This window comes from Plutella xylostella, chromosome 16 (assembly GCF_932276165.1).
Source record: "Plutella xylostella chromosome 16, ilPluXylo3.1, whole genome shotgun sequence".
In the NCBI taxonomy this organism is placed as follows: Eukaryota; Metazoa; Arthropoda; class Insecta; order Lepidoptera; family Plutellidae; genus Plutella; species Plutella xylostella.
In genome coordinates this window covers 7,956,538-8,078,433 of record NC_063996.1, presented here as the reverse complement: position 1 = coordinate 8,078,433, position 121,896 = coordinate 7,956,538, and the positions used below count along the sequence as shown (strand labels likewise).

Sequence of the window (121,896 nt, the reverse complement as noted above, 5' to 3'; positions counted from 1 at the left end):
TCCAGATGTTTACTTTATAGATAGATTTAGTTAGTTTAGTTTATAGATAGATCTGTTGTTCAATACTATAGTCATTGCAAACGAAACTTCAATTAACTACGTACCTAAGCTAGATACCTACTAAAAACAGGACACTAAAGTAAGTTCTTTGAATAACAACTTAAATTCCTAAAAGTACTTACCTAGGTACTTAAAATTACTTATTTACTTACGTAAAAATACAAAATTATGAAGTATTTTTTGTGCATCACATCATCAGTGTTCATAAACCGTAACAGTTTTGTGTCCACCAGTACTGGTATATGAACCGGTATCAAAGCCTTCTACAAGTTGTGTATCGCGGACAGCCTAAGCTCTTTTCATTAAATTGTCAATCGTCCTCCTTAAGCCATACTGGCCAGTCAAGTTTAGGAAATTAAAAATAAAATTCGAATAGAGAATATTCTTTAGTGTTGCTAACAGTGAGTGTACCGGAAGTGAGTTGAGAAATTAAAAACAAAAGCATTTTAAAAATGAATTCTAAGGCACTGATTTGTTTTGTAATTTTGTCAGTGATTTTTGTCACCGGCAGTGATGGTAAGTTTGTTTTACTAATTTTTTAATTAAGTACCTATAGAGGTATTTTTAAAAGACTTCGTGTTATTTTTCGATTTTTTGCGAATTACCTAAGTACCTACCTAATAGTTCTTCAATCGATCAGGACATTGATAAAATTTACACTGTTCTTTGATTGGTAGCTCAATAATTCGTTCGCATCTCACAAGACTCGCGAGATCGATAGCATACAAAGTCGTTATGAGAACAAAAATAATCATAAAATCATGATAAAATGAAATCCTGAAAGAGCCTGGACATCTATAATACCTACAGGAAAACTAGATAAGTACCACCCGCAATAGACCAGCCTGGAGGGAATTGGGATGTGGTCCAAGCTAGGAATATGAAAGGAGCTAATCAACTTATGTACTTATATGCCTCAAATGGGAGCCACATACATCTAGCCACAACACTCAGACTTTCGCCTTCCTCATCCAGGCTTGTGGCTGTGCAGGCCAGGCCACCTGTCTAAGGGTGACTACTGTTCTATTCTTATCTAGGTATTCTGAGGGAGGGAATTGAAGCTCCTGTACGTGGCTCTCTCGAGTGGAACCTTTGTACATACCCCCTAATTTCAGCTCAGCCGGCCTAGGGGACTACATTACCCAATAGGTTTTTAATACATGCCTCTTGTATCAATATTTAGGTGTAACGGACAACGAACCATCGAACTATGACATAAGCCGCAATAGCAAACTAGGAGTCGGTGAGTGAGACATCATGACCACTGTCACCCCCATCAACCATATTGTCACCATCGATGTCACCGGCTTTGTCATCAACGTCTTCATCAATGTCAACCATATTGTCACCATCGCCACCGCCTTTGTCATTAACGCATTCTTTAGTTTTATTTTGTTAGCAATATAGTTTTACATATTAAAAACAATCATTGCAGTGAATGTTATCTCACGTAACTAACTAAATCTGAAGCGTCTGTAGTTGGGCTAGCTTCAGTGATGGTACCTGCTCTTCTGATCATTGAAATTAAGCAGCACAGACTTGACATTCAGACCGATTTCAAGTGCTTTTCAGTTACGAAACCGACAGTTGGTGTCATAAATAACCGAGAATTTGACAGGGCATTTCAAAAGTATCTAGTACTTATACGTAAAGTAAACATAATTCCTACCAAGTAATCCATTTCTCAGTCACTATACCTACTGAATTAATGTAGGTTTACTTCGCTAATTAAGGAAACGCTACCAAGTAAATCACATAAGTAATATTATTATATAGTTATGTGTTTCAAAATACCCGACTACTCAGTAGCAAGCGCAATAATAGTCATACATAAAGATATAATAGGTAATTACCTCAAACCTGCCAGAAAAACAGATCATAATATTATTTCCTTGACATCTATCGACCTTAGTAGAAGCGGCAGCACACAATAGATCACAATCTTTGTTTTAAAATGAAGTTGTTAATTAATTAAGTAAGTACTTAAATTTGTTATGCATACGATTTTGATTTAATTATGTACGCAACACGTAAAATTATGTCCCTTCCATGAGAATAAGTTAATCTATGGTGTCATATACCTATGTAAGTATTCGAGTTGTTATACGTTATACACGCATTTTATAGTTTTTACCATAAGTAAGCAGGTAATACCTACTTACCACATTCTGTCCAGAACAACAAAAATAGGTCCAAACATATGAAAAAAACAGAACAAACAACAGGTAGGTATAGGATAGGTTAATAATACCTAACATCAAACTCAAACAATATAGCTGTGTAAGGAGATAGTTCAAGCTAGGTATTAGGAGCTATGCGGATCTCTTAACTCTTCAACTCTGAAGCTGAATTTTGCATAAAGAAGTATATTTTACAGTAAGTACCCGGTAAACACCTTCAACTTAGCCAAACCATAATCATCATCGGCATTACAACGCTGAAAACATCACCGCTGCCTTCACTCTCGCACTTAACCGACCACCACATTGCGCCACTAACCATCACCGCCATTTCACCATCACCATCATTTGCCAACAGGTCTCGGCATAAGCGACATCGTTGATTTTTTCCTAGGCAACAACAACTACGGCAACTACATCCCGGACTATCCGGAGTATCCTGGCCAGTACGGAGGCCAGTACGGAGGCCAGTATGGAGGCCAGTACGGAGGCCAGTACCCCCACAAGCCGCAGTTGCCAGGCCCGCCCGGGGCGCACCCCGGATGCCCGCTCTGTGACTCGTCGGTCTACAGTTACTGCTCCTACAAGCAGTCCCATGACTCCTGCTGCTGTGATGGATCTCAATGTGAGTGCGCTGTTTGTTAGATTTGAGTGAGTGTAATGAATGTCGGTGTGGATTTTGTATTTTATTCATAACCTCGCCCAATACGTATATACCTATTTGCTTGGAAACAAAATTAAATGCATTTTCGTCTTAAACATTGACTTGATACTTCCATTGCCTCCAAATCTTGGAAGAACACAAAGAAACTCGACCAGACTTTTTTTAACTCAAAGCACTGATTGAATCTACCAATGTTTTTTTAATCTCAGATACTATTTTGACATAATTTTCTGAGATTAAAAAACAGACTTAAGACGTAAAACGCTTCCGTAATTGGAAGGAGACCCGAGCCCCAGCAGTGGGGTCGTGATGGGTTGTGAATGTTGTGATGACTGTTTAAATATTAGCTCACCTTTAGATCCAGTCGTCCCAAACTCTTTCACCATCTCATACTCCTAACCCTCCACAGACAACCTCCCCTTCAGCTGTCGCAAGGCGGACTGCAAGTTCCTGTACGCCAACTCGTGCCAGGAGTACAACCTCATCAGCTCGTGCTGCTGCGTCGATCTGGAGAAGAGTGCGGCGCCGCAGGCCGCGTTTGTGGCGCCTGTTGTACCTGTTGTTGGATAGGAGGGGGAAAAGAAGGGGAGATACGTAGATTAAAGGTCTAGATAGACGGAACGCATTTCAACTGCAATCCAACTGCAAACTGCACCTGAACTGCAATTTGCAGTTGGATTGCAGTTGAAATGCGTTCCGTCTGTCGTCTGTCTAGACCCAATAAAAGAGATCTCACATTTTTCTCTTGTAACAACCTAGTGGTTTAAGATTATGACAAAATGTAGGTACGGTTAACAAAACAGATAAGTGTACCCCCTTTAGTACGGTCAGGTGCAAAGAAACCGGACAACAATGCTTCTGAGAGGGGTCAGGTTTCGCTGCCATTTAATACTAAAAGTCTCAGATAAAAATTGAGATGAAGAAACCTATAGAAATAATATAATTTATTAAATTACGTACTTAAATAATAATAAAAAATTAGAGCTTGTGTCTATGTACCTATCGATTAAATATTCTTCAACACATCTGTTATTTTTAGGATCTAACTGTTTGTATGCGCTGGGGGCGGTATAAGTACTTATCGTTTTTGTTGATTTTTAATTTAAATTGCTCAATAAGAATATGCAATCTGTAATAAAACGCGAGAGCTACATAAACTTAATATTAAATTAATTAAATATGTATTAAGTTAAACAGTTTGCAGTTTTATTTTACCAACATTTATTAAATTTGTACAATAACAAAATATCATCGAACTGGTGTCAGCCACGCAACGGAATGCAATACCCTCATACTTTAACACACAAAACAATGAATTAATCAATTTATTTACGTGAATAAACTTGAGTCCAAGTCATAGAATTATTATAAAACTTCTATTTGTCTTTTCTTCAGTCATTACTTTTGGATGTTTTCACGATTTCAACAGCAGATTGTTTATACTATATTATTATACTTTCGTTGCATGGAAAAGTGGGAAAAATTACACATTTTATAGTCATAAAAATAGGAGGGCATTTCACGCGACATTCAAAATCTGTTGTTGCAAACATTGCACTTATCAAAGTATAAATTACTTATCGTCTCCCATTGCGTGGCATTGTTTTATATACATTGCATTCATTTATATACTGTGCATATTCATAAGATTCATCTGTTGCAAACATGGTAGGTATATAATTATAATAATCACAACATTCATTTTAGCATACATAGCATTGTGCCTATCAAAAGTAATGGCATTAGACAGTTTAATATAGGAGTTATGTATTTACAACGCATTTAGGAATAATTCAGTTACATATTTCACAACATTAACTAAAAAATAACACACAGCTAAAGTAATACTATTACACGTAATTCAGTTTTAAATACAGTGTCTTGTTTATAAATATTTTAACCAAATTGTGCATATTCTTAACGACATAAGTAATTAGATACCTATTTGTGTTCCATAAATATAAGTTACATCCATTTCGTGTAGTATAAGCCATTTTTTATTGCCTCTTTTCAATTTTATGTCATTTATATCTACTGTTTTAGGCTTTTTAAGGTTTGAGCTGTTGAAAGTCTTCGCGTAGGCAAAAAATAATTTTGTAAACCAACCCGAGCACATAAATATTTGTAAGTTAACTTATTATACATTCAAAATAGTGACCACAGCCAATGGGATATGCTCCCAGCCAATGCCAGCACTCTATGCAGTTGCGGAAGCCTCCAGACAACGTCACACCTTATAGAGTGTCCTAATGCCCCAAAATGCAGTCAAGGAGACCTGATGAAATCCAATGATCTCGCAATAAGAGTAGCAAAACACTGGAGGAAGTTAGCTTAGTGCATTTTACACGATAGAAGAAGAAGAAGACCATAGCCAGTTTTTTACGTATAGGTAAAAGGTTAAAAAAACTCATAATTTCTGTCAAGGTCGTGTCAATTCCATAAAAAATGTGCAAGGTGCATTTTTTAAATACTCAATAAATAAATTGAAAAGTTTTTATTTATTAAACCACAGCAAACGAACCACCTGCTTTGGCCCTTGATTTGTATAGTCCCCTACATTCTTGTGCTAAGTAAACTACTTAAAACATAGAATACAAAATGAAAAAAGTGAATAAACGTAGCCACATTAAAGCAATAAAACAAATAAATACAGTATTTAATCAATTCACTAAACAATTACATTAAAAAACAATGAACCAATGGACCACGAACGATGAAAAAATTTGGAAACCTAAAAATCTTGAAACCTAGTAAGGAAGAGGTTTCATTCCTGCACTTGTGTGATAAAAATATAATAATATCATCTTTCTTACGGTTTATGTCAACTTTCACACACAATTTAAATAGTTCAATATAATTAAGTAAGTATATATAAAACTTCCGTGGAAACACATTTTGCGTGAATCTCATACAATATTATATTCATTATCATATATTGTATGTGTTTTACTAAATTTACATGAGACGCACACAAGTTTTATATTGATTCTTTCACAAAAACCTTCCTTTGTTCGAGTCCCACACATTTTTTGCATGAGTCTCTCATGCTGATACCACACTTGGCTATTCGTATTTGATGTTTTCTATATCAGCCAAATACCAAAAATGTTGGCGAATTCGGCAATAATTTAGGCGAATATACTGACCACACATGGCAGTTTATACAAATACGAGTTACCAGCATCAGTAATGTTACATAGAGGGTGATGTGTGTGTCTACTTGACATTGATCCTATTCATGATGGTGGTGTAGGCCAGGCCGAGAGCCCAGGACACCTCGTGGCCGTTGACCTTCTTGTATAGCTGTTGAGAGAGAAATATTGTGGTGAGTATAGAAAGGGTAAGTGAATCAGTGTAGAGATCGTGGACTATTGCCAAACTTAATTATTTATGCCGCATACATTTAGTGCATATATACTGATATATGTTGACTGATTGGTTTGCTTATGTAAATCTATCCATTCACATTTTACACACTTGAGCTTTGGCCAAGATGGCGTCTTCACAAAATGGCGCCTCTGGTTACGGAGAGGCAACTCTGCTATGACTCCAGGGGATATTACGTTTCCCTTTTATAGTCATTTACTACTACATCAAATAACCATTTTTCGTTGACTTACCGATATAGGATGGTTCAGAGACATCTTATACGCGTCATTCAGTAGCGTCACTATATACACCAGGTCCATACAAGCCCAGGGCTGCTCGATGTTGGCGCCCCCGCAGGCTTGTTGCGCCGCGTGCTTGTACTTGCCGATTGTCACCTTACCGCCGCGCATTACGTCTGGAAGATGATGAAATATTATTTAGAAATAGGGTTCGAATCCGGCTATGTACCTAAGGAATTCTTTAGAAATAAGTGAAATTAAACCAAATGCTCTTAGGGTGAAGGAAAACATCGTTAGGAAAACCTGCACATCTAGATTTTTAGATATGTACCGTAAGTGTATAGTGCTAAATTAGGATCCAGCTATCTATCAAGTGAGCGCAAATGTACGGGGAAAAGTATGTACGGTCAGCTGCATAAGTAGCTATACACTTATGTACCTTGTCAAACTACCAACTAAATAAAACGTCAATGTTTGAATGAATGAATGAATAGGCACCTTGTGAGTTTGACAAGGTAAAAAAGTGTATAGCTACTTATGCAGATGGACTGTACAGTTATGGAGGGGAAGTACCAAAAAAGTATTAGCTAGTCAGTTCACGCTGAATGCTCAGTCAGTATGAGGATATTAGGGATAAAGTGTGACTAGTTGAAACAACTATAGTCTACGCAGTTTGAGGTTCCCACGGACAACTAGAGCCGCAAGTTGAAAAAAATATAACTTCCGTTTGAAAGCGTTATTCTCAAAACTGTCACGTTTCACGCCCCCTCTTCATGCTAAATTCGTGATATTATGCGATGGTTCAAGAAAATTTAGTAACATGATGTGGGTGACAGGGCGTGCAACGTGGCAGGTTTGGAAAAAATAATCTCATTTGTTTTTCAATTGGCGGCGCTAGTGGACTTCGGCACCTCAAGCATAAAAAACAAAGCAACCCACTCACCAATCAACCCAGCATCGGCAGCCACATCATAGAAGAAGCTCATGGCGGCGACACTGCCCCGCGGCGGCTCCTCGGGCTCCCAGTCCAGCGTGCTCTTCACGTACTGCGCCACCAGCAGCCGGCACGCCGCGTGCTGCCGCGCCGCCGTCGTCCCGCCCGGGGACAGGCCGCTAGCGGGACAATTGTAGGGTAAACAAAGGGTAGCTCAGTCGGATAAGCGCTCATTTCCCACGCCTGATTAATGTTCCTCTAAAATTTAGATAAGTAAGATTATTTAGAGTCTAAATAATGAATTTGAATTTTCAACCATAACCATTTTAGGAAATGCGGGGTCACACAAACTAGTGTGGCCTCGCTTCACTCGGCTCATTAGGGATTAGAAAGAGCCGGTAAAGTTAGTTTTGCCTCGCTGCGCTCGGCTCTCTAGGCTTTGAGGAATACCGGGTTGAGGTGTATGGCCTCGCTTCGCTCGCTACGGTTTAGAAAATGCCGGTTAAGTTTGTATTACCTCGCTTCGCTCGGCTCTCAAGGTTTTGGGATATGCGGGGTTGGTTTATATGACCTCGCTTCGCTCGGCTCTTTAGGGTTTAGAAAATTAAGGTAAGGTCAGTATTGCCTTGCTACGCTCGGCCCTCCAAGCTTTAAGGAATGCAGAATTGAGATGTATGACTCTTTACGGTTAAGGAAAGGTTTTGTTTTCAATTAGCGTCGCTATTTATGCTAGCTGTGAACGTTAAAAAAGGGTTAACCCCATTAAATCCTCACCTGACAACAATCTCCTTGTTGGCATAAGACCACCGCTCGTCAGTGACGATGGGGTCGACACACGGCGACGTGAAGTGCGTGGTGTTGGGCGTCTTGTTGCCCAATTCAAGTAAAGTTTTACAAAACCAAATCGCGCGTGATGGCATATTTATCTACGTAGATAAAGATGCCACGTCGCGGCGGTCTGCTATCAAAGCGTTTTTCACACCATTCGAATGAGCGTACCATCAAATTGATATATCCTATTCTATATTTTTTTCAACTAATGAAACTCTTATAAAAAGGGTAAGCGTAATATCACATTTCAAGTGACTTTAAAATCTGACATCTTAATGAAGTTGTCCGATATTTAAGTCACATTGCTCACCTGACGACAATCTCCTTGTTGGCGTAAGTCCACCGCTCGTCGGTGACGATGGGGTCGACGCAGGGCGACGTGAAGTGCGTCGTGTTGGGCGTCTTGTTGCCCAGTTGCAGGATGCCGTACCGAGCCGCGTACAGACCCAGGCCTAGGTAACTGTGGAGGTAAAGAACAGATAGATAGATAGCCGAAGTATTATTTATTTGTATGTACACAAACAGAAAATAAATTACAAAACTTGTATACTAACACATAGCTTGCATTAATTATGAAAATATTCATAGCTGAGAGCTATTGCTCTTTTCATATCTACGGAAAATGTATTTCTAGGCTTTAAAATGCAATTAAATTCATCAACTTCTTAAACTATGTTTTGTTACAATGTTTTATGGACATGGTCTGAAATAAAATTTTATTCTATTCTATTCTATTCTTAAACCAGGTTTGTGAAAATTACAGTTTGAATTATTGATAATCGATAGATAAGCGATACTGCTTATTTTGAATTGTTGATTTCTAAAGTGTCGATCATGGTACGATAGCTCTGCTCGGTCACCTGTGGAGATGCTAACCCCGCCGGTGGCCATCGTGTCGCCGCCCAGCAGGTCTAGCGCGAGAGACACTCACCTATGCTTGTACACGGAGATGTTAACCGGTGGGCACGCACTTCTCGGTTTAGAAACTTAACTAGCTCGTTTACTTGTGCGTATAAACAAACAGCAGGTCTAACGCGGGAGACACTAAGCCCTCTGCTCACCTGTGCGTATACACGGAGATGTTAACCCCGCCGGTGGGCACGGCGTGGCGGTCGCCGGCGGGCACCCTCGCCGCCAGCTCCTCGTCCAGCTGGTACGTGATCTGCGTGGAGCCGCCGCCCAAGTCTAGAGCCGCCATCGTGGAGCCGCCCAGCAGGTCTGGAGAGAAAGAAAGCTGTTTTATTGTGGTGTTTGGACCTTTTTAAAAAGAAGTTTGTTGATATGTTTCTTAGTCTACTATCGCCCACTGTTGAGTATATGCCTACTTTTTTGTACACGCAATTACATAATTATCATTATATATCACTGTCCATACTCTTTTTCATGTTTTACTCTATAAGTGCACAGTAATATTATGCCGATTAAACTTACATCTAAATAGTTTGATCCAACTTCGCTTTACGTGATATATCGTGTACCGTGTGATGGGAAATAACTTGGGGATTTCAGAATTAAATATTTCCTCTTCAATGTCCAATCTATCTGAATCAGATAATTTATTTTTATTCTACCATCCTATTAAGTCAAAGTCAAATGTTTTTATTCATCGTATAAATATAAAATTTTCTGATGAACGTCCATTTTTACAAAATACTCTCTGGTATACTGGGTGGAAATAACATTTATCAGCGAATCTACAAAAAAACAGTGGTTCCATTGATGTTAAATATCTAACTACTCAACTACAAAATGTCGACACCAGATGACCCAATTTATAAAAACATTTAATTTAGAATTTGATCAAAATATTTTCGCATTTTGTTTGTTAATATTCCGATGCGCTGTTAAACGTGCATATTTCGTTTATGAGTAATTTGGTGCTATAGTCACAGTAACTGTTCATTGCTCGTTAGTGTATATTCTATTCTATATTTAGTAAACTCACTGTGCAGTAGATTGACGGTGTACCAGATGTAAATGCCCTCATCTGCTCCATCCATGATCTCCACCGAACTGTCGCCGTCTGTGTTGTAACCTAATCTGAAAGTTGAAAAAAATATCATGTAAATTATCATACTACAAAGTCATACGACTGTGCTATTGGGCTGTGACTGTGTCTAGTTTTATTCTAGACAGTGCTATTGTTAAATTATCATAACTAATGTCTTCTATCGAATCCTTTTCCTGTAATAAATCGTCATAGCGTATAGACCTGGCGTATAATTAGCCGCCATCTTGAAAATCTAAATTCAAGATGGTAGAAGTAAAATGGCGGACAATCACGATAGCTCTTGCTGTCTTTAAGTACTGTCTATTCTACTAGGCATATTTTCCTCGATGACTATATATCTTCCACTACGACTTACTTGGCTATAGCGGCTCTGACGGCCACTATGAGCCCATCGGCCTTCTCCCGTGGCAACAGGCGTAGTCCCGCAGTGGCTCGCACGATCAGAGGCGTGTGGGCTCGCTTGTCTTCGGGAATCAGGAATGACGCCTTCTTTATTAGTTGCACTATTGAGTCTGCGCCCTGGAAGTGAGAATTTAGAGTTTGAGATTAGTCAAGAAAGTGAATTTTGAGTGGTTTCGGGGGAATTAAATGGTTTTAATGTGTAGAGTAGACAAAACAGATAGATGTCCAGTGAAAAAGTTTGATCCTAAGAGACATATATTATGTGGAAGATAGAAGTCACGAATATTATAAATACAGGGTTCTAAGCGCATTGGCATATTTGTTAGTTCTTTCTTCTTCTTCCCGTGTTGACAACTAATAAATAATTGATGAAATACTAACAAAATCACTAAATACTACTTTTCGACAACATTTTTTCTTGGAAATTTCAAGGATGTCGGTCAAATTTACTTGATATTTTATATACATATAATAATGATAAAACATCCAAAATTAAAATACCTTCTCTGGCTCGTCGGCGTATGACGACAGGCCGGGTTTGGACTGCTCGAAGTATTCATCTTCTAAATCCAGATTCACTTGACCGAATACTGAAACGATACAGAAATAAGAATTAGTTAATTAGTGTTTTTAATCACGGGTACAGTATAGCTAAAAGACGTTTTTTTCTAGTCCATAAGGCGCATTATTATTTAATCCAAGATGGCGGCTCGTCGACGTTCTAAATTTAAAATGGCGGCTCGTTGACGTTTTGAATTCAAGATGGCGGTTCGTTGACGTTCTAAATTCAATATGGCGGCTTGTCGACGTCCTAAAATTTAAGATGGCGGCGTATTTCAGACACTAAAACACTTCCGAATGTGCAACACACCTGTGAAGGGTACCCGGAACTTGTACTTGAGCACGCGACAGCCCGAGGAGCCCGCGTCCCCCAGCGCCGCGTGGTGATGCTCGCGGCGGCGCCGAGCGAGCGCCCGCCAGCAGACGACTCTGTGCCGCCGCCGGGGATGTTACATGCTACATACCAGCGTTTTATCCTTTTCTAGATCTCTAAGCTGCCATGTTGGAATTAAAATTCAAGATGGCGGTGTTTTCTAGCGGGAGGCAGCCTTTTCTAGATTCTAAATGCCGCCATCGAGAAGAGTGTTTACTAGCAGCCAACTTAAAATTTAAATTCAAGATGGCGGCTCATTCTTAATTCAAGATGGCGGCGCTCTATTACGAGACGTAGCCTTTTCTAGATCTATAAGCCACCCTCTATTCTATTCTATTCTGAGAGGAGGCGAAGTTCCTGTACGTGGCTCTCTCGAGTGGAACCTTTGTACATAAGCCACCCTCTTGGAACTATATTTACTAGCCGCCATCTTATAATAGCATTTTGAAGCAGAAAGAGGTATTCTTAAGATACATAAGCATAACATTTTAAATCAAGATGGCGGCTCGTTCGCGTGCTAAATTCAACATGGCGGGGTCTATCACAAACCTGTGAAGGGCACCCGGAACTGGTAGGCCAGCACGCGGGAGCCCGAGGAGCCCGCGACGTAAGCTTTTCTAAAACTATAAGCCACCATCTGTGCCGCATCAAGATGCTAAATGTCACCATCGAGCAGAAAAAACTGTTTACTAGCCGCCATCTTGAAATTTAAATTCAAAATGGCGGCTTGTTGACGTTCTAATTAGCGACGTTTTCTAGCAAAGAGTTCTTTTAGGTTCAATAAAATTTAAATTCCAGATGGCGGCTCGTTGACGTCCTAAAACTGAAGATGGCGGCGTCATTAAGAAACAAAAAGCCCTCCGAACCTGTGAAAGGCACCCGGAACTTGTAAGCCAGCACGCGGGAGCCCGAGGAGCCCGCGTCCACCAGCACCGCGTAGTGATGCTCGTGGCGGTACCCGAGCGAGCGCGCCAGCCCGTCCAGCAGACGACTCTGGCCCGCGAATAGACCTGCGGACAATGGTAGTTAGATAAATATGTAAAAAGAATGATCAAAATCGGTCGGTAAATGGCGGAGATATCGGTGGTTACATAAAAAATACATACAGACGAATTGAGAATATCCTCCTTTGTTCAAAGTCGGTTAAAAATAAATAAATACACTCACAAGCAGTGAAAATTTTTCAGAGAGAAACGCTCCAAATCACTACTAAACGGAAAGACTAGATTAATTACGCCGTCTGCAATATTGAAGAACATTTAACAGCGCATCTGAATATTATCAACTATTAACGTACTGTATAAGTACAAATTTTAAAGTAAATGTGTAACTTGCCCTGAATGAACTGCAAATGCAATACATATCCCTCTGCATAATATACAAGAAGCTAGCTGTATTGTGTATATGGTACCTAAATAATAAAAGTATACTGCATACTGCTTAACATTATATGCGAATAGCTGTTCTCGCGAGCTTCGCTTCGCCTTAAAAAGTTTTCCAATGGGAATTCCACGATAAAAGGTAGCCTATGTTCTTTCTCAGGGTCTAGACGATCTTTATACCAAATTTCATTCAAATCCGTTCCGGTAGTTTTGGCGTCAAAGAGTAACAGACAGACATATAGACAGACACAGTTACTTTCACATTTATAATATTAGTAAGGATAACTAACCTGAGATCAGACAAACCATGAAAACGTACATGGACCTGAAGCCTTCCGACCTCCATCCATCCATTTTGGAAAACTTCATTTCTTTAACACTTTTAACGTACGGTCGCCTGCGCCTAAAAGTATACAGGCGGAGTTTTTAAAATAGCGATCTTAAGCTCACATGCTGCCCAAGCAGATCCACATAAACACCACTGCTACACACATCACACACAACACGTCCCCGGATTTATAACAGATGTAGCTGGTCCCTTCATCATCAGGGATCGCTATTTTAAAAACTCCGCCTGTATACTTTTAGGCGCAGGCGACCGTACCTATATAGTTACTTTTGAATAAATACCTAATAATCTATTTCCACAGAATATGTGTCTTGGCTAAAGAGTTTAAACTATAAAATAATAAAGCATCTATTTAAAATAGCTACATCGAAAACAAGAATCGTATTTTTATTATTTATTTTAGACCAGTGATAAATGAAACCAGTTTTGATTTGACATGTGACCTTTCGCTTCATGCAAAGGTCTTTCTATCCTGCACTGCTATTGATCACGATACCAAACATCATACCTAGTATGTTTCCATAAAGTTCTAAAGTTCTAATTGGTAAAGTTCTATTTTCTTTACAATAATCATGTTATCACTCATGTGACCAAGACTAGGGCGTGCAAAACCGGAAGGTTTTCAAAACCGGTTTTGAATTTTCGGTTTTCAGCCTCAAAACCGGTTAACCGGTTTTTCACCGGTTTTGATATTACTTATATATTTTTGTCATACAGTACTAATTAAACAAGGGACCCATATTCTTAGAAAGAGATATCCACAAAACATACGAATAAAACATTTTTTATGATATACTTATCTGTTTTTAATCAACCATATGACAAATTAATAATTTAGTGAACAGGAAAAAAAGTTAAATAAGAATTATCATAGTACTTACTGTTATCACATCTACAAAAAGTGTGTGGCACCTTAATGGTGTTTTTATATCGTTCTGTTATCATCAATAATTGTATATTTTAAACATACAGGCAGATTTTGAAAAAAAAAACATTTATCGTCTGATTCTTACGACCACTCTATAGTAGCAGTAAGATGATGAATGTTTTTTTGATGTATTACAGATTTGTTCATATCAACGCAACGAAAGAAAGCCTAACTCATTGATGAACACGACTGCATTTGATTTGAAGTCCTCAACACTTCATGAAAAAAGTCCATAACGTCGAATGCAGTCCCCGCACTTGGCCTAATTATATTTTCAACAACGGTCAATGCAGTCCTGTTTTACCTAGAGTTTGTATGAAGACCACCTTGTTGTGCTTTATTGGGCAAGATTTCAACGTTATAATTATGTGCACCCAGAGTACCTTTTTTTCACACAGCAATAAGTTTTTATACATCAAAAAGTGTGAACTCACACGCACACATCGGTCACTGACGTCGTGTTTGCTTTACTGCGCCTAGGCAGAGTGCCGGCATGTGCACCAGAAAATCGTCACTCAATTTCCATACAATATTTTAGTGCTTTTTTATGAGTTTCACCATTAATCTAGTGTCCATGCGTGTGCCAACCGATATACAAATTCTTTTATTTTTAGAGTTTATGGGTTCAGCTTCTAATGTATGTAAAAAAGTATATAAAAATACGATCAAAACCGGTGAAAACCCGGTTTTCGGTTTCCGGTTTTGAACTCTCAAAACCGGTTATGAAAAACCGTGAAATATTGTCCGGTTAACCGGTTTTTGGAAAAACCGGTTAACCGGTTTTGCACGCCCTATGACCAACACAAGAGCTTGACTATACCCCATTTCAACTAAGATGCTCCTGTGACGTTATGAATACTTTTGATTTTTGTCGTAGTCGTATTCAATGAAATGTAGGTAATTAATAGACACAGATGTGTCATACAGCGCTGTGGCCTTATTGTCCACAGCACATGCTGAGCTGGTGACTTTTTGACGCTCTGGACACCAACCCGTTGTGTTATTAAAATAATAAATAAATATGTGGGGACATCTCACACACGGCCATCCGACCCCAAGCTAGGCAGAACCTGTGTTATGGGTGTCGGACAGGGACAGCTGATATATCTACACAAATAGATAGATAGATAGATACTAAATATAAATATCAACACCCAAGACCCGAGTACAAATATTTGCCTTTAAACAAATATCTGCCCCAGCCGGGAATCGAACCCGGGACCTACGGTTCAGTAGTCAGGGTCACTAACCACTACGCCATTCGGTCGTCTATTGTTTGTTTTGTTTCCAATCGATTTGCATTTGTCAGGTACCTCCCGTTTGTTACTGTTGCTTTTATAAAATAAGTTTCGGTAAGTAAGTTACGGTTGCTTTGATAAAAGAAGTTACGGTAACTAAGTTACAGTTATTTTTATTACATTTTAGCGTTAAGCATAACTAATATTTTTATAGCATGTCAAGACACGTGTACTTAATCGTTTACCTACAATCGTTTATACAGGGTGATGAAAAAGTGGAAGTTACAATAAGGAAAGGGGTGACTCAGGGGGTCAGAAGGGCTATTACGGGGCGCAAAGTTCTCCGTCGCGCTCGCTCTTGAGGCTGCGCGATGTGAGTGAGCGCCATGCAAAACATATGTCACGTCTTAAATGCGCCCCGCGCTACTAGCCCCGGTCATTCTGAACAACCTTCGTAAAGTTTACACACACATCACGACCCATTACGTCCCCACTGCTGTGGCACGGGTCTCCTTCCAATGAAGGAAGGGTTTTAGGCCTAGTCCACCACGCTGGCCAAGTGCGGGTTGGTGGACCACAACACAAGCAAGCTTGTGCTGAGAGAGTTGTTAAGTTTACGACTTATGAAAATTAGCGTTGAAAAATTGAGATCAATAAAACTAATACTTAATAGCTTACCCTCGCCTGAAGTATCATTTGCTTTTATATCTTCACCAAAGGTCTTTGTTATAAGCACACAAAATAGAAAGAAAACCTCAAAGTTTAAGGAAAACATTGTTATCCCACAATGTTACATTAACTACTTAACGTCAAACTTATCAATTTATATCGTTTGTAGTTATTACTATAATTATAAATAGTTTGATAAAATTAATTAGCTAAATATAAACTTGAAACTCTAGCCTCGGACTGAACACGTCCACAACCTCAAGAAGTCAACACAAGATTAAACTTAAGCTTGTTATTTCATTTTGCTAATTAGTCATCTTGTAGGTTTGTTTGCTTATTAACTAATAATTCTACCACACGCTTTGTGCTCTCGTTGATCTATATGTGTGGTTTAGTTATGGTTTAAAAATAGATAATAGAATAGAATTCATTTAAAACCACATAAATCAGGCATACAAATACCTACACCCAAACTAATCCTAACTAATATCCTAACTAATATTATAAATGCGAAAGTAACTGTGTCTGTCTGTTACTCTTTCACGCCAAAACTACTGAACGGATTTGAATGAAATTTGGTATACATATGGTCTAGTTTTAGGCGAAGCGAAGCTCGCGGGAACAGCTAGTACTTACATAATACATAGACACAATGCACAATAGGCGGCCTTATCGCTGAGAGCGATCTCTTACAGGCAACCTTATATATAACGTATTATTATTTGAGGTTTAAAATAGTTTAATTTCCATAAGAATATTAGATCAAGATTCAATTAAATATTAATAATAATCACCTAAGTTACGAAATTTGAATCCCGGCTTTGCCTCTTATTTGTCTGGAGTCTAGACTAGACAAACGCAATGTTTGTTTTAGACTTTCCGGAGTCTTGGATGATGCTTAAATAAATATAAAGTTAGAAAACCCGACAAACGAGGGGTTATGCTTGACTTATTAGTCAACTTCATTCGACAAAGGAAAAATGAAAGGCGTGGTAACCACCAATACTGACTTAAAATCTACCAATAGATAGGTGAAGTGTTGATATTATTATGATACACCCTAAATTTGACCTTTAATCAACTATTATTTGGAATAAACTACAATTTGAGGTTCATAGCAATACCACGATGATAACAGACATACCATTTTCAATGCGTATCACTGAGGTCCAAAATCCACGGATACCTATTTATATTGCCTATAGGTTGCCTGTATGACATCGCTCTTAGCGATAAGGCCTATTGTTCAGTGTTCCTAGTATATAAGCAGGTATTTTTTGTACGTGTTGCTATTAGTGGTGACCTATAAAGTCATATTCTATTCTATTCGAAAATACATAAGTTAGGTACAGTAAAACTATAAAGTCTTGAAAACGGAAGTGGATATTAACTTATTGTTACAGACCGTATTTAATCGATGTATTAAATTTATTCAAAGACAAATCCGTTAAAAAACCTTTGCCAAACGGTATTTTATTTTTTAAATGTACCTATGTAAATGTAAATAAATAACTGATAATGATAAAAAAGTCTTTGCAAAATAGCACTCTTTTAAGCCTCGTATTCACTAGGCGACAAATCGTCGCAGAACCTGTCTAGGCACATGTCGTCTACGTGTCGCCGCGACGTGGCTCTCTGTTCTGCGACGTCGCACGCGACTATACAGCGACATCTACGTGTCGCAGAATAGGTTCCATGTTTTGGCTTGTCAGGACTTTATACTTGAAATGTACTCAAAAGCTCACGTACCGGTGAAGTATGTGGCGCAGACGGCAGCTATGATGAGCACGACAAACACCTTCCGCAGGCGGCGCGGCTGCGCGAGGCTGCGGGCCCGGGGCGCGGCGGCCGCCGGCGCACTATCATCTTTCAACTGGAACGCAAACACACATTGTCAGGTCCTGTTGGCCATCCCAAATACCGCTGGAGTGATTTTTTTTTAATGTGGGGACATCTCACACACGGACATCCGACCCCAAGCTAGGCAGAGCTTGTGTTATGGGTATCGGACAGCTGATATATCTACACAAATACATAGATAGATACATATTAAATATAAATATCAACACCCAAGACCCGAGTACAAATATCTGTCTTTAAACAAATATCTGCCCCAGCCGGGAATCGAACCCGGGACCTTCGGCATAGCATTCAGGGCCACTAACCACTACGCCATTTGACCGTCCAATGATGATGAAGTCGGCAAGGAGCTTCGCCAACTACATGCAGGCGACTGCGCAGGATAGAGATCAGTGGCGACCTCTTGTGTCTGAGGCCAAGATCCACTTCGGGTTGCCGAGTAAGTAAGGTCCTGTTGCACAATGTCTTGATAATGGCTTCCCCTTGGGATGGAATACATGTGATTATGTATTAGACAGTGAAAGCATCTCTTTTATCGAACAGGTAACCATTGTCCAGATATTTTGAAGCAGAGCCTTAATGCCAGTTTCAATAACTGAATCTATCAATAGCTGACAATTACTTTCATATGATTTTGACAGGTTGTAACTTTTAATGTGTCAAAAAATATAATTATAAACCTTTTATAAACAAACAAAAAACCGGACTGCACGCTAAAAAGATGAAAACAAGCCCTAATGTTAATGGAAAGTATCGCAGGCAGTGACCAGGAGATGGTTCACCATTTAGCTGAATGTTACTTAGGAACTTTGTGTGGCGGTCAAGTTGGTCCCCGCCTGCGATACTTTCCATAACATTGGGGCTTGTTTTCATCTTTTTAGCGTGCAGTCGGGTTTTTTGTTTGTTTATAATTATATTTTTTTATTTGTAACTTTTTAGTTGTTTTTATCTTATGAAATTTTATGTCAGTAGTCGGGTTTTATTTTATGAACATTTTATATTTCAATTATTTTGGTTTTGTGATTTAAATACCTACAATATGCATATTTTTGTAATGTGCTTCACAAGCCCTTTCATTTGATACCCTACATACCTACGGCATTGTTGGAAAAATATTATTTTTTCGATCATCACTTTATACAATCGAAAAACATTAACCTCCTCCTTCGGCAGTCGGGTAAATAGTATGAAAGTAACTACCAGTCATCAGTAGATAGAGTTATTGAAAGTAGCATTGAGGATTATAAACAGGATGTAAGGTTATTAATGGTCAATATGCCTGTCCTCTACCAAAAATTCATATGACCTCAACCTAGAGCCCCCTTTAAATGGTGTCACTCCAGTAGTCTTCAATTTATTCACAAACCTAATCCAAGTAATTTGGTACTCCCAAGATCATTTTGTTGACTATCCATATCCATGCATAACACAGACCGTAGCTAGGTTTTACTCAAAAAATGATCTCACAAGTAATGAAAAAGTTACAGTCACATATGAAGAAAAATTCACAATGCATTAAACATTTTAATAGCTCCCAAGTGTAAACTAATAATCCATGTAGCATATAGTTTAATAACTATTTCCTAATGGAATTGCCTTCAAATATCTATTTTAAAGTAAAAGATAAATGTAAAAAAGCAACAGGCAAATTTATATTTAGATCTCCTAGTAATAAGGGTCTTTAAAGAAAGGAATAGCTAATAATGTTATCTGTTATCTTGAAAAATTATCTGAGTATTTGCATTTGAAACAGTAAATGTTAAATACTTCTTTTTGTAGGTTATAATTATGTAAAAATATACATTTTCATTATAACCAGTGTGCAAAACACTTGTATAGTGATATTCTATGTATTTTAAATGATTTGGCCTCACATTTAGGAAGATACCAGCTGTACCCACGAGCTTTGCTTCACCTTAAAAAGTTTTCCGATGGGCATTCCACAATAAAAAATTGTCTATGTGTTAATATAATGCTGGGAATGCTGGGGTTCAACTCCTAGGAAGTCCGTTGGGATCTAAACCTAGCTATAATGGCATGCCTGCGAGGAGAGACGACATTCACCTGACAGCTGAAAATTGGCTGCCTGGCAGGTATGTGGATACAGGAAATTAAAAATATTGATTTTATTTGCTCTAGAAATCTCCCTTTTAAAGAGCTATTCTTGACTTTGTGGATGGTAGACTAGACTAGCGTTTAACCTTCTTAGGAATTGAGTTCCACAAATGATGGATGTAAAATATGCAAAGATACTTTTGCCAATTCTAACCTGTGAGACCGTCTGTTTATTATATTTAGCTATGTTTTATTTATTTATTACTAGCAGACCCGGCGAACTTTATACATTGAGCTGACAATTTTTGTCAGTACGATATACCTAAGCTTTAAAAAGTGGTTTATTTAGTACTTACAACGAGTTTTTAGAAAAATCTAGCTTACCTCTAAATACCTGTAAGTACTGAATTTGCCCATAACGGCCAGATATAAACATCACAACCGGTAAATAAATGAGGCACAACTTTAGTTACTCATGCTTAATACTGTAAAAACGTAGTTAAAAATACTACACATATTTTCACGATTTTTTATGTTGTCGTGATTTGAAATGAAAAATTTGACTGACAATGACAAAATGACAATCTGACATAAAGATGTGACATCTGACATGCATCTGACTGAATACACACAGAATAAACGTCAAACTCGTATACTCGATAACCATAATAAAGCACGAGTTTATTAAATCGCACTAAAATAAAGGGATATTACGTACAAAAAAAATGGTAAAAAATATAGTTTCGTTTCGATCTCAGTTTCGATCCACTAGATATTTTTTAACTGAATCCCAATAGCGTGGTGGATAAATAAAGTTGTACAAGAAAAAAAAAATTGAAAGTTTTCAATTTAATAGTTTGAAACTATAAAATTTTTGAACACACCCTAAAAAAATAAGACTGCTGTATGTAAATACTACAGTAAAATACAATATATACTTCAGTAAATGCAGTTAATTTAAAAGGTATGTATTTTAATTGAACCATAACGCAGATATATTTTGTATTAGGTATATTTACCTTTTTAGAGCGACCAATGAACATTTTAAATTTGAGGTTAAAAAACTAATAAGTAATTTTGATTTGATAACTAACCTTCCTTTGACGTATTTCACTCATGTTTTAACTTTTGTATTCGGCCACGGCCAGTAATAATATCACAATTTTTTCAACCCACTGCAACAATTTCTTTATTTTGAATACTAACTTTATTTACTATCGCAATTTTATTAAGGTCGTCATGTATGGAATGTTTCGATACGTCCAAAACACGCTCACCACTAACGTAACTCCGGTATCAACTGTTTCTCAAACTTTACTTTAGTACCATTTGCCTTGTCACTATGATAATGCATTAATCTAACCATAAGTGCTTATATATACCGATGTAGAGGTAGTTACCTACGTAAATAGTGCTCTTCATAAATATAAATACTTACTTAACTATTATCTCATTGATATTAAATATTAGTAAGTATATACTTATCAATATCTAAATTATATTTTTATTAGTGAATACGTTTGGATTATTTAACTACACTCTAATAGGTAGGTAGTTACGTGTTATACTTACATGTTTTTGAATAAATATATTAGCTTATTTTTACCAATGTACCGAGAACCATTATATACTTAGTTACCTATACCTAATTACTGTAAGTACCTACCTAATTATTATAGGCATATATTTTTTATATTCTAAACTGACGACGATGAGTAAAACAAATTTTTATCATGACTTTAGCAATAGTTCTCATACACTCATGACTGTTTAAAATTGTTTTAACACTATTATGTTTTCTATTTTCTGTAACTTTTCCTACGCATTTTCCTCGCTCCAAGTAGGTTAATGGGTTCTTATAGTTAATCTTTTGTATGTATCTACTAGTTTTGGACTATTAACCCTCACATAGCCCTAAACTGTAACCATCCGTTGTAAAGTTCTTTCCTCATCAACATCATTATCTCATAGTTATGTGCGCAGAGTGCGAGTTCAAGGCCAACCACGATAGACTGCCGTCTCAGAATAGACTACAATTTGTCATTTTTATCTCTCTGGTTTCTAACCGGCCAACCAATCGAATCGGTGAATTTGTTTAGCGGCCGATCATGTTGTCTGCTATGATAAGATTATGATGCAAAAATATTACTGTAGGCTCATCCACAGACAGTATTAAACTAAGCAAATAGAAGCTAACTTATTAATGGAGAATCTTGTTAGGAACAACATTACATAGGTACATCGTAGGTACACGTAAACAAATATCATAGAAGCACATAGAATAATATGTATTTAGTTACATGCCGCTAAACAAGACATACTTACCTACATAATTTCAGATGATTCCACAAAGCAATGCCACTTTGCTAGAACAGTTGAAACTGTATGGGGTTGGCCATAGAAGTTACGACGATGATCTTTTTGCTGATGAAAAACCTCCGCCAAAATTCGGCATATATGACGAGGATGACGAGAACTTATGCCATGAAGTGTAAGTTTATTTTCAAAAACACCAGTAAAGTTTCTTAGTATAGTGATTAAATCATAGTAGTACCTACCAATCATCATGAATTATCATGATCTGTTCGATCGATTAGAATTATCATCAATTATCAACTTCTATTTTTATCCGTTCTTAATGTGTGCGTCGTAAGAGTCAAATTTAATTTTAATTTGAGTCAAATATGTTTTGCGTGATATACATAATATATATGGATATTAATTATTTCCCATAATCCCAATCCTCGGATTTTGTTGTTTCAGGGTTAAATCAGTCTGCCACATACCGGGCTGCACATTTTCGGCAGAATCCCTCTTAGACTTCGAGAATCACTATAACACGTCCCACCGGTATTCGTGCAGCCAATGCAAGAAGATTCTTCCCTCGCCACACCTTCTGGACTTGCACATTCAGGAGAGCCACGATTCCTTCTTCGCCGTACTGGCAACACGAAAGCCATCGGTAAGTTCTTGACTAAATGCCTCAAGCCAATATGACACCGACTTAAATTTTTTTTTTTTTCAAAACTCGTATATGTACTCGGACATCCATCTCAAGTTAGTCTCTTTGGTTGTCCATTAGACCTTGATCAAGGAAACGTTACTTACATTTAGGTACGCTACCCTCCAACCCGGATACATGTCCTCATATTACAAAGGTGGCGATTTGGTAGCTACTAAAATAACAAACTACATATAGGTACTTACAGTTGTGTGTTTTGTTTTGACTTAAAAATACTTATTTCTTTTTCAGTATTGTTGCTACATAGAAGAATGCAAAGAAAAATTTACGAATGCAGAAGAAAGACTCGATCACTGCGTGAACGTCCATCGACTCCCGAAAGACTATCGATTCGATAGGGTTCAATTAAAACTTCCGAGAGGGAAGAAAAATAAAAATAAACAAACCAAAGAGGGAGGCATGGAGGTTGACTGTAGTAACACATCGACACAACATGCCGAACTTAGAAATGAACCAAAAAAGTTCTCATTTGTTAATAGTAAACAGAAAGCCTTCACAAAGTACACTGGAAAGAAATTTACAGATGAGGACAGAGAAAATAAAGATAATAAACATGTTAACATTGACACAGCCATGGAAGAACTCAAAGAGAGTTTACCGTCGTAACCCAGCCAAGTACAAATATACCCCCAAAATTTAAATTGTAAAGATTAGGGTTTTGTGCATTTTTATTTGAGCAGCACACTACGTACCTACTATCTTATGAAAAAAGGCTAAGAACAAACTGAGAGACATACTTAAAATCTGCTCATAAGACTGTGTCTTGGTATATTTAAGAGTAAATAAAATAAATATTTAGACGACTTAAAATTTTATTTAACATTTCGATTGAACACCGACAACATACAACATTTGAATAAATAATTAAATATAGTTTTACATACATTAGCATAGCGCCTACAAGTGCCTATGTAAAACATGTAATATTTGTAGATAACATGCAAATAAACAAAATTATTCTTAAGTTAGTGTAATCCCAATTAATTATCGACCACCATTCATTTGCAAGTAAATACTCTATGAAAAAATATTCCTTGGAAAATCACTGAACAGAAAGATACAAGTGGCTCTAAAATTTACTAATTCACACATTACACGTACATGAGTAAGTTATCATTTGCAAAATTCACCACTTGGTTCAGGTGTTCATGGTCTACTTGGCTTTGCCCTGTGCTGCTACGGCCTCCATGGCTTTCTTGACGGTTTCCTCGTCACCCAGGAAGACCATGGAACTGACTGGCTTCATGTTCTCATCCAGCTCATAAACGAAGGGTATCCCGGTCGGCAGATTCAATTCCATAATGGCAGCGTCGCTAAGTTCTGAAATCATTAATTTATTCTTTTTTTAAAGTAGGAATTTAACAATAAAATTATAGGTAAGTACCTACTATAGGTACAGTAACGGTTACACTGTCTTGTTGATAACGTAACAGGTTTGGAGGTGGCAAATCGAATTGAATAACTAGGTATGATTATTTGATTGTAATGTTGTGCCTACCTATTATTTTGTAGAGACATTTTTTTCAGAAATTAGCATATAATTTTCATGTCATATTAGTTCATTAAATGAAGAAGTTATGAGTGTAACAGTAATTAGTCTCACCATCTAAATGCTTGACAATACCACGCAAGCTGTTCCCGTGGGCGGCAATGATAATGTTCTTGCCTTCTTTAATCTGTAAAACAAACATTCAGATAGAAATAGCGTATGTAAAATCTATCATCATCTTCATCACGACCCATCACGTCCCCACTGCTGGGGCACGGGTCTCCTTCCAATGAAGGAAGGGTTTAGGCCTAGTCCACCACGCTGGCCTAGTGCGGGTTGGTGGACAAAAATGGTAAAATCTATGTATACAGAAAATCATCTGCTAACATAACTACCTAATTATCAATGGTAAAGGTTTTATTTATACACAATTTTATTTACCTGCGGAACAATAACATCGTTCCAGTACGGCAGTGTCCTCTCGATGGTGAGCTTGAGGCTCTCAAACATGGGGAACTCCTCAGGCTTGGGGTCGCCGGCGTAGCGCGGGTCGTTCACGATGGTCTCGTAGTACGGGTGGTCCTTCTCCATCGGCGGCGGGGGGGTGTCGAAGCTGCGACGCCAGATTTGCACCTGGGGTTGTGTATTAAGGAGATTAATTTTAAGCTGTTTTTTTTACGTAACCAGTATAGGTAATATTACAGTGTCCCACTGCTGGGAAAAGTCCCACTTTTTACTTATTAGTATTGTTTTTTTTTTCAAATAAGTAGGTACTTGTTATTGATTTTACACTTTAGGTAGGTATTTAACAGTATTTTCACAACCTAAACCTGCTAAAGGTTCTCAAAATTTGGTTAATTTTAGCTTCAAATGATCTTATTTTGAAAACTATAAACACCACCTTGTTTTTAGAAGCTACTTTTATTGACGATATGATAATAATATATACCTATTATAAGTTCAATAGGGGCTTTAGTTGAAAAATAAATATGTACCTGAGCATCACCATATTTGGCTGCAGTCTCAGCCTTATTCAGTCCAGTGAGTCCTCCGTAGTGTCTTTCATTCAACCTCCATGTCTTGTTTACAGGGATATCAGTTTGGCCAATCTCTGTCAGAACAGAGTTTAGTGTGATCTGAGCCCGCTTCAGCACTGATGTGTGGGCCACATCAAACTTGTAACCCTCAGCTTTCAAGGCTTTACCGGCTGACACAGCTTCCTCACGCCCTGATAATAGGTCAAGGTTATAGAGTTGCTAATGTGAGTTATTGTTAAATATACCTACAGATTAGAGGTTAAACTAAAGTGTACAACGGATCACCTTTGTCGCTCAAGTCCGCGTCGAACCAGCCGCAGAACAAGTTCTTCTGATTCCACTCGCTCTCACCATGGCGTATCATAACAATTTTATATTTTCCGGTCATTTTTTACAATTTTTAAGCCGGTCTTAAGAATAATCCTAATTTAAATTCAATCCTTACTTTGACTTTGACACAAACAACCTCTGTGACCTTTCAATGATTTTATGGTGCTACTACACTAGTAAATAACGTAACGTATTGAATAAAAATAAATTTTGAAACACAGGTTATAATCGATACAGTCATAGGCGACCCGATTCCGGAATCGATTCAAAAACAAGTTTCACAGATTAGTTTTTTATTTTCTTCATTCAATCACTTTTAGTTTTCGTTCTTTGATTTCTTTCAGAAATTTGAAGTTCATTACTTTATTGTGGTGTTTTTGAATTTATAAAGATAGAGTGAAAATCTAATCCCTTTAAAGTTCAAGAGTCGTTTCTAATGGAGTCCGAGTTACATCAAGTAAGATTGCAGTCAGCTGGGTTATCTGAGATTTGGTAAAATACAAAATTATAAACATAAAAAATGGCCCCAAAGAAACTCACCGCTGTCAACACGGCTGAGGAACTCGAGGATATTTCGACTGCAGAAAATGCTATGCCTGATAAAAAGCCAGTAAAAAGCACTAAAAAGCGAGGTCCACGTGTTAAAAAGGTTAAAGTAAACCCTCGAACTCCAACCGTCGTGAAGGTTAAGATTCGTCGCCCGACTCAAAAAGGTAAGCTTATTTTGCACATTCAGCACTTTTTTGATTCATAGAAGTAATTTCATATAGAGAAGCATAATTATTCCTAACTTAACACAAGAATTCCTGCGGTTGTTGGTTCATTTTGAGCTTCAACTAAGTAATAAAATTAGAAAGTAGTTTTTGTATAGCAAAGGTGCCCAAAATTAAGCCAAAGCCCTGTTTTTTCTGTTAAAATTTAATCATTATTCTACTGCCTTCGGTTAAAACACTGCTGACCTTCTACGCTTAAATTAAACAGAGCTTCCTCTGACTACAGCCATAGAGCTGTAACAAAATACTAACTTGGTATGAAATTTTAATTTATAGCAAAAAAGACCAGTTTGTCAGAAACTACTGATAAACCTGAAAAATATGGCATTAAAGACCTGGGGCAACAACATTTGATTGACCTGGCTAATGAAGGTAAGTATCCATCATATTATTTCAATATATACATGCATGTCTGTTTACACATGGACAACAGTGGATTTCATACATACATATGTATGTATGGATTTCCAATGGCTGAAAATAGCATTAAACCATGGAAACAAGTGTGCTTTCATAGTATAGGTACAGGAACACAAGGCTAACTATATCTTTATAGCCTAAGGAAGACAGATTTCAGTATTACTTCAATACTGGTTTTGAAAGAAATTAGAATTTTGTGTATTGCGGTATTGCATGCCATACTCCGAACTAAATTTTATTGATATAAATTTCCATGAGTGGACTATATCAGCCTAGGATAATGAGAAACCTATGTTATTACATGACTTATTAACAAATTAATAAAACATTAGTTAATGAGTGAATGGAAGAATAAGTACAAATCTATCAATATAGACCTCCATAGCATAGGTACGTTATTGACATACTTAGATAAACTTGTTCCATAAAACACAGAACCATATTCTATTCTATCCTGATAGCGGGCAAAGTTCCTATATGTGGCTCTCAAGTGGAACCTTTGTACATATCCCCTAAATTTCAGCTCAGCCAGCCTTGCTCCCGAGTAAACTGGAGTAGCTAGCCTGGATGTTGCAAAAGCTGAAATAGGTGCTCTGTTGGTCCAAGAATAGATAATCTCGTTTCTGTAGTAGATGGACAAGCTAACTCAATATATTCAACTGTCTCATCCACTTCCTCACATGTCCAACATAAGGATCTAGTTGATTTGCCTTGGTATATGTATAAGTGTTTATTTGCGCAACAATATCCTGTTATCAATCCTATTGTTATTGACATATTACTACGGGACAGGTTGAGTAAGTAGCATGTGAGTTTATAGTTGTGTGATAAAATAAATGCTTTAGTTTGTCTACAATCTACCTGGTTTTGCCACAGTGATTGTGTTCCGATAGTGTTTTATCTGAAAGACATGCCTTATTGCCTATGGTGATAGAATAATAAATGGTTGTGGTCCTATAGGTAGGATTAAGTAGGATATTCAACTCCATTCTCTCTAATCGGTCAGTCCTTTGATATACAGGACCATATTTATCTCAATAAAATGTTATTTATTAACATCCATAATGGACATTTACCTGGGGGCTAATTATTTACATTATTTGTTTATGTTTTCAGTTGCACTGGCTCAACTTGTCAACAACAGCTCACCTAAACTTGAAGTCAAGGTGGCCACAAAAAAATCCAAAAAAGAAACTAAGCCAAAGAAGGAACTAAGTGAAACAGCTGGTGCTGAAAAAGGTATAATTATTATTTTTAAATAACATATAATATTTTTTTGTACATGGCCAAAAATAGCAACACTCACATCACACCACACCCATATTAATTTGCTCAGTAAAGTGGGGTTTACACACGACACAGTGCTGACACCATTCACATACAAGTCCACTTCCATTCAGTCCATTTTTTAGCCGCAGTGCAATCACTTCTTTATACCTTGAATTGAGAAAGAACAATAAAATATATTTATACACATATACTTATTGTTATCTCTTTTCTGTAGTAAGCGGCAAAGGAAAACGAAAAATAGCAGCAGTCTCAAAGGCTAAGAAAAAGTCCATCAGCAAAACCCCTGCCGTCAGCAAAATACCAGCTAAAAGAAAGAAAAAGGGAGACCCCGCTACCTCAGAAGGTTTGTAGTTTTTATTGCATACATAATACACAAACATACAATAAGATACAAAACATCCTATTTTTTTCTTAGACCCTCTTGAACATAGTAAACAAGCTTCTCCTAGAAGCTCATACATAATATCATGCTCATGCATATGTCGCAGCCGGATCGTATAACGCGCCGTATTACATGACGGCTAGCCGCATTACAAGACAGGGCCGCTTTGTAATGCGGCGGATCAACGTTTAGCCGTATTGAATACGGCTGAATGAAAATGCGCCGGATTGTATTCGACATCATACGTCATTCAATACGGCTGGCCGTTATGTAATACGGCGAGAGATTAGCCGCCGCTTTGAAAGATTTTAGTTTTGATTTTTAACACTCGTAGCGCTGCTTAACATAATAACAATAATGGCGTTGGATACAGATATTTGATGATGATTAAAACGAAGAAATCGTGTTAAATATGCTAGTAAACAGTACTTCAAGAACAATTTTCACGTGAAATTAAATAATTTCTATTCCGATCAATGCGGTACAGTGAAAAACGTACAAAAGTTATAACGCACATCAATCACCTAAAGTGACCATGGTTTCTGCTGGTCGGCGGATTTCCAGATAATACTACTGGGTCAAAACATATAAATGTGGCCGGCAAAGGTTATTTGATCTTGAAGAGACTGCGACGAGGCAAACGTAGTGTGGGACGCCCTCAGGCTAGATGGGGTGACGACTTGCGAAAGGTGGCTGGTTATGATTGGATGTGGAAAGCTGTAGATCGCATCCAGTGGCGGGCTTTCGGAGAGGCCTACGTCCAGAAGTGATGTTGATGATGAAGAATAATAATTCCGAAGATCCTACAATCCGAGTAGTGCCCATGAACAGTATTTTGATACTTTAATGGAAGTCCATATGATAGATTTACTCTATTATGATTACAAAAATCCTTCACCTGTAATGTCATGCTTAGTATGGACATGGTCGCCCTACAATTCAGTAGTAGTACGATGCGGCTAAACGTGGGCCGCCGTATTGAAGAACGTATTCAAAGGACAATGCGGCTAAACGTTGATCCGGCGCATTACAAAGCGGCCCTGTGTTGTAATGCGGCCAGCCGTAATGTTATACGGCGGATTATACGATCCGGCTGCGACACATATATAATTAGCTTACCATCACCAATCTTACCTTACCTCTTTCACCCAGACCTGTTTTGAATGACTAGCTCATGTTAACTTTGTACTTCCAGCTCCAGTAGAAATGGTTGAGCAGAAGCTAGAAGTAATTACAGCGGTCGCTAATGATACAGTCGCCGACACAGTTATTACACCGGTAAAAAGACCCAGAGGCCGACCGAGACTCCAACCGCTTACAGCTCCCGTAGTCAAACCAGAAACAGTTCCTAAGCCGGCTGAAGGTAAGAAGCACAGAGTCACCCGGTCTTCCATTGTCTCACCAACTCCATCAAAGCAGCCCGAGTTTGACTTCACATCAGTAACACCCAAAATTGAAGATGTTGCTGAGACTGTATCTAAATCAGCCACAATTGACTCAAGAAAAACCTCAGTATCGGATACATTCTCGTGGGCCCAGGATATCTCTAGCTCCAGTGTGTCCACCCCCTCGTCCCGGCCAAAATCAACCACCATTTGCGTGAATGGCACGGTGCCTGTCATCAAGGTGGTGGACTGCATGAAACACAGAACCAAGCATGACGTCAGGAAGGCTGCTGTCACAAAGAAACGGAAAATAACTCCTAAACTTGCGGTAACACCTAAACAACCGAGAATCGAAACACCGCTGATGTCTACCCTCAGCTCCCCATCATCCAAAAGTGTTACCAGTGCGAGCACAAGTGTAAATGATAATACAGTTAATTTAGCTAGAGCTCTAGATAAGATTAGACAAACACTAAACAGTTTAGACTTGGAGTTCCTTAAATGGCTCGCCACTGAAGAGGATGAAAATGTGACTAGCGAGAATCCAATCAATGAAGACACTCTAAAACTGCTACAACTGGAGGCAGTTTCATTAAAACTGTGTCAAAACAGAAGGGCTCTTAGCGTCAACTCGGCCAGTGAAAACTCGGTTAAGAATGACAGTGTTAAATCAGATGAGATCCGCGAAAGCGCGCCAAAGCTGGACTCCGCGGCAGAAATGCTACCGGCAGCCACTGAGGGTTCAGTCGACAATAGCATCCCTCTAGCCATCCCTGAGAGAGAAGACACAGACATAGGACATGACTCCTTCAGTGACATAGTCAGGCAAAAGTCGTATGAAGTCAAAATGTCTTCGTATATCGATGATGACGATGCGTTGTCACTATTCGCGCAAAGCATAACTGAACTAGAATCGCCTAGATTTACCAATCCTGTCCCGACGCGTACTACGGAAGTAGACGTACATAAAACCAAACATAACCATGAACCTGTAAAGTTACCGACAGTGCCAAATGCAATGCAAGCGCCTAAACCCTCAACAATAAAACCTAAGGAAATAAATTTCCAAAGCAACAAAGCCAAAATAGTATGCGAAAAACAAAATGCCGACTCATCAACATCTATAATTAACAAGGAACAAAAATCTCTAGGCGCAGATAATTTCATACCGCCACCAATACCTCAACTACAAGAAAGGCAACCCAAAAAAGAGCAAAATATATTAAAACCCACTGGTTCGCCAAAAGAGTCGTATCTACTATCTTCAACGTACCCTGCAATGAGAACCTCCATTGTGTTCAAAGGTTATTGTTTCTTCAATTTGGCATCAAATTGCCAGAAAAACGGTTGCAGGTACCGTCACTCCATCCCTCCGTTCCAAGATGTCATGCAGAGGCTCAACAGCCTCACTGATGACTATTTCATAATGGAGTACTTACTGCTCCGGCAACATCCTCAAATCAAGAAATCCTTTATACAGGCCTTTGCCGCAGTCTGCATTGCCAAACACCTGACAAATGTTCTAATAGAAATATCAATGGACGTCTTCACCGAGGAAAAAACTCTTAGAACACACATCGTAGAGGTGACTCTGCTTCATCTGAACGACAAAATACTAGAAGACTACAGCAGTTTACTGATGCACAAGTTGGACTCAACTACCCACGTATGCGATATGTATATGAAAGAGATAGCTTACACTCAGAACTTCGCCCGTTTCAAGCCAGTATTCGTCAATCTGACCAACATTATGGTGCAATCAAAACTGCAGTTTAACATCGACGTGGCTAAGCACATATTCGAACGAGTCTGCATACTGCCTTACGACGAAAGTTTGAGTAGAGCGTTGATACAGATTATTAAGAATACAAAAGTGGATATTTTTAGTCATAATTTCATGTCGATGTTGGAAGATAGACTGGCGGCGAACAACAGTGCTCTCTACGGTGAGCTGTTGAAGTGTAAAGGTTTTGATCCGATAGGGAATATGGGGCCCAAACCCCTGATGTCTGAACAGATGGTGTATCCGGGGAACATGCATTCTGACCGAGAGAACAAGAGATACACTTCGCCGGATACTACGCATTTGGACGCTCTGGTGAGTCAAACAATTTTCTATTATATTCTATTCTATTCTTGCAGTATCGTTATGCAATAACACCGGTTTACTGCATCGGTTACAGTCTGAATGTTGTGGCAAAGGCCCCTGGTTCGATATCCTTATCGTTGGAATCCAGGAACCTATTTGTGCTCAGGTCTTGGAGTTGCCTTAAAGATGGCTGAAGCTGGCCCTCTCGAAGTGATGCTCCTATTCTGCATAAAGCCACTAACAGCTACATACTTCCATTGTTATCGATTATGTTACCAACGCCATCTAGTGTTAAAAATATGCTTGTCATGTTACTTAAATGTAATTAAAATGAAACAAAATAAAATAACAACTGGCAAATCCTAACAACATCTACCTTTCCATTTCTAGCAGAACAAGCCGATAGTTGACACGCCTATCATAACGAGAACGATTAACTTGGGCCAGACTCGCACATACATACCAACGCCATCTGTGGGGCTCGCGGCGAACTTCAACAACACTTCGGGCACTCCGTCGCCATCTAGCGACGTGGCCGAGGACCACTACAAAAGGCCGGATGACAGTTACAGACCGAAGGGGAAATATAAGGGCACTTGGCGACGGGGAAATGGGGCTTCGTTTCAGCCGCGGTTCCCGAGTATCTTTGACAGGATGATGTTTCGACCGCCCAGCACTAGAGGGCGCTACGGGGCAAGGGGAAATCCTGGAGTATGTTTTTTTTTAGTATTTTTTATTTACTTATTATACTCGGCGTGGTGTAGGATGGTGCGGATGACATGATGACATCCGCCAGCTAAAGAACGTCTGTCAAAGAACAAATTGTTCTCTGTTAGAGAGTGACAGAACAGTTCAATAGTTAAAGCGTCCACTAACTTTGATTAAAAGTAATTATTACGCATGTCACCGATATCATCCAAAGCCCCCCAGAGTATAGGTGTATATTACGAATTAACGAGCTTTTACATATTTTTCGGGAGTACTCTGCTGTTTATGATGTTACAATGTAATTTCATCAAAATCGGTTCGTCCCTCCTTTGAAGATATAATGTATACATGCCAATATAGCAATAGCAACTAGTTTCCTAGCCACAAATGGCAGTTTGAAGATAAATGTGGCGCAGTAAAAACATCCAATGAATTTCTTAATAAATAAACTGTTGGTAAAAATATCATTTCTCTTTTCAGAATTACCCGAGGCCGCCGCGGCCTGGTTTCTACTGAGAAAACTTTTAGCTAGTCTTATGTGAAAAAATGTACGAGTAAGTAAAAACTATTGTTAAAATATGTTTAAGTATCCAAATGTGATATGACAATGAGTGAAAATGTATGTGAAGGGTGCAAGTTTCGGATTAGTTAAATGCTCTATTTGTTTAGGTTAGGTAGGTTAGCTTAAAGTTCAAATGTGCCTATGGAAATATAAATAAGCTCGTTATAACGTGTTTTTTAGGTCTTGTAATTTTAAAATGCTTCCAGAGTATTAAAAGAGGCGTATATGCGTGCTAATATACAGGCTCCGACTGCGATAAACAATAACAAATAGGATGGAGTGTCGCATACAAATACAAAGATCAAACCGAGATAAACGTAAGTTCCACAAAGTGTCCATTGTACTTACAGCATGTGTCGCGATTTTTAAAATTTCGTAAAACGAACGAACGAATGCTTTTTTGTGTATAATTTTAATACAAAAATTACAAAAATGCAGACTTCGTCAAAAATATAAATTAAACAATTTCCTTAATTATAAAATAGCTTTAGATTTTTATTATATTACGGTCAATAGGAACTCAAATAGCTACCTCATTGTAAAAATATTAATAATATATGTAAAGAAATTTTATTTTTATACTATTGTTTCTAAGTAACTTTCCATGGTAAATAACAAGATTTTCCTAATGAATGTCACATTGAGAACCAACCAAGTCCGTAAATGTAAAATGACAAACCAACATAAATTTTCGCATCTGTTATCGCTCATCTAGTAAGTACTAAGTAGAAAGCTTTGTTAAACATGAATGTGATAATGAGGATGTGATCCAGATATTATAAACTAAGTTCACTTCGTACGTATGAGACGCATTTTGTTAAAAGAAAGTTTGATTAAAGAATATGTAAAACCAGATAATTGACAACATTTCAAAATTTTATACAGTTGAAATTCGAAAACCATTTAGAGATATGGCTCTAATATTCACAATAAAAATGTTTCCGATTTTTCTATTGATTTATTTCAGAGAAAAACATAAAAATCTAAATTATCATTCGTGCCATCACGATGTGGCATAATAATCAAACGCGCTAATAATAAAACACGAACAAAAAAAAACATGTTATGTCACTTTGACAATGACAAACATCACTCAAATGTCTGTCACTTTTATGTGTCCTTGTCAATGACAGAAGTTCGTGATTGGTCCTTGCCACAAAATAAAGTTGAAGTTGAACTTGATTGGTCCTTGTTCATGTCAAGTTAATCTCATCAAACTTTTTTTTTTAGGTTAGGCAGGCAACGAAAATATTTTTATCCAAAGCCTCGACGTGACGTCACTCATACTATAAATATTTTGAACTTTGAAATTAAAAAAATATATTAAAACATAGAAATATTAAGAAATAAAAAAATACGGGTCATCTAAATTTGTGATATCTCGTCGAAAATAAAATAAAATCGGTGAGCATTTTATTTGAAATGTTGTCAATTATAACTTCCGTTAAACACGTTTTAAACTTTGTGCGTATATAGGTATGCACTCCCGACTGTAATCCCCGAAGGGGTAGTCAGAGGTGGCTCACAAGCGAGCCACCCACTTTTTGCAGAACATTTGTACTCACGTGATAGATTGCGAACCATATCGCCGTTTTGGAATAATACAATGCACTTACCCCCTTATTCATAGAAAAGTTACAAGACGTTTTAACTAAAAAACTGTTTTGTGCCTCTCTGTCAAAGAACAAATTGTTCTTAGTCGGAGAGGGACAAAACAGTTTATTAGTTAAAACTTTCTGTAACTTCTCTATGAATAAGGGGGTTAGGATACACATGTAGAATGTAGATGTGCAGGTTTCACGATGTTTTCCATCACTGTAAGAAATAGCATGTCGTATTATTGTACTTAAACTCCTTAATTGATGGTACAGGCCAGGATTTGAACCCGCGGCCTCTCGATTGAGAGGACGAGGCCTTATCCATTACGCCACCACCACTCCTAAACTTTGTGTGGTAATACTAATACAGAATACATTATTATGATATTTGTAAAAAGTGTAAATATAAATTTGCCACTTTAACTAAGTATATTTTTGTTTTCAGCATAAATGATACGTTTATCTTGTTATTTTACTGTAAAGGTAAGCGTGCATCTATCCGTATCGTACGTATCGGACCAAACGGATTTTCGGCGTTCGCAATGCCGATGAAGTGTTGACGCACTTGTGTGAATTCCTATACAAAGAATACTGAAATCGATGCATCCGTTGCGTACTTTACCGAAAGATGGACGCGTATCTTAAGTATTATGTATTAAACCGTCGTAACTAATATTGTAACACGCGCAGATAATGAAACATAACAAAATGGCGGCCGTTACAGGAGTGCTAGTATTTTTCTTCAAAACATGAGTAAGGGTGCTTACATAGAGAATCGGGTTCCCTGTATCTACCTGTACGGGTAACCTGATTATGCAAAAGCGCTCACTCACGGAGTATTTCCCGGATTTTTTAATGTCATGAGCGCTTTCGCATAATCAGCTTACCCGTACAGGTAGATAAAGGGAACCCGATTCTCTATGTAAGCACCCTTACACGAGTGGCAGTATAAAAATGTCAGTGTTACGCAAAAGTGTACAGCTCAAAAGGAAGAAAGGGTATTCACAGACCTACGAGTCCGTCCGACATTTTGAAATGCTTTCTTTTTTAGCCTATGCAGACATACAATATGGCAAGTGTGGTATTGATTCGGGATAGTTCATCTTCAATGCACATTAGTTAGGGCTAGGAATCATAAATGTAATCTCATTTTTGTTTAATGACAAGACTTGTTATAACATTTTAAAGTTCTATTAAGTTTAACTTTATAAGTATAAATATAAGGATACTAAGAACATACTATTATGTTATCAATGTGCCACCTAAATTACTAGTTTTAGTTGTTGACAATTTTTTTTTATATTTTGTTTAAGTGAAAAAAACCAAAATGGTAGACATTTTTGATAATTTTGTTGAGTACTTTGTGTTCAAATTGTTGAAATACTTATAAAATAATTTAGTATAGTATATATTATATAATTTTCTGCTGTGTTAGAGATTGAGAAAGTTAAGTTACATTTTGTAGTTATTTTTCGTAATTAAAAACAACAATGACATTATTTAGTTTCATTTATTAATTACTAGCTGTTCCCGCGAGCTTCGCTCTGCCTTAAAAAGTTTTCCCGTGTGAATTCCGGGATAAAAAGTAGCCTATGTTCTTTCTCAGGGTCTAGACTCTAGACCATATATATGTATACCAAATTTCATTCAAATCCGTTCAATCGTTTTACGTTAGTTTGGCGTTAAAGAGTAACAGTTACTTTCGCATTTATAAGATTAGTTAGGAACAGTGGTTAGGAAGTTAGGATGGTACTCAGTATACTCACATGTAGTGAAAGAGGCTCGTAATAAAACAAGAATTGATCATATAAAAAGTTTAGATATTTATTAATAATATTCAGCACTTATTAAATCTAAAAAATATTATAAAAGCTGCATACAAGTTTGATTATGTATGAATTTATCAAAAATATCAAACCAATACTAGTAGATGATTAGGTAATAAATTTTTGTATACATTTCCCCTTATTATAAAACGTAGTCTAAAGATAGTACTGCTTTAGAACTTCTTAAATTTACAAATCAGTGGTCCAAAGCCGGGTTTAAACCAGATCCATATTTAGTCTTTGTTCTATAATAAGGGGATTAGGTTCAAATTAACTGACTTACGTTACATAATGAGTTTCTTATGACCCCCCTATTCAGACACAAAGCTGGTAGCACTAGGAGAGTCCAATGTCAGCTTTCTACATAAAAAGTCTAAATCATCAGTACTTGCATGAAAGACTAACATAAAATATGATTACAAATAAGTATGATGGCTATCAGTCTTCTAAACGTAAGTACATAAACATAAAAATCTTAACAGGCAGTACCTAAGTGTAAAAAGTAGGTATATCGATATAAAAAACTTATTTCTAGATACAAATAGGTATTATAATATTGTCATATGCAAGCGTAGTTAGCACTAAATTACAAGGAAAGGTATGCATAAAGTTATTTCATTTCAGTCATTATAAACAGGGAAAATAAATAAATTACCTTCACGCAATTGTTTGTCTTAATTCAATAGCATAATTTATAAAAAGTACAGATACAAATAATAAAGATAAAATGCATCTGCTATTGAGATTCTTTTCCAATGAATATAAATCGGTTTAAATATTTGCACTTTGTTACACTCGTGAAATGAAAGAGTTCCATTTACAAATGCCGACACTGAAAGACCCCAATTTTTGAAAACATTTAATTTAAAATTTGAACACAATACGAACGGTTTTAGTTGGTAGGTATTCTGATGCGCAATATTGCAGACAGCTTCATAAACCTAGCCTTTTTCGTTTAGGAGTAATTTGGTGCTTTTGTCACTGGAGCTTTTTGATTGCTCGTGAGTGTAGATAATTTTTTTATTTAAGTACTTAACAAAATAGTTTCGTGGTGATACTTGGAAGATTTCGTGGGCAGATCATGATTCATGATTGACCATCGCAGTCTGACAAATTAAATCATCTTTCTCTGCACATAAAAAGTAGACGTTAAATAATCTAATAATTAATTATGGTCAGCTTTATAAGTAGCTATACAGTTTTCAGTTTTGTACCTCCTCACAAACCGATAATGCGTATGATTCATGCAAAAGGTGGTTTATAAGATACTAAAGTATACATACATACATAGGTATATGAAGATGAGAAAAATACCTGTTTTAAATTCTATAACATTTGAAGTCAAATACACCTTTGACTTTATAAAGCAGTATGTTGATACTTGCTTAATAAAACTGAATATTATATCGCAATAAGTATTCGTAGTTCCTATAAGTAAGTAGGTACATTCAAAAAGCTGCATATAAAATTGCCTCATTTAAAATTATTGTGCCAACAAAAACTTACACAAGTCTTGACTTCAGCCAAAAATCATCAATTTTTTTTTTCATCGGTGAAGAGTTATTTAAGTTTATGTTGGCAAAAGATGCATTACAAAAATAGCACCATATTTTAATTTAATATACCTTATATGTATATAAAGCCTCACTTCAAAGCGGTGGGTACATTTGTTAATACTGATATAAGTACACAAGATTATGTAATAGTTCGCGATTTAAACCAACTCATTTAAATAGGGTGTAAAGAAAAATGTCTACTGGCAGTAGCTAAGCTAAAATACCCATTTCACACTCATGTTCACCTTTATATTTCTATATTTTTTTTGTTTTCATTAGTTCTGGCTTAGGTAAAAAAAAAACGTAAAATGTAGTATCAATTAAATATAACAAAACCCATTATAAATGACCATAGATGTCAGTAATGGTCAAGAACAGTACTACACTATTTAAGCAGGCTGCATTATTAATAAGTGAAACAGGTTCTTAAACTTAGTTTAATTTAACTATACACCCTTTTGCATTTTCTTCATCAATAAAATTAGATATTTTAATGGAACAGTGCCCGGGGCCGCTTCTTTGCCAGAATGTGCCATGAGTGACTCACACCCTTGCGTCTTTTTGGGGATAATCTGCAACATGAAATACATCATAAAATGAATAACAACTCATAAAAAACAACTCATGAGGTTAGGTTAGCACACCTAGTCCCTTCCCACCAATGATTTCAAAAGGAAGGATACGCCCGTCAGAACGTTTTGTCAAAAGAAAATGGCACCCGCGCGCTGGCCCTAATTCATACAAATTATGACAGATTTATGAGATTTTAGGGCCAACGCGAGGGTGTCATTTTCTAGTGCGGTTGGGCCTGTCCTTACGCTAGTAATATATAAGTCAATGCTTCCCACAGTTGTCCTGTCAAGTGTAAGGTCCCTATAGTTTAACTTATTGATCTTAATTTTTGAACCCGTGACATTTGGCATGGCTATCAGGTTCACTAACCACTACACCATTCAGTCTTCTAACAGTAGGTCACTTGCACAAGCTCCTTCTGTCCACCTCAATATTACGGTATCTATTATTATTAGATCTTTATTATTGTTTCAGTTCACAGAGTATCTCACAAATACAACTTACCCATGGTCTGGTGTGTCAGGCATGTAGGGTGACATGCGGTAGTCTCGGCTGTGCGGGGTCTCTATCCCAAACGGACTGTACAGCCTCGCTGGACTGCGGCCTAGCATCTGCAATGACAGGTGTAAATGGTTTTAACCAAGACATGGTAGTGGTTTATTGAGGATGAGGATTTTCGGAAAGGCTTAGAGGTCCAGCAGTGTAGGATGAGAAATGTGAACAAATTATATAATTATAATATTACTAACATAATATAATATTAGTATTTATTTTGAGAATACATTACTTTGTTTTAAGCAGACTATTTTGTTTGTCACCCTTTGCTTCATATGAGTTCCTGCCTTTCTTATTGATTACACATTTCCATGCATTGTGTTTAAAGGACCCAATTGGAGGGACGTCGTATCTACTGCAGAACGAGGAATGAGCACAATCGCAGCGTGGCTGAGTGATAACCTCCTTACTTTGAACACAAAGAAAACAAAATACATCTGTTTTCATAAAACGAAGGCATCTGAACCCCCCGAATCACTTCAGTTGAAGGTACACACGTGCAACTTGCAAATTAATAATCTGTGTACTTGTGATTCAATAGGAAGGACGCATTCGCTGAAATACCTTGGGGTGGTGGTTGACGAGAAGCTCTCTTTCGATCATCACATTATGTATCTCTCGGGAAGAATGAGGCGAATGATCTATGTTATGAAGCTTCTGAGAAACGGGGCTCATATGGAAGTGCTAATGCTGGTGTACAGATCTCTGTGCGAATCTAATTTGACCTACTGCATCTCAGCTTGGGGAAGTGCCCACAAATCGTCTCTCATACTGCTCGAAAGGGCCCAGAGAGCTGTTCTGAAAGTTATGCTAAGAAAACCGTACCAATATCCAACTAACGCTCTTTATGCTGAAACAAAAGTACTAACTGTCAGACAGCTGTACATTCTTAAGGTTGGGCTCTTACACCACCGATTCACCATCAAAAGCCCTAACTATGAGCACCTACTGGCGAAGCGTGTCTTCTTGGTTAAATTACCTCAGGTAAAAACGGAATTTGCCAAGCGTTTTAAGCCTTATGCGTTTTACAGTATCTACAAATCAATTTTGAAACACGTCAGTATTCAACGCTGCTCCACTTTGGAATGTAAAATACAGATTGTACGATGGCTTCAAACACTGGACTATGATAAAACCGAATCATTGTTGGTCACACAATTATAGTTAATAACTGTATTTAATATATTTGTATAGGTCATATAGGTGTATAAATGGCATATATCACGCATTCTACACACACACACAACACACACACACACACACACACAACACATTATTTAATATTTTCTTTTGTTTTTCTAAATTATTTGATCCATGTCTAGTAGCTATCACAGTTTTGTATAAACGTACACTTGTATTCTGGGTGCCCGCGATACAGTTTTACTAGTGCGGGGCCCGCTGTTAAAATGTAAATTGTGATATGTTTTTGTTCAATAAATATTTTTGAATTTGAATTTGAATTTGAATTGTGAGTAATACCCTGATTGCACCTACAGACCTTTCTCAGCCGCTATGTAGGTGTAACAAGTGTATGAGGTATTTTACATGTGTTTGCATTGTAATGTACAGAATCATACCTTTTTCTTGGTGACAGGGGTGGTGGGGGCGCGGCACGGCGACGCCGTCTCGGCCAGCCGGTGGCGACGCCGGCCTCCCAGCCGGAAGTGCTGAGGAAACGATAGAATTTATGTTACTTTATGTAATTACCCGTACATACATATCGTAAATACAACAGGATTGTTGACTGAAGTAATGAGAAACTGCTATTTCATGCGATCTTTAATAATATAAGAGCCGATCTATAATAACTGCTAAGCAAAGCCTAATTTCCTTTGTTATTTATTTACTCAGCGTGGTTGCTGTTGCTTACCTCGGATATATTTCCAAAAGTGTTTTTAACGCTGCGGAAAGTCTTAGTTATCTTCTCAGCGCTGGTCTGCAAGGCACGGCGTGAGTTCGCGAAGGAATTCGTTTTGAAAAGTTTTCGACTGTAGCATCCATTTGAGGTTTTCAGGCTTTCATGTGCCGGTGATTCGGCAAAGGAATCGTTGACAAAAGGATCCTTCATTTTCGCGATTATTTCCAATATGGAGGAACACGTAAGTATACAGGAACAGTCTTTTAAACACACTTATCACATAAATTGAAAAATAACACGTTGTTCAATTCACAATTTGATGGAAATACCACAAAAAAATCAATCGCACTTCGGTTAATTTTCGTCCGTTGTCGTTTATTTTTGAAAAAAAATGCAACTGTCACTTTGCAGTATTTTTGTGTGTGCGTTCAGAAATTTAAAAGAAAATATATTTATTTTAGAACCATTACGCCTATAAATATTGATATTTAGGATTCTATAGATGTAAGAAATAGCTCATTGAAGCCAAATCAACGCATTTAACATTGTAAAGTCTCTACGTTATCGGTGATCATGATCACGACCAAATAATGATGCTACCTCTATAAATTAAATTTCCGAACGAAAACATACTAGTGATGGACATCCTTACTAGGGGATTTCGATTATTTTAAAGTATCGATTTTAAATCGTTGAAAATATGTAATGTGGTAGCAATGACAAGGGATGGCAGTATGGTATCTAAAGTATATAATTACGTACATTAAACTGTTTATCAATATGGAACAAAGTCTTATTAAAAGAAGGCTGTCCGTGGAAAAGACTTTGTGGTCGTCGCATAATGTAGTGTGTCGATCGAATCCATCTCTGCAGTATGTCGATATCATGATAGTACATCACTTAGCATTTATTGCCAGTGCACAAAAAATATAATAGTGTTGCCATAAATATGGGGTAGCGGCGGCGCAGTGGAGGAATGTTCAGAATAATAACGGTCTCGCACTTATTTAACTTATGAGTAATCAAAAAACCAAAGCACACGTTTTTTAAAGATTAATTTAATTTAACTAAGATAATTCATACACACATAACAATCTATAGTAACTTCTCCTTTACGAAATTAACAGCAGGACCGCCTTACAACAACATCATACAAGAAATTTTATTGTTTAGCTCCTTTGGTGCATGTAGTAATCTATTGCTGTGGAAAATGCGGCAAACCCTGCGGCTCCAAAGACGCCAGCCCGCAAACCACCTGCAAATAAGTAATAATAGATAAAAAATAAATTTTATTCAGCAGTTAATTAGCATAGCATAAATAGATCCTCAAAATACCTACAACATATTTATTATAAGTTTATTGTTATAAATTTTGAATTAATTTATTGATTCAATTTATTACCTCTTAATCCAATCAAGCCCCCTGTGACGCCTCCCGCATATGTCCCATTCTTCCAGTCTGACTTGCCTCTAGCCGTTTCTATGCAGCATTCAATACCAGAAAACACTAAGCCGAGCATGGCAAAATTCTTAGCATAGCTTAGCATGGAGTTCTTCATCTCTCTGAGTATTTCCCGAGCCGTCTGTGTCTGCGCGGCCGTGGTGTCGGTCACATTTGGCATGAGGGATGACGTGAACAGACCTACGGCTGCTCCAAGCCCATAACCTGAAATGCAATAAATATGGAATGTTTAGATCTTATGTTACTTTTGTTTTCTCTATAAATGTTTTACTGAAGATGTTTCATTGACTTTTATACTTCATTGGTCATTGAAATATAATATTAAAAGCTTAAATTTGGTGAGCCCATTCAATTTAATTACTGTTTAAAGTGACTTAACCAAAAACTTACCAACAACACAACTTGTGACCGATTTAAAGGCGCAGCTTTCAATAGTGGACTCTATCAGTTTCTCTTCGTTTGTCTTTATAATAACTGGACCGAGGATCTTCGGGATAATGATGTGTTCTCTCCATCGGTACATGTTTCCTACCAAATACTTCGCCAGAGCATCGTAGTCGTTTTCTTGCGAGAATTTAACTAAATTCGGATCCGTCGGCGGTTTTGCGAACTCCCCCATTGTTGAAATGTTTACGAGAACACTTTTAATCAATATTAATTTAAGAAGACACAATAAACTGCATCATAACAAATTTTCGGACTCATATAAGACATAACCTAAAAATACTCGTTTTGACTTTGACACCTATCAGTCAGCTGATAGTTGACGTTACAGATACATTCATAAAGCGAGTTGATTCCTCAACTGCTCCTTTTTATATTCTATTCTTTAGCCTGTACTAATGAATGAGCAGAGCTCGCTTTTATCTATTGATTTACGATTTGTAGTTATGATATAAAAATGAATTTAATAACTTACTGAATTCTTAAAATATTTTTAAAAAGCTTTTTAAAAAAAAGGAATATTGTGAGTAAATATGCTCTATAAAGATTTTGGTAGTGTCAATGTCATCACCACATGCATTTGTTTTTGTTTGTTGTTGTTTAGAGCGCTGCGCTTTTAAACTCTAGAAAGTTGCATTAAAAATAGCAAAAATCATGTCTGACTCTTCAGAAGATGAAGATATGTCAAGATTCAAGGACGCAGTGGATAATTCTTTCATGAAAAATATCAATTCTACCGGTAACCTTCCACAAGAGGGTTAGTTTTCTGTTTTTCTCTTTGATATTTCATATCCAGTTAACTCTTACCGACACCCAGGCGGGGGTCAACCAGCCACCACCAGTTCATTCCCTTAGAATCATCTCACCCCTCACCCCCAATATGTGGGCGAGTACTAAATAACCTAAAATATTATCATCGCCAGTTCCTAACTCAATATAATGCACTCTAGAAGGTAATAGAATGGAAAGTATTTTTTTTGGAAAGTGCTACCGTAAGGGGGGTTTGATAGTGATTTGATAGTGATACCTACACTTAAATATATGTATTTAGAATCTGCAAGCTCTATATATTTTTCTTCTTACAGAAACCCCAAAGCCAAAGTCTGAGAGATATCTGGAAGAATCTAGTCATTACAATGATGTGAAGGTGCCTGATGAGAAACAGCGCCAGATCGCAGCTAAAGTGTCTGCCATTATAGAAAAGAAAATTAAATTTGTTGACATCAAGCATGATGAGAATATTCAGTAAGTGTTGCTGTTGCTTCATTTTGATTTCAAACCTCGTGCATATTGTTTAATGTTGAAACAACCCTAGTCTAGCTCCAGGGACTGCCTCTTACTTGTTAAGAAGAAGAATATCTGTAATATACTTAGGTGTTTTCATTCTAATTATGATTTATTTATTTATTTATAAAATATGGAACGCCAGCAGTTTACACAACACAAAATACAAAGATAAATTAATAGGTAACAATTTCGTTGCGAAAACCATTTACAGGCGTACACATCCTTTTTAAAGAAATTATCTTAAAAACAACAGAATATTAAAGATGGAAATAAACAATATAACAAACATTAAAATAATTTGTAGCAAAACAAATTGAAGGAAAAAATATAACTATTATAGCAATTATTTCTGGCATATTTTTTTCTTAAAGATATTAAAGGAGTCGTGAAAGATGTTAATGTTTAATTTACATGTTATAAAGATCACATAACCTATTGATTGGAGAGTGGGATCCAACATTCGTGCGAGCTTGGGGTCCACTGAGAAGTTTCTTTATGGGATATCTTGGAAGGTGATATGGGATTGGGAAAGAGATAGATGCAAGAATATCAGGACAGTCTAATAAATTATTTAAAGTTTTATAAAGAAATATTAAGTCATGAGTTTCACGTCTATTTCGTAAAGAAGTCATTTTAAAGAATTTTAGTCGGTGCTCATAAGGAGATCTGTGGGAAATATTACGGGATATAAAGGCAAGATGGCGAGTGAAAGATCTCTGTATGCTTTCGATTCGTTGTGAATGTATTGTGTAGGAGGGGCTCCAAGCAGAAGAAGAGAATTCCAGGTGACTCCGCACTAGGGAATTAAATAATAAGATTTTGGTCTCGGACTTAAATTCTTTGCTATTGCGTTTAATAAATCCAAGCATTTGTGCAGCCTTCTTGATAATATGGTCGATGTGGGATGAAAATTTTAGTTTGGAGTCAATGATTATGCCAAGATCTCGAATTTCAGATACTTCAGTGACTATATCGGTCCCAAGAAGATAATTGTTGTTAAAAGGATGATATACCTATTTTAAAGTTTTATAAGTTAAGTTTCACCTGTAATAATCGTCAATTGGCTAAAGTAGCTATAAATTAAGGAATCCATCTTTTTTCGAACTTTAACCCTTTGAGTTAAGGTTGAATTCCTCATGGCCATGTAAGGGTTAAAATAATAAAACATTATTTGTCCACCAGAAACTCAGATTGTGCAGAAATAGAAGGGGGAGTGAGGCTGTTCAGTGATTCTACAGATTTTCTATCTTGTGAAGAACAAAAAGATACTTATACTGAAGGCCACAACTTAAAATCCAAAAAGCTTAAAATCAAGAAACGGAAAATAGATGAAGAAGAAGAAGAAATTAATGAAGATGGTAATGAATTAAATCAATTTCCACCATCATAATATATTAAAGCCCTGTTGTTAAAACATGTCTGGTTAGTGGCTACCTGTAAGATAAAAGACATGCTGTCACTCTCTGTTATTATTTCTTAGACAGTGACAGCAAGTATTTTATCCTGCAGGTAGCCACTACCCAGACATTGTGTAACAGGCCCTTAATTTCTGCTCCACCCTCAGAACATTACTTTGTCATGATGTCACTCTCCTGTATAACATTTGTCAGATCCATACAAGTTAAGTTTTAATAAGCGAGTGACCCTGCTTAATGATTGTTAATTGCTAATGGTTGGTGGTAACTGTTGGATTGCCTATTAAGTACTTTTATTATCTTCCTTTCAGATAAAATCAAAGCTGCTACTCTCAGTGGCGAATACGTGATGTCAAAAGAAGAAATCAAAAGCTGGAAGTCAAGGAGAAAAGAAAAACTGTTCAAATATAAGAAACAAAATAAAAACAGTAAAGTTTTAACTGCTGTCGAATAGTCCAAGGGTAAGGGTTACTTCATAGTTTCTTAAAACTGTTTCTTCTAATGAGAGAATATTACAGCTAGTGCCTAATAAGTACTTAAAACAAAAATAAAAGTCTTAAAAACCTTGAAAAGTGTATTTACATCTCATTAACTTAAAAATAAATATCTACAAAAGAGTTTGTATCACACTTTGTAACTGATTCAACAAAACAAACTAAAAATGTTACAAATTCATGATTTGAGATTATTGGGCTAGTTTTGTAAGAGAGCTGATTGAATTTTGAAAGAAGGGAAATGAGCATTAAATGGTTGAGTTACATAATTACTAAATGCCATCTTATGCTATATTTTGAACAATTTTAAAGATCACAATGTCATCCACATATAGGTACTTAGTACTAGGGTCAAAAATAATATGATATTTCGTTATGTACTGGGTGTTGCATAAAGGTATATATATAGTAAGCCGAAAAGGGGTGACTCAGAAGATCATATTGAGCAACTTTTTGTTTAAAAATTTGGTGAATTTTCCAAAGTCTTAGAGTAAAAGTTGCCTGGGATAACTCCCTGAGTCGCCCTCTTTCGGTTTTCTATATACAACTCTGCAATAGCCTGTATTAAGTAAGAATAAAATAATAAAAATCTGTTAATCGTTATGGTATACGGTTCCTGTTTTAGAATAACGATTGAATTCAAGTAATGAGTAATTTGAAATCATATTACGTCTTCTTCTTTATTTCTTAAAGTCTATTACTAAAGCTTGAACAACCAATTTAAATTACAAAAAATCTATTGTAGGCGGTATTGTCGTCATCACCATAACTTGTTATAGATCAGTTTAATTAAAATTGTTTTTTTGCTGTCTCACAACACTGAGATTCTTATCCATTAATCGTATTCTAATTTGATTATTTTATGTTAATCCATCATTCCCATCTCTGTCAATTTTATTAATTGTTATGCGATCAAGTTCTTAGATTCCATCTCCATTCATACCCTGAAATTCACAGACCGTAGTTATTGTAAACCTACAACAACGTTAAAATTGATTTTGAAACACATGAGTTTCGACTCTACGTCCGTAAATTCGTAGGTATATCCAGGTATATCACATCGTCAATTTTAAACCTATTTTAAAGGGTCAAAAAGCTCTACGAATCCAGGGCTTAGATTCAAATCCAAGTAGAAAACAAAAACATCAAAATTATCTGTCGTTAGCTCCTAGGTCTTATAGTCTACTGTTGGCATCGTACGACGCAGCCCTCGCGTTTCTCGCCTCGTCGTGAGTGAAGGCTCGGTTGTCGAGTCCGTTCATTTTGTTCGCTGGCGGCAGCTCCTCGGCTTCTGGCTTCTCGACTGGTCCGTCCATCAGGAACATTGTTAGGAAGAACAGGATGCTGCCTGCAAAGAGATAAGATTTGTTAGTTTCATAGTGCGACGGTGGACTGAATTTTAATGATGGGTCAACATGATAGGTAATCTTAACTCCGAATTTTGGACTACCTACATGCTCGTTTAAAGCATATCAATGCTGATTAACTACTTCATAATTTTGGCACTAAAATGATTGGTGCCATGTTAGTGCCTAACTGACTAATTTTATAAGTCAATTTATTTTATGTACTTTATGCTCTCCGGGTCAGTAGTAGGCTGGTCACATCTGTCGAAGAACCGATGACCGATGGTGTAAACGTGTTCTGGAGTGGAGACGGCGACTAGGCAAACGTAGTTAGGACGTCCTCCGGCTAGGTGGGGTGACGATTTGCGAAAGGGTGGCTGGTAATGATTGGATGCAGAAAGCTATAGATCGCATCCAGTGGCTTGCTTTGGGAGAGGCCTACGTCTACCAGTGAACTGCTATAGGCTGATAATAATGATGAATAATTAAATAAATATATTAAAAAACAAAAAGGAACTTACTAAGCCCATAAAACCCGGCGTAGAAGATCATGATGGCCTCTCTATACCCGATAGCTTTAGACACGGGGTCGACGAGGATGGGCAGGTTGCCGCCGACGTTGTTCATCACGAACAGGAACACCCCCACAGTGGTGGAACGCACGGAGAGAGGCACGATCTCGACCAGGATCGCGAAGACTATGCCGAACCACATCTCCGCTGAAATTAGAGATTTTCAGGGTTAGGCGTGTGGCGGTTGAAGAGTCGTTGCAATGGTAGTTGTTGGATATATCCTGGATCTTTATATCGTTATTCTCGTTCAGTTGTGCTGGAATGGGGATTTTGTTGTTATGGTAGGTGAGAGAGGTTGGTTTAGTACCTAGATGATGATGTTTGTATTCGTTTTGTTCAATTGGTTTCCCGTGTCTTAATTTATCAGTAAGCTTAGGACGGAATTTCTTAGATTTTTTAAAAGTTTCATCAAGATCTATTACTTGTAATTAGAAGGTTTTATTGGGTATAGCAAATTAGACAATGGGCCCTGAAGGCCTAGCACAGGGCACAAGATGTGACCAAAGTTTGCGTCGCGCTCACTCAAATCGCGCGGCATCGAGAGCGAGTGTGACGGAAAACTTTTGTCACGTCTTGACCTACGCATCTTGCTAGGGCTTCTGGACACAAGAGGAGCTTATGGCCGTTACTGAGTGCAGTATAGGTTAAATATTTAGAAACTTGTTTGAAATACACTGTAAATCTTCATACAAAGAAGCAAAATTAAACCTACCGAAGAAGTAAGAGATGGCCAGGGTGATCATGGCCCACAGCGGCCCGAAGATGACTGAGCCGAAGGCAGGCAGCGTCGCGATCAGCTGAGAGAGAGCCAGCACCAACACGCGGGAGCGGATGCCCATGCGAGCCACGAACCTGAGGGAGACGGAAGAACTGGTTATTGTAGGGGGTTGTGACTTGATAGATAGAGATAGCATGAGGGTGGGGCTTTAGCTTATTTTGTAGGACTAAACAAGCGTGACCTGGTGCCCATGCGAGCTACGAATCTGAGGGAGATAGAAGAGGTTATTGTAGGTAGTAGGTAGGGGCTTGTATTGGAGGAGGTCCCCTGCTTCACATTTAAAATAGGGCTCTTGATTACATGTGATGTAGTCTGAAGGCTTTCACAATCGCAAAGGATATTGGCGTTCGAGTAACACCAATGGTGCATACAGATTGTCAACCTGGCAGCACGGTAGGAGCTCCAAGTGTTCCTTCCACTCATTATCATCAGCCAACAATCATCCGCTGCTGGAAAAATGGCACTCCCAAGGAGCGCCACAACACTAGGTCCTCAGCCGTCCTCATCCAACCACTACCGGCGACCTGCCTAAGGTCGTTGGTCCAGCGGGCAGGATGGCGTCCCACGCTGGCTTTTTTCACTCACTTGTCCGAAATTACTCCTCCGGCCACCACCCCTATGGAGCCGATGCCCACGGTGACGGCGAACAGCCACCAGCCGAGGTCCACGTCGGGGAAGTAGTCTCGGTAGTACAGATCCGCGTTGTACGCGAACGTCATGCCGCCTGGAACATGGGGAGAGAGTGAGATCATAGAATAGATTAAAAGCCAGCTTTAATCAAAGCTTTAATTAAATCGTGTGTTGCTTTTAACAATCGTAAATTGACGGAATTTGAGGTATTTCACACGGAATATAGAGCCATAACCAAAGATTCATTGGGAGTAATTGTTGCGGTTTAGGGGCTATTTAAAGGCTAACCACCCTTGCAAGAAGCGTCAAAATGTTAAAATGTATGGAATTCAAGTAAAAAAAAAATATCTTAAAATCTGAGTTACCCTCCTCCTGCGGCAGTCGGGTAATGAATTGAAATTTAATAGCCCACCCCTATTACATCCCTGGCTACCTCATATGAGTGATTTTGTGTTATTTATTTATTCAATGCGAAAATTACTACTTTGAAAGTGGCTGAAATTTAAACAATGCCTCCGGAACAGATAGCTAGGTGGACGTCAATAGATTTATTGCCTTTTGTTTCTAGCGTGTATAAAATATTATTTTACTTCCTACAAACAACGGCTACTAAACAAACGCTTAGGTATTCCAATTAAACACCAATTAGACAATCTAAAGTCAACATTCAGGCACAATGTCAAATACAAACGAAATTTCCGGAAGCGAAGCCTTGAGGCGAAATAACTTACACTCACTTTGGCAGTTTTTGCCCGAACCTCGCCTTTGTACACAACTCGATAAGAATGCCTGAGGTTATGACAAAGATAGGATATTAATTTGGTGTTTGTAACCTTGTATTGTTGTGACAACAGCTGTGTCGGAATGACGTGACATAATGGAAGAAATTCCTATTCGGTCGACGAGTGATGGTCAGAGTGGGTGGGGCCAGGGGTCACTCTATCGACGAACGAACGAACGAGAATTTTCGCAAAATCGACACGCTTAATTTAACGATATAGAGTCGAGGATAGCACTGCAGCTGCTTGTTACATTGCAAAGGCGTGGAGACACTACGATTAAAAACCCTCGGATCTCCGGGGTCCCTCTGGGAAGTCATAAGAGACCTAGGTTGTCTACTGGCTTTCTGGCGTGAGCTTGGGTGACTTAATAGTTAGTCACCCCGTAGGTATTTCACGCATTATGGCCCACCTTAGAGGCTAAATGCGGAAAATCAGCTCGCAAGGATAGATAGATAGATAGATAGAGCACTGCAGTTTTGTTTATTCCGAAGCTTCGGAGCGCTGGGCGGATCACAGCTCTATCACTATCACGTTGTATTAAACTTGTCGATTGCGTCAAATATTCTGTTCGTTCGTTCGTTGATTTAGAGTTTTAGATAGTGACCCCCAGGTGTATGCGATGGTCAAGTGCCGGATATCCGTGTTTTGAGTTTTATGTCTAACGTTCCGGGATTAAATCTTAGGTATTATGGCTGTCCGCTGGATGGGTGACTTGGTTATAAGTAGTTGTGGCAAAAGAAGATTATGGTATTATTACCTATATGAAGTTTTCAGATAGGTAAGAATACTTATTAAAAAATAGCTTTGTATATTTAACAGCAGTATTAGGTACTTATAATATCTAATTAATTTAGCCTTTTCTCCGTGTGTCCATGTCTAGTCCATAGTTCAGTCTAGACTAGAAAATAGAACTAATCAAAAAGTTTAGAACTATAGTTAATGGAATATCGTAGTAGTTTGCTTGCAGTCATTTAATGGAATATTAAAAAAGTATTCCAACTTTAAATTTTCTGTTTTTTTTCCTTATCCAAGGCAGGGAGCAGGGTTTCAGTTAGTAATATAGAATTTAAATTATGAGCTAGAGCAATTTTAATTAAATTTGACATGCGAAGTTTATACCTACACTTTTTGTCCCGGGATTCCCACGGGTAAGTTTTTAAGACAAAGTCATCATAGACTAGAATATTATGACAAAGCGACAACAGCGGCCTCTTCACCGATTCATTATCGCTCGTTCCACCAATCACAACTCTGTACTTATTTACCGAACCGCGATATAATGACGTTTATCTACGTCGACAACGAACCCGTGTAGCGGCACCATAACAGTAATAAGTAGAAGAACCAACCGCAATGTCTGATGGAAGCGGCGAAGCACAGCAGCAGGATCCTGGGCTGCGCGATGACGTGCCAGATGGTGACCTGCGGCTGCTTGGTGCCCGCCTCCAGCGAGGCGTCGCCGCCCTTCGCGTTACCCGCTCCTGGGAATATAGAACAAGGTTTAACAATAAAGCTCTCATGGGCAGATTTACAGATACCGCAAAAGATTCGCTAATGGATGGGTCGTGCAATCGTACATAGGTAGGTGTTTCTTTTCTTTCTTCATCTCCAACTGAATTTTTCATAACCTTTCATCTACGGGTCTCCTTAGGTACGATTTATAATTGAGGGAAGCTGATAATAATACTATATCTGTTGAAAGTGATGATCTACAATTCATTGAAAGTTCACTCATATAGATATTTATTTTGAGACTAGGTACTTATTTTATTTCGAATAATCGCCATCAGAATCATGGAATCCAAACATGTTCATTGAAGCTTACCTTCTTCCCCGATAGTGGTCCTTGGCGGCTCCCGCAGCGTGAGGAAGGTGAAGAAGGCCACCACCAGCCCCACCACGCCCACGCCGTAGTAGCACAGGCGCCAGCTCTGCGGACCACATACACACATTCACTTAGGCCCGGTTTCCACCAAAGCGGAGAGGAGAGGGAGATGAATGTGTTTTGAATAACCGATTAGGTTTCGTTATTCACGTTCCACCGAAGCTAAGACGAGAGGAGATGTGGAAATAATGAGACCTGATTGGTTATTCAAAACACATTATAGCTAGATTAGTGATTTGAATGTTTGCTTCAAGGTTTTGCACTTATTTCTTAGTCTGGAGGTTTAGTGCTTACGCTGCATTTAGCTATGACGGTGTTAATTTATGATTTCCGTACAAAATTACTCCATAATAAATCCGTAGAAAATATCTCTCCAACGGGCATTCGCCCTGGCGAAGCCCTTAGAAATAACCCTCACATCTACAAAACTAAAAAAAGCACTCACCAATCCAAAAGCATTAAGCTCCGGTATATACCGTCCCACCGGGAACGCAATCCCGTACCCTCCGTAGATCCCCCAGTTGAAAATCGACAGCACGAGCGCCCGCTGATGTTCGGGGAACAAGTCGGTGAGGATTCCCGTAGCTAGGGGGTTGCAGCCCGACTCTCCCGCAGCCATGATCATACGGAGGACGACCAGGTGCCAGTACTCAGTGACGGTGCCCATGAGGATGATGGCGATCACGAAGACCAGGGTGCAGAAGGAGAGGACTCGGGCGCGGTTGTATCTGGGTAGCGGAAAGGGACTGGATTAGAATAAAAATTAATGAGTATAAAAAGTACATAGAATATAATCTTCCAAACGTGGTAAGCAAGGCTCAGTGTCTCTTGTTTGCGGATGACCTGAAACTTTTTACAAAAGTCACATGCGAGGAAGATCATGACCATCTACAGCGCGATATAGACAGTGTAGTGGAGTGGGGTCGACAGAACAAGCTCTACTTCAACGTCTCCAAGTGCAATGTAATATCATACAGCCGGTTCCGCTCCCCCCGCGCGCGCCAGTACCTGGTGGACGGAGGCGCCGTGCAGCGCGTGACGGAGGTGCGCGACCTGGGCGTGCACATGTCTGCAGACCTCACATTCACTCAACATATTGTCAAGGTCTGTAAGAAGGCGTTCCAGACGTTGGGGTTCGTTCTCAGGACAACCAACAATTTTACAAGTACTGCAGCTGCTAGAACACTGTACAATGCGTTGGTCCGCAGCAAACTAGAGTGTAATGCAGTGGTCTGGGCACCCCATGAAGCAAAATATAATCTCATGCTAGAGAAAATCCAAAATAAATTTACTAGATTTCTCTACATGAAACTCCATGGGGTGTATCCTAAGTACCCGTTGATGTACCCCACTTTGTTTGTCCTGGGTATGGTGGGGTATAACCAGTTAAGAGTTAGGCGGGAACTATCTCTGGTATCCTACTTGTTTCGAGTGTGGCGAGGTAAGGCTGATAACATGGTATTGCTCATGAGGTTCCAACTGCGGGTGCCCAATGACTCACTCCGGAAGCGCGAGGGCCGACTGTTCCTCGTTGACAGCGGAAGGACTAATCTCCAACAGAAGGCTCCATTGACGCGAGCGATGGGGTTGCTCAATAGGATCCACGATCACGTAGACCTCTTCCACTGCTCGCTGAGTGAATTCACACGAACGGCATTATATGTAATTTGTTATTTATAATTTATAGTCTGTTTTGTTTTAATTGTTATTAGGATATGTTCTAAGTTGTAACTTAAATTGTTAATATTATTTATCTACACTACTGTATTGGTTTAGCTGTAAGAGTAGCGTAGTTATGGTTTAAATAAATAAATAAATAATACTCTTTATTTTGCACCATTAAAAATATTACAAATATACAAATTAAAAATAAATTTGTACAAAAAGTCGGCATTATTGCTTATAGCACAATCTCTATCAGACAAGCTATGTAGGATTAGGTTTTACGTGTATAAAAGTGCCTTTGCTCTTGGAACCACACAAGGGCATTAACCCGGCCCCGAGGTATACAGAGCTACCTTCTCTGTCTATCATCGGGGTAATTCCAGTCCGGCGCGTCCTCGTCGCGGGGGTGGGCACTCCTCTCCCCAGTAGGCCGGGGTGAGTGAGTGGCTAAGTTCGGCAGGGACCCAGTTCCATGGGGTATAACATGGACCCCTTGCCCAGGGTCACGGGTGAAGACCTTAACGGCGACAGCAGCGGAGAAGATAGGATTCGGTACGGTGTAGGTCGGCGGATGAGGCAACGGATCTGGGGTACCGTAGGCGACAGTAAGGTCCAACCCAACAAACATTTTACCCTCAGTTACAGCTATTTTTATAACTTTAACCTGTATAACTGTGTTATAATTATCTCAGTTCTAACATAAAGCGATAAAGATGAGTTAAAAAATGAAATTAGTGTTAACTGCAGGTTTAAGTGTTAAAATGGTATTAGTCAAAGCAATTATAATTAAGATGTTATAGGTTTAAACTGTTTCTAGAACCTTAAGCTATACAAGAGTGCTCACTGACACCTGTTAACACTTATGGTTGTTAAGTGGTTTCCTTTAATACTCACATAAATCTTTAGGTGTCATATTGCATTTAGGCTGCAGGAATTGGTTATATAAGAGATTTTGTCAAGAGTGCAGTAAGACAAGATTCTTACAGTGTTGGAAAACTCAACAATGCAGTTTTAATCTTTAAGGTTAACTTAACTTACGCTTATTGCGTTAGGCAAGTAGACTGTAAAAGTAAAGGTGTTAAGCAAGACTGTGCGGATCGACTAAGACTGCATAATACCCTTGGCTAAGGGTGTTCTATTTCAAAAAGTGTCATAGATGACTTAGGTGAGTCTATATGTCTTAAATGTAAGTTCGCCATTTGCATTGGCGACCTAACCTATAAATTACTGGGATAAACAATATTTTGCTTTAAAATACTTACCTATTTATATGAATTTTGTCATTCCAGTCATGCCAATCGATTTATGAAACTAATGGACATACAGCAAGGATACAAAAAAATACAAAATTGAGTCGTCTATTTTATATTTACTTATGTTTCATTTGAAATCCTTAATAAATTCGGAGCGCATTAAAATTGAGGTGGGAAATATGGTATAAATTACAGTAAAATTACAATGGCATATTATTTTCAATTCACAAAACATGTAAAGTCAAGTTAATATATTATATTTAGTGTTATTTAGTATTAATCAATACTGTCACTTTAATACTGTCGCGTATGATTGCTGTTGACACTATTATTTTCAAACACATACAACTTGTATGGTAAAAGTGTATTCGAAAAACGGTAACATACTCACTTAACCCTTTTTTACCAAACAAATAAGAGTCAGGGTGTCAAATAACCATTCTACAACCACAACTATACCGGTAAAAGTTCTAGCTGAGAGTGATTAAACGCTCTTCTATAGTAACTTTAGCACTTCAATGACACCGTACTACAGGCTTTCTATAACTTAAACACTTCAATGACACCGTTTTACAGACTTTCTAAAGCCTTTACTCTCAAAATCGTGGGCCTCTTTCGTGGTTATAAGTGAGTTAGAGCACTCTCCTACACTCTTATACAGCTATGTCTTAACACTTTAATTTTCGAATGGAACCATTATACAAGTTATATGAGAGTTTTTTTAACGCTACGATGTTAGTTGGGAACCTGAACAAGTCGGCAGCTCCTGCAACCAAATTGGCTCCACACGTAGTGACTTGTCATTCCTGGGGATACAGCCAAGGAGGTCGAGAGAGGATCATGGATGCTGGGCAAGTCTGTGTTCCTTAATAATGCGTCCCAGGCATGCAGCGCCTGTGGAGAGGACACTTCACCCGTGCCTGGAAAGGTGCGGATAACAACACGGGGAGTCGCAGTCACCGGTTATAAGCTTCGCGCTAATAGGCGTACGCGCGGGCGCCAGGGGTGACTCCCGACGGTAGGATAGTCCATCGTGGCTAACTGACCAGTTACCGCCTGCCTAAGCTGGGCAGCCCCCGGCCAATAAGGTACTGGTCCGCCTCTCATCCTGCGCTTCTATAGGTGTGTGGAGCAGCAGGCATGTCACAATGTCTGAAACAGGATGGGATTTTGATGCACCTAGCAAAACATTGAATAAAAACAATTATAAAACATCAAAAGTCACCAGATTTGCATCATGGAACGTGAGAACCATGCTACTTGGAATTTCTAATTCGACGCCCTCAAGCACCGACGATATACCCGAGCTCAGGAAAACCACCATCATAGACAGAGAACTTCTCCGCCTCCGTGTCGATGTAGCCGCACTGCAGGAAACTCGTCTCTTGGACGAAGGCAGTCTTCGTGAAGACAATTACACCTTCTTCTGGAAAGGGAAGGATGACGGTGAAAGACGAGAACATGGTGTTGGGTTTGCTGTTCACAACTCCTTACTTCGTTGCACAGAAACACCTATATGTGTGTCTGAACGTATAATGGTTCTAAGATTAATGTCAGAGTCAGGCCCTATCTCTCTTGTGTCAGCTTATGCTCCAACTCAAAAAGCTTCTGATGACGTAAAAGACAAATTCTATGAAGATCTACGGGAATGTCTGGAAAAAGTTCGTGCATCTGATAAACTTTTGCTACTCGGCGACTTTAATGCAAGGGTGGGAAACAAATCTGACAACTGGCCAGAATGCATAGGACATCATGGAATTGGCAACATTAACGATAACGGTCAACGCCTTCTGGAGCTTTGTGCATCTCTCTCTCTTTGCATAACGAACACCTACTTTCAGAACAAAAGTATTCACAAAGTGTCATGGAAACACCCACGCTCAGGTCATTGGCACCAGATCGATTTTATTATAACTAAGAGGACTGACCTACGCGATATCCTAAATTCCCGTACCTATCACAGCGCAGACTGCAACACAGACCATTCCTTAATCATGGCCAAAACCCGCCTTACACCAAAGAAAATTCATTCTGCTAGAAAAGCTCCTCGAAAAGTTGCACTGAACACCGCAGCTATGCAGGATAAGGCTCTATATAAAGATCTGGAAAAGCTGATTGAGGAAAAACTTAGCAAGGAATCTTTGGAACAAACCACTAGTGCCGAAGATATGTGGCAGCTAGTGAAGAAGGAAATAACACAAACAGCTGAAAAGGTATTCGGCAAAAAAGAAAGGACTGTTCGTGACTGGTTCGCTGACTACGAACAAATTCTGCTTCCTGTTATTGAGAAAAAACGAATAGCTCACACTAATCTCCTTAACAACCACAGGGATCCTGCCAAGACACATGCATACAAGGCAGCCAAAGCAGAAGTACAACGCGTCAGTCGCAGTTGCGCTAATGAATATTGGGTAAAGCTGTGCCAGTCAATACAACAGTGTAAGGATGTAGGTGACTTCAGGGGTATGTACCAGGGAATAAAGTCTGCAATCGGCCCGACTAAAAGAAAACGTGCCGCAATCAAAGATCTTGATGGAAATCCGATTGCCGACAAAAGAGAAGAGCTTTCAAGATGGGCACAGCACTACACGAACCTGTACTCTCAAGAAGTTGCTATACGCCCCGATGCACTAGCTAATCTAACTCCTCGAACCGTGGCGACGGAACTTGACGTCCCCCCTAAAGGTGATGAATTCATTAAAGCGCTCCAAAGCCTAAAACTAGGTAAAAGCACGGGTTCTGACAATTTGCCCGCTGAACTGATAAGGCTCGGCTGTGTTTCTTCGCCCCTGTATGCACTCTTACTGCGTTGTTGGGATGAAGGAACTGTGCCTCAAGAAATGAGAGACGCTGACATAGTCACCTTGTATAAAGGTAAAGGAGATAGAGGCGATTGTAACAGCTACAGAGGAATATCCCTGTTAAGTATTGTAGGAAAGGCATTTGCGAAAGTTGTTTTACGAAGGCTGGAAACTTTGGCCTCCCAGATATACCCGGAATCACAATGTGGGTTTAGGGCAGGCCGTTCGACCAATGACATGATATTTACCCTTCGGCAACTTCAAGAAAAGAGTCGCGAACATTGTCTCCCTCTTTACATGGCCTTTGTCGACCTCAACAAGGCATTTGACACTGTGAGTAGAGAGGGGCTGTACGAAGTGCTGAGCAAGATTGGATGCCCTCCAAAACTTCTATCCATCATCAGGTCCTTCCACGATACCATGAATGGGTCAGTAATATTTGATGGTGAAAAATCTGAACCTTTCGCCGTTAACCGTGGAGTCAGACAAGGCTGCGTGCTAGCACCTACCCTCTTCGGGATCTTCTTCTCTGCACTGCTTCTGACTGCTTTTGAAAACTGCGACGTCGGAGTACATCTGCATACAAGAAAGGACGGAAGGCTATTCAACATCAGTCTCCTAAAGTCAAAACGAAAGCGTCAAGATTTGATTGCTAGAGAACTCCTTTATGCAGATGATGCTGCACTAGTTGCTAACTCGGAAAGCGAACTCCAGGAATTAGTGACGAGATTCGGCAATGCATGTCATATGTTCTCTATGAGTGTCAACACCAAGAAGACTGTAATCATGGTGCAGGGCGTTGACCAGCCTCCAAAAATTTCACTCGACGGTGCTGTCCTAGAAGTTGTGGATCATTTTTGCTACCTTGGCTCAACCACCACGTCCTCGCTATCAAACGACAGAGAAATAGATACTCGGATTGGCAAAGCGTCAACTACTTTTGGAAGGCTCTTTGCACGCGTTTGGAGAAACCGAAAGCTAACTACGAACACCAAAGTCCTCGTATACCAGACCTGCGTCCTGAGTATATTGTTGTACGCTTCGGAAACGTGGACTTCATATGCGAAACAAGAACGCAAACTTAACGCCTTTCATATGCGATGCCTGAGGACTATTCTTGGAGTCACATGGAAGGACAAAATGAGCAACGAGGCAGTTCTCACAATGACACATTGCTGCAGCATAACTGCCATGCTAAAGCAGAGAAGGCTTCGTTGGCTTGGTCACGTTCATCGGATGGCCCCTGAGAGACTGCCACGCCAAGTCATGTTGAGTGAAATAGCTGATGTAAAGAGACCTGTTGGGCGCCCAATTCTCAGATTTAAGGATGCTTGCAAGCGGGACATGAACAGCTTCGGTATTCAGATAGACGGTTGGGAAGAACGCGCTGACATGAGACCTGAGTGGCGCCATGACGTTAAAGTTGGAATGTCAAAACACGACGAAGACTGGCTAGATAATCTTAAGCAGAAAAAACTTCGTCGTGATCTACCACCTCCCATACATTCATGTTTTGTTTGCGATCGATGCGGAAAGAAATGCCGTGCCGCTATAGGCTTGTACAGCCATCAACGGCGATGCGGCAACCCATAAACCTACGAGTGCTGCAACTACCATCTACAACAGATGCTGTGGCCAATGATGATGTATAAAAGTATGTAGTCATGGAACGAAATATTTTGCCGCTCCTTTGCGAGAAAGTGAACGGTTACGTGCTGTGATGATGATAGTTTTATAGATGCGGTATAGAGGTAAGTAGGCTGTTATTTACTATAGCAGGATGGCTTCATCGAATTTCTGTTGATTCCTGAGAAATACAGTTTTAACTTAGATTTTTTAGTAGCAAAAGTATAAGTAGGTATTAGCATAGAATAACTCCATACCCTCAATCAAAGAAGATGAGATAACTCATGCTCTGGGTCAGATGAAAAGAGGCAAGGCGTCTGGGGAAGACGGAATATATGCAGAAATGCTACAAGCTGGTGGCACTCCGTTGTTAGAAGTTCTCGCAAGGCTGTTCAATATTATGTAGTCTGAGCCTATCTGAAACCTAGTTAAACATTGTGAGATATGGCGTTTCGACTTTCTCCGTGTTCGGCATCATAAGGGTCACAGTGACAGTTAAATAAAGTCCATTTTTCTCTCCACCTTTAATTTGCAAGGTGCGGGTGCCTATATAAATAGAGTGAGTCGCCCGCGCGCCTCAGTTGGTTTTTGATTTTTGAAGTGAACACTTCGGCAAAATGGCTCAATGTAGCCACGGTTCTCGTCGGCTTCGCTCCGACGGGGAAAAATATAATATTGAATTTGCGGAGTCTTCGCTGCCGGGAGCTGTAGCAATGGCTGCTGCGCACGCAGCCATTGCTGAGGATTTCGCAACGAAGGTTTGAGTTGATAAGCCGTGAGTAAAATGCTATTATTTACTGCTTTTAAAAGCTCAGCCACTGGTCATAATGCTCCGGCGCTTGGGGTTTTTATCCCACGCAGTAGGGTCCGATTCAATAGTCATGGTGATGATTGATCACATATTCCGGTCCTACTAGTGGCGCTTGAGCTAGATACTTACATGAATGACCGCTTTAAGTAAAGCATATGTTAATTTTATACAGGAAAAAATTATAAAAATATATTTTTCTACCCTCAATTTCTAATATTTTTAGAATTCATTCCGTCGTTTGAGTCCGAACTAATCAGTCGCCTCCTGTTACTCGAGTCAAAGTGCGCGTACAGATACCGTGAACTTACTAGTGTATCGTCGGAGAAACCAGTTCGCATTGCAAACGCGCGTGGTCTGTACATACACGAACCGTCTGGCTGCGACAGAGTAAGTTACTGCCACAACAAACAGTACCTATCTGATAGAAAATGTTGAGGACTCCCTCAAAGGCTGAAATGGAGCATGCTTCATCGGTGCCGAATTTAACAGATGTATCAGTTGTATCGGCGAAGCAAGGCGAGATTTTTCATAAAAGAAAAAGGCGTGATTCAAGAGAAGAAATGACACAGGAACTACAGATATTTAAAACGGAGATATTGGGCATGTTAAACTCATGGAAAGAAGAACAAGCTCCTATCATAAAAAATATCCAGAAAGACTTATCGGAGGTAAAGGCACAAAACGTATCAATAATAAAAAAATACGAGGATTTAGAGAAATCGATTAAATTCTTCTCAGCCGAATATGATGACCTGAAAATAAAAGTTGAAAAATTGGAGAAAGAGCGAAAAGGTAATATTCTGCTAATTGAGAATCTGGAATCAAAGTTTGAAGAAGTTCAGAGACACATCGGCTGCAAGAAAATTGAAATTAGAAATCTTCCCGAGATACCGAACGAAAACCTAATGCAAATTACTGAGAAAATGCATGGAGAGATAGGATGTGAATATGGTCCCACAACTATTTGCGATGTTTTTCGTGTTCCTGCCAGAGGTGGTAAGATACGGCCAATAATTGCAGAGTTTGCATCTAGTAAACAACGCGACAACTTCATTAAATGTTGGAAAAAGGCGATGGGTGGAAGCAAGCCATCGTCATCGCTGTCAGGACACAACAAAATATATGTATCCGAATACCTAACACCGCTGGCTAAAAAACTGTTCTTCCATGGCAGGGAACTAACTAAACAAAAAATCTTCAAGTTCTGCTGGACAAACCACGGCCGAGTCTTTCTACGTAAAGAAGAAGGATCACCGTATATTTGCCTGAAAAGTGAATTGCAACTTCGAGAGATTACCGAAACCCAAGAATGACTAGCTAAGTTAATTCTACTTTTATATTACTCTTTCCAAATACAGTATTATCTATTGCTTTCATGTATCTTCCTATTACTATCTTATCATGCTAAAACACATCTCATTGCAACAAACACAGCGCAAACACACAACACAATACTAATAACACACTACACAACACTATATACCTACATATTAATACTACACTCCTATAAAATACATACATCACAACTAAACTACTCTTTAATACAAAACAGCAGAACTGCTCGACCTTACGCTGGTGTCTATGATTACACCTCGCAGAGTGGAGACCGCTACTTACCAAAACACGTCCGCCTTTGTTTGCCAGCTAAATCAGCTGGTAAAATTGTGTCTACCCCCATGCTGCAATATTGGAATAAATTTATCTATAGTGAATAATTTACTTGAAATAAGTACCGAACTTGACGAAAACATTTCATTGAGCCACTATGTGAATACCGTCGATGAGGTGAAACAATTTACGTGTAATAATTCACAAAATTTTTCTATATTTATGCAAAATATACGTAGTGTAAGATGTTCACGCAATTTCGATTCACTGTTACTCGTTCTATCACGACTTAACTTTACCCCAGACCTAATAGTTCTTACGGAATGTTGGTTGGTAGAAGATATGATCCCTATACAACTAGATGGATATAAGTTTAATTGCTCTAAAAAATACTTAAACCAAAATGATGGCATTATAATATACTCTAAGATACAGCTGAATATTACGATACAGGAACCGGATTTTCTAGATGCCAGTTGTTTAATGGTGAACATTGAGAACATAATTACATTAATATCTATATACAGATCCCCATCTATGTACAATATTGATAATTTTTTAACTTCATTGGATAGTGTTATCTCAAATACAAAGTCAACACACACTATAATTCTGGGTGACATTAATATTGATATTAAGCCATTCCATAAAGACAGTCGTTCTGACTCCTACCTAAATTTAATAACTATGCATGGATTCTACCCTACACATACTTATCCAACACACGAAAACAATTGCATCGACCACACTCTGATTAAATCACAATGTAAACCCGAAACAATTGTTTGTTCATCAAAAATTACTGATCATGACAGTGTTATACTAACGTTGGATTGTAGGCTACAAAATAATGTAAGAAATATGAAAAAATATATGAAGCGAGTTGATTACGACAAATTGTATGCTATTCTCAGTGGCGAAGAATGGACTAATGTAGTATCCGAGGATAACATAGATATTGCAACTAATAATTTTATACAAAAAATAACTGACACCGTCGATAGCTGTACTGTTACTGTGAATATCCCGCATAGGAAACAGTTCCAACAACCGTGGATTACACCCAATCTCCTCAGATGTATTCGGAAACGAGATAGATTGCACCAAAAATGTAAAAAAAGACCTAAAGACAATACTCTAAAGCAAACTTATTATAACTACCGTAATTACTGCAACAACTTACTACAAAATCTAAAAAACACTTATAATAGCGAAAAACTTGTATCAAACAGTAGTAATCCAAAAAAACAATGGAGTATCATAAAAAATATATGTCATATCACTGAGAATAAAAGTAGCAGTAATAAGCTGCTTTACCTTAACAAAGAGTCTAAAAAAGATTCATTAAACTTAGTAAATAATTACTTTACCTCTGTAGGACGTAATCTGGCTAACACCCTACTGCAAAAAAATCATCAAACGGAGCAGCGTTTAGCAGAAGCTTGTGAAGGTGAGGCCGTTTTGCAGTCATTCTTTTTAAGACCGACCAACTCATATGAAATTGCGAAACTTATAGATAACCTTAAAACTGATAGTTCCGCGGGGTGGGATAACATAACGCCTGAAATACTAAAAAATACTAAAACACTAATTTTAAAACCACTTGAGTATATTTTCAACCTCAGTATTAAAAATGGCAGCGTCCCGATGGCCCTAAAAAAGTCTTGCATATGTCCCATACACAAAGGCGGCGATCCTGAGGAAGTATCTAACTATAGACCCATCTCTTTACTGAGTGTCATAGCCAAACTCCTAGAAAAGATAATTAATTCACGTTTAGTTAGTTACTTGGAAAAAAATCAAATTTTGCCTGACAATCAGTACGGTTTTCGAGCTGGAAGATCCACGGAGGACGCCGTGAACTATTTGGTAAACCACATAGCTGAGAGCATGGATAAAAAACAGAAGTGCATTGGCGTCTTTCTTGATTTAGCCAAGGCGTTCGATACTGTTTCAATACCAATACTTTTAAGTAAATTAAATCATATAGGGGTAAGAGGTTTACCATGGGCATGGTTCAAAAGTTACCTCTCAGACAGAAGACAGTATGTTAAAATTTCCGAGGATGTAACAAAAAGTGAATGCTCAGCTATTAATTTTGGTGTCCCCCAGGGCAGTGTGCTGGGGCCAACACTATTTTTAATTTACATTAGCACCCTTGGAAAACTCCATCTGGAGAACTCTAAAATATTTACATTTGCTGACGATACAGCTATTGTCTTTAATGGCAATACTTGGAAAGATGCGTACCAGAAAGCTGAAAAAGGGATGGCAGAGGTAGCTGACTGGCTAAATAGCAACTTATTAACCCTAAATGTTGGTAAAACAAAATTTCTTGGTTTTCACATCACAAAAAAAACAGAACCAACACAAGACCATCTAACCATACATACCTGTGGCAAATACGCTAATCCCCCCAACATCAACCCGGATGCCTGTGATTGTACGTCCATCGAACGCACAGACAAAATAAAATATCTTGGAGTGATGTTGGACCACAAATTGTCTTGGAAACCCCATATTGAGGTACTCTCAAAAAGGGTGCGTAGACTGATGTATACCTTTAGGTGTCTTCGGAAGGTTGCCACACGAGACTTACTAAAATCAATATACCTTGCCCTATGTCAGTCAGTTGTGTCTTATTGCATAATAGCATGGGGCGGGGCCCCAAAAACCACCCTTATATCACTAGAAAGAGCACAAAGAGCTGTAATCAAAGTGATGTATTGCAAAAGATTCCGTTTTCCAACAACACAACTCTATGAAGAGACGAAACTTTTAACAGTAAGGCAACAATTTCTCAAATCACTTATATTATACTTTCATCGGAAATCTCTTCAAACTATTTACTCTAAAGAAAATGCAAGATTGAAAAAGTGGCTAACGCCTAAAACAAATACAGAATTTTACAAGCGTTTCTACAACTTTCTGGCTCCTTTTGTCTATACTAAAGTGGAGCAATCTCATTGCATATTTAAAAAAACACGCTTTGTCTGTAAAAAAAATTATTAACTCCTGGTTACTCACACTTAATTACGACGACACTGAAAAAGTCATTAAAGTAAATAAATAAATAATTTGCTGTTTTCAACAGTATGTAAGTATATAATATGCCCACTTAGTGATACCTTAATTATGGTCCCTCGATCCCAAGACTTAGTCGCAGGGCTAAGTGGGCTCTAATGTGAAAACATACACACACACACACACAATCACACACACACACACACACACACACACACAATCACACACACACACACACACACACACACACACACACACACACACACACACACACACACACACACACACAAACATACACACACCTGACACACATACACACAGCTCACACAAATACACACAGCTCACACACAACACTCACTATCATACATGATTTTGTTTTTATTTTTTTAACTTTTTATATTCTACTTTCATAAAATGTACCTACAAAGTTAAATGTTCAATAACTGTTTTTTTTTTTTTTTTTTTAATTTAATAATTAAGTATGTACCTACCAGATGTAATCTCATCAGATCTAAAGTATATCCCTAATTAGCAAGTAAGCATCTAACTTTTGTAATTTATATATGCTTCTAATAGGCACTTTTAAATTAGATAAATAATTAACGACGGGTCCTGGTCCTCATAGCACAGGGAATCCTAGTTTGAGGACCAAGGTTTCAACAATTTGTATGTGTCTTTGTTGGTTTTCAAATAAACGATTTTTTATTTATTATTTATTTATTTAGAAAACAGTTGATAAAAACTTTGCTATTACAATAATGCACTTGATTATAGCTTATGTAAGGCTTTACAAACAGGAGCTTTCCAGGACCGTCATAGGATTTTTTACAGGAAGCACGTGGCTCCGAGTTTCAGTATGTTGGGACATTGTGGCATGTGCGGCGAGTAATTTGATCCGCCGGTACCTACCCGCTGAGGGTAGGCAGGCCGATTCGGTGAAATTGAAGTTTCGTGTAACCTGCACCCGGGCCTGTGCTCCTGCGCTGGCTCGTGGCACCTGCATCGCAGCGTACACCCGGCCCTGCGCTCCTGCCCTGGCCACCGGTTCGTGCCACCTGCATCGCAGCATACACCCGGCCCTGTGCTCCTGCGCTGGCCGCCGTCTCGTGCCACCTACATCGCAGCGTACACCCGGTCCTGGCCCTGGCCACCGGTTTGTGGTACCTGCATCGCTGCATAGACCCAGCCATGCACTCCTGCCCTGGCGGCTGTACACCCGGTCCTGACCCTGGCCACCGTTTTGTGCCACCTGCATCGCAGCGTACACCCGGTCCTGGCCCTGGCCACCGGTTTGTACTACCTGCATCGCTGCATAGACCCAGCCATGTACTCCTGCCCTGGCGGCTGTGTTGTCCCACCTGCATCGCTGCGCACACCTGGCACTCCTGTTCTGGTTGCCAGATCCAAACGCCCCCTGTCTGGGAAGAGATTTTATGCTCAGCAGAACCGCCTGCACTATTGCTAGCACGGTCATCATCATCATCATCAGCCATCATTATGAGTGACTTATTTAGAAGGTATCGAGTAACGTGCGCTATTCATCAGTGATTTTGGCATATGCAGACGAACGTTTACTGCCAAGGTTGGTCATGTTAGCCATACAAGGGCACACCAACGAAGCCTGAGTAACCACCTGCAGTCGCCGTAGCCGCATCGGCATGGATGACGACAAATCGGGTAACGTGCACCGCTTCTAAAAGTGTTATAGCACTTCAATTTTATGCCTCCGCTGAGGTAGGGTATTCTATTAAAGCAGCTTTCTTCTGAGTGACCTGTAGACTGCTCCTGGGGATAGTTGTGCAATAATTTTTTTTTATTATTTTATTTCGATGTCTCTGCTGAAGAAACTGTCTAATGCAGCTTTTGTTCTAAACTGCCTAAAGATCATTGGACTGCTCATGGGAATGGTGACGCACGGTAAGTACAGGAGCGTTACTATATACTGATGAGAAACGAACGAACGAGAGCTGTCGTGCAATCGGCACGTTTAATACATACAAACAGATAGAGCGGCTCGCGCCGCAGTGCACTGAAAGTTCGTTTTTCGTCATATAAAGTGACCCCCCAGACACTATCTTAAGTGTCATGACACATCAGCAGATTCCAGCTTTGAGTCTTTTCTTTTCTCGGCTGTGAGCAAAGTGAATCCCACCGGCGAGTGTTCAACCTAAAAGCACTGAGCTAATTCCTGATTTCGTGAAAGTCGCTGTTGCTATACCATACCGCTTCACAAGTTACCGAATTTATTATGATCCTACTGTCGGGTGATCATGATCGGAGTGTCATCGCGGTTTCTGAGTGGCACCATATTAGCTGTCTTCGTTATGTCCCAGTGGATTGTGAGTGTGTATCCGAGCTCTTTGTTGAAAAATGCGTGAACCTCCTACGCAGCAGCTGTCTACTAGTTGTGTATCGAATAAATCGAGTAACGGTGCTCTTGCACGAGACGACTACCTTTTGGTAAAATTATAACTTCCACTATTCTGGGAACATGCATATACCTACTGTGTACTGTGTATCACATCACGTGTAGCCGCAGCCCTACTCAATGTACGGGGCTAGATAATAAACAATGGCAGTCGTCATTAAATTTCTATGAATTTCGAAGGTCATCATTTGGAGCACAATCCAAAGTGTGAAAGTACCTATTCATGCCTAAACGGCTTCTCTAATGAAAATGTATTTTAATTCGATTCTGGCGCAAACGTTTCATAACTATTTTTCTGCACTGTATCTGCTGAAACTACTTAGACTGACTGGTTAAGATGAAGACGTGCCGTTTTCACAATTCCATTTTGAGTAATCCTCAACTGTTTTAGGGATCTTTCAGTTAGTTATGTAACTAGTTACCAAGTAAAAAATTACTTGTGTCATGCTCGTACTCGCATCTCATTTAGGAGCTCTCTGGCCTCTAGCTGAATGCTAGAACTGGTATATATATCTACTAAGCTAGTACAGACAGAGTTATAACCGGGCAGCGGTGTCGTGGTAGCTGCTTGATTTATTAGAGTTTGCTGAAAACTTTCTAAATAAGTAATAATTATTAGTCATAATATTAACTCTTCGCAGTTCTTTCAGAATGCAATACCAGGTCGCTGAAGTAGGTAACCTTCCTTAGCTGGACAACAACAACAACAAGTAAAGAATGTCACAGTTATTCGCCGTTCCACTGTCATATCGATGTCCAAGGACTTTTTCTTGGGTATAGCTAACTACCTAAGTTTACCTATAGATAGCCGCAAGCTATCTGCTGTTGGCGAACTGTCAGTTCTGATTGATAAGTCAGGCTCGAGGTGGCTCGTCCAACTGTCCATGTTCCCGCCACCATGATTATTGCTTCCACAGATTAGAGAGTCTATGTTGGCTGTCGTTGCATCAGGTCTGATCAGGTACAACTAACATCTTTACGTAGTTTTATCTAGGTTGACTTAATGGTTTCAAAATCGAACCTACAACAATGTAAGTAGGTACCTACCTACGTACCTTTGAAGTTGCAACAAGGCGAAGCCTTAAGGTTTTGGCCGAGACCTGCCCGTAGTGTTGACGAACATACCTAAAGGTGACCTTGTTAATGTTTTTCATATGAAGTACTGAACATTTTACTTATCCTGGTGGCATGACTGATCATTTACTTACCCAGTTAAGACATGTTAGCCGGGTTTCATTTATCAAGTATTATAATTGTTATTGTTGTGTTAATCAATCTTTATTAATTGATGTCATCTACCAAGGAATGCTGCCAGAGCTCATAATATTCACACATGATGATACAGAATGATAGTAGCCCACAAAATCGGTGCAAAGGCTTATAAAATAACTTTCCTTCCTAGTAGGACTGCACAGGAACTCGTTAACCGCCGAGTTAGTTAGAATACAAAATTAGACTGTGTGTTACTTGTCAATCTAGAATATGAATATAGTGACCTGCATCATGTTTTGAAAAACTGAATACTTAGTTATCCGCCAGTGTCACAGCCTTCATCTAATCTTTTCCAGTAGCTAATGAGGCTGAGATATTTAGTAAAATTATCTTCCCTTCAAGCACCACTCCTCGTTCCAAGGACTAGATGCCGCGCCAGGTGTTGCAGGCCGTGTCGTCGTACAGGGCTGACTGAGCAGGTCCTCGAGGCTCCAGGGTCGGCTGCTGCATTTCTGAAGTCAGTCCAGAATTACATACCCTAGTCAGCATGTGCTGACCTGAGCCCCAGCGGCCTGGATCGATATTCTACATTTTACAGCTTTTAAATATTGTTGCAAAGTATTTCACTGGTTCCATCCATTCGGCTAGTGTATGTTAAAAATATTGCCTTGACAATAACAAGATTTTGATCAATAATTACTTATAAGTATTGCTTTCGAAGAGGCACTGTGTGTATCCATATGTATAAATACCTACATATATGTAGGTATAGGTACATACCTTCCATAACTTTCTGACAAGTCAGGAATAATAAGGAAGTACTTAAGTCTTAAGTATACTTATACCTTTCTTTTTAGTATATCTATTACCTAGAAATCTATGCATTATAAATTTATAGATTCAAATATTTATCTACTGATATACTCATCAGTAGCTTATGGGTCACAGTTGGTTTTCCCTCCACCATGCGATAATAAACACATCTCACAATGTTTAACTAGGTTTCAGATAGGCTCAGACTACATAATAGACGCATTTTTCCTGAAATAAAAATGACATATTATGTATCTAGCCTATCTGAAACCTAGTCATTTCTGCATGGTGATATTACAACTGAGGCGCGCGGGCGACTCACTCTATTTATATAGGCACCCGCACCTTGCAAATTAAAGGTGGAGAGAAAAATGGACTTTATTTAACTGTCACTGTGACCCTTATGATGCCGAACACGGAGAAAGTCGAAACGCCATATCTCACAATGTTTAACTAGGTTTCAGATAGGCTAGATACATAATATGTCATTTTTATTTCAGGAAAAATGCGTCTATTATCCTCAAAACATCCATCACACCTGAGGCTTGGAAAAACTCAGTAGTCACGATCCTACATAAAAAGGGTGACCAAGCAAAACTCGAGAACTACAGACCCATCAGCCTTCTATCGCAGGTATATAAATTGTACGCCAAAGTCATTTGTAACCGACTGTCTCGCTTGTTTGACGAATACCAACCTGTTGAACAAGCTGGCTTCCGGAGCGGATATTCCACCATCGACCACATCCACGCTGTCAAGCAACTGATGGAGAAATGTAGGGAATACAATCGGCCATTATGCTGCGCATTCGTCGACTATGAGAAGGCGTTTGACAGCATCGAGCACTGGGCCGTGTTCCAGTCTCTCCATCGTTGCAACATCGACAAGCGATACATTGACACGCTCCGGGAGTTATATGGATCCGCCACTATGCAGGTGCGCATGCATAACCTTACCAGCCCCGTTCAGATTAAACGGGGTGTTCGCCAAGGAGACACTCTCTCACCCAAGCTCTTCACAAATGTACTGGAAGATGTAATGAAAACTCTTAACTGGGATGAGAGAGGAGTCAACATAAATGGCAGACGCTTGTCGCACCTGCGGTTTGCTGATGACATCATCATTCTGGCTGAAGACGTTTCGGATCTACAGTGTATGCTCGCAGAACTGCATGAAGCATCCCTGAAGGTTGGCCTGAGGATGAATATGTCCAAGACTAAGGTCATGTCCAGCATTCCCACCGAAGTTTCCAACATTACTGTTGGAAACCATAAACTGGAGGTGGTGAATGAATACACTTACCTTGGACATTGTTTATTCTTTGGCCGAGAATCCCAGGTCAAAGAGATCACGAGGCGGATTCAACTGGGATGGGCCGCCTTTTCAAAACTTGATGATGTCCTGAAGTCTAAGATCCCACAATGCCTGAAGACCAAGGTGTTTAACCAATGTGTCTTACCCACACTAACATACGGTGCCGAAACATGGACGCTGACCAAGGAAACTGTGCACCGAATCAGAGTTGCACAGAGAGCTATGGAGCGAGCCATGTTAGGCATTTCGCTTAGAGACCGTATTCCCAACGTGGTGATCCGCAAAAGGACCAAAGTGTTCGACGTCGGTATGCGGGTCGCCGAACGAAAATGGGAGTGGGCGGGACACTTGGCTCGTCGGGAGGACGGAAGGTGGACAAAGGCGGTCACAGAATGGTGGCCTAGAGACGGACGAAGAGCGGTTGGCAGACCACCTGCTAGATGGGGGTAAGTAATACGAGGTATAAAAACGAATGGTATAACATTCACAAGGTATACGCCCATATTATATAAATTTATTAAGTATAACGATCACTCTGCATAACAAACGAAAGACATAATTACTAAATACATAATTTCGTAAAGAATAACGTTCAAAAAGTATAATTTCAATTGATATAACGATTAAAATGCATAACGTTCATAATATATAACGTTTATAAGATATAATCTACAAAGGATATAATTATCATAATGTATATGCACAAAAAGTTGTTTTTTTTATTCCCCATTCTATACTAGATTAATTAGATTGTCGTATCGTATTTTCATTATTATTGAGGTTATGTGGGAGAACGCTCCGCTCCGCTTCGCTGCGCTCCGCTTTGGTTTCGACGAACATGTGCACCTAACACGCTCCTCCTCGCTTTGCTCGTCGTCGCACCTATCTTTAGGTTTTGGTACTAGGGGTTTTGACATTATTATTAGTGATGGGCCGAATGTGGTTTCAACCGAAGTTCGGCTTCGGCCGAACATTCGGTTAAAATGAAAAGTTCGGCCGAAGTTCGGCCGAACATTCGGTATTTTTTTTGCTTTTGTAATTTACAGGGAAATGTACCCAAAATATTGAACAACATCATAAATAGTCGCTGAAATCTAAATACAACTGTTCTATAAATTTTAGTTTGTCAAGAGGGAAGTATACCTTCGCGATCCTAGCGGAATAGGTATGTAGGAAAACATTGGCTATCACTTGTGCACTTAGGCCCCAAGATTAATGCAGTTCGCTAGTGACAACAGGTACCTACTTTTCTTTCTTGGTGACATTTTAATTTCGGGAAAAAACTTTTTTTCAAGTAAATATAAGAAAATATAACTTAGTGGATTTCGTATCGCTTCAGCGTGATATTATATAGGTCAGTAAGTTCCAATTTTTATTTTTTAATGCATTGCTTTTTCAATACCACTAGTATACAACTCCACATATCGTACAAAATTCCAGACTCACAAAAATTACGTTATTTGCTATAGATTCAAACTTGTATGTACCTATTGAGGTATCTATAGAAAAAAGAAAAATATAAATCTAGTACTTGTGTCGTTAACATTCAAAAAAATCATGGATATTGGATAATATTTAGTAGGTAGTAGAAAAACATTTTCTCTTTTTTTCTGGGCGAGCCAGTGCTATACCTCCCTCTTAATTACGTAAGTATTTAACTTTACGTAAGTATTTCAAAGCGTTTCAAACAGTGGCCATGCATTACAGGTAGACACACCCGCAAACAAAAACGTTGCTGTCAAAATACCACAATGTATTTCCTACGAAATTGTAGAAATAGATGTGCCGAATACAACTCCACATATCGTACAAAATCGTCGTCCCCCCCCCGCGCAGCGACGATCCGAGTCGGACGTGTTTGTTTTGCTCCTACAGTTAAATATTAAAAACATTGTTTACAATTACCGATAGCGAAATTAAACTAAAACTTTATAATCAGTGTACGTAAATGCAACTTAATAAGTGCTCAGAAGTTGAAATTGTGTGCGATTAAGTGTTTTATAGCCGGCGCATTGTGCTTATCGTGAATTGGTGATTCATATTTTGTTTGGCTGCTATTTGCACGACTACCGCACGATTGGTAGCGCCTGCCGTCTTCGCATAGCAGTAAATACATCGGTGCTACACTGCTACCTGTCGAACTGTGAAAAATTTGAACTGTCATTAAGTACCTTCTACCTAAGTATTACTTGCTACTATTCTACTTGGAATCGTTGAACCTGTATAACTTTGGTTGATCCTATAAGCGCGAAAGATGTTGCGCACTCCTGAAAGGTCTAGCTCCGAATCTAACTTAACGGAGTTACCTATTAATGTGACTACGCCGATGAGGTTCGCTAACCTGCGTAACAAACGAAAGCGCCCAGAGGACTCTTCCGGTGATTTAAACGACTTTAAAACTGAGATGAAAGATATGCTATCTACATGGATGGCTCACCAAAAGAATGAAACAACTCAGATTTGCTCATCTTTAAAAAATATTGAAACATCGCTTACTTTTTTGTCTGCCCAATACGATGAGATGTTTAAAAAGATTGAAGAATTAGAACGAGAAAAAAAGAAAGATAAGGAACAGATTGTCTTCTTAGAGAATAAGATTGAAGATCTCCAAAAGTCACACCGCAAAAGTTCATTCGAACTGAAAAATGTACCCCGAGTTTCATCAGAAACAAAATCTAGCCTTGTAAATATGGTTACCAACTTGGCTACCTCGCTGAACGTGGATATTCACCCTGGAGAAATCAGTGACATCTACAGGTCTTCAAAAAAGGGAGAGGCGACGCCAATAGTGGTCGAACTAACCTCGTACATTAAAAAAACTAACCTATTACAAGCCGCAAAAAAATTCAACATTGCTAACAAGAGCAACAAAATCAATTCTACTCACCTCGGTATGAAAGGAAATAGTACGGCAGTGTATTTATCAGACCATCTGACGCAGAAAGGAAACAGACTCTATTACCTTGCACGAGAACTGGCTAAAGCTCAAAAGTATAGGTTCTGCTGGACATCTTTGGGTGACGTCCTAGTGAGGAAAGATGAAAACTCACCGATTATAAAAATCATTAATGAATCCCAAATTCAGAGACTATACCAGCAAGATAACATATGACTATCTCACTTAATCTCCACATTGTGTTATTTTTGTATCCAAACTATAATGTATTATCTATATTTATGCATCTTTTTTGTTACTGTAAGCGATAAGATTTATCTGTATCAAGCTGCGAGCTCAAGTAGTCCTGTAAAATTTTGCAATCAGACACAATTTGACACAATTAGTTTCACACAACTGTATGTTACACAACCATTTAAATGCTACATACACACTTTTATATACTTACCTACTGTGGAATTCATTAAATAAATACTAATTTAAAACATCATTTATCTGTATTACATTCTATGGATATTCTACTACAAACTAATTCAGAGTTAGATAAGACACAGATTGCCGTGGCAGTTACCTGTGCGCCAGAGGAATGCCATTCACATATCAAATCACCAGGTAATTTAACAGTCCTCACACAAAACATAAGGAGCATGTATAAAAACTTAGACACCTTTCGTGTGACATTACAGTCGCTACAAATCGATTGCGATATTTTAGTTTTAACGGAATGCCGACTTTCAAAATATAAACCAATACCCGTTCTCAACGACAACTATAATACCTACTATACAAAAAATACGCTAAATAAGTGTGACGGAGTAGTGCTTTACGTAAAGAAAAACCTTAACCATAGCGTCTCGGAGCCCAGTATAGTAAATGCGTCTTGCCTGCTTCTTACGTTGCCAGATACTATTATTATCGGCATTTACCGAACGCCGTCTATCAGAAATACTGATGAGTTTGTTTCCTCTCTATGTAAATTACTCGATAAGTATGACGGATGTAAAAACATAATAATTACTGGCGATATCAATATTGACATTAAACCTGAGAACCTGGACAGTAGAAGCTCAAACTACTTAACTTCTTTATCTTTTCATGGCATTCTTCCTGCCCATAGACTACTTACTCGAGACAAAATGTGTTACGATCACATGATGATTAAAACTTTCCACGAAGCTCAAGCGTTTGTCCTTACCAATGCTCCCACTGATCATAGTACAGTTCTATTAAACCTCTTATCACAACCCACACGGCGAAAATGTCAAAAGACTAAAATAACTATTAATTATGATAAAGTTTTAGATGAAATCAAACCTAACCTACCGGCAATACTAGAAATGACTGATCCAAACCAAGCAGCTGAGACTTTAGTCAACACAATTAGTATTGCCATAAAAAGTAATCAGCATTTAACTAACATACCCTCTCGGAAACGCTGCTTACAACCTTGGATCACTCCTGGCGTACTACGCTGCCTTCGAAATCGTGATAATCTACACAAAAAAGTTAAAAAAAATCCTGAAAATGAAATCATCAAAATTACTTATTCACGATATAGAAATTACTGTACTAAATTAGTAAGAAAACTCAAAATAAACTATGAAAGAGATAAACTCAATTCCGCAGCCAATAACCCAAAAACTTTATGGAACACAATTAAATCAATTTGTAGTATTAATAAACGCAAAACTAATGACACAAACACTCTTACAACGTTGTCTTCCTCACCTGTAGAGTCCGCTAACCTAATTAATAATCACTTCGCTGAAGTGGGCAAACAATTAGCTGAAATTCTGATGAAATCCCAACCCGAAATAGTAAACTCTTCTATGTATAAGGTCACATCCCCAGCTAACTCCTTCGTTCTCTTAAATACCGATGCATACGAAATCAACAACATTATCACAAATCTCCCTAACAGCTCTGCTCCTGGTTGGGATAACATCACTACAAAATTTATTAAATTATCTAAACATGTTCTTATACCTATTATCTGCCACATCTGTAATCTTTGCTTGGAGAATGGTGTATTCCCTTATATATTTAAAATGGCCGTCATTACTCCCATACATAAGGGTGGAAGCAGTGACGACGTCAACAACTACCGGCCTATATCAGTCCTTCCTGTTATGTCGAAAATTCTAGAAAAACTCATTAACAACCGTCTAAAAAAGTTCCTCACTGACAACAATCTGATATCTAAGAACCAATACGGCTTCAGAAGTGGTCTGTCTACAGAGGACGCTGTCTTAAACTTAACCGAAGAAGTTACCAAACATCTGGATGGTGGTGAAAAATGCGTTGGAGTCTTCTTAGATCTGGCCAAGGCATTTGATACCGTCGCTGTTTCCATCCTCCTAGACAAACTACTTACTTATGGTATAAGAGGAGTACCCCACTCATTGCTCAAGGATTACCTCACTGATCGTCATCAAAAGTTAAAACTCGGGGAATACGTTAGTCACACTTGTGACATATCTTTTGGAGTGCCTCAGGGTAGTGTGCTCGGACCTACCCTCTTCCTTATTTATGTGAATGATCTTTGTAATCTTGTCCTCCCAAACTGTCAAATTTACACATATGCAGATGATACAGCTCTTATTTTCCACTCCAAAACTTGGGAACACTTAAAAACTACAGCTGAAGAGAGTATATCTCTTGTTTCAAATTGGCTTAGAGCAAACCTCTTAACTCTCAACGTAAAAAAGACCAAATTCTTACCCTTTTCAATTCGTCAGAGTTCACTTCCACAAAATTTCCTATTAAAAGTCCACACATGTAACAACCCTCAATCAATCACCTGTGAGTGCGAAGAAATTGACAAAGTGCACCAATTTAAATACCTTGGTGTTATTATCGATCAGCACCTTACCTGGAATCCTCATATCAACTTGACCTCTGATCGATTGAGAAAGTTGATGTGGGTCTTTAAAAAACTGAGACAAGTGGCTAACGAGGAATTGCTTATATCTACGTACAAAGCCCTGGCTCACTCTGTACTAAGCTACTGTATCCCAGTATGGGGTGGTGCCGCAAAAACTCACCTAATTACTTTAGAAAGAGCACAAAGAGCTCTACTAAAAACTATATTATTTAAGCCAGTCCGTTTTCCTACTTTTGAACTGCATATGTCCTGCAAAATCCTAACCGTTCGTCAAACATACATCCTTAGATCACTGTTAAAAAAACACACCACTTTAGAATTTAACCAAAATTATACATTAAAGCGAAGACACGACATTGTTTGCCAAGTTGTTAAATGCAATAGTACATTTGCAAAAAAACAATTTCAAGCTCTCTCGTCGTCCCTCTACAATAAGATTAATAGAATAAGCCCAATTTATCCTCTAACTGTGTCTGAAGTCAAGCACAAATTAACACTACTTCTAATTACATTGAATTATGATAATACTGAGTCGCTACTTGTTACATGATTATTGCAGTTGTTAATTTTATTTTTCTATTTGCTTACAGTTTTACTAACCCAAAATAAATACCTACATTGTTTTAAGCTATTTTTAACATCTACCTACTAAATACCTATTGCTATGTAAAACAATAAGATTGCTTACTTTACTTTACTAAGCTATATTTCTTTATTTTAATTATATTTTGTTAAAAATGTTGAACCTACCATACCTACCCTATTGTTCAATTTTCACATTGTAAATGACTAGCAGGGATGGGCGGGGTACCCAGTATCACAGGTATCTCACCTAGTACAGGGGCCCTTGTCACTTGTAACATTTTGACGTGTATGTGTTGAACAATAAATTTTTTGAATTTTGAATTTTTTTTTTGAATGTTCGGCATTTTTAACCGAATTTCGGCCGAATACCGAAGTTCGGTTAAACCTGCCGAAGTTCGGTTGAACCGAATGTTTACCGAATTTCGGCCCATCTCTAATTATTATTATTATTGCCGCTATGTGGGGAGACGCTCCGCTCCGCTTCGCTGCGCTCCGCTTTGGTTTCGACGAACATGTGCACCTAACACGCTCCTCCTCGCTTTGCTCGTCGTCGCACCTATCTTTAGGTTTTGGTAGTAAGGGTTTTGACATTATTATTATTATTATTGCCGCTATGAGGGGAGACGCTCCGCTCCGCTTCGCTGCGCTCCGCTTTGGTTTCGACGAACATGTGCACCTAACACGCTCCTCCTCGCTTTGCTCGTCGTCGCACCTATCTTTAGGTTTTGGTACTAGGGGTTTTGACATTATTATTATTATTGCCGCTATGTGGGGAGACGCTCCGCTCCGCTTCGCTGCGCTCCGCTTTGGTTTCGACGAACATGTGCACCTAACACGCTCCTCCTCGCTTTGCTCGTCGTCGCACCTATCTTTAGGTTTTGGTAGTAAGGGTTTTGACATTATTATTATTATTATTGCCGCTATGTGGGGAGACGCTCCGCTCCGCTTCGCTGCGCTCCGCTTTGGTTTCGACGAACATGTGCACCTAACACGCTCCTCCTCGCTTTGCTCGTCGTCGCACCTATCTTTAGGTTTTGGTACTAGGGGTTTTGACATTATTATTATTATTGCCGCTATGTGGGGAGACGCTCCGCTCCGCTTCGCTGCGCTCCGCTTTGGTTTCGACGAACATGTGCACCTAACACGCTCCTCCTCGCTTTGCTCGTCGTCGCACCTATGTTTAGGTTTTGGTAGTAAGGGTTTTGACATTATTATTATTATTGCCGCTATGTGGGGAGACGCTCCGCTCCGCTTCGCTGCGCTCCGCTTTGGTTTCGACGAACATGTGCACCTAACACGCTCCTCCTCGCTTTGCTCGTCGTCGCACCTATCTTTAGGTTTTGGGTTTGACGGTGTTGGATAATTTAACACAGATTATATTATATGTTAGTTTTTTTTATGAACTTTATACTAAATGATAGTATATATTTTAAACGATATACGTAATGTATGTTATACGAATTGATATTAGTCCTCGTGAGTGTTAGTTATTTTGTTATTATATCAAATGTACGTTATACCAATTGAATCTTATACCTTATGAAAATATAGATTTTGTTGTTATACGTAACGTTCATTATATGTTGTGAACGTTATTAATGTGAAATTATACATTTCGTTTTTATACGTCGCAATACGCACCCGCTAGATGGTCCGATGACATCTGCAAGGTTGCAGGGAAGCAGTGGATCAGAGCGGCACAGGACCGGAAGAATTGGCGTACAAATAAGGAGGCCTATACCCAACAGTGGGCGATAGAAGGCTGATGATGATGATGATGAGCATAGAATAACATGGTAAGTATTGGTATTAGGTAAAGTTACTGCAACAGTCTACTTTGTTTATGTATCTAACTACTTAGGTACACCAATAAAATAATAATACCTATTAGGCTCCCATTAGGGCAGCGTTTACATAATCATAGAAGAACGACAATTTATCAAGATATCAAGTGGAAACTTAAGTTACTTTGACGATAAATCTTTATGCAGATTTTTAAAACATAAAGTAGGCCATGTCAAGTAGGCTGGGAACAGGTAGATTTCGTATATAGATATTCGAGATTACTACCTACAACATTAACAATGTTATTCAAGATATTTAAATTTAATCCAATATATTGAATAAATGTAACAGCTGGTTATACTTAGTTACTTCGGCATTGAGGTAAGGATAACTAGGAATTAATTTATGACAAAGCTTTATTGTGTGCTTTTATTCCAAGGAAGTAGTGTGCGTTATAATAATATTAATATTATGTCTCAATTAATTTACAAAGTAAGGTCGGCCTTTCAGCTGGCTCTCATTTTAGATTATCATAAATAAGAAGCTTCTCCAATGAGCCTTAAATGTATTTTTTCAGAAATAGTTACTTTATTTTATCTAATTTTATCTTTACTAAATCTCCGACACTAGCGGCCGCTACACGGCATCGTTATCGGCGTCGATAAACTCTTGTAATGCGCGTTCCACCAATTACAGCGTGTTTATGGCGAAACGCGAAACAATTACGTTTATCTACGTCGATAACGAAGGTTTGTAGCGGCAACAGCAGGAGATCCAATATAACCCCACACATATAATAAATTGTGTCTTTTTATTCACTTATTTAAAATAAAAACCACGTACTTGTCAGCGACGACGCCCAGCACGACACCCACGACGGTGAAGACGGCCATGAAGGCCGGCCCCGCCAGCACCTGGTACTCCAGCCCGAGCCCGTTGTAGCCCCACTCACAGTACGTGGCGTTCTGGTAGATGAGGCTCGTGCAGCTGCGGGGGGAGATATGGGGTTAGATAGGACTAGTGAAGTCAACGACAATAAAGTGCGGTTAGATAAGACTATAGGCCACTCCTGGCTTTACCATCTATTCTATTCTTAGGGGGGAGTGAAGCTCCTGTAGGTATGCGGCTCCTCTATACATAGGATATACGTGGAGTGGAACCTTTATACATATCGCCCTAATTTCAGCTCAGCCAGCCTACCCCCGTGTAAGTTGGAGCAGCAATCCTGAAAGCTGAGGTATGCTCTCTGTAAGTTCATGAATAGAATTTTGTTTCTGTAGTAGATTCATTAGCTAACCTTTTCTATTGAGGCGTAATTTTTGGTTCTCTGGAACTTTGTCATTGCATGGAAATGGTAGAACAGAAATATACGGCTACCCACTGCGGAGGTAGAGGGTTTGTGTAGGCCGGTAGAGGCTGGTTGAGGAAGGCTGCTGATGATGATCATGAAGATGAGACTTTCGAGTCGCTTTACAATGGCAGATACCGGCACAATGATGTTGTACAGAACAGGGGTGGCTTATTAAAAAAAATGGTTTCTTTAATTGAATGTACCTTATGATTAGGTTGTCATACCTACGTTTGATTCAAGTATAGAAAGCAAAATACCAACTGTATCTACCGAGACAAATTACCCTCGAATAGGTATTCCAATTACCTAGGTAAATTACAAATTAGTTCAAGCAGTCAAGCAGTCTACAAAACGTAAACGACTTATATCTAGATGCCTACAACAAATTAACGAAAGCTTGCAAAAACACTGATAGTACCCAGCTTATAGTTACACGAGGCTTGCTTCCAAGGGCAGATTTGAATCAAGGCTGACTGGATAATATTCAGATTACTCAGTGATCAGTCAATTACAACAACAGTCAGATACAAGACATAAGAATTTAGTCTTTGTATCATCGGTCAAAATCACAACCCTCCTAATACAATGCTGGTTATGAGTTTTTGTGATCTAAGTTCTACAATGATTAAAGTGGTTCCTATATTACCTACATAAGTGACCAACCCTTATTGTAAGTTATACTTACATATTATTATAGCTATTAGTATGCGTGGGCAATATGTTTTTTTACGATGATATAATAGAAATACCTACGTTTAAGTATTTTCCTTCTACTACTATTCAGAACAGCTACAAACTAGGGACCTCACTTGTAAGTTAAAAACAAACAAACAAAAATTCTCACATTGTACTAATGTACTCCCTTGCGGGCTAGGCAGAGGTACCTACATTGCTGCACCCACTTTTCGCCAGTGTTATGTTGGTTAAACTAAACCTATGCCCGTGAGGCCCAAGCCGCCCAAATGATTGCTATAGGATCGTTTCGTTAATCAGAATAGTGAGCTGATTTATGCGGAGGTACAGGGGATTATCTGCGTCATTGTTATTGATAGAAGATGAAGTTATTTATAACTACGGAAGTTGCTCAAATCAATAACATTAAAACACAACATTTCCTTTTAAGCTTTCCGACTAGTGATGGAAATTTAAACTGAATTTATTCAAATTTGTGTAATATTTTGGAATTTTAAACAGTTATTAATTTATTAAACTTGGGATTTTGGCACTAGGTAAATACCTAGGTTGTGTACCTATATGGCTATGTAAAAATCGTAACTTCCTCAATATGATTATAAATAAATAAATAAATAAATATGTGGGGACATCTCACACACGGCCATCCGACCCCAAGCTAGGCAGAACCTGTGTTATGGGTGTCGGACAGCTGATATATCTACACAAATACATAGATAGATAGATACTAAATATAAATATAAATATCAACACCCAAGACCCGAGAACAAATATCTGTGTTTAAACAAATATCCGCCCCAGCCGGGAATCGAACCCGGGACCTTCGGCTCAGTAGTCAGGGTCACTAACCACTACGCCATTCGGCCGTCTATATAATAACTATAATAACTATATAGGTACCTTTAGCTTTATGAACCAATCATATGCTTTATTATTCCTCGAAGTTGAATCAATAATTAAAATACTTAATATGTTAAAATCATTTACATAAACATAATCCTGAGTTACTAGGTCACATACAGGTTTTATCGATTGGCATAAACGGTTTATTTTAATAAATATCTTGGTATGTAGGTACTCGCCGACATAATATTGCATACGTTTAATTACACATCCTGTGTCCTAGCTACTAGCTGTTTCGTTTTCGTCAGATAAAATATGGCTATGAATAATCGAGGTAATCTAATCCTAAAAAATCAAAATGGAAATCCGTTAAGCAGTTTGGGTGCTTCGCTACCACAGACAGATAGTCACACCATGTACACAGATATAAAGACACGTTAAACTTATAACAACCCCGGTTTTTCCGTCGAGGGACAAAGAGTGGATAGTGTTGACACCCTGACTACACCTACCGAGCCGAGTGGCAGAGACAGTATCCTCGGCTAAGTAGTTGAGTACTCAGTCAATTGCTAGCCGTTCATTGGTCGCGGATCGGCCGAGGATACTGTCTCCGCCACTCCGCTCGGTAGGTGTAACAAGGTATGCGGATTTGATTTGACCACGCACGCGGGATTGCCCCGCAATACAATCCGTATGCTGTTAAAAACAGCCATACTGAGGGTAGGCATAGCATAAAGTCATCATAACAAACAACTCACACATCGCTAGAGTTGACTTTCTCGCAGACTGTAGGCAACTCCGCCAGCGTGAGGTGTGTGGCGTTCAGCATGCACGCTTTGTCACCGTAGTGTAGGTCGTCAGCTGTCACCTTTGATGTTGTGCCTGAAACAAGATGGCGGATTTACTTCTGGAATCTAACCTGTATTTAGTACTTAGCAATAAAAACGTAACATGTTGTGTGAAACTCTACACTTAAGTTAGAAAACATAATTAATTTTTATAAACACTAAATTTAGTACCTACCTACCGGCCCAACGAACGGCCAACGAACGCCCAACGATGGATATTTATCATACATAATACAGGGCAGATTGCAGCAACGAAGGTCAACGAAACCCATTCGTCTGTACGCAGCTTTATGCGTTTACCAACACATATTGCGATTTCTTTATTATAACTATTTAGTATAGAATAGTGCAAGCTAATGCAGATTAACTGAACAGTACCTCATCGAAAGTATGGTGATTGTAGAAATCTCACTATCATGCAAATTCGTCATGAATTATTACAGACTCAATTAAGCAGTTCATCCCTGGTGTGTGATAAACTACCGGATTCCGACGAAATTGAAGGGTTCAAGCTTAGATTAACGATATACTCACAAGATGGTGGGTCACATACAAAAACAAAGCAAAATCCGCATTTTGTTTAGGTACTGTCAAACCGTTATAAGTTCAAACTATTGAATTAACAATGAATAAAGTCACAAATTTTCAAATATAACACAGTGGGGTGTTATAATTTGTCTAGACGTTACTTTTACACTGACAGTCCATCTTGTTCGTATATCGTTAATCTAAGGTTTCATGATTAAGGCCTAATTTCACACCATTCGGTTAGGTTAAAAATACCTCGGTTTGGTTACATTTTGGACCGTTAAGGTTAGTGAGTGTCCCACCATGCTAAATCACGGGGTTAACTCCCTTGATCGGGTGATAAACTTGATTGCTGCTGTGGGGTTCCGCTAAGACTTGGTTAAGACCAGTAACCAGGCAACGGGTTGTTTACTTGTCACTCATTCTGTGAAGATTTAAGATGGAAAAATGAACAGAGCCTTTGATAAACAATATACGAACTAGATGTTGTGTGACATAAAAAATGAAGCGAAATACTGTCTGGGTTTTATATAATGCCAAACCGAGATAAAAGTTTAAATTTAATGTCCTAACCTAACTTGGAACCGCAATATAGAAACACAAATTGATGGCCCTACCTGGAAATCGAACCCGGGATCCCTGGGTGATGAAGCTGAGCTTCTACCACTAAACCACAGAGGTAGATTCAAGAAGTTAAACCTAATGACTTAATGAGAACTATTGAATTAAGTGAAAAATCTTCTAACAAAATATTTTAAAATAAGACCTTACTTAGAAATTGATATGTTATTTCCCGAGAAGTTTCTTTTGCACCGACACTCCATCTTGTTCGTTGTATTGTTTTTCAAAGGGCATGGCGTAATAATATTATTTTCAATGACGGATGTCAAAAAACAACCTCGGTAAAAATAGTAACCATGGCAACCTCAAAACCAAAAAGTTTGGTTGTTTGAGGTTGTTTGAAATCACAGAGACATAGACAACAAATTTCAATGCATATGACAGAATATTGAGTGAAGTGTGAGGGAAATGAGTGAATGATACACATAATGCTGGATTTATGAATGCTCTGTTAGATTTTCGTCGTGGGACTCATACAGTTAACAAGGGTAATAATCCTTAAACGCGTCGTCAGCAAATCCGTTATTGAGACTGTAACTAACAGAATCATGAGAAACCAGGTCTAAGGCCTAATTTCACACCATTCGGTTAGGTTAAAAATACCTCGGTTTGGTTACATGTTGGACCGTTAAGGTTAGTGAGTGTCCCACCATGCTAAATCACGGGGTTAACTCCCTTGATCGGGTGATAAACTTGATTGCTGCTGTGGGGTTCCGCTAAGACTTGGTTAAGACCGGTAACCAGGCAACGGGTTGTTTACTTGTCACTCATTATGTCAAGATTCAAGATGGAAAAATGAACAGAGCCTTTTATAAACAATATACGAACTAGATGTGTGACATAAAAAATGAAGCGAGATACTGTCTGGGTTTTATATAATGTCAAACCGAGATAAAAGTGTAAATTTAATGTCCTAACCTAACTTGGAACCGCAATATAGAAACACAAATTTATGGCCCTACCTGGAAATCGAACCCGGGATCCCTGGGTGATGAAGCTGAGCTTTTACCACTAGACCACAGAGGTAGATTCAAGAAGTTAAACCTAATGACTTAATGAGAACTATTGAATTAAGTGAAAAATCTTCTAACAAAATATTTTAAAATAAGACCTTACTTAGAAATTGATATGTTATTTCCCGAGAAGTTTCTTTTGCACTGACACTCCATCTTGTTCGTTGTATTGTTTTTCAAAGGGCATGGCGTAATAATATTATTTTCAATGACGGATGTCAAAAAACAACCTCGGTAGAAATAGTAACCATGGCAACCTCAAAACCAAAAAGTTTGGTTGTTTGAGGTTGTTTGAAATCACAGAGACATAGACAACAAATTTCAATGAATATGACAGAATATTGAGTGAAGTGTGAGGGAAATGAGTGAATGATACACATAATGCTGGATTTATGAATGGTCTGTTAGATTTTCGTCGTGGGACTCATCCAGTTAACAAGGGTAATAATCCTTAAACGCGTCGTCAGCAAATCCGTTATTGAGACTGTAACTAACAGAATCATGAGAAACCAGGTCTAAATCTGCTTCCCACTGATCCCGTTACGTGGTTAAACAAAGTAAATATAATATGTTACGTAAACCTTTATTAGATGAACCGATTCATGATTAAAGGATTTCAACCAGTGATTATCGCCTAAGGCGGATAAATACAGGATGGAAATTTTATCATTAAAATTCCCGTCACCGGGTCAAAAACCCGATATTTTACAGTGTACCTATGTATTCCTAACACTAAACAACTTTAATTATGAAAGCAAAATTGAGATGACAAAAAAACAGGTCTTCTATGGGTACCTACAAACTTACATTTTGGCTGATTAGGTATTGCGGGTTTAATAAAACAGCTGTAACTTGCGTTCCTAAGCGTTCCATGAGCAACCATATTAAATTATGCTCATCCCACCATTAAAAATGGTCATTATTTCGGGTTTTAAGAAGTCCACTCATAAATGTTCATCTTGTATAAAGACTAATGTTTATTTTGGCACCGGTATTGATTCATTAAAATTACGATGGTTTAAATAAACATAGGTTTATTGCGTTTAATACTTTATTTAAGTTACGGTTAAGTAATATCATATTATAATAATCAAAAATAATATCATAATATTAATCGCTGTAAATGTAAAAATATATTAAGTACTTAGTTATGTACTTACCTATAAGTACATGTACAAGTACTTATTTATAGTGAGGTAACTGAAAATCAGTGGTTTGTCCCTAGGGGCAAACATATGCGCTGAGTTGCTTCCCTTTTGGTCTGCTTCAACACACACATTTCCATAATTTGTGTACATAACTGTACTTATCTAATTTGTTGTAACTACTTATATGTGTTATATTTAAGTGGAACAAATAAACGATTTGTCTATCTACCTATCTATCTATCTTATAGATACTTACCTCTACCATTCAAAATTTATAAAAAATATATCAAACACAGCTAATTAGAATGATACAACCGTATCTTAAACGTTGATCAGTAAAAAGACGTGCAAATTATTTACTTAACTAACTAGTTACATATCCATTTACAATGATTTCGCACTTAGATCGAGGTCACTTAATGACGCGATAACTTTTTGCCTCAATTTAGTAATCGACCTTGACAATGAACTGCCTCGACCCTTTAATTAATCCGAGATTAAAGTAGAATTAAAACAAAAAACGGTGAAACTAGTCGGTTGAATAATTTAACTGAATTAAATTCTGATGGTCCTTAATCTGTAGTAATGAAAATCATAATTAGTTTTTGTCATAACTAATGTAAACCTAAATTAATTAACCTAAGTTAATGAATGGTTCAATTGGTTTCGGATGGTCACTAATAAAAATTCACTCTGAATATAATAGGCACAATAAGTGGATTGTTTTTTTATTAGATTTTGCGCATTTATTACTCATTGATCATCCAAGTACCTACCATGACTCAAAAACATGTCAGTTACTAAACCAGTATCCTCCTACTTACAGTAACAGGTTATGGTTGGAATGCGGAAATACAATTACAGATATTATATTACGAGTATTTATAAAGAAACATAACTAAAATATTAGTTAAGTCAAGTTTTTTTATTTATTTTTAAGATGACATTTCTTAGATGGCATATGCCTATAGGACTAACTACCCTACCCTACTACTACTACGGTGTATGTATACAGGCTAGTAAAGTATACTACGACCGAATGGCGTAGTGGTTAGTGACCCTGACTACTGAGCCGATGGTCCCGGGTTCGATTCCCGGCTGGGGCAGATATTTGTTTAAACACAGATATTTGTTCTCGGGTCTTGGATGTGCCCGTAAAATGGCAATAGGCCCGCCCCCTATTACATTGGGACTAACATAACACTCTGGCGAAAAGTGGGTGCAGCAATGCCCCTCTGCCTACCCCGCAAGGGAGTACAAGGCGTGAGTGCGTGTTTTTTTTTTTTTTTTTAAAGTATACTAAGCTGAAAGGAGGTAACTCAGGGGGTCACTCTAATAACTTTTGTTTTTCTACATTTGGCAATTTGTGAAAAATACTTTTCCATAGTAAAAATGATCTGACCATCAGAGTTTTTATGAAACAGCTAAGTAATTAAATTTTCGCTAGTGTTCAGAACGACCCCTGTGTCACCCCTTTCGGCTCACTATACCTGCCAGTTTTGAACCCCCTGTATAAAGTCTTATTTCAGACATTCCCTACATAAAAACTGAACTCACCAATCAGGTAGTGTCCTAGTTCTCCCAATACCAGTTTTCCAACCCCCTGTATACTATGCTTCTTTCAGACTTTCCCAACATAAAAAAAAAACTGAACTCACCAATCAGGTAGTGTCCGAGCTCTCCCAGGATGTACCCCACGGAGACCAGCCCCAGGACGTACCAGTTGTAGTAGCCCGACAGCCGCTGCCACACGCCGCTTTGAAACATGGTGGATCTGTGGGCAAGGGAGACAAGGGGTTAGTTAGAGCATCAATCACCTCGTACTACGCCACTGCCATGGTCACCCAGCTCAAGAGCGGCATCCAGCTGAGACTGGTACCGAGAGAAGACGGCGGACAGAAATTCAAGACCAATTAGAACAGGATCATCATCACGACCCATCCCGTCCCCACCCCACTGCTGGGGCACGGGACTCCCTTCCAATGAAGAAAGGGTTTTAGTCCTAGTTCACGCTGGCTTAGTGCGGGTTGGTGGACCCCAACGTCCCCAACACAAAGCTTGTGCTGAGAGAGTTGTCGGGTGCGAAACCCGAATTTCAGATGTTATCAAACTGTACCTAGGCCAACTGACTAAGCTTAACGACTGCTGCCGATACAGCAACTGGGATCCCCGTGAAAACACTAGAGGAAACAAACACTAGACAGTTAGAGCATCGGTTATTTTTCTTGTTTTACAGACTAGGTACTACAGGGGGCCTAACCGATATAGAGCGGTGGTAGCTCAGTCGGGTAAGCGCCCGCTTCTCACGCAAGAGATGCGGGTTCGATCCCGGCGCTGACCAATGAGTTCTTTTAACTTAAGTACAATGTATACCATCGCTCTTACGGTGAAGGAAAACATCGTGAGGAAACCTGCATATCTAGATTTAGCACATCTAGATATGTGAACCCACCAACCCGCAGTGGACCAGCGTGGTGGGAAATGGTCCAAGCTTAGGAAGGCAGTTTAGACCTTGGGGATATGCACAAAGGTTCCACTCGAGAGAGCCAGGTGCAGGTACCCCCACAGAGAATAGAATAGAATAGAATAGAATAGGGGGCCTAACCCGAAATGGCTTGTTCCGCATTTTTCCATTATTTAAGAAGGTTACACAAAAAAGAAATGATATTAATATTTTATAAGGTAAAAAAAAACTATAAGTTACTGAAGTAGATCAGTACCACTCTGTGTCTTGCACAGATTATGAGATTCGCTTCGGAGAGATTTAACAAAGACGCGAACAAACGCAAAAGCAACGAAGCAAAACTATAATAAGTACCTATACCTATAGTTATTTCCCTTGAACTTGACCCGGCTAGCAGCTGTCTAGTCGTACAGAGTGTTGACTCTAGTGCTAAGAGTCCCAGGTTTGAATTCCGGCCGAGGAAGATATTTACACATACTTACGGTTTTAAAAAGTGTTCAATAATGATAATATTTTTTTTTAAAAACATTAAAATACACACCGAATTAGCTCTGATTAAATCAGACAACGGTCACTTTAAACAGCTACCATAAAGATAAATTAAATCTAAAGCATATATATGTTTATTTAGCGACGTGTTAAATATTATATTATGCACTTATGCTAGATCAAATACCGTGTAAACTCCTGTTAAACATGGTCTCTAAGATTAGTTTAACAAAGGGGATATATTTGAATGCATAACTAAATCAAAATTATGCAAACTATTTCAGTACTGTCACAAATAAACTGTGCAGTGTGCATTGTAATTTAAATTGTTGCACTTTGAAAGAAACCCAGTGCCTGTGCAGCTAAAAATATTCGCATGGCAAAACTTAAATACTTGAGAAAATCGCTTTAAGCGATAAGACCGCCATTTTTGTACATAGTTTATAGTATTTAAGTTATGTAAGTTTCTTTTATGTGTGTGTGTACAAATAAAGAATATTCTATCTATCTAGTTACTAATTTGCACACTAAATATACAAATTGTATCAAAAATAATCTAATATTTGTACTACTTGCAACTCTATGCCACTTAAGCGAGTAGTGTGAGAGGGCCAAAAGTGCCCAAAAGTGGATGAGTGTTATTTCATGCCCACTTCTATTTTCTTCTTTTAGATTATAAGCAACAACATTTAGGAAGGGCACAACACAGTAGATGTTTTATTTACTTAAATATAACAAAACATTTTAAATGACTATCTTAAACAAAAAGTCATTAATATATGTATGCCAGGGGCTTCTTATAACCAAATTGTAGATAGAATTTTGTCAGGACAATACAGTGCAAACACTACATTAGTATTGTTAATTGGAAACAGCTTAGATGTGACAGAAAATGACTTAATAAGATGCTATGACGCCCTTTCTACCATGGAAATCAAGAAAACGATAATCTGTGCCTTTCCCTATTCCGCTTCACGGTCTCATAAGCAGAACACTCAGATACATGAGTTAAATATGTTGATATTTAACATGACATTTGGTCATAGGGAACAGATGATGTATTTCGATACAAATAAATTTATTCACAATTTTATTTTGACCAAGAGTACATTATTTGTACCTAAGTTTTATAAGCGACAGATAGCTAAATTGTTAGCTTACAATATTTATGACCCTGTTATAAGTAGTATAACAGAAGTAGGACCAACTGATACGATAGTTAGTAGTAATACTAATGTAAATTTAAACTGCCAGGCACGACAAGAGATGAGCAACTGAGAGTTGTACACCAGAATATTCAGGGGCTTTCTCGCAAACTTCTAATGCTAGAGTTATTTTTAGAACAATACGACATAGACATAATTTGTATTACTGAGCATCACCTTAAAAATGATGATATGAATTTTAATTTAAAAAATTACAATGTTATTAGCTCATTTAATAGGAAATCGTTAGACAAAGGAGGATCATTAATATTTGTAAAGAAAAATTTAAAATGTAAGGATAGGAAAGATATTGTAAAATTATCGGTCGAAAGAATAGCTGAACTAGCTTGTGTTGAGATGGACAAGTATATAATTTTAAGCGTGTACAGGCCCCCCTCTTCTGACTATAAAGTATTTGAGAAAGTGATGGAGGATAGTCTTACCATCTTATCTAAGAGCTCAAAACAGGTGGTCGTGGTGGGAGATTTTAATATTGATTTATTAGTTGAGACTTCTATGAAATGTTGTATAATTAATTTGTTCAAGTCATATAATTTAAGTAATGTCTTCCTGGAACCTACCAGAATTACTCCCACCTCAGCCACTTGTATTGACAATATTTACTGTAATTGTGATTTTACTAATCATTCTGTAATCAATTGTTTACCATCCGACCACAGTGGGCAAATTATTACGTTTCCTTGTACTTTTGAACGTAAGTCAGCCACTTTCAAGTTCAGACCAGTAACATCATACAGAATTGATAAGTTTAAATCTCGATTGTACAGTAAACTTGGCTACTGTAGAAGCTCTGAAAGAAATCCCAATGATGCCTTTAAGGAAATATTTCAAGGTTTGTCTCAAGAATTTGAAAACGTGTTCACTAAGAAAGAAGTAGATGTTAATTGTAAACTAAGTCTTAATGACTGGGCAACATCGGGAATTTATAAGAGCAGACGTAAATTATATGATCTCTATGAACAGCGTACATTTACTCATGACGATAACTTTAGAGATTATGTAAAGAAATATACAAAGATATTCAAAGCCGTTTGCCACCAAGCTAAATCAGATTATATAAATAGAAAGATTAAAAACTCTAATAACAAGATTAAAACCGTATGGAATATCATTAATACTGAAACCGGGAAGAATAAACCACGTGATTTAAATTTTGAACTTAAAATTAATGATAAAATTGTTTCATCTAGTGAAGAAGTGGCTTCCGTCTTTGAAGATTTTTTCCGTAGTATACCGATAGCTACAACTGAGAACCTTGATTCATCTTGCGCTGAAGCTGAACGTTTGCTAAGAGGGAATGCACCGCCTTGCGATCTCGACTTTCAATTTCATGGTATAAATACACAGACCATAATTACCACTTATAAAGAATTAAATTTAAAAATGACAGAAGATTTATGGGGCATGTCCGTTAAAGTTATTGGTCATGTTATTGATATCCTAGCACCCCACTTGGCTAATCTTTTTAACAGATGCATTGAGGTCGGTGTATTCCCCGATTTGATGAAACTTAGTAAACTAATACCGCTTTTTAAATCTGGTGAGAAAAATGATCCCAATAATTTTAGGCCTGTATCAGTTTTGCCAGTACTGAGTAAAATATTTGAAAAAATTATGCTGCATCAAATGCTTTCGCACTTTAGTATTCACGGCCTTCTCCATAACCAACAGTTCGGTTTCACCAAAGGTCGATCTACAACTGACGCTGGTGTCACGTTGGTCAAACACATATTTAGTGCTTGGGAGGAGCGTCTTGATGCTGTGGGTGTATTTTGCGATCTATCTAAAGCATTTGATTGTGTGGATCATGCCACTCTACTTATGAAACTTAAATATTATGGGCTAACTGGCAAAGCTCTTACATTATTGGAATCATACTTGAGCAACAGAACTCAACTAGTTGACATAAATGGAGTGCGTTCGGCTGGCTGTCCTGTCAGTATGGGTGTTCCCCAAGGCTCGATTTTAGGACCATTCTTGTTTCTTGTATATGTTAACGATTTACCGTTTTTGGTAGATAAATTATGTGAGATAGTACTGTTTGCTGATGATACTTCACTTATATTTAAGTTGAAGCGACAAGAAGTCAATTTTGACAATGCAAACAGTACTCTTTCCATAGTTGCTAATTGGTTCACTGTAAATAATTTAGCTCTTAACTCCAAGAAAACAAAATGTATTAAATTCACTTTGCCTAATGTAAGACAAGTAGAGACATATTTGACATTGAATAACGATAAGCTAGAGTTAGTAAATGAAACGGTATTCCTGGGTATTACAATTGACTCAAAGTTGCAATGGGGACCCCATATTGAGAGGATAAGCGGTAGATTGAGTTCTGCAGCTTATGCGGTTAGAACCATTAGACAGTTAACAGATGTAGATACAGCCAGGCTTGTGTATTTTAGTTATTTTCATAGTGTTATGTCTTACGGAATTCTATTGTGGGGACGAGCGGCTGACATTAATCAAATCTTTGTTCTGCAAAAACGAGCAATTCGAGCCATATATGTATTAGGGTCTAGAATTTCATTAAGAGATACGTTTAAGGAAATAGGTATACTAACTGTTCCATGCCAATATATCTATGAAAATATTATGTATGTTCGTAAAAACTTAAATTCATTTAGTAAAGTAGGAGCCACTCACGGTATTGAGACCAGAAACAAAAATAAGTTGCTTTTCCCCACACTCAGACTTTCGAAAACAAACACATCATTCATGGGGAACTGTATACGTTTTTATAATAAATTATCAAATGACGCAATAAACCTTACTGAGCAAAAATTTAAGAATTATGTTAAAGCTACATTATGTAGTAAAGCTTACTATAGTATAAATGATTATTTAAACGACAAAAACGCGTGGTCTTGTCCACCTCAGCTAAGGCTATTGAAAAAAATGAAATGGATATAGGTACTTAAGTAAAATTGTAGGTACTAGATATAAGTAAAAATTGTAATAGATTATAAGGAAAAAGTTGAAAAGATGCTCGAGGAGTTTCTTTCGCCATTTCTTTCCTTCTCAATGACGGGGCCTTTGTGAAATGGTGGTAGATGACTATCGACAAATAATTGTAAAATTTTACGTCGATTAAACCATTTGAATTTGAATTTGAATTTGAATTTGAAATTTGTGGATATTTATAATGTTTTAATTCGTGTTTCATTCAAAGTTACATCATTATCTTCAAGACAGCGCACTTGTAGTTTTTTTAATTACTTAAAGTAATAATTTGGGTTTATGTAAACTTTGTAATCCAGGTTCCCTCCATTGCCAACCAAAACATCCGAACGGGAAAACAAAAGAAGTTAGGCAGGAAACTGGATATTTTTGCCTCTAATCCCATTAGCAGAAGAACAACAAAATATAACGTTACCTACAACGTAATTTGTACCTTTCCCTGAAAATTAAGGATGGCCAACAGCCGAACCATCACTCGTGTTCGTTTACATAGGGATGGGGTGGGAAGGTTTTTCACCCCATTATAAATGCAAAATTTATTACTCTTTCACGTAAACTGATGAACAGATTTCAAAAATGTTAGGATGCAGGAAGCAACAATTCCCAAGGGAAAATTCATATAAGTATAGGAACAAGGATTACATTAGATACATGCCCTAGTAATAATTAAACTCAGTTTGTCACCGTACATACAACATTTAAGTACCTCGTTGAATTTATTTATTTATTTAATACTTTGTTGCACAAGAATTTAAAACGTCATTGAATTTTCAAACAGCCTGTATAACGAATACCTACCAGCCTATTTATACCTATACTATAATAATTATGCTACACATCAAAATAAGGTTTTCAGACCCTCAACTGTCAGTTACCTACCAGGTACCAGGGAACAATAGGTGGAAAGACAATTTAATTTAACTACAAAATCATTTATTTACCCTAACCTTTACCATAGATAACTAATGCCCATAATAAACCTTATTAAGATTAGCATAGGGTCGGTAATGAAGAATTTAACAGTGGTCATACCTATGCTGTACTAAGCTCTATTTAGGTATCAATGTCAGTCTGTCTAAAATGAAATTTAGGTCGCTGATTATTATGTTTTTTGGTCTTTAAATAGATTTTTGATGCGACATAGCCGATGTTTTCATGTTTATTGTTATTTATAAATAGCTAAGCATGTACGAAATTGGTGTAGAGAATAACCCCCTTATTCATAAAAAAGTTAGTGGACGCTTTAGCTATTGAACTGTTTTGTCACTTGTCACTCTCTGTCAAAGAACAAATTGTTCTCTGTCAGAGAGTGACAGAACAGTTCGATAGCTAAAGCGTCCTGGCCCTGTAGCACGGGGCGCTATTAAGACGTGACAAGAGTTCTCCGTCGCGCTCGCTCTTGAGGCTGCGCGATGTGAGTGAGCGCGATGCAAAACTCTTGTGACGTCTTAAATGCGCCCCGTACTAGCCCTTCAGTAACTGTTTTTATGAAATAAGGGGGTAAATATTTGTTTATATTGTACCTAAGTAGTTTAAATGAAAAAGCAGTTGCAAAACATTTGTCTTGACTTAGCACGGTATTTTATTCCATACGGTGCCGGTGTTAAAAAAGAATATGTACTTATAAGTACATATATGAATATATTCTTAAAATAACCACTAAGCTGCATTTTATTCAAGCATGAATATACTTAATATTTTCCTAATAACTCTCCGATGTAAACAGAATTTTCCTTCGTAACTAAATAAACACAAGTCCGAAACCACATCTTACCGTTCTGGGAATAAAGTTCAATTTCAATCGCTGATGCAAATAGGTCCTTTGCGTCAATGGTGGGCGGACAAGGGCTTGGCACCTGGGAGGTGGATATTGGGTCTTATAGCTTTCTACTGAAGGCTGAATTTAGTTTGGAGGGAGGTAGTGGTGGCAATATATATGAATCAATGATAGAACTCTGGGTTTAACCAATTCATCCCGTGGGGATTTTCCGATGCAGCCTGCGTGTGTAGTAGGGCATGCAATACCGGAACAATTTTCAATACCGGTATTGAGTTCCGGTATTACAACTCAATACCGGGATCCCGGTATTAATACCGGTATTAGACTTCCTTGTAATAAATGGCATATACTGTGTTTAAAGGTCGTATACATCAAAATAAAACAAGAAAATGCAATCATATTCTGTATTTTGTTGTAGATTTTTACGATAATTAAGTTTTAGAGTTTAAATTTTAGAATAAATTATTTTTTTACATCCGGTGCCGGTTTACGCATGGTCAACAGTAGATTTTTAGCAGCCGAAAACTGCATTAAACGGTTGGGAACAAGTGCGCTTTCACAGTATATAGGAACACAAGGCTAACTAAATCTTAATCGCTTTATTTATAGCCTAAAAAGTCCGATTTCGGTATTACTTCAATACCGGTATTAACTTTCAATACCGGTATTGAAAAAAGCGAGAATTTTGTCCGGGATCCCGGTATTACGGATACCGGTATTACGGTATTGCATGCCCTAGTGTGTAGCGGTGGTTGACATTTACAATTTACATAGCGAAGCTAGCACATTTATTACCTACAGCACTGCATAAGGAATTATGGGTAATAGTAATCTATATACAAAAATCGAATACTTTCAGTTGATATCAATTGTTTCATATACATATAACGGACAGTCAGTTTTCAAGATTCATGAAACTTACCATCGGCTTGTATCTACTATATTTTTATTTATTTATTTGATACTTTATTGCACAAATATGAAATATAACTATACATGTATAAGTAAGTATAATTTGTACCATAACGTCCACAACACACAGCCAAAGATGTGTTTACCGAAATTCTTGCGGGAAATCCCAGGAAATTCTCGCATTAGCTAGGAAAAAGCTACTTGTTTGTGTTTATGAAACGGGCCCCTGACTCACAATTTTCCAGGCTGTCACTTCTCATCCCTTCTCTAGGGGACTGAATAGAATACATGGCAGTATGTAAGTGTATGGATGTTTATTGTTTACTTTACTTATTTATATAAGTAACTATAAATGTATATCTCGTGTTAATTTTTAGAACTATAATGTGTACCAGTGCAGCGGTGCCTACACTACATGAAAAGAGCCTCTATTAAAACCATAATTCCATAAAAGACCACTACAGCACATCGTTCATGAAAAACGTTACCGAATTAAAATAACCTAGCGTGAAAGTTTTAACCGCAAACTTTTTGCCGTAAAGTCAAGTGCAAGTTCATCACTTTTAGGAAGTAAAAGTGAAAGTCAAGGCCGCAGCCTTGATTTTGAAACAAGCAATGATTGTTTATGGTTCTGAAAAAAAAAAACTAGAAACTTTTTGCTCATTTATTCTTAATTATGAACGGTTACTGGCCAGCGCGATCCGTGTCACAGCAAAATGTTTAAAAATAGATCGTTGTAGGAAGGTGGGTATGATAATAATATTCCTTTGGCCTGATTTATAAAGTGTCAGGTAAACTACCTGTCCGATAATGTTTAAAGGTTGTCTGGAAGAAATCGCTTTTAGCGATAAGACCGCCATTTGTACATATGTGTTAGATTAAGTTTTGTATTGTTGTCCATATTTTTGTGTGCAAATAAAGAATATCTTATCTTATCTTATCTTTCCCATTTCACATATGAAATCATAAATATCAAGCAAAAGAGATTGACCGATTCGACAGAAGATACAAAAATATAAGATCGTTTTTTTCCTAATGAGGAGTTCTAATTTTACAATGTTTACATTAAAGAAATAAAAATCATTTTAATTTTCAGATTTTTTAACTGTCTATGTCCGAGACAAATCTAGAAATAGAATACTAAAATTGATTCTTGAACTTGTATTACCTACCTACGTATCTATAATTCAAAAGCAAGATTGAAAGACAAATCGAAGAAATAACAACCCTTTATCTAGTCTACATACTGCCTAAGGCCTAATCAATCACACTTAGGTGAGCTGCGTACCTTAAAGGTGTTTTCTAGTTAAACTAGGTCAGCTCACACCCATATATTTTAATATTTCTAAGGGTCTGTTTCACAATGTCTGGATAGTAAATACCTTAAGGATAAAGTGATGGACCATACGTGTTTTCTATACAAACGGAGATACTAGCAACGATCAAACATGCTTTATGATGTGTGTACGTTTTATCTTAGCAAAATCCCAAACATTCCAATCAATAATTGTTCAGTAGCTGAAACAGTGTTCTATCAATCACACAGAATGGAATAGGCCAAGGTTCGATGCTCAGTGACCTCAAAAGTCGCGCCTGTGTGTCAATAATACATTCTGAACATAGAATTATATCATTGTGTTATGCTTTGTGCCGTTCCGAAACGCCTGGTATGCCTTGTTTAATTACTTACAACCTGATTATTACAGGATAGCTGAAACGGATTTAAATTTTGAAGTAAGTATTTTAAAATATTGTGATAAATGTAGGTACTCGAGGTTCGATGAAGCTTGCAAGCCTCGTGTAAACTGTCAATTTGATCTACAGGTTGTTGCAAAAATGGTATACTAAGCCGAAACCTACATGTGCAGCATGGTATATCTAAGCCCGAAACTGAAATCAGAATTTCAAAATTAGCGAAAAAATAAGTCATTCTCCATAGTAAAAAGTCACATGACCAACATAGTTTCTAGGGTTTTTTTTTCATATACAATGTTGCACGTGTAGGTTTCGGCTTAATATACCCTTTTTGCAACACTCTGTATAAATTCAGGCCCTCTATCGCAAACTTGTTTTGGCAACGATTTCCAGATTCAAGTTGTATTGAATTTGATAGTAATTACTACGTAAATGTAAATGTTACTTCTTTTTGACTTCGCGATAGGCCTCCTTGAGTAGTAAACGTAGTTAGTGCAAATGATTGAAGAATGCACACATGTGCTAATTGACAGTCATGGATCCATATACCTAACTACTTATGAATAATTAGGTATCTGACAAGTAGTTGTTTGTTATAAAAGGTTTGCTTTTTCGTCAGAAGAACGTCAGTTACGATACGACCATTGATTTGATACCTACTTCTTTCGACTTTTAGTTTTGAATGTCGGGGGGTTTTAAGGTTCGTTACTTGGTTAGGTTATTCGCTACAAAATACAAATACCGCGCTAAAATCTAGCCAATACCTAGGTAATTCATGGAGTCTGAGTTTCTTATGACCTCCCCTGATCTACCGCAACGGCCACGCTACACAATGTTAACCCGAGCGTACTACAAATGAATAATGAAAAACGGTCGAGTAATTTTTTCGGTTCAATGGGTAGGCAGTACCAGGCACCTATACATAGGCTCAGAGGAGACTGAAGTTTAATTAAAGTTAAGGGACGGTAGAGTCCTTCACGGTGAAACACTTAAACTCTTTAAGGCGAAGCTATATGTCTCTACATATTAAGGAAGAACATTTTAATTATAGACAATACAAATTATGACATTAAAGTACCATGTTATAGGTATTATCTTGCAAACAATGATGGTGTAATAGAAACGTGCTGTCGCAATCTCTAGCATCTGTAATTGTTCAATTTATTGCATAGCTCTTTATATAGGTATCTATAAGTATGATGTACTTATTGTAGATTGAAGGAACATACTATAACTACTATAGCAATTTAAATTTAAATCAATATCAATAAATCAACTATGCCACATCAATAAATTTATCATTGACGGCTGGATATAAAAACAATAGGTACCCTTCGGTAATAATAATAAGCTATTAGTTGTAAAAAAATCTATTAATTTTGTTTTGTAAAGTCCACTTATAAAGTCATGAAAACGGAAATGAATCCTAATCCTTACTAATTATTGAATTATTGAAAATATTTTGTAGATTTCCAACCTTTATTTATTTAATGACAAATCTGTTCCAACGAGATTTTCCTTCGATAAGTCATTTTTACATGTAACTTTACGAGCAGGATAAAAAAAACTTTGGAAAATCGTCTCTTCGCATTCGTAATCGCACTCTTTATTTTTATTACTATAACTATAAAGATGTATTGTATTGTAAGTAGATACCCCTCAAGCACCATTATTATTCGGAGAGGGGTCACGTTTATTAGACCTAGAATGTCCTTATGTATGCAAGTTCGGGTAGGTAAATAGGATTTACCTAGGTATAAATTTACGATACATAGATTCACGTAACAATGACCAGGGTAACATGAGGTGAAGCAACGCGCTCGTGCTGCATCGGTCAATGCCACGTTATATAACAGTCCGTGACCTTCTCTAATCAAATCGTTTGGGTAACAACAGTTGTCCCGCGTACTACGAATTTATGTCCGATTGAGCCTTGCATCTTGCATAACTTCTTAACTTAACTAGCCTTCGTTCGTTTAATTTAATGTTTTACATAATGTTTAACGTCTCATTGATAGCCAGAAGTGATTTAGTAGTCTATTTTCTGCATTTTAGTTATAAATTCGTCTTTTTAGCGTGTTGGTGACAAACACTGGGACATTAGTGTGGTGAAAGTATTAGGACCTCAACAGTGCAGGGGAACAGAAGTCACCTATCGTTCAGGAGTTCAGACAGATCTTGACTCTTGAAAAACGGTAATATTTTGTAATTTTAAATTAAATGTTTGAAAAAATAGGGGTTCGTTTAGTGTCTGTATTTTGTGAGTGGAACGTTTTCATTGCCCGTGAGTTTATAAAAAATTATGCAATATTTACAAAAATATATTTAACCCGACATTCAGAGGAAAACGTTGAATATAATCAGATGAAGCGTGATGCAATTAAAACAGAAAATTATACGACTTAAATGAATGTGGTAAATGATACAACATGAAGATACCAGGGTAACATGTCACGGTGGAGTCATACGCGTCCCGCGTTGCCGAGGTCAAACACCGGCCTTGACCTCATTCCGGGAAATTCATACATAACCTCCGTGAATCTCATGGATCCCTAGTAAAATGTGTCGTGAATATCACTTTTACACGAAGCTTTTACATGGAACTTTGCTCTACGAGGGTGGGCTATTTACGCCTGGTATTTCAGAAAAAAATACATTTATTAAGTAAGTATATTTTTTTCCTTTGGTAAATGGTAAGTATCTACCTACGGATGTAAGTACTTGGGATTCATAGGAGCATAGACAGGGAGGAATTCCAAGTAGAAAAATGTAACTTAACTATGAAGACCCTTTTTTTTTTAAGATTTTATTATCACTCCACAGACTTTATGTCCGTGCCTTTTTGAGAGATCAATATATTGTGAGAGTTTGGTTGATTTTTATCTTCATCTTTTAACTACTCACTACTCAATGTGGAAGCTTATTATATATCTATTTTATCTTATATATATATTATTAATAAAAAAAAATCTTTTGCACTCCTGGAGGAAGGCCCTTAAAAACTTTAAAAAGCTATGAGTGAGTACCTATTACCGTAGACTAATATGCTATTACGTAGACAACAGATTTACCATAACCATAAGTACTTTGAGCACAAGAACTTATTTATACAGATTACATAAGAAATACCCAGATTAAGTACTTACTCACCTAGTTTTATTTCAGAGTTCTTTTTCCGTATCCAATCTTTGACGCTACAGTTTTATTGGAAGTTTGACTTCACTTGGCCATGAACTTCTAGAAACCTGCTTCAGATGGCTAGTAAAGGGATTTCAGTCACCCTACAAAGAGCTCAACTGCCGTCAAAACGCCCAGTTAATCTAGCAGCTAACATAAGGCAACATAGGTCATATTGCAATATCGGTAAAACTTCGATCTTAGAACAGGTTATAAGGGCTAGGATGGTTAAGTTAAGGCAGTGTAATGTACGGTCAACAAAAGAAATTGATGTGGCATTACGTTCTATTCTATCTATCACCATCATTATTATCAGCAACAGGAGTGAGGTTCCACCATAATTCTTTGGTCTTAGTTTTCCCTGTACATATATTATACTACCATCTAAAATCAAGATTGTCAGTGCCGCGGGCTTAGGGCGTCCCAAAGTTCAGTTAGTCGTGCTCTCCACACGAGAATTCGACCGTCTGCCGTACCGTTTTGGTTCTTAGTCAGACGAAGACGTCACTGCAGGGATCGGGCAGTACCTACCTAATAGGTCAGACTAAACTTAGATAGATGAGGTTTGACAGGTTCACACTGGAACTGCAGCTGACGTAAAAGGGAAAGGACGCGTCTTCGGGTGCTTACATAGAGACTGGGTTCCCTATATCTACCCGTACCGGTAACCTACTGTTTAGCGAGAGCTTTCCCGGTTTTAAATCTCTCAGTGAGCGCTTTCGCACACCTAATCAAGTTACCGGTACGGGTAGATATAAGGAACCCGATTCTTTATGTAAGTAAGTATGTATTAAATATTGAAAATTATATTATACTTATAAAAAAAGGTCATGTGAGTTAATTTTGCTGTCTGTACCGACATAGGTGTTGGATGACGTTGAACCGAGACGCACCTGGATGGGTTTATCCAGGAATGCACTTCTTGTAGTCATTAGCACTGTATAATAGAGTTAATTGGATTTTTATACTTTTTTCTCAGAATATGTACATATATTGTGATTTTAGTTTCCTATTCTGTAATTATAAAGAAATGCAGTAAGTAACTAAACGTAAATGTTTAGATTTTTTTAATACATTTGCGAGCAATGAAAAATTTCCAGTGACATGAAAAAAATAAGCTTAAGATGAATAGTGTTAGCTCAACTATAGTAAATAAGAGGGGGCTAATAGACAACGGTGGACGAGAAGTTAAAAGGCGATGCAAAACTCGCGGCCAACAGCTATAATATCGTGATCAAGTGACCTGTGCCTCGAGTGCGAGTTTTTTCGCCGTTTGAGAAGCGGTGAGTAAACGTTTGTATGGCGCTGGAGAGACGCTACCTAGCTCTAATAGCTCCGCGCCATACAATTTTGCGTTAGATTTCACTTCTCAATAGGTATTGAAAAACTCACACTCGAACCACTGTAGCATTGTGTTGACTGTTCGTTAACAAATAATTTAAAACAATATCACTCAATCAAGCCGACTCGTGCCGCTAATAAACTAAAACCTTTTTTATAGTTATTAGTTATTTTCTGTAGATTCGCGTGAGAAATATGGAGTCATTTTTAATTATTTTTAATTGGTCAGTAAGACCGCGACGTGGCTGATTTAATGGCGAGATGAGCACTTCGTGGCATTTAAAAAAATGCAGGTTTATACAGGCTGTTGCAAAAAGGGGATACTAAGCCGAAACCAACATGTGCAGCATGTTTTTGTTATATCTAAGCCTGAATCTGAAATCAGAATTTCAAAATTCGCGAAAAACATCATTCATTTTCCACAAAACTATATTATATTAACCTAATATCTTTGAAAAACATATAGGTGTCCCTGAAAGTTTGGATCAAAACGACGGTAGTACAGACAGACTATCAAATATAGGTAGGTACTTTATGGGCCGGTAATGCCTGGAAGAAGTTTAAAATCATGGTAATAATTTGAAAAGCCACGTATACTTTATCTTCTAACAACAGGCCAAAGACAAGCTATAGTCTCAAAAATATATTTATAAGTATACTAAGTTCGCCATCGGTCAAAGCTAGGATTAATAATAGACAAGTTAACTGCAACATTAATACAAGGTAACTTAGTATTAATAAGGTATGTAGTAATTAACAACATACTTAATGGTTTCCTGTTATAGTGACAAAATTTACTAAGTGTAAAGTCGCACGGTATTGCGTATTTTTTATGACTTTATCGTACTTACATAGACATAAGTAGTTTATTCAGCGGTGAAGGCAAGGTAAAATTAAGTTCTAGGTCTCTAAAATTTTAGTGGTTGTTGTTATTTATTCATGTACCTTAATTCTATTCAGAGAAGGGGTGAAGTTCCTGAACGTAGCTCTTTCGAGTGGAACCTTTGTACATATCCCCTTAAATTCAGCTTAGCCAGACTAGCTCCCGAGTAAATTGGAGAATCCTGAGTATTGCAATAGCTGAGCTAGCGCGTCTTGCTTACCTCTTCTGATAACTCATGTAAGGTATTTCCAATAAATTCAATATGCATAAGACCATTTATTATAATTCTGAGGTCAACATCTGGAGCAATTCATGCGAGAATAACCACCCTTTCCGACGCACTCGGGTAAAACCGAAGGACTTTTTGCTGTAGGTAAGGAAAAGGTATGTATGCACATAAACATATCGGCTGCGTTTTACATCTCAACCGTAGTAATGTGATACTCTGGATAGTATTATAATTTATAATTATCTTTTGCTGTGAGACAGATGGTTAATATGCCCCATCTGGGGCAGGCTCTTAGCAGCTACTTGTTATCCAGATATTCCCACGGGTAACCGTTTAAATCCGACAGAGAACTGAAGTCACCGACATAGCTCACTGAGTTAGTGAGCTTAGTTGGCAGTTGGCTGGTCACATCTGTCGAAGAACCGATAACCGGTGGGGTAAACGTGTGCTGCAATGGAGACCGCGTCTAGGCAAACGTAGTGTGGGACGCCGTCGGGCTATATGGTGTGACGACTTGCGAAGGTGGCTGATGCTGGATATGATTGGATGTAAAAAGCTATAGATCGCATCCAGTGGCGTGCTTTGGGAGAAGCCTACATCCAGCAGTGCACTGCTATAGGCTTATGATGATGATGATGAACCGTCCAATGACGCACCAAGCCCGCACGTAAAAGCTAAAGTGATATATATTTCTGCTTTAACTGGTAGTTTATTAAAGACCTCGCCTCGGCAGGACCCTAATTTCAAGGTCGTTCAGCCGGTCGGTTCACTTTCGCCAACTCTGTTACGGATATTGACCGCCGGTCGCACTTGGCACACTGCCACTGGTTCCTTTGTCCATTGTGCTTAAAACCAGGAGGTAATTTATCCTTTTGTCCACTTCATCAAATTACAGGGGTTACAAGCTTGACGAGTCTGTGTGTGGTGGAAACATTGGGTGGAGTGGATTTTGTTGGTTTGAAGGGAGCTGGTGGAATGGGCTGGAAAGATGGTGATAGAATAGAATAGAATAGCATACTTATTGCTTTATTGAACACCACATAAATCAGAAATACAAAAAACTAGAGCTAATGTACAATAGGCTGCCTTATCGCTAAGAGCGATCTCATGATGTTGAGCGATCATGGTGATGGTATGTAGTTATGTTTGATTACCATACCACTATCCATAGATTAGCAATCAACAGTTCTTATAGTGCCACAATCTTATCTGTTCCGGTGACGGATCGCTGTGATCGAATCCAGTGATGCCATCGATTAAATTTTGCCGTGGTTTAAACGACAATGCATTTCTGCTATTGTTATAATTAGGTACATTCATAAGTATAGATAAATCAAAATATAGGGTCAATAGTAAATGAAAGAGGATATAATATATCAAACGACATTCGTTGTATAAAAAATTTGTCCACGGCAAACAGAAACAAAATTAGTTCTGATATAAGACATTTAAATCTAGATTTTACAATGATATAGGTAATATCTGTGGGTCGTGGGAATAACGAGATAGATACACTTAAAAAAACTATTAAGTACTTAATTATTATTTATTTATTTAGGTACTTTATTTTCTAAAGTAACAAGAAACAAGAGCATAAAATTAAAAGAAATTCAGACAATGTACAGAGGCTAATTGCTAAAAATCCATTTCTTCCAGCCAACCCTTGATACTCGTAGGGGAAGAAGAAGATGTCATTAATCATCATTATTTCGTATAAAATCGCTGCAGGTGCGAGAAATTCTTCTTGGTATACTGCCTAAGGTATAGGTACGCAGCTTCACTCACACCTGTAATCAAAGAAAAATAAAGATTATATACTTTACGGGTCTCTCGGGAAAATATTAATAAAATTACATGTCAGTATATGGGTAAAATTATTCGTCATATTTGGCAACACTAACCTGTAGCCGCTGCAACTCGTTCTTCCAATTTTTCAAACTGAATTAAAGGCGCCTGAATACTTCCTGCATAAAAGCCAATATATCTAGTATTACTTTTCTTGCATCACTTTTCAGCGCTTTTGGCATTATTTCACCCAGAAAATCACAAAACAAATTAAATAACATAGCGTCAGCCTCTTCGCAGAAATTGACAACTCAAATAACGCACAGAGTATGAAATGAAGTTTGACAATGACGTCTCGTTAGTACACATTTTGACCACCGGAACAGATAAGATTGTGGCACTATATGCATTACTGATCTGTCAAATATACGTCATATTGATGCAGCTCTGCTTGATGATTGTCAATTGCTATAAAACGATTGCTAAGACGATGATCAGTTGCGAAAAACGATAGTAATTTTTAAAAGAGTGTTAGCATTAGCAGCGTATAATAATTAATGTATTACTTAATTAAGTGTCTTGCGTGTAAACTGTAATGTCCATATGCGTCATATATCATTAATTGTAAATACCGAACTGGATGGAATCCATCTCATATTAATTAAGTCAATTAAGAGTACCTACCTAGGCACAAGCATTTAAAATCTGTATAAAGTACTAGCTGTTCCCGCGAGCTTCGCTTCGCCTTAAAAAGTTAGCCTATGTTCTTTCTCAGGGTCTAGACTATATGTATACCAAATTTCATTCAAATCCGTTCAGTAGTTTTGGTGTGAAACAGTAACAGACAGACAGACAAACAGACACAGTTAATTTCGCATTAATAAGATTAGTTAAATTTCCTCCGTATATCAAGCTCCTAGTCCTTCAAAAATCTAGCTCTAATGACATCGTGTCAACACCAATTAGGGTTTTTCTTAAATACTAAGAAACTAATGGATACCTGAACGAAATCAATACTACACATTATTTATTAATAATAGTTATTTGGAACTCTACAGTGTGAGTGACCTAATTGCCTATAAGCTGTGTTTAAATGTAAACTGACTACCTATATATTTGGGCCTTGGTGCTGTATTTGAATTAGTTACATTCTCAGCTGAGGTATGTGTTTTATGACAAGTCACGGTCAGGAATTGAACCTGGTTACCCCACTGGAGCTACTCTACAGTTACCCCACTATGTAGCGGAAATAAGTTTCTGTGACTCTAACCTATAAGTAGAATAATATAATAAACGTCTAAGGGCCTAGGTTTCATAATGTCTGGATAATGGCTACCTGTAGAATAAAAGACATGTTGTCACTGTCTAAAACATCACTACAGAGATTGACAGCATGTATTTTATCCCACTGGTAGCCATTATCCAAACTTTGTGAAACAGTCCCTAGAACCTAAGACTAAGAACCTAATTTCGGTTTAGTTGTATACAATCTCAAAATCTTTTCGAATACCGTGTACGATGTGGCATTTGTTCAAATATTTAGCTGTTACGGTGGTTATGTCATCAATAGACCATCCTCCATGGGTAGGGCTCACGTGATAAAGTGAAAGTGAACCTACCTACTCACACTACTAACGTAAGTAGGTAGTATAGGAAGTCAAGTCACATGATATGACAGTTGTGTTGTAACGAAAACATCATAAATGCGAAATACCTACCTAACCTAACTACAATGTAAAATATACAATGATGCCCAAACAAAAATATATAAGTAGATAGAGAAATATATAAGTATATTAATTTAAAATAAGCTTGTAATTTACTTAAATATATGTTTTTTGTGCAAATAAATAAACATTTACTATTAAATATTATACATACTTATGTATATATTAATCGATTTCTTTCGATAAATTAGATCGCAAATAATTCTTACCTCTTGATTCTGATTCTCTGATTCTTTATATCGTAGTGTTGAGAGGATAAAAGTAAGTAGCATGGTTTTTAACTTCTAACTGTGGGTAAAATCCATGCTACCACAGTCTTAAATTAAATTTATGATTTAGACAGTGGCAGGTTGATGATTGATCACAGTGGTTTTACTTTTATGAGTGAAACAATAACTGAAAGAACCATCTAGGTAAGTACGTAAGTACCTACATACTTGGTTACTAACCTATGTGATACATAAATGATATATTATGTTAGTAAGTAGTTTTATCTAGGTAAAGATTTCAAAATTTCACTTCTCTTTCTTGTAGTCTTGGATGACGTGATGCGCAGAGTGAGTAGTAAAGAAGAGAGGGGACTACAATGGTTGCAGGATAAGACCCTCGAAGACATAGACTTCGCCGACGATCTCTGCTTACTCGCGACATCTCGTGACGATCTTCAGTCCAAGACCGATGACCTCGCAAACGTTGCTGCTGAGGAAGGCCTGCGCATCAACTGTAGCAAGACCAAAGATATGCGCCTAAATACCTCCGATTCAGCCCCCATATTTGTGAACGGCGACGTTGTCGAACAAGTGCAGCGTTTTACCTACCTGGGGAGCGTCGTGGGTCCACTGGGCGGAGCGGAGGCGGATGTAGAAGCACGCATCAACAAAGCCCGAGCTGCATATGCGCAACTGAAGCCTGTTTGGACGTCTCGCATCATCACTCGGCGTACCAAGATCAGAGTTTTTAACTCCAATGTCAAGTCGGTCCTCCTGTACGGGTGCGAGACATGGCTCGTTAAGAATGAAGTAACCAGTAGACTTCAGGTGTTCGTGAACAAATGTCTGAGGCGCATACTGGGGATCTACTGGCCACGAACCATATCTAACGCAAGACTGTGGGAGATGACTGACCAGACACCCATTGACAAGGAGATCCTACTCAGGAAATGGCGCTGGATTGGGCATGTGCTGCGGAGACCAGACAATCACCTGTCCAAACAAGGGTTGAAATGGCAAGCGAAGGGGAAGAGAAGGCCGGGCCGCCCCCGTACCACCTGGAGGCGGTCAGTTGAAAAGGAGGCTGCATCAACTGGTCTCGGCTGGGACGACCTGGAAGCGGCCGCGCAGGATCGGGAGAAGTGGAAATCCTTTCTTCGAGCCCTATGTCCCTGATGAGGGATAAGAGGATTTCATCATCATCATCATCAAAGATTTCAAAAAGACAATTGAAAAACTACTTGCATCTATGTTAATTATAATAACCTAAACCTACAATTTTCAGTAGCAAGGCAGAATATTTAAAAAAAACAGTGTTTAAACATTGTTTGAAAACAACAACAGCTAAGGTAAAGGGTCGGCTGAACTAACTAAAGGATTTACCTATAATTATCTATGGTCATTAGATTATGTCAACGTCAGTTCAGAAATTCGCGTGACTAAAGTTTACGTCTCGTGCGACAAGTTCGTAGTAAAAAGCCAGATTATTTTTTAATTACTGTCAGGAGGATGTGCGCTGTACCTTAGGGTATATAGGACTACCTGACTAGCTACCTTTTCAATAAATAATTGTCATGGGGTACTTACTTGTTAGCTCACTACTAACTAATTGCAATTGCAAAAAACTTGTTAGTTTCATATATTTATTTTAGTCTCATATAGGTAATACCTTCCCCATTTTTTTGTCATGTCTTACTGAAATGTCTTCCCATCCTTCAAAATAAATATATTTTTTTATAAAAGTAAATACCTAGTTTGTTCTAGATGCTCCGTATATGATAATATTATGTAAATAGTTCTTAACTCGAAACGTTAATATAATATTTATAATAACCATAATATATATTTAATATATTTTCATGTAGGTAACGAACAGCACAAAATCAGCAAATTAATACATGTAACAAAATAAACTATATAATAATAATAATAACACGCACTCACGCCTTGTACTAATGTACTCCCTTGCGGGGTAGGCAGAGGTGCATTGCTGCACCCACTTTTCGCCAGAGTGTTATGTTAGTCCCAATGTAATAGGGGGCGGGCCTATTGCCATTATACGGGCACATCCAAGACCCGAGAACAAATATCTGTGTTTAAACAAATATCTGCCCCAGCCGGGAATCGAACCCGGGACCATCGGCTCAGTAGTCAGGTCACTAACCACTACGCCATTCGGTCGTACAAAATAAACTATGTAAAAGAATTTCAATTTGCTTACACTATTTGCTTGAAATGCTCTGAAATTTTCATGATTGAATTCAAGGATGCGTGCTTGATTATTTAATTAAGGTAAGCAACTAATTGTATAAAGACAGAAAATTAAAATACTTACCAAATCCAATAAAAATAGTGCACTGAACAAAAATCGATCAATCAATCACACAATAGAACCAGTTAATTTCCGAACACAATTCAAAGCTGTCAAAATTCACGCGGGAAAAACTTCCAAAATGGCGCCCGTTGACTTCGATTGAAAATCCGTGCGGCCAGTTAGGTTTTTAATTTTATTTTTTTAAATTCACGCGTTCTTTACCCTGACTAATGCAGCCACCAATCAGGTTAAAACTGCGTGTAGTTGACGCGTGCGCGTGGCTGCGGCACCGCAGCGACTATGATGCCCTGAGCCCGGAGTCTTGCACGAAGACTTCAGAAAGCCTCGCCGTAGGTCCTTGGTAATGACTTTTTATCGTGTCTTGTAGGCTGTATGCGGTTTTTTTTCTTAGTCATGAACCTGCTCTTCTAGTAGAAGGGGATGCAGCTTACCTAGTTTTAAAACTGTAATATTTTTCTCTCTTTTTTGTACCAGCGGGTAAGTCCTGTCTGCGTTTATTTTAGTTTAGTTTGTCGGTCAGTTGTTCCGATATTTATCCTGTTAGTATTTAATACTTATATGTATGTTTCTCCCTTATGGGTGAGCAGGTAGCTGGAACTAGGGCTCTTATTCGGATGTTACTGTTATGAAAAGTAAAAGTAAAAAGACATTTAAAAGTCTGAAACAGGAAATTTCATGAAGAATTACTTAAGTAATTCAGTTTGACCACTTCTTACCATGTGGTAATTTTCCGGGTGCATGCCATTTACATCGTGTAGAAGTATCTTAACTTAACCCACTATGCAGCTCAGAGAGTCAGTCTTACAGGGGGGTCACTCTCGACGAATGAACGGACAAAAAAATTCACGCAATCGGCACGCGAATTCAGCGAGATGGAGTCGTGGATCGCGCACGCTCCGAAACTTCGGAAAAAAACTGCAGCGCTAACCACGCACGACTCTACATTGCGTGACAATTCTCGTTCGTTCGTTCGTCGATTTAGAGAGTGACCCCCCAGGGGCAACGTCAACAAAATAACCCTCTATTAAAACAAAAACAAAAGATTGCATATACAGGGTGTCCCAAAAGTCAACGTCATCCCTTAAAGGGCTGATAGGTCAGCTCATGAGAGGCCAGAATATCACAATATGACCTTAGTAAAAACTCGATAATTTTCGAGATATTCACACTTTTATAAATTTGCTGAAAATCGACACCTTGGATCAGTTTTTTGCGTGCCGCCGGTACAAAAATCCATATTGTTAGAATTTGTTTGGTGTTGCACCACCCTGTATAGCCCTGCTATTGATCGCAGTCAAAAAAAATATCGAGTAATGCTGTATGTTTAAAAAAAACACGGTTTTCAAAGTCATAAAAGGTAATCGTATTTTTTTATAAACAACTTTGACTCTACATACTGTAAAAAAAATATACCACGCAAACCTGGCACTTTATTTGAAAAGATTGCTCATTTAATGCAGTTTCCAAAATGGAATGAAACGTTGCTATTGTTTCAATTAACAAAAAAGTTATTGCTATTTTAGTACAAAACGACCTCGATGTAAAATTGTTTGAAGGAAATTTATCTGACTGAATTTATTAAGGGTAAGTCATGTTGGAATGAGTAAAAGTAAAATAGGTGGTGGGGTCAGCCGTGGCAACAAAGATGACGCAAAAATAGCTAAGAAAAAACTTACCAAACTCTTATAAAACATATTTTGCGTTTTTTACACCTTATTTAAAAAAAACAAACATTTATTGACTTTTATTTTTATTTCTCAAAATTATAACACCACATTATTATATTAAGTACATAATCAGCAAAAAATTATACTCATTAATGGTCATAATCATAATTTTGAGAGTTTGGTTTTGTTTAACAATAACTTTAAAATAAATAACAAGTAATTAGAGGTAATGTTAATGACAAACTGATCTGTCCCTTTTTTGGATACTGTGGGTGTACAATGTACATGTGTAAGCGTTTTACTTGTACAATATTACACATTAGCACTACTCAGGAATGTACGTTACATTTAAGGGGAATGTGGAGTTGCTATAGTCCACTTTCTTCGAGAAAGATACTCAAAATGCGCTTTTTTTATTAACTGTGACAACGTTCTCTTTTCTCACTCCCGGCCACATCACTTATTTTACTTTTACTCATTCCAACATGACTTACCCCTAATAAATTCAGTCAGATAAATTTCCTTCAAACAATTTTACGTCTAGGTCGTTTTGTACTAAAATAGCAATAACTTTTTTGTTAATTGAAACAATAGCAACGTTTCATACCATTTTGGAAACTGCATTAAATGAGCAATCTTTTCGAATAAGGTGCCAGGTTTGCGTGGTATATTTTTTTTACAGTATGTAGAGTCAAAGTTGTTTATAAAAAAATACGATTACCTTTTATGACTTTGAAAACCGTGTTTTTTTTAAACATACAGCATTACTCGATATTTTTTTTGACTGCGATCAATAGCAGGGCTATACAAGGTGGTGCAACACCTAACAAATTCTAACAATATGGATTTTTGTACTGGCGGCACGCAAAAAACTGATCCAATGTGTCGATTTTCAGCAAATTTATAAAAGTGTCAATATCTCGAAAATTGTCGAGTTTTTACTAAGGTCATATTGTGATATTCTGGCCTCTCATGAGCTGACCTATCAGCCCTTTAAGGGATGACGTTGACTTTTGGGACACCCTGTATAAAATGTATTTTCTGACCTAGGTCAACAAATATAGCCTTGCGATTTTGAGGAAACGAAATAGGAAGTGAATTTGTTAATATACTTATCAATAACTTATAAAAGATCGATATTTTAAGATATGGACATACATAACTCGGACATACTTGGGCCATTATTTTATTTTGGGTACAATTTGACATAATTTTACAGATATTTTTTTCAAAAATAAACTTCTTATTAATTAACCTTTCAATATTTATTTATGTTAATTAACATTTATATTATTCATTAAATACATTTGCAGCGATGTTTTCTTGCTATTTCTTAAAGTTATTGACGTTTAATCGAGGAACGATGAGAAAAAAATACTACTGCGTTACTTTCATACAAAATTATGTTTTATTGTTAGGAACATATATTTTGGTTCGTAAACATATACCAGATAAAAAGTAAGAAAAAAAACATTAATCTAACAGTTTAAATAACAAAATATTCTCAGTTTTGTTATTCATTCTATAATAAAGTTTCCCACTGCGTTACCAATCAATAAGTTTTAATGCAATACTTTTCGAAAAAAGGACAAAATAATCATAATTTTTTGCTCAAAGTTTTAGAAATAGCTCTAAATAAGGTGAATTTTTAATTATTATATTTAGTTTAACATTCTTTCTAATATAGAGTAGCTAAAATGTTTGTGAATACTCTCAGGAAACGAGGGACAAATAGATAACGCTGTGGTTAATTGGTAACACAGTGGTATCTCAATCACAATCTTTATACTTTCTTCAATTAAAACTAATCATAATGTGAAAAAAACTATCAAACTAAAATTAACAGAACTCTTTGTTTAATATCAAACATTAAAATCGCTGAAAATATAACAACTTAATACTAAGAAATATTTCTCATTTTTTTTGCCTATAAAGCCGTTGTTTTTCAGCCGCTGTTTACGCCATTGAGTCTGAAATGTTATACTGTAACAATTTAATATGCTCAAATGTTATATTTGTACCATAAATTGAGTAACAGATACCTGAAAACTATAAGAAAAACCCCTGAGTTACTATAGCTACAACTGCGTTACTGAAAAAGTAACGAAGTGTAGCGGTAACGCAGTTGTAAAACAATAACCTATTTGAAGTTAGTACTTAAATGAATACACATACATGGGATATCAAAATGCCCTAATAATTGTTACTAATTATTACATATATTGCATGAAATAAAATAATAAATATCTATAAAACTCACCGTATGTCGCCGGTAACTCAGTGGCGTCACAATAAATACACGCGCTTCTCTCCAGGACTCTCATCCGAAAGACTTGGTCATTTTATCCGTCCCGCTCTCCTTCCTGCACTCCAATACAAATACACAGCCATTCAAATGATCTTAGGTGTAAGAAAGTGAAAAAAAGTTTATTTATGATTGAATTTCCTAGGGTAACCTAGTGTAGGTGTATTTTTGCTTAGGCTTGGGGACTCGGCCAGGAATATTAATTGTCCCATAATATGTTCATATAAAATCATGATTATTACCGTGAAGTAAAGTTTAAATAATGACATATTCGTTATAATATTCAAAAAAATTGTTTCCATTATAATTTTTTACACACGTTGTGCTTGTTTCATATGACTCGCTCCGAGGGACAGACAATTTTTGTATGAAAAACAATTGCGTTACCAAAAACAACAACAGAGTTACCGTAATTTGTAAATAAATAAAGTATTTTACATAAATTCATTATATTTTCTGTGACCGGTGTCTTATTTAATTGCTACAGACGGTAGCTATATTCCTGAATTTCATTATTTAATTTTTAAAAAATGTTTCTTTGTAGGGGACCGATAATGGTCCCTAAAATAAAATAATGGCCCACTTAATTAAAAATAAGTAAAACTCAAGTTCAGAAAGCAAAATAGACTAAAAGCGCTCTAAAAATTTTAGGTCAAGAAAACTAGAGAATATTTTATTGATTCTAACTTTTAGGTAATAGCGTATTTGCAGTCTTACTTATCTTCTTATAGTCCTGCTACTCCCCTGTGGAGCTTAGGGCTACACATTCTTCGCCACATTTCCCTATCTTGAGCGGCCTCCTTCACTTGGGCTCACGATAGACCTGCCCTCTTCATTTCCGCCTCCACGGACCTTCTCCAGCTCTGTACGGGTCTACCTGGTCTCCTTCTTCCGCCAGGCTGCCACTCGAAAGCAACTTGAGCATGGTTACAGTCGTGTCTTCTCATTGTATGGCCGATCCATCTCCAGTGCTTCATTACGATTTCTTTCTTCAATGTGATTTGGTTGCAGTCTTACTTGTATCTTGTTAATTTTTTAGGACTTTTTTAAAAGTGCCTATATTGTTTAGGTGTACTTACCAGTACCTAGGCTAGATTCGATAAGTAAGTAAGTATAGATTAGTCACATTCACGGATATATGTTTTTCAACAGGAAATGCGATTTGTAATAAATTGGCTCCAGGAGGCAGTTTTTGTGGCAAAAATACATTTCACAAGTTGAAGAAAAACTACTCACAAAACAAGTAGCGGTGGTAGCTCAGTCGGATAAGCGCCTGCTTCTCACGCCTAAGATGCGGGTTCGAATCCGAGCTGTCATGTACCAAAGAGTTTTTTGTAATTAAAGCGAGAGTTAAATGCCTACATGTCGAGATAACTTAATAAATATGTCTTACTAATTTGGGTTAACATTCAGATCATTAGATGATAGGCAGGTAGGTATGTCGAATTAAATAAGTATTTAGTTAACCGTGTGTTTTTCCTAAAGAAGATATTTCAATAAGTTAATGACATTACAGTTTTAAGTGGAATTCGTCGGGGGTTCCCCTATAAAACCACTTTGTGAAACTTTCCGTTGCCAACCTTTCAACATCAATTTCGAACCATGTACATTTTACTTTTACTGTACAATTTACAACAGTCAATCAAGTGGACTAAGTGGCAATTTCTCCATAGTCGGTTATCTAACCAACAGGGATTGATTTATAAATTCATGACAGATGAGTCAAAAATAAACCACTAGTCCCTGGTTATGCTCTAACCGACAATGGAGAAATTGGCACTTAATGCTTAATTAAAGCCTAATCTGCCAGTGAACCTGGTGAAGGTTCAGACAATATTTAGACTTCAGAGAGAGACAGTACCTAAGAAGGGGTAAGTAGTAAGTACCCAGTTCGTTTACTCGGCCAGATGACCGAAACCGATCTAACAAAAAATAGAGCTGACAGCCCTGTAAGAATAAAATACATAGGCAGAAATTCGCCATCATCATTTATTAGACATATGGTAAATGATGTCACATTTTCTACTTCCATGGTCACAAACGAATAGATTAGAACAGGACATTCGTTCTTAAAGATTTTGATCGCCATTTACACAGTTAATAATTCGTTATCAGTTTTGTGCATTATACATAGATATTATTAGGTATCTAGTAAATACAGACGGACAAAACTCAACAGGAAAACTAACAAAATTGGCCCAATATAAAGGTAAAAAGTGTGATTGTTTTCAGTCCTGTTGACTTTAGTATGGAAACCCCTGCTGAGTTTTCTCCGCTTTCTCTGGTTGTTTTGGCCATATCTTGGTGATACCTTAATCGATTTGGTATTCAATTATCTTGTTTGTAAGCTTATTAGTTGACCATGTTTTTAAGCTGAAGTGCACAAAAAAATGTCATGTGAAAATCTTTTTTAAATTAATTTATTTGTTTTTGCCTTTTGAATATTTTTTCAAAATGTTTAACTATTTTGAGGTATTATGTCTTATTTAAGTCGAATAATGCACATTTGATTATTTTAATTACTTTATTAAGGTGTTACTTATGCAAAACAACCAAAAAAAATATTGAAATGTGCCTAGTTTTATTTATTTTCGGTTTTAAGCATAAAATTTTGGCAAAACATAAAAAAAAACCTTAAATATTAAATATCTTAGAAATGGTTAAGCTTAGGATAATGCATTATTGGGTTCAATCGACTGGAAATGTCTTCTTCTATCACCTCCTGAAAGGATCCGGTCTACTTACCAATAACCCTGTATAATACCTTCCCCATTTTTTTATCATGTCTTACTGAAATGTCCTTCAAAATAAATATCATTTTTTATAAAAGTAAATAGTTTGTTCTAGATGCTCCGTATATGATAATATTATGTAAATAGTTCTTAACTCGAAACGTTAATATAATATTTATAATAACCATAATATATATTTAATATATTTTCATGTAGGTAACGAACAGCACAAAATCAGCAAATTAATACATGTAACAAAATAAACTATGTAAAAGAATTTCAATTTGCTTACACTATTTGCTTGAAATGCTCTGAAATTTACATAATTGAATTCAAGGATGCGTGCTTGATTATTTAATTAAGGTATTAAGCAACTAATTGTATAAAGACAGAAAATTAAAATACTTACCAAATCCAATAAAAATAGTGCACTGAACAAAAAACGATGTATCAATTACACAATATAACCAGTTAATTTCCGAACACAATTCAAAGCTGTCAAAATACACGCGGGAAAAACTTCCAAAATGGCGCCCGTTGACTTCGATTGAAAATCCGTGCGGCCAGTTAGGTTTTTAATTTTATTTTTTTAAATTCACGCGTTCTTTACCCTGACTAATGCAGCCACCAATCAGGTTAAAACTGCGTGTAGTTGACGCGTGCGCGTGGCTGCGGCACCGCAGCGACTATGATGCCCTGAGCCCGGAGTCTTGCACGAAGACTTCAGAAAGCCTCGCCGTAGGTCCTTGGTAATGACTTTTTTATCGTGTCTTGTAGGCTGTATGCGGTTTTTTTTTCTTAGTCATGAACCTGCTCTTCTAGTAGAAGACAGGGGATGCAGCGTACCTAGTTTAAAACTGTAATATTTTTCTCTCTTTTTTGTACCAGCGGGTAAGTCCTGCCTGCGTTTATTTTAGTTTAGTTTGTCGGTAAGTTGTTCCGATATTTATCCTGTTATGTACTTATATGTATTTCTCCCTAATGGGTAAGTAAAGTAGGTAAGCAGGAACTAGGGCTCTTATTTGGCTGTTACTGTTATGAAAGTAAAAGAAATACATTAAAAATACATTAAAAGCCTGAAACAGGAAATTTCATTTACAGTGGTTTATTTTTCCGGGTGCATGTGTCATAAATACCTACACCGTGTATAGAAGTATCTAAACTCACTATGCAGCACCCGTAGCGGGCGGAAAGAGGCTTACCAGGATACCAGGGGGGTCACTTTCAAAATCGGCAAACGAACAAACATAAATTTTCACGCAATCGGGGCTCACGCAGTGCTCCGAAAAACCACGACTCCTTATACCTAATACGTTGTACTAAGCGTGTCGCTTGGGTGGCAATTCTCGTCTGTTCATTCGTCGATTTAGAGAGTGACCCCCAGGGCCAACGTTAACAAAATACCCCTCAATTAAAACAAAAACAAAAGATTGCATAAATAAACATATTTTCTGACCTAGGTCAACAAATATAGCCTTGCGATTTTGAGGAAACAATATAGGAAGTGAATTTGTTAATATACTTATCAATAACTTATAAAATCGATATTTTAAGATATGGACATAACTCGGACATACTTAATTATAAATAAGTAAAAACTCAAGTTCAGAATGCAAAGTCTAAAAACTAGAGAATATTTTCCTGATTCAAACTTTTTGGTAATAGCGTATGCAGTTTGCAGTACTATTGTATCTTTTAAATTTTTCTGCATTTTTAAAAGTGCCTAGATTTCTTAGGTGTACCTTGTACCTAGGCTAAGTTCGATAGGTAAGTATAGATTAGTCACATTCACGGATATGTTTTTCAACAGGAAATGCGATTTGTAATAAATTGGCTCCAGGAGGCAGTTTTTGTGGCAAAAATACATTTCACAAGTTGAAGAAAAACTACTCACAAAACAAGTAGCGGTGGTAGCTCAGTCGGATAAGCGCCTGCTTCTCACGCCTAAGATGCGGGTTCGAATCCCAGCGCTGTCATGTACCAAAGAGTTTTTTGTAATTAAAGCGAGAGTTAAATACCTACATGTCGAGATAATTTAATAAATATGTCTTACTAATTTGGGTTAACATTCAGATCATTAGATGATAGGCAGGTAGGTATGTCGAATTAAATAAGTATTTAGTTAACCGTGTGTTTTTCCTAAAGAAGATATTTCAATAAGTTAATGACATTACAGTTTTAAGCGGAATTCGTCGGGGGTTCCCCTATAAAACCACTTTGTGAAACTTTCCGTTGCCAACCTTTCAACATCAATTTCGAACCATGTACATTTTACATTGTAATATTTCATCTAATTTAAATAAAACACCATTTTACTTTTACTGTACAATTTACAACAGTCAATCAAGTGGACTAAGTGGCAATTTCTCCATAGTCGGTTATCTAACCAACAGGGATTGATTTATAAATTCATGACAGATGAGTCAAAAATAAACCGCTAGTCCCTGGTTATGCTCTAACCGACAATGGAGAAATTGGCACTTAATGCTTAATTAAAGCCTAATCTGCCAGTGAACCTGGTGAAGGTTCAGACAATGTTCAGACTTCGGAGAGAGGAAAGTACCTAAGAAGGAGTAAGAAAGTACCCAGTTAGTTTACTCGGCCAGATGACCGATATCGATCTAATCAAAAATAGAGCTGACAGCCCTGTAAGAATAAGATACATAGCAATTCGATTCGCCATCATAATTTATTAGAAATATGGTAAATGATGTCACATTTTCTACTTTCATGGTCACAAACGAATAGATTAGAACAGGACATTCGTTCTAAAAGATTTAGATCGTCATTTACACAGTTAATAATTCGTTATCTGTTTTGCCCATTATACATAGATATTATTAGGTATATAGTAAATAAAAAACCCAGGCAGTTGTCAGTCGTCACCCATAAATAGCACATACAATTAAACATACCTCTGCAGTTAATTGGATCCCTTAAGCGTCCAACTATTTGCCATTATACAAATACATACATAGTCGAACAAAGATTTATATCTTTAGCCACAATCGGAACGGAATTGTCACTTCCCATTTGTGAGGACTTATTTTCTTATTTAAACACCTATGATAGGTATTATACACGTATAATTGACAATCTCTTTATTTTTGTTTGTGCTTAAATAAAGGTAAGTAATCGATTAAATACTGGCTTAAAGAAAGAACAGTTCAATAGCTAAACGTCCACTTACTTTTTTATGAATAAGGGGGATAGTTAGGATTAATTTCCGCTTTCATGACTTTATATACACTCACAAGCAATGAAAAATTTCTATAAATTGACGTTCCATATGTCACCGGAAATTTTTCATTGCCCGTTAGTGTAACCTATGAATTTTAACTCTAGTTTGGATTAAGTATGTACCAGGTATTTATAATTTTAGATTAATCACTTAATTAATTTAACAACTCCAATCACATTCATGGCGATCACGATTCGCGATAGATGTCAAAATCACTGAATACGGCATGTTAAGAGCAAAGTTATGTCCGATATGAGATTATCAATAATTGTTGACCTTACAAAACGTGCCTCAAGTCCCGCCAAGTGGTTTGATAACTGAACGATCAAGTTTAATAGTAATTGATATTGAAGTCATTGTGACATGGTCTTGCCGTGATAGTAATAATAACTACCTGTTTAATGGATGATAACAGGTGCACGTAGATCTAGTTCTGTAAGCAGTAGAAAAAAACTATGGTACCTACTTAATAGGTAGTATGTGACCAGAATAAAATAATTTTTTTTGGATAACTCACTCATGTCAGTAAAAATCTAAAAAAACTGGATCAAACATGATTTCTTTTATTTAAGTTCTTAAATACTTACTTACTTTAGTATATAGGTAGGTAAACTTACCAATTTATTATTCTTAATTAATTTCAATATCTACTCTCAATTTAAAATTCTTTTTTTTTGCAGACCATAAGAAGTATGAATTGAATAAGTATACTTAGGTTCTTAAGGATCGTTTACACAGTGCGAGCTGCTGCGTGGCCAGTAGACAGCTACTCGGTTTGTGTACTCGCACGCCAGTAGCTCGGCTCGCCTTTGCTGTCTACACGACACCCAGTCCCAGGCCGAGTCGAGTCACGGCGAAGTACACAAAAAACACGGGTTCCACTCACAACTGTCCAGCTGGCACTGGCGAGCTACTGCTGAACGTGTCCGAACGATGCGAGCGACGGCAGAGCCGCTGTCATGGGCGAGTTGCTGCCGGGCGAGCAGGCGAGTGAAAACAAAAAATGTTGAAGTAACTCGGATGCGAGCTACTGACCAACTCGCACGTACGAGTTACTCGTAACCTCGTAAGTTACGTCCAAACAGTGCGAGTTACTGCAGTGCAGCTACTCGGAAGGCTGACTCGTACGCTAGCTCGCACTGTGTAAACTAGCCATTAGTTATGTTAGTAGTTTTTTTTATCAATAACAATAATATTTCACATAGGACTAGATAACTGTGATCTCGATACCTTATGTACCTAGATCCAAGTGGCTGCATCGCTCATATACTTAAATACCCACCTAATTACATAGTGTACAATTGTATATATACAAGTGTTAATAATAATTAGTTATAAATGTAGTAATGTCATAATGTCAACGCATATAAATACTTTGATCAACTAACTAGCGTTGACAGTGAAGTCACTACTCACTACCGGTGTTGCAGGAAAACTTAACTGTTAATTAGTTAAGTACTCTAATAAATGAATAAGTTAAGTACCTACCTAAGTATATTATAAAAGTAAATTTGACACATTTTAGTAAGTCCAAAAAAGCGTGCAAATAAAAAAAATATTTTTGCAAAAAAATATTGAACGCTTAGTTCTGTTACAAGGAAGTTAAATTAAACGACTTTGATTACCTTGAGGTCACTAGGGTTCCGCTCATCTCGCATAATCTTTATTGACCAAAACTCATTTCGCATAACTCGTATGGTCTAAACTTTTTCGGCCGAACCATCACTTTGCCAAGACTTATGTGGCATAAGGCTCGTTTCGTCTAAAACTCTTTAGGCACAATCTTTAAACACCTAAGTTTCGTTTGCTCAAATTTATGTTCGTCTATACTTATGTATAATCTTGTTTCTCCTAATGTTATCTTAATAAATAATATATTAAGTATGTAGTAAATGTACAAATTGTGGTATTTTTCTCCTACATCCCGAAAATCACGATATTGTATGATCAAAAAATCGAAAGTTAACGACCAATATAATTATTACAAACCCCATGAGATCGAAACCTAAAAATAGGTGCGACGACGAGCAAAGCGAGGAGGAGCGTGTTAGGTGCACATGTTCATCAAAACCAAAGCGGAGCGCAGCGAAGCGGAGCGGAGCGTTTTCCAAACAGCGGAAACAATACAAGGCACCAGTTTGCGCTATGTAGGGAGACGCTCCGTCAAAGTTAAAGCCAAACGAATATTATTACTTTGTATAAACCTATGCCATAGCATTATTAGGCTATTCAAGATTTGGCCATACCATTATTAGGCTAAACAATGTTATGCGAAATAACTTTTTACTAAACGAGATTTATGCCATACGATTTTCGGCGTAATGAGACTTTG

General features: G+C 37.8%; 9 protein-coding genes across 16 annotated transcripts; 4 read left to right on the top strand and 5 right to left on the bottom strand.

Moving 5' to 3' along the window:
• The first annotated feature begins 309 nt into the window (after positions 1 to 309).
• Positions 310 to 3,544, top strand: LOC105386354. Of its 2 annotated transcripts, XM_038118293.2 has the most exons (4): positions 314 to 576; positions 1,244 to 1,303; positions 2,635 to 2,865; positions 3,314 to 3,544. In XM_038118293.2, the coding sequence occupies exons 1-4, from the start codon at positions 513 to 515 to the stop codon at positions 3,472 to 3,474; spliced, it is 516 nt and encodes a 171-aa protein (XP_037974221.2). In that variant the 5' UTR covers positions 314 to 512; the 3' UTR covers positions 3,475 to 3,544. The 2 variants fall into 2 exon arrangements, with proteins under 2 accessions (XP_037974222.2, XP_037974221.2); XM_038118294.2 differs by lacking the exon at positions 1,244 to 1,303 and having other exon boundaries at positions 310 to 576; positions 2,599 to 2,865.
• Positions 3,545 to 5,938: 2,394 nt separating this feature from the next.
• Positions 5,939 to 21,337, bottom strand: LOC105386376 (nucleoside-diphosphatase uda-1). Of its 3 annotated transcripts, none has more exons than XM_048626435.1 (11): positions 21,200 to 21,337; positions 17,940 to 18,063; positions 12,491 to 12,634; positions 11,192 to 11,280; positions 10,644 to 10,807; positions 10,223 to 10,317; positions 9,339 to 9,495; positions 8,588 to 8,737; positions 7,456 to 7,625; positions 6,525 to 6,688; positions 5,939 to 6,207 (listed from the first exon to the last, which is right to left on the bottom strand). In XM_048626435.1, the coding sequence occupies exons 1-11, from the start codon at positions 21,221 to 21,223 to the stop codon at positions 6,121 to 6,123; spliced, it is 1,368 nt and encodes a 455-aa protein (XP_048482392.1). In that variant the 5' UTR covers positions 21,224 to 21,337; the 3' UTR covers positions 5,939 to 6,120. The 3 variants fall into 3 exon arrangements, with proteins under 3 accessions (XP_048482392.1, XP_048482391.1, XP_048482393.1); XM_048626434.1 differs by lacking the exon at positions 21,200 to 21,337 and adding an exon at positions 20,490 to 20,673; XM_048626436.1 differs by lacking the exons at positions 17,940 to 18,063; positions 21,200 to 21,337 and adding an exon at positions 13,297 to 13,375.
• Positions 20,922 to 23,930, top strand: LOC105395574 (protein lethal(2)k10201). 3 transcript variants are annotated; one of them, XM_048626440.1, is made up of 4 exons: positions 20,922 to 21,069; positions 22,445 to 22,596; positions 22,869 to 23,067; positions 23,359 to 23,930. In XM_048626440.1, the coding sequence occupies exons 2-4, from the start codon at positions 22,445 to 22,447 to the stop codon at positions 23,731 to 23,733; spliced, it is 726 nt and encodes a 241-aa protein (XP_048482397.1). In that variant the 5' UTR covers positions 20,922 to 21,069; the 3' UTR covers positions 23,734 to 23,930. The 3 variants fall into 3 exon arrangements, with proteins under 3 accessions (XP_048482397.1, XP_048482396.1, XP_011565828.3); XM_048626439.1 differs by lacking the exon at positions 20,922 to 21,069 and adding an exon at positions 21,294 to 21,398; XM_011567526.3 differs by lacking the exon at positions 20,922 to 21,069 and adding an exon at positions 21,512 to 21,652.
• A 350-nt stretch (positions 23,931 to 24,280) lies between these two features.
• Positions 24,281 to 26,041, bottom strand: Pgm (phosphoglycerate mutase). Its single transcript, NM_001305525.1, is given in 5 exon segments — positions 24,281 to 24,447; positions 24,731 to 24,803; positions 25,058 to 25,249; positions 25,612 to 25,844; positions 25,939 to 26,041. Coding segments are annotated over 5 exon segments (768 nt in total).
• Positions 26,042 to 26,303: 262 nt separating this feature from the next.
• On the top strand, positions 26,304 to 34,763 carry LOC105386407. Of its 2 annotated transcripts, none has more exons than XM_011556974.3 (7): positions 26,304 to 26,696; positions 27,033 to 27,128; positions 28,293 to 28,415; positions 28,681 to 28,809; positions 30,044 to 32,331; positions 32,716 to 33,033; positions 33,511 to 34,763. In XM_011556974.3, the coding sequence occupies exons 1-7, from the start codon at positions 26,504 to 26,506 to the stop codon at positions 33,544 to 33,546; spliced, it is 3,183 nt and encodes a 1,060-aa protein (XP_011555276.3). In that variant the 5' UTR covers positions 26,304 to 26,503; the 3' UTR covers positions 33,547 to 34,763. The 2 variants fall into 2 exon arrangements, with proteins under 2 accessions (XP_011555276.3, XP_011555268.3); XM_011556966.3 differs by having other exon boundaries at positions 26,305 to 26,696; positions 32,713 to 33,033.
• Positions 34,764 to 36,992: 2,229 nt separating this feature from the next.
• LOC105386423 lies at positions 36,993 to 41,970 on the bottom strand. The gene is made up of 4 exons (XM_048626441.1): positions 41,571 to 41,970; positions 41,278 to 41,367; positions 39,650 to 39,756; positions 36,993 to 39,144 (listed from the first exon to the last, which is right to left on the bottom strand). Exons 1-4 carry the CDS (start codon positions 41,766 to 41,768, stop codon positions 39,063 to 39,065), a joined length of 477 nt encoding a protein of 158 aa, XP_048482398.1. The 5' UTR covers positions 41,769 to 41,970; the 3' UTR covers positions 36,993 to 39,062.
• A 627-nt stretch (positions 41,971 to 42,597) lies between these two features.
• LOC105386437 (mitochondrial import inner membrane translocase subunit Tim22) lies at positions 42,598 to 43,765 on the bottom strand. Its single transcript, XM_011556999.3, has 3 exons — positions 43,411 to 43,765; positions 42,961 to 43,224; positions 42,598 to 42,813 (listed from the first exon to the last, which is right to left on the bottom strand). The coding sequence occupies exons 1-3, from the start codon at positions 43,637 to 43,639 to the stop codon at positions 42,728 to 42,730; spliced, it is 579 nt and encodes a 192-aa protein (XP_011555301.3). The 5' UTR covers positions 43,640 to 43,765; the 3' UTR covers positions 42,598 to 42,727.
• A 270-nt stretch (positions 43,766 to 44,035) lies between these two features.
• LOC105386448 lies at positions 44,036 to 46,738 on the top strand. The gene is made up of 4 exons (XM_011557010.3): positions 44,036 to 44,221; positions 44,550 to 44,709; positions 45,934 to 46,109; positions 46,478 to 46,738. The coding sequence occupies exons 1-4, from the start codon at positions 44,119 to 44,121 to the stop codon at positions 46,618 to 46,620; spliced, it is 582 nt and encodes a 193-aa protein (XP_011555312.3). The 5' UTR covers positions 44,036 to 44,118; the 3' UTR covers positions 46,621 to 46,738.
• Positions 46,728 to 116,753, bottom strand: LOC105386457 (putative metabolite transport protein HI_1104). Of its 2 annotated transcripts, none has more exons than XM_048626425.1 (11): positions 116,733 to 116,753; positions 88,062 to 88,177; positions 83,004 to 83,127; positions 80,202 to 80,345; positions 53,099 to 53,381; positions 52,594 to 52,699; positions 52,118 to 52,249; positions 49,942 to 50,080; positions 49,291 to 49,430; positions 48,528 to 48,725; positions 46,728 to 48,008 (listed from the first exon to the last, which is right to left on the bottom strand). In XM_048626425.1, exons 2-11 carry the CDS (start codon positions 88,168 to 88,170, stop codon positions 47,836 to 47,838), a joined length of 1,548 nt encoding a protein of 515 aa, XP_048482382.1. In that variant the 5' UTR covers positions 88,171 to 88,177; positions 116,733 to 116,753; the 3' UTR covers positions 46,728 to 47,835. The 2 variants fall into 2 exon arrangements, with proteins under 2 accessions (XP_048482382.1, XP_011555320.3); XM_011557018.3 differs by lacking the exon at positions 116,733 to 116,753 and adding an exon at positions 109,620 to 109,931.
• Between the last annotated feature and the right edge of the window lie 5,143 nt (positions 116,754 to 121,896).

Bases quoted from the DNA above. Each gene is read 5' to 3' on its own strand.
- LOC105386354 (XM_038118293.2), top strand. From the start codon at position 513: ATGAATTCTAAGGCACTGATTTGTTTTGTAATTTTGTCAGTGATTTTT. The intron at 577-1,243 runs GTAAGTTTGTTT...ATCAATATTTAG, and splicing joins TTTTGTCACCGGCAGTGATG to GTGTAACGGACAACGAACCA. The intron at 2,866-3,313 runs GTGAGTGCGCTG...AACCCTCCACAG, and splicing joins CTGCTGTGATGGATCTCAAT to ACAACCTCCCCTTCAGCTGT.
- LOC105386376 (XM_048626434.1), bottom strand. From the start codon at position 20,522: ATGGGCAAATTCAGTACTTACAGGTATTTAGAG. The intron at 11,281-12,490 runs GTTCGGAGGGCT...GTATCGTTTCAG, and splicing joins GTTCCGGGTGCCTTTCACAG to TATTCGGTCAAGTGAATCTG. The intron at 10,808-11,191 runs GTATTTTAATTT...TCTCACTTCCAG, and splicing joins ACGCCGACGAGCCAGAGAAG to GGCGCAGACTCAATAGTGCA.
- LOC105395574 (XM_048626439.1), top strand. From the start codon at position 21,345: ATGTATGGAATGTTTCGATACGTCCAAAACACGCTCACCACTAACGTA. The intron at 21,399-22,444 runs GTATCAACTGTT...ACATAATTTCAG, and splicing joins TCACCACTAACGTAACTCCG to ATGATTCCACAAAGCAATGC. The intron at 23,068-23,358 runs GTAAGTTCTTGA...TTTCTTTTTCAG, and splicing joins TGGCAACACGAAAGCCATCG to TATTGTTGCTACATAGAAGA.
- LOC105386407 (XM_011556966.3), top strand. From the start codon at position 26,504: ATGGCCCCAAAGAAACTCACCGCTGTCAACACGGCTGAGGAACTCGAG. The intron at 26,697-27,032 runs GTAAGCTTATTT...TTTAATTTATAG, and splicing joins TCGTCGCCCGACTCAAAAAG to CAAAAAAGACCAGTTTGTCA. The intron at 28,810-30,043 runs GTTTGTAGTTTT...TTGTACTTCCAG, and splicing joins AGACCCCGCTACCTCAGAAG to CTCCAGTAGAAATGGTTGAG.
- LOC105386423 (XM_048626441.1), bottom strand. From the start codon at position 41,768: ATGAAGGATCCTTTTGTCAACGATTCCTTTGCCGAATCACCGGCACAT. The intron at 41,368-41,570 runs GTAAGCAACAGC...TCGTTTCCTCAG, and splicing joins CTTTTGGAAATATATCCGAG to CACTTCCGGCTGGGAGGCCG. The intron at 39,145-39,649 runs GTAAGTTGTATT...TTCATGTTGCAG, and splicing joins CCTGACACACCAGACCATGG to ATTATCCCCAAAAAGACGCA.
- LOC105386437 (XM_011556999.3), bottom strand. From the start codon at position 43,639: ATGGGGGAGTTCGCAAAACCGCCGACGGATCCGAATTTAGTTAAATTC. The intron at 43,225-43,410 runs GTAAGTTTTTGG...ATTGCATTTCAG, and splicing joins GGTCACAAGTTGTGTTGTTG to GTTATGGGCTTGGAGCAGCC. The intron at 42,814-42,960 runs GTAATAAATTGA...ACTTATTTGCAG, and splicing joins GGGCTTGATTGGATTAAGAG to GTGGTTTGCGGGCTGGCGTC.
- LOC105386448 (XM_011557010.3), top strand. From the start codon at position 44,119: ATGTCTGACTCTTCAGAAGATGAAGATATGTCAAGATTCAAGGACGCA. The intron at 44,222-44,549 runs GTTAGTTTTCTG...TTCTTCTTACAG, and splicing joins CGGTAACCTTCCACAAGAGG to AAACCCCAAAGCCAAAGTCT. The intron at 46,110-46,477 runs GTAATGAATTAA...TCTTCCTTTCAG, and splicing joins AGAAGAAATTAATGAAGATG to ATAAAATCAAAGCTGCTACT.
- LOC105386457 (XM_048626425.1), bottom strand. From the start codon at position 88,170: ATGTTTCAAAGCGGCGTGTGGCAGCGGCTGTCGGGCTACTACAACTGG. The intron at 49,431-49,941 runs GTGAGTGAAAAA...CGTCTCCCTCAG, and splicing joins GGAGGAGTAATTTCGGACAA to GTTCGTGGCTCGCATGGGCA. The intron at 48,009-48,527 runs GTAAGTTCCTTT...ATCTCTTTGCAG, and splicing joins CGCCGGGTTTTATGGGCTTA to GCAGCATCCTGTTCTTCCTA.